The sequence below is a fragment of the Phoenix dactylifera genome, chromosome 18 (assembly GCF_009389715.1).
Source record: "Phoenix dactylifera cultivar Barhee BC4 chromosome 18, palm_55x_up_171113_PBpolish2nd_filt_p, whole genome shotgun sequence".
Classification (NCBI taxonomy): domain Eukaryota; kingdom Viridiplantae; phylum Streptophyta; class Magnoliopsida; order Arecales; family Arecaceae; genus Phoenix; species Phoenix dactylifera.
In genome coordinates this window covers 5,234,213-5,376,313 of record NC_052409.1, presented here as the reverse complement: position 1 = coordinate 5,376,313, position 142,101 = coordinate 5,234,213, and the positions used below count along the sequence as shown (strand labels likewise).

The following is a 142,101-nucleotide window of genomic DNA, read 5'->3' as shown; positions in this document are numbered from 1 at the left end:
GCATAGGGCTTGATTCAATTCAACCCAATCATCCATCTTCCACCTTCACCACTGCCACAGCTGTGACCAAACCATAACCACCATCATATATCCTCCTACTGCATCTCCACTGGCTATGGCTCTCCCATTCATCCCCTTATGATCAGGATGGTGTCATGGTAGCCAATGTGGCGGTATGGTAACATGGATGTATGGTATCGAAGTGGTAGTGATGATGGTAATAGTTGTAATAGTGGTGATTATGATGATGTGATACGATGATGATAGTGGTAGTGGTAATAGTGGTGGCGAGGATAGAAGATGGTGATGGTGGTGGCGGCAATCATAGCGATGGCAGCTGTATAATGATAGTGGTGATTGCCGGTAGTAGTAGTTATGATAATGATGGGTGATGCTTGCGGTTGCGGCAATTATAGTGATTTTGAATCATTATTGATGAAGGTGGCCAAGGTGATATGGTGCTGGTGGTGGTTATCGTGCCAAATTTTTGAAAATAAATAAAAATTTTTCATGAATTTTATTTTGATCATATCCAAATAATTGGAGATACGGAATAATTGTTGTAAATTTTTTGGGGAGTATTGGTGTGATGTGCTACTAGGCAAATTCTATTCTTTGAGACTTTTTCAAAAAAATATTCAATAGTATTTTCTTGTATACATCACATGAGCTGAGTAGTGTTCAATGAATTAATTAAAGTCCATAATACATATTTTGTTTGGGTCAGCCCTTTCGAATCATTGCAATATAATCACTAAGTATAGAAGTGGTAGTTTACTTTACTCTATCGGATATCCGACCCGACCTACAATGGATTCTAGGCAGTTGTAGAAATTGATAAAATCCGCTCCGAATTCCGATTTGGATATATAAAACTCTTCACAAATTTTCAATCTCATCTTTTGTTCCGATCGTTCTACTTGTAAAAATATATTAAATATGTAAAAATATTACAGGCTATGTTCAATTTTTTTTAGTTGATTGTTTTTCTTAAACTTCTTTAAAAATATTATTTTTTATTTATTATATGTTCTATTATTATTAAAAAATTTGATTGATTATATTTTATATTCTTTGATTTTTATTTTTATTTAATATAATATGAAGTAATTGATAAATTATTTTTATAATTTTATTATTTAATATATATGTCTAAAAAAAATAGTTTTATAGTTTAATTCCATCCTATTTATACTTTACCTGTCCCACCCTATCCCAAGGTAAGACTGTACCCAACCCATTGCCATTGGAAAAGACTACATGCGACTACCTATGGTGGGTCCACGTAAAGATTATGTGGTCCCTCGCCCTATCCTTGTATATGCGCAAGCCTACGCTACGCTGTGACCATTTTTTATGTTGACCATTTTTTTAATGTTGACCAGTACTTTGTCCTGGAGTTGCCGGACAGCTAATCTTAGCTATCACGCACGTGGCCACACCAAATAAAAAAATCAACAAATGACCGAAGTCAAAAGTGTAACAGTTGAGATAGGCATGCACAGGGCTACTAGGGAAGAAAAAGATTGGGTGGAAAAAAGAAAAGAAAGAAAAAAAAAAGAATCCATGCAGATGCTTCAAAATGAACAGAATAATTATTCTTTTCACAATAAGCCATAGTTTTAATTAAGTTTGATGTATTATTAAAGCATTCTCCGTAAGTTTAAGTCTTTGGGCTCATTTAGTTAATTAGTATGATATGAGAGCATACATTTGTTAAAAATTAAAGAAATTTTTTCTTGCCACAAAAATTGATCACTTAATGATACCCAGTATTTTTAGATATGTAATGTATATCCCAAAGCATTAATGTTAAAAGGCTTGGATGCTTTAGTTTTGTCATGATGACAAAAAGTGAATTGTTAACTACTTAAACTAAAAACTGCATGCCCGCATTAATGCTAAAGTAGTTAATTTGAATCTACTTCAACTAACTAATATATAGGAAATTCTAGTAATTGAGGTTGCCATAATTTTGTTTTAAAATCCTAAGCTATGATCAGTGCAATTTTGGTGGATGGTAGGTTTGGTGCGCATTTAATTATTTGAGGTCCAATGCAACACCAACTACTAATTACATTTAATATTCAAGAATATAGAATGCTGAGGCACCCATGCCAGAGTGAGGTGAACGTGGATGCCCAAACTTTGATACATGATATGTGGATAATATGATAAGACAAAAAGCACTTAACCTAACCAAACCTTCATCAGTACGCAATCTATTTGTTTTCAATTAAAAGAGTTAATCTTCAACCACATCTTTCTAGCCATATCAATTACTCTTTTGTATCCAAAGTCCACCTAACTTTACATTCCTCTAGATTTGTCTCATGGAGGGATCAATGGAGGATTTATGCCTCTAATGCTTTTAATAAACTGAAAGCCTAGCATTAATATTGATCGCTCATCATTTTAAAAAAAAACATAACACATAAAAACAAGAATAATCCTAACCCCAAAACCCTAAACCCTAATCCTAATCCCCTCCTCTTCCCATCACACCCCCCTCATCCCCAATAGAAGTTAATATATAATTGAAAAAAAATATATATAATAAAGCAATAAATAAAGAATATATATAATATATATTATATATATATATATTATATATATATAATATAATGGAGTCATTCTTTTTTCAAAAAAAAATTTCATGAATTTCTTTTATTTTTTCTTGAATTTTAGAGAGGGCTTTTAACTTTCACTGTCCTTCCCATTTAATAATTGGTATACTGCAGATACTCTCATTCTATCATGAGGACCTGCTTGAGAAAATGGAAACTGATAAGTGGTCCCCATAGGTGCACCATTTTTACTAGCCCTTTGGACATCAAGAGCTTCTTCTTCGAAGAACTATATACATAACATACAAGGCTACAATCCAAAGGTCATGCAGATCATTTCTCTAATGATATAATGGACATCGAGGTCCAATGTGGTCTTTTGATTTTGTATGACGACTAATTGCTCTTATGGATCTCATTGGTTTGATGTTATCATTAAATTACGTTCATCAAGTATAAAGTAGTTGCCTAACGGTCCCCTAGCCTCACCTCTCTGAATATATATGCACTCTTACGGGCAGGAGGAGAGACGCATTTTTTTAATGGATGCCAAAATTCATAGTTCTAAGAGAGATGCTTCGATGACGCTGCCGACGGCTTCTTGGAGGCCACCGCTGCCACCGGCGATGATGTTGTTCTTGGAGAGGTCGTCGTTGATGAGGTTGATGAAGTGATGGGAGGGAGGAGAAGGAAGAGAGAGAGGAGAGGAGGAGGAGGAGGAGGAAAGGACGACTGGTGGGGGTGCTGGCTGTGTATGGGGAGGCCCGCTGCCGACGACGGCGCTAATTCGGAGAGGTTGTTGTTGACGAGGCTGATGAAGGATCGGAGGAGGAAGGGAAGCGGATAAAGAGAGAGAGAGAGAGAGAGTGGATACAACAAATTGATCATACGTATGCCGCCATGCAAGTTTCTTGGTAGTGCATGGAAGTGGCGGCAATGGAAGAAGAGAAGGCTCCAAGAGAGGGAGGAAAGGAAGACATGGCCGTAGAACAGCTGGAGGACCCTCTACTTGGGAGAAGCAAAAGAGAGAGAGAAGACCTGGGGGAGATGAAGAGCTTGGGTCGGTTTGTGAAGGAGATGGCCTAGGAGAACAAGAGGCTGTGGTGCCCAGCAGGGCCGGCCTTGCCTTCGGCATCATGCTATTTTTTTTTCTTCAAAAAACTACATCATGGTATTAAAGGCATCATGTATTTTAAATTAATAACATGGTACCTGAACATGATATATCGAGAATTCTGTTCATTGTTTTTTTATAAAAATTTTCTTTGTTAGATTGCTATTATAATTTAAATTATGCTACTTGATGAGGGTAGCTTGGCATTTTTTCAAAAAAATCTGGTACCATATATTGCTAGTCCAACTTGTCTTCCCAAGAGAACATGCCGAGCATCTACGAAATACATCTCTGTGGGAAGGAGAAATTATATCCTACACCATGTATAGCATGTAGCTTTGTATCATGCTAATCAGGAAGCAGATGAGCTGATTGATATGATGCATGGCCATGTTGGTGCACCTGATGCAAGTATAATTTGCCTTAAGGAAGACAGATAATTGTGATTCCCTAAGGCCACTTCAAATCCCAGAGAAGAAAAGGAGTATCAAATCCAGTATGTTACTATATAAGTATCATATTTCTACAACCTAAACAGAGGATCCTCTGCAATCCGAGTTGCACAATGTTTCTACAACTTGGGAACAAGGTAGATTTTGATAGGCCGAAGCAAAAATATATTCTTCCTATTTCATACCATGATCTCGAGAAGATCTCGGAGCTTGCTGGGACTCTTTCACTGTATATGATTCCTCAGCTCTTCCCAATATATGATCCCTCAAGTTCTTCTTGCAGGCCCAGAGCAAGGCCATGGCCATGGCCGCAGTCTCAGCAAGTGGCCTTGGTATCTCCCATATTCCTCAGCTGGCTTCTGACAGTTCACTTCAAGTTGGGCCCTTGTAGGTGCAGCTGCCTCCCTCAACATAGCTAGTGCTTGGACTGGCTTCAGCTGGGGTTTTCAGGGACCTGGAAGCCTTTGCCCGGCTCTCCATAGGTTCTGCTATCATGATGGCTTCATAGCCTCTGCTCTCATGGTTCCACTTCACCCATTTGTTTCATTAACTTCTCTCCTTCGTATTGCTGACTTATAATTCCATTCGTCAGACTAACCCAGCCTAGAATTCTGGTTCTATATGTTTCTCTCTTAGCAGTAGCTGCTGTATCCATCTGGTAAGTTTTCAAGGACCCAACCCTGTTTTCCATATTAAAGAACAGAGATTCCCTTAACATTCTTCAATTTGCCTGTGGCAGTAACAATTTATGGGCGGGGGAGCTCATGGTGTTCTTAGGCTTTAATGCTGCAATCAGGTGATGATGCTTGCTTAGATCTCTTAGCATTCAGCATAGATGGAATCTATGAATATTTGTTAAAGTGCATTGCAGTGATATGTTTGAGATGCTAAATATAATATGTTCTCTCTCAGTGTGAGGATATTAACTGAGCTCGGAGGTGGAAGGCCAAGGGTAGCCAAGGTCTAAATACTGGTGTGGTCAGTCCTTTGTCTTGCTGGCTCTCTTCTTTTTTTCTTAAAACTTATCCTATACCTAATTTTTCTCGATTTATTTTTTAATATAATTTTTAGTTGGGGAGGGATAAATATTTATGTAGTTTGAGAAAATCATTGATGTCGAACTATCGATTCCTTCCATCTTTGCTTGTCTGTATATAAATTCTCTTTTACCTATAAATTTTTATTAATCTATTTATTAAACTTGATACGTAGAAATTGCATTGCGAAGGATCCAAACATCACCCGCTAGTTGTTCCCTTCACCATCTATTCAGGGCCAACACTCTCTCCTAGGGCTATAAATAGACTAAACTTGTGCTCGATCCATGCGACGTTCGCAACGCATATAATGAGACATATCGTTAAAAAAGTTAAGCTCTAAACTTGAATCAAAACCCCGACTAATAGTTTAATTCAAGTTCAGGTTCAAATTTTCTATTTCAATTTGGCACATGATTTTATCTTATCTTTCTTCATGCTATTATTATTTTTTTTTTAATTTTTTGTTCTTCTTCTATCTCATTAGAAAATAATATTTAATAACATTATAACTTGAAAAATTATTACCGACAACAAACATAGTGATTGATATACTCTCATTCTTACAAAATAGCAAAGGCCAAGTGAACATTCCATTAGTAATATTACAATAAATCGCAAAACCGGCCCACCAAAATAGCAAAAGCTCACTAATTTTCAAAAAAAAAAAAATCAAATAACTCTTTAAAATATCACTGTGACTTGATCATTTTAATGGAATAAGGCTTTCTTCTTCCAAACTTAGAAGCAGCTTCAAGAAAAAGGTCATTGTTTTAATAAACTAGGTGGGAATGGTTTAGTGGGCCAATTAATTAAGAGTCAACATTTTTCTAAAGTACTTATAGTACATAGCACAAAATTAGAAAAAAAAAGAGATTTCCAAAAAAAATCTAATCACTTTTAGACAGATTTAAGTTTCCAATTATATTTCATTTGATTAGTAAAATTAAAATAAGTCAGCTAGGATTTGGGAGTTGAAAAAGAATCGCCAGGATCCTGTGGCAAGGGAAGAAAGAATTACTCGGTATACTTCGAAACTTGTTATCTTTGACTTTTTTGAGGTGTATTCGTATTCGACATGTATGATATATCTATTTTAGTAAAAAAAAAAATTATTCACCCCCGGGCGGCACCAGCGCACTACGGCTGGGTGGGGTTATGTGGCCATGAAAAGAGATTAAGTGGAACAAATAGGATGGCCGGGTGGTAAAGTCGTGGAAACACTTGTTCTAGTCGCGACCAAAGAGAGCGTACCATCTTTGATAGTTGTCGTGTTGTAGTCGGTCCTCAACGGTCGACAAAATCTCTGGTATAATATTATTTCCGCTAGACTTGAACCTAACAAAAATAACAAATCCATTTTTTGATTTATTTCATCTATTGCATGACTGGAACAAAGAGGGATACATGTTACACCACGATTTTGAATCAGAAGAGAGATTCCAAGAAACCAATCACAAGTTTTATGTTCGATGCAGTACTCAAACTGAAAATTACGATCAAGAATTGCAGTCTCAGATTTCAGATTTATAAGCAGATTGAAAACGAAAATGAATATGACTAGCCCGTGCGAGAGTTCCCCTCCCAACACTGGAATGGTTGACTTCATCTCAAAAAAAAAAATCTCCTAAAGTTGAGACCGGTATACTATATATATATATATGTATATATTATATTATATATATATATAATATATATATATATATATTATGTTATATAATATAATGTAATGTATATATAATATAATATATTTATATATATTATATATTAGTTGATCGTGTAATTTCTATATTTAGTTAGGGAAAACCGGAAAGCCTAAGTTAGATAAGAACGTTATCGTAAGCCTGAGTTGAGCTTTCTCCGAACTCTTGCCCCAAAACCCTTCCACACCTCCCGGGACTCTTGTTTCACCGTACCCAATCAAGAAGAACGAAGAGCCATGGCGATGGAAGCCGCCGTTGCTCTCCCTTTGTTGCTGTTCCTCCTCTTCTCTTGCTGTGTTCCAATAGCTCTCTTGCTCAGACCCCGATCCCACGCAGGCCCGACGGATTCGTCTACGAGGGCGACCCGCTTGTCACCGATTCCATCGAGGTGGACGCCTTCCTGGATCCCCTGTGCCCCGACAGCAGAGACTCGTGGATGCCGCTCAAACAGGCGGTGGAGTTCTACTTCCCTCGCCTCTCCCTCGTCGTCCACCCTTTCCCCCTTCCCGTACGTGCTCTCCTGTCTCTTTCTGGCTTCCATTTCCTTCTGTCTGCCGATTTCTTCTCCGTTCTTCAGCTATCGAGTAATTGGGAATTGTTTTCATGACTATTCTGAGATGGATGACCGATTACGTTTTAGACTGTGTTTGTGTGGAGTTTTGATTGTAAGTGCTTCTGCTGATTATGAAACTAGGCGTTCCCAAATGGTTTTACATAAAAATATCGAATTTTGTGAAGTTTTTAATTATTCGTGCATGCTAATTGGGTTACTGGCAAGGCTTATTCATGTGAAGGTTGCGATTATAACCGCTCTTAGTTGTTGTTTACTGTTGTCTACTTTGGTGCATGACTGTTTGGACCCGTATGCCATTTTGGATAGATGGGCTTGAATTCCTATTGCAAGATTTGGCAGTAAAGCTCTTTGAAAACTGGGGCTGTATGCAATGAAATATAATGTCTCTAACTACCTAGATACAATTGTGCAGTGTGATCTCTATGTTGTTTTTTTCAGACAAATTATCTCATTATGAAAGAACATTGAACCATAATGCCTCTAACTACATGTACAGGAATGCAGAGTTTGATCTTTATGTAGTTTCTTTTGAAACCAATTTATCTCATTGTGGAAGAACATTGAACCTGTTGCTGGAAATTGGACCCGGGGGCCGCCGCGAAGCCGGGGAAGGAGGAGCTCCGCTGCTATAGGGGGCGGACGGCGGTGCGCCGGCCGGCTGCGTCCTCCGCTGCGGGGGGGTGTGCAAGTCCTGCAAGGAAAATCGGTGGCCGGGCTCCCCGACGCCGGCCCTCCGATGCCTAAGTCAGAGGGGGCAAGTATGTGGAGAGAGCAGGGAAGAGAGTATATGGAGAAGACAGCAAGAACATTTGGATAAGATAAAGAAGACGAAGAGGATGATGTCCTCAATTGTGTCTATGCTTCCCAGCGGGTTCAGTCCCGGGGATCTGTTTCCGTTTTTTGTTTGTTCCCCCCCCCCTTGGTTCTCCCAGCTTCCCTTTTATAGGAGGGGATTACGTTACCTGGGAGGTAACCGGGGGATTTGTCCCTGTCTGTGATAATTGGGCACGATTTGGCCCATTTATGGCATAGTGGAGAACAGGGCCGAATCAGACCGGAATCAGGGAGTTGTCACGGTCGATCGGACCTGTGGAGTGGTTGAACCGCCGGCCGTAGCGGGCCTGGGGTCTGTGGATGGTAAGTGCATTTATTACCGAATGAACCGGCGGTCAGGGTAGAGCCATGCGCTCTGATGGTCAGTGATCCGGAGATCGTCTTGGGCCGTGTTCATTAAATGACTGAGTGCATCGGAGACTTGAGAGAGTCTCGTGCATTAATGGCAGGTCGTGCCGAATACCTGCGAAGATCTTATGCCTTGATGGCTTGGAGATAGTGGCAGGTCGCAAGCCGTAGGAGTTGTCAGTCCCTTGGACTTTAGGCGGAGGTGAACATTTGGTTAAGGCATCGGCTCGGCAAGAGTGCCGAGCCGGGCTGGTCGCCCAATGGGGCACCCTGTGGCGGGGTTGCTTCAAGTACTCCTGGTCGGCGCCCTTTAGGCGAGCACCTTCTAGCAGAGCGCCTTGGCGCTGTCTTTGGTCGGCACTTTCTAACCGAGCAGCTTTGGGTGGGGCACCTCTTGGCGCGCGCTCTGGTCGACGCCCTCTAGTCGAGCGCCTTCCTGGTCGGCATCCTTTGGCCGGCAGCTTTCCGGTCGGCGCTCTTCGGCGAGCGGCTTTCCGGTCTGGCGCTCTTTGGCCGAGCGCCTCTGTGGATATATGACTTAGGGTTTTTCCCCAAACAGAACCTTTCTGAACCATACACTCCTATAGCTTAAAGTAAGCCAGGGTTTAAAGCCTTCTTCATTGATGTCATCAAAGTTATTCGCAGTAGTCTTGGGGAATGGGTGTAGCAACGCAACTTTCTTCAATTTCTATCCTTCACACCTCTTACGGAGGCAAAGGATGTTTTAGATAGTGCACAGGGGAAGACTAAATGATAAGGTGGTTGCAAGTTACGTGCATTGCTGTCCAAGAGCCAATGATGTGGTGGAACTCAGATACTGCAGGGCTTAAATAATGTCAGTTTTTAAACAGAAGCAGATAATTTCAAGTAAACTAAATATTGGCTTGATTGGTTCCAAACTCGGGTACTTTTGTTTGTTTCTAAAAAATTGGGTATCTTTTACATAGGAGGACTTTGACAACTTTTGATTACTGCAGTGATGCTGGCTCATGTTCTTCATCCCAATGTGACATTTTGATTGTCTTGGATATTTTATATAGAAGAATGAAGAATAGATCAAAACATATTAAATAAAATTTATAGTCTAGTGAAAGGATTGAAAAGGTGCTTGTGGGGTGTAGGCATGTTACATCTTTCATTTGAAATTAGTGGAATAACTTTATAGACTATAATGGGGCTGGCTAGTTTGAATGGTTTAGAATGTTAGGCAATTAAGAGGGTGTAAAGTGTAAGCCCACAAAAAGCACGGAAAGCCGAGAACAGTTATGAGCATATGATGAAGAGTGCCATGCATTGTAAGGACTGTAAAAGGTTGCTTCAGAAAAAGACAAAACGATGGAGGATGATAAGATGTGTGCACAGCTGCAACGAAGACACGAAGTAGTCCTACATGGAAAATGTCTTCAGAAAGGGTGATTGTGACAATGTCTTAAACCCTAATAAGAATGAACTGCAAAGAATAACAAAGCTGACTTCTAATTGTTGGTATGAAAACTTATCAGTTACAATCTTGTTGTTTGGGGACTTTATATATCAAGAACTGGAATGTAATTTCCCTAAGGCTGTTGACATGGGTTTTGTCAGATTCGTCTGTTCTCATGACTGAGCATTTTGTTACTTATTGCAAAAGTAATAAGCACAAGTGGTGGAAAATTACATTTTCCTGAATTGAAGTTCTTATTGGTGCATCTTAGCTTTCTAGTTTTGACTTTCTGCACGACAACAGGTTTGGAGTCTGTGGGCTTAAAAGTCATTGTGACGGAACTGTGACAAAACATGAGACAATGTCCATTAGTTCTGAAAAAATACTTAACAACTGCTTCACAGATTGTCTCTTTTATGATATGTTTTATCTGGGTCACCCCTGTTCTCCATTGTTGTTTGAACATGCAAATGCCTTTTCTCAACTAATTGCAATCAAGGAGGATTACATCAATAATTTTTATATGTGCAATGAAACATTGAATGAATTAAAGGATTTGCTGACCAACTTTTTTTATTTACCTATTCCCTTTATGGAAATTGCAGTTACCACAATAATGCTTTTCTTGCCTGTCGTGCACTTCATATTGCAAACAACTTGAATGAATCCTCGACATTTCCCTTATTGGAGCTATTCTTTAAATATCAGGTCTGAATCTTTTTAATACTAAAAGCTATTTCAGTTAAGATGGTTTTTATTTTTTCTATTTGGTACATAGCAAAGTCTCTGTAGTTTCACCATAGCTATGAATGGCATTCATGTAGTCAAACAACTTAAAACTTTTCATTGAGATTCACCAATCTATTTGTGAATGAAGGTGTTCCAAAGAATGTCTTGGGGCTGAAATTTTTCTATCATTATAGTTTTTCCCAAGTCGTTGAGGTGACATGCAACCAATTCATAATTCCTTGCAGTGCCACTAGAAAGAAGCATGCATGAGGCAATAGTAATCCTAAATAGGATTATTATGGTACTTTTTCCCAATACTTGATTTTTTTTTGAACAAATATATTTTAGCATGCAAGCCTTGCTCATTTTTAGTTTTTATTTATTTCTTCTGCAAGAACTTGGGGCTAATCCTTCCTGAGAGCCATCTTTCCATGTTTTCTTAGGTCTTTTTGGTTGTGTTTTATTCCCATGCCCACCCTTGCACACAGTTCATGGGGTGCAGGTGTGCACTGGCACCAGGGTGCCGGCAGCCTCCTGTTTTCATTGTTGAACAAGCACATAATGACTAGTTTGGTTCTTCATTACATCAGGCAAATCTTGGTGTTTCTTACCTGTGGCCACATATCCACCTTAACATTCTTATATTTTGTTTCTGACCCTCAGTATACCCAACACTTCGTCCAATGCAGTGTCAGTCTTACTGCTGTGCCCTGCCAGGTACTGTAGCCACAGTTTCAAAATAACCAACTCTCTATTTCATCTTTTGCATTCAAGATTGGTGGTATAGGATTTTCTAGGTGGAAATCTTGAAGCTCTTGTTATGTTTAAATTCTTCGTTCTTGTCATCATAGTGGTCAAACCACCCAGGGCGATGGGCTTATCCTAGAGCCTAACGTGCCCAAGCAATTGCCAAGTCCACTGACTTAATCACCCTTGTTATATCTACTTCAATTAATTAACAAACACTTTAACATGTCTCTCGAAGTAAGCAATGAAGATTTTTTGTACAAATACTCATCAACAATGAACAACGCTTGTTAAGATATGTAATAAATTGAAAATCTATGCTAAAATCATAAGCAACATATGATATATGAATAGCATTTGCCATCATTATTTAGCTCAAGTATTAGAGACAGCTTAGCTACTTTGGTTATTGAACTTGCTTGAGGTTGGGCTCAGCTCTACAATTTTAAAGGAAAGAACTTTTCCAATGCTTCTGTGAGATGAAACAATTAAAACAAACACACATTGTATTCTACACACAAATAGACATAAATACAAGTGTCATATAAGTCAGCAGTACATGTACATGCATACATATGCACATTCACATGCACTTTACATGTGCATGCGCCTATACCAGTACACATGCAGGCACATGTATCCATATTCATATACCTGCAGACATCTTCATAAACACATGGACATGTATATGCATGAAAATATGGACACACGCACGCACACACAGGTAAAAAATTGCTACTATGGCAGCTCAAAGGCTGCTAGTGGGCTGAAAAGCCTTCACAGCTTGAAGGCTCTTATCAAAGAAAGAAATAATCCTGCTTTAGTTTTAGGCTATTGGGCTTGACCTGGGCTTAAAAGGTTTTGGTAAAAGTAGAACTGAGCTTGATTTGAGCCCAATCCTGGCTGAGAAGAAAAACTCAGGCCAGAGTTTAGGCTTGGTACCCCAGGACAGCTTATGGCCTGTTTCAATCCTGAGGTTTCAACACAAGCTGAAATTGCAGTGGGGCCAGGCCTGGCCCGACTCATTGACACCCCAGGTGACTCCCATATCATCATGATCTATGCGACAATAGCTAGGCTTCCAAGACCCATCAACTGCTGAGGCACCAAGTCAACATGCCTGACATTTGTTAATAATAGTGTTTGTTTGGACCATGTCACACTTTATTCTTTCAAAACTTCTGGTAAAATGTTTTAAGGACTACATTTTTTTTTTTGTATCAATCTTAATTAATAACATTCCCTTTGAAAAGTTTAACGAACTAGAACAATGTAAAATTAATCCCACAAGTCAATGACATAGAGTTGTGCAAAGATAACTTTATCTTTTAGTTGGATTCCTTTGTATCTATCATATTATTAAAATTTGAAAATATTCTATAAGATTGGTAGATATCGAGAAGAATATTACTGCTATTGTTGTTTTGCATCAATTATATTACTAACTCAGCATATTTTAAAGGCTTATGAGAATCTAAAATGATTGAATGTACTGAAGACGACTTCAAGCAAGTTTGAGTCTTTCTGTTCCTTTAGGTTTTATGATCAGGTGTTAGAAGGAGGAAGAGTAGTTTAGATGAATGATTAGTCAATTATCTTATTCACCTTTTTGCAGCTTTTTAATGCTATTCTCTTGGCCAGCTATGCATACTGAATTTCACGCTTGTCTACTTTGTGATTCTAAAGTTATTTGTGTTGTCTAATGAGTATTAGCTCTCTTTGACATTAGAAGAAACCAGCTTTTCCTTTTTCCAATGCGGCTGATTACAGTGTGCTATGCCAATTTTTTCCTCCCCTTTTATTAACGGATTTTCCATGTGTAATATCAAAGAAATTTAAATGATCTTCTCTGGACTTGAATACCTCATTCAAGATTTTTTTTTGATCCAACCCATAGAAATCAATAGAAGAGCCAAATCCCCTATGATACACCAAATCCAGTTTAGTTGTTGATTGGGAGAATAGATCTACAACTCATGTTACTCTTCTAATTTCTGCATCTAAATTGCAATTCTGAGCTTGTTTTTTTTATAGAAAAAATGGGGAAGATATGATGAGAAGCACAGTTGTATAGATTAATTTAGTAAGGATGAGTCCCTTTATGCATAGATCAGACAGAAATATATTATGTTGGCAAGTCATAAACCCATATACCTTCCTGCATTTGTCATCCTTAATATCTAACATTATGAATGCATTCAGTAGTTCATTTTTGAAGCTCCATACTGGAAGCTGGTTTATTAAATAGGAAAAGTATTACAATGCACCAACACAAAACATGTCAAGGGCCTCCATAATCGATGATATGGCAAAGCTTGCTGGGACTGTTGTTGGGAGCTCCTTGTCTGAATTTCTATCAGGCTTTCAAGATTCGGAGACTGATACCGCGGCAAGAATTTCCTTCAAGGTGAGAAAACAAGCTGGTTCCTATGGCCTGAATTTGGTGTGATTTTATTTGATTTATCTAATAAGTTTTTGGTTTATGGCCTTCTAGTATGGGTGTTCGAGAGGGGTGAGTGGTGCACCCTTCTTCTTCGTTAATGGATTCCTCCTACCTAATTCTGGCTCGGCCTCTCGATTATTTGGAATGGAGAAGAATCATCGACCCGATTTTGGGAATTGAAGTTTCAGACCACGTGTTCTCTTACTAATGATATATATCAGCAAAAAAAATGTAAAAGTATCTAGTTTTCGTACCATGGCCATTGTTTATTAGTGTAAAGCTCAATATAACTCATAGAACGCTTGTTTATGTAGAGTTGACATCTTGGAACCCCTCCTTTGAGGTAATGCTGCTGTCAGGGAGCATTTTTCATTTGACTGGATGCCCTTCAAATACTGTTCTCTCAAGAAGCTCTTTATTAAATAAGTTTGATATATGCTCTTTTTTCTTAATTTACTAACTAATAAAATGTCTATGATATCTTTTGGGGGTTGTGATGGATAACTAATAAAATTGCTTGTTAACCTGCAAGTTGGTTTCTCTCACTCTATGGGCATTTCTGATATTTACACTGTATGACAAATTACACAGTTATAAAGCCCCAGATAATCTCATCTTCAGGAGAGGTAATTCCTCATTTAAAAGGCCAAACAGGAAGGGAAACAAACTAATAAGTAATCTTGTCACTTCAATGACCTGTTCGAATGCAGCAGAACAAAAATAAATAACATCTGAAGCTGTTTTTCTGTAGCAGATATAACAATGTTTATGGATGAGTCACAATCATGGTAGCTATTAGATTTGAAGAACCAATCCAAACCAGACTAATCTTATCAGGTTTCATAGCTAGATTTGGATCCATAGTGATAGCCTCATAGGTAATATCATCCGAATGTATGAATGGGCCAAACCTATGGGTTCTACAACAAATATTTGTTGACTAAGTTTGTTCATGAGCAGTCACAGCTTTAAAAATAAGAGACATGAACATGGCTGTATGGAGGTATAGATGCCCAAGCTGTATCTAGCAGTAGCAGGAATCGTCCCATAGAGTCAACACCTTTATTAATTAAGTTGGTTGTACTTTGTAATAACCTTTATTAATTAAATGGGTGGCTGTTTGTGCTGGACCATTCCAGAGCCACCAAATAGAGTGGTTGATGGCTCTGGTGGAGAAAGGACAACGCATCGCGTCCCACAGACCCAACTCTACCTGGAAACGGAGAGAGCCCCGCGGCTTCATTTGTGGTGGTGGTTGGGCTATTTGTCCTTGTCCACTTTCCTGGCCCTACTCCTTAGCCAAGCTCTCGCTTTCATCTCTTAACTTCTACATTGGGTTTTGGGGGGGTCCTAGTCTCGGACACCCACACAAGTCCTCTCTTGCTTGTGCTGGAAAGGCTCGAAATGTCTACATCTTTGAGGTGGTTGTAATCTTCATTTTTGGATGGTCCTGATAAGCAAAAATATATTTGATTTGGTAAAGGCAAATAAATATCCTGTTTTAGAGTTATTTAGATGCTTCGGTTAAAATTATCTAGGAACCAAACAAGGCCTAAGTTAACTAAGGGCTCGTTTGGTTCGCGGAAAAGAAAGAAGGAAAGTGTGGTCAACAGAAAGTAATGAGATAGCTCTTGTTTGGTAGGAGTTTTCAAAGAAGAGATGAAAAGTTGTATTCTCATGAGAATAATGATTCCCACGTTTCATAGGAACCATTTTTATTTTTTCTCAAAAATCCCTTAAGTATTAAAGAGGTATTAAAGACCTAATTTTTATTAAGGATATAATAGAAATTATACATAATTTTTTCAGAAAAGTGGATGGTCAACCAAACATAAGCACTCTAAAATCTGTCACTTTCTCATTGTCTACCAAATATGGCAAAAGTACTTTTCCAGATATGCTTTTCTTAAGAATTTACTTTCCAGAAATCATATTCTAGGAAAGAAAATGTTTCCCCGTGAACCAAACGAGCCCCTAATTGTCATTTCTTCTTAAATCTTGCATGGGTTGTTGATAATATATATACAACTTTTCTAATTTATGGGAGATTTATGATATTTATGGTAAATTTGAAAGGCATCATGAATGAACCATTGAAGCTAATTTGGGCGTATTGTCAATTTTGGATCTCGAGATTAAGTAGTTAACCTGCATCTAATTTGGTATTTTAAAATTCTCATAATTGTCTATCTTCTATGCCAATATTAATTTAGATTTAGAGCATGCCAATGAGAAGATTGGCAATTGCTTTATTGCTAAAAGCAATAGCATAAAAAATGTAATGGCTTGTAATATGATGCTCCACAAAAAGGGACGAATCACACCTTTCTTCTAAAAACTGTTTTAATACTCGTGGTGGCAAGTATTATCTTAAATGTCCAACCTATAGTACTCGAACAACCAAGACTACATCAAGAAAACCTTTTAATCTCATCTATAAAATTGCTTTTAAGATGATATCAATGTAATGTTTTATCATGGTAATTGTGCGGGCCTTCCGACCTGACAACAGCACAGTCCCAACCAATTAATGATAGAGAACGGTCCGCGTCCCTCACGAGGTATTGTCCGCTCTGGGACTCTGGCCCGCGCTTCCAGCGCTACGGGAAGAATTTTTTTCGGCCCGCGCGTCCAGCGTTGACGGGGGATACCCGCACGGTTTTGCCATTCAAAAGGTGGCTCGTGAGGAAAAAGGTTTCCCCTCCTTATAAGCACAGACCTTTCCACTGCCTAGTCGGTATGGAACTAAATTCAGGCCCTTCCCACAACATAGCCCCCCCAGTAGGCGGTTTTACCCGTGACAGCCCCTCAGGCCCAGAGAGATTTTCTATGTGCGGGTGGCCCTCCTTCTAGTGCCATCTGTTGCAGGCCTTCCGACCCGACAACAGCACAGTCCCAACTAACTGACGACAAAGAACGGCCCGCATCCCCCACGAAGTATTGTCCGCTCTGGGACTCTGGCCCGCGCGTCCAGCGCTACGACGGGAATTTTTTCCGACCCGCGCGTCCAGCGCTGACGGGGGATACCCGCACGGTTTTGCCCTTCAAAAAGATGCTCGTGAGAAAAGAGGTTTCCCCTCCTTATAAGGCATAGACTTTTCGACTGCCTAGTCGATATGGGACTAAGGCCCTGTTTGGGGGAGCTTGTTGGCAGTAGAGCTGTTAGAAAGTAGAGCTGTTGGAAGTAGAGCTGTCTGAAGTAGAGCTGTTATAAAAAGCTATTTGCTGTTTGGTAACTACATTCGTAAAGGTGCTGTGGTACTTTGTTTTGTGTTTGGTAAACAAACTGAGAAAGTACTTTATATGACAAAATTACCAATAAAGGACATTGCATAGTATTATACAACAGAACATAATAAAACATAACATAAATTATACATAAATATACGATATAGTATAATATTATTGTAATATAAAATAATATTATGTTAATATAGCATACTAGTAATATAATTATTAGAGTAAATTAATATTTGGTAATATAACATAATATTAAATTATTTAACATAACATATTAAGGTATTATGAATATAATGTAATATATATTATATTTATAGTATATACAATAATAAAGTATAAATAGTATAATTATTAGTATAATTAATTTCTCATAATATAACATAATATTAAATTATTTAAAATAACATATTAATGTATTATAATGTAATGTAATATAATACAATATTTATAGTATAATACAATAATAAAAGTATAAAATATTATAATTATTGTTATAAATTAATTTTTCATAATATAACATAATATTTAATTATTTAAAATAACATATTAATGTATTATAATGTAATGTAATATAATATAATATTTATAGTATAATACAATAATAAAGGTATAAAATATTATAATTATTAGTATAAATTAATTTTCCATAATATAACATAATATTAAATTATTTAACATGACATATTAATGTATTATGATATAATATAATATGATATTATATTTATAGTATAATACAAAATAAAGGTATAAAATATTATAATTATTAGTATAAATTAATTTTTCATAATATAACATAATATTAAATTATTTAACATAACATATTAATGTATTATGATATAATATAATATGATATTATATTTATAGTATAATACAAAAATAAAGGTATAAAATATTATAATTATTAGTATAAAATAATTTTCATAAAAAATTTCCATAATTTCCCATAAAATAATTTCTCGCGGTCTAGGGCTCTTCTTCGTGGTCCACGCTCGAGGAGGACCTCAGCGTGGGCCGCGAGGTTGATGATAAAAAAAACAATAGATTGATTTTGGAAAGGTATGAAAAAGGATTAAATTTTTTTCTTCTAAAATGTGGTTCAAGAGATGCATACAAAAATTGAAAAGAAAAATACTTTTTCTTACGGAAGGGAGTCTGACGGCTAGGGTTCTTGGCTCCAGCAGATTTTTAGGTTTATAAAGGGACAAACTATGTAATTATGTTATTTTAATATGAGCATTTTTGTCAAAAATACAGCTTTCCGAAAAAAGCTGAAACAGCTTCCTCCCAAAAGCTCCAAATTGGAGCTTCCTCCCAAAAGCTGTTTTCAGCTTCCCGCAAAAGCTGAAACAGCTTTTTGAAAAATTTACCAACACAGTTTTTCAATCTAAAAGTACTTTTGGAGGGCCAGAAAGTGCTTTCTGACCCTCCAAAGCTCCCCCAAACAGGACCTAAATTCAGGCCCTTCCCACGACAGTAATAATCACTATATTATCTATACTCCACTTAAATTGCATGCATATCCATATTTTTTAAACCACAGAAGCCTCAAACCATGTTGAGCAGGGCCACCAATCCTTGTAATTCTGGCATGATGAGTAGGCCTTTAATGAATATGCAATCCATCTATACAAAATATTTTTTTGTAATCCTTCAGCATAAGCCTGGCTCATTGATTTGCTTAATATCTCTGACCACAATAGGGCCGTAATGGACTGCACATCTTCCTCACCTTTTACACTAAAATAACACACCCTTACCTAACCCAAGCCTGTCATTCTTTTTTCCCGAGAAGGCTCTACCCCAATGACCAAATTTTAGCCAAAATTCCAAGGCATACAGAATCTAATCAAAGTGGCAAGCTTCCCAAGAAAAATCCAACCTCACTCGATCCTGCCCCGATCCAAACGAGTCACATAAGCGACACTTGAGCAGTGGGGTCCATTCTAAAAGTACATCCATGTAAAAGGGGCTTTCCGTCCCAGGCCAGCCTCCCCGAAGATAACGTACGTGGCCTTGTTCCATTGGTTGAGCTTTTGGGCACCACCACCATTCCTACTCGAAGGAGCAAAACGCGCGCGCCGCGAGAGAGAGAGATGGGGGAGGCTTTGACGTCCTTGGGCCTCCCCTACGTCACCCGTCACCGTCGTGGCAACGCGTCGGCCGCCTCCGACTGTTGACTTCGCCCCGGCGTCGAGCAGACGCCATTAACCCTATTTGAACCTCTCTTCTCCTCTCCTCTTCTTCTCGCTCTCTTCTCCTAAGTTTCTTCCATGGCTTCCTCTCCTTCTCTTCTTCTTATTCTTCTTTTCGCCGCCGCCGGCGTCTTCCTGGAAATAGCCGGCCCCGCAGCCGGCGCCACCTCGGGCTCGACTTCCACCACCGCTTCTCAGACCGGCGTGCGGCGGTGGGTGGAGGCACATGGCGGGCACCGGGTGCCTGGTGGCCCGAGAAGGGCTCGGTTGAGTACTACGCCGCCCTCGTCCGCCATGACCGCGCCCTCCGCGGCCGCATCCTCGCCGGTGGCAGCGACCCGACGAGGAGCTCTTCTTCGCCGATGGCAACGCCACCGTCCTTGTCAACTCGCTGGGAAAGTACGCCCCCTTCCTCCCTCCCTCTCTTCCTATGATTTTGTAGGATTTAGGGTTTTGAACTTGGGGATTTTGAATTCTTTTTGGGCGATTAATCTGATGGGATTTTGCTGGGGACTAGCTTGCATTACGCGATTGTGGCGTTGGGGACGCCGAACGTGACGTTTCTGGTGGCGCTGGACACGGGGAGCGATATATTTTGGGTGCCCTGTGATTGTGTTGCCTGCGCTCCCACCTCTTCACCTGAATATGGAGTACGATTCTAGATCTTATCCTTTTCAAGTTCCAATTTTAGATCTGATTTGAAGTAGTTACGAATTCTCATTAATATTTGCATTTGTGGACTCAGGTGCAAATTTCTCGTTTTGATTGTTGAATTTATTCGTTGGTTGGGTGCATGAGTGATTGGGTTTTGGAGATCTGGATAAATAAGATCGTACGTTTGTTCATTGGTTCTCATGCTTCCGGCCGGGTTCAAATGTTGTGATTTACTGTTTTTGGATAACTTGTGCCAATGAATATATTTTAAGCTAGATGAAGTTTAGTACCATGGTTAGTCCATGTTTTGATTCATCAAATTGTAATGCGTTAATAATTGCACTGGAGATGATAACAAAGGAAGAACAAAAAAAGAGATAAATTTTAGTAGATAAATGATAATAGTGAACTTGCCAAAAAAAAGGAGGGAATAGTGAATATCTGGAAGGATTATAATGAGATTAGCATCAAGTTGATTGCTACTTTTTTTTTTTGTGAAACGAAATTGCACTTGAATTTGTTTCTGCTTCATGCTAATATGCAATATGTTGTCCGATTTAGATTAAGTAACTTGGTTTTCCTATGGAATAGGATCACTTTTTTTTTTCCTGCTGAAGATGTTCCTAGAAGCAAAGCCCATAAGTTGGTAATTTGTTAGTGGTTTGACCTTCTCAAACTATGACAATTAGCAAATTCATTGTCCTATCCCTATACTAAGTTTAGATGGTAATATTGTCCTCCTTACTGTGCTTAAATAAACAATTCTAAAGCGAATGTTTGTTCTGCAACTTAGTTGCTCTGTTGGGAACTTTTTTTTTTTTTTTTTGATATATATATAAACAAGAAGAATGGATTAGACCTGAAAACCCCAACAAATGAGACCCTGAAAGCAGGAACTGACCAACCTCCACCTTCTCCTTAGTATTAACTTCAATCCAATGTTGTCATAAAAACTTGGATGTACAGTTGCCATTAGGAGAATGTGTGATCTTCATATCTAGCAGTGAAGGCTTAAAGTTTATGATCTCTTGGAATGAGACTAAACTTGTAACTTCAATGTTTTGCTAATATTTGGAATTATACTTTGGGGCATCAATTTCTAAGTATCTCACTTAGATGTGTAACTAGCAGTCCAACATGTCTTCCTTGTGCCATTTCTGATGTAATGGTGGGGGGTGGTTTGGTATCTTTAAAGAATACCTATTGTTCTAATAATTATTGCTCATGTTTCTATTTTTAAGCAAAACCTTTCTTTTCTTCTCTTTCTTTTTTTTAAAAAAAATCGTTTTGTGCACCATGTCTTTTATGTTATCTGTCTGCATGCATGTTTTGCACTCCTTGCTACCCTTTCAGTGCGGAAATTTGTCTTTTGCCTCCTATTTGCTACTTGTGCATTTTATTCTATTGTGGGACAATTTTTATCTGTAAATCTGGGCATCTGCGATCTCATCTAATGACTTACATTGCAACAGAACATCAAGTTCGACATCTACAGTCCCTCTGAGTCATCAACAAGCCAAAAGGTTCCTTGCAATAGCAGTTTCTGTGAAGTGAAAAGGTCATGCTCTGCAGCAACTAGCAGTTGCCCTTATGCAGTTGAGTATGTTTCTGATAACACTTTCATCTGCTGGGGTCTTAGTTGAGGACATTTTACTACTTTAAAACAGAGGAGACTATTCCAAAAGTCGTTAAAGCACCGATTGTGTTTGGGTATGTTTTCTTCTTACAACCTACGTACTATTTCAACGGTTTAGTACAATTAATTGATTCGGTAATCTTATTCATCTCATGGGATCCTCTTGCCAATCAATTATGCAGCTGTGGACAGGTTCAGACTGGTGCATTTCTGGATGGTGCAGCTCCTAACGGTCTGTTTGGGCTTGGTATGGACAAGGTATCTGTTTCCTAGTGTTTTGGCAAGTAAAGGATACACTTCGAATTCCTTCTCCATGTGCTTCAGAAGTTGATGGTATGGGGGAGAATCTATTTTGGAGATAAAGGTAGCTCAGACCAGGAAGAACTCCATTCGATGTTAATCACAGCCAGTAAGTGTTTTTTGTTTTGTGTACTGCTGGTCATATTTGCACTGTAGTTGGAAAGGAATTGCTTTTCATATTTTTCTTTCACTTTCTTTAATAAACATGTTCATTTTCTTTTACTTTGTAACATTGTTATCCAGCCCGACATACAATATCAGCTTAACTGGAATGGTAGTAAGGGAATAGTTCGATTGACGTGAAGTCTAGTGCTATTGTTGACTCTGGCACCTCCTTCACAACTTTGGCCGATCCATTGTATACTGACCTCTCTGAAGCGTAAGTAATGTGCTAGATGATGAAGCCGAACAGCTTCAGATCCTTAAAAAAGTATATATGTATAAATTCTTAAAGTTGTTTTTCTTCTGTAGTTTCACACACAGGTACAAGAGAACAGGCACAAATCTGATCCTGATATCCCGTTTGAGTATTGCTATGATTTGAGGTCATTATCATTTACTACATGCACATTCTATTTTAATAATAATCTTTATACTTTGTCTCATGTGTTTATTGATGCTTGCTGCAGTCCCAATCAAACTTTACTCAGGCTACCTGAAATAAATCTAACAACGAAAGGTGGAAGCCAGTTTCCTATAAATGATCCAATAGTTGTCATATCCAATGAGGTAAAGGATAGCGATGTCATAGCTCTAGAAGCTTGGGAAACTATTACTAATTTTTGTTTTATTTTGTGATGTGCAGCGAAGCAGTATTTATTGTCTAGCTATTGCCAGGAGTAGCAAACTGAATATTATTGGGCGTAAGTTCTTACATGCTCCATTTTTACTAATACATCGCGACAGGATGTCACAGGCTCCATTCTACTTATAGAGATGCAGTTACTTTGCAATTCTTACATCAAACCTGTTACTTTTCCCCCTCTTTAGACTGTTTCCACAGTAGAGGAATTTTGGAGGCTTGTTTCTACTTCAATGAGCTTATTCTATGGCCAATAGGAATGCCTCCTAATAATTGGTCTTTTGAGTTTTGAGTTTCATGATGGGCCCAGCCAAGATTCGCAAAACGTAGTTAGAGGGATGACACTAAGTTGGTGGTTGATCATAAGGATTTGCTCTTTTTTGGAGCTTTCTCGACTCAGATTTTTGCTCAATAATTGACCACAATATGAGAAAAAACTTGACTTGTGGCGTGGTTTCTTTCTATTTCGTATTTTGCACCAATTGGCACTTGTAGACTGAATCTTACCTGAGGTCATATGCTTCATTTTATTATGCAGAAAATTTTATGACCGGCCTCCGCATCGTCTTTGATCGTGAGAGACTGGTCTTAGGTTGGAAGAAGTCTGATTGTAAGTATACACTCACCTATAAGTTATATAATGCATCCATATGTAGCAAACATGATAACACCTGCTTTTATATTATTCAGGTTATGCTGCTGAGGATTCCAGCACTCTCCCTGTTAACCGAAACGGATCCGCAATAGCTCCTGCACCTGCTTTTGGACCAGGCAGGTACAACCCGGAAGCCACAAAGCAGGGGGGACACTACTCAGGGCACAGTGTTGACGCCCTCGGCGCATTCCATCTTACATCCGAACTCCATGAAGAGTCTCTTCTTGATATTGATCGTGCTCTCTTTGGCCATTCAGTGATTTTTTTCATCCCAGGCTGCTTTCAGCCCTTGCCGAGTTTTCTCAGCTACATATTATAGCATTCATTTGCTGAGTTTCCATTTTGGCTCGGATCTACACCATACTATAGTTGCAGAGTTCGGCCATTTCATGTAATAGTTTTTCTTTTTTCATTTTCTTTGTTTCATATATATATTTTTTCCCCATGCAATTTATTTTGCACGCTTGATGTAGATATTGCAAATACTGGATGATTTGTTGTACTCAATAAGTTTGTAAACAGATAAACTATAATCATGACATAGTGGCATTGAAATTTCTATAATTCTAGTAATCCTTGCGCATTAGCCTCCTGTGCTCGTCTATTACAAGTATATCAGGGCCTCGTCTCACTCAAGGGCCTCTTTTGATTCTCTAGTAACCCATATAGTTTAATTGTGCATCAGACTGGTAGTTGACACGCAAGAATATATTTGGTCCACAGTCAGAATCAGAATGGATTTGGAATAAGAATCAGAATAGTCATATTCTTCAATATATTTGGTTCATGATTAGAATCGAAATTGGAATGAGATTTAAATACTAGAGATTAGATTTTGGGACATTAAGGCATTTTTATTTTCTTATAAGATCACATTGGACATTAGATTCTCTCCAACCAAATGGTTGAAATGAGAGTCATCCATTCTTGTTTTTTTAAAACTCTTCTTGACCATGCCGCTAAATACCGATAAAGGTTAACACATGTTATATTGTGACCTATTATACAGAACATTTCAATTAAGGTGAAGAGTATTTGGTCTGTGGTTTCAATCACATCAATCAATAATAACATTTTGAGATATGATAATTATTAAATAATTACACTCTTACTTTTGACAGCTGTAATTTTTTTTTTCCTCCAGGACATCAGATTTATTAGATAACTAGATGGAATCAAGAGACCTAGGTATATATTAGAAAAGGTGGAGCATATCGCAGAGGTTTCACAGCGTAGCTTTCTTTTCATCTTTGCCAGTCTGTTGTTTTTTATATAATAATTATAACCATGCATCAAAGTATTTCAATCTCTCTCTCTTTTGTTTTGTGGCGCTTATCTTAAGATTTTTTTTAAAAGATATTCACTGCACCTGATCTTAAGCAAAGGGTTTCTTTTCATTTCTTTCTTTTTTTTTAAAAAAAAAATGAAGAGTGTTTGGTATGTTAACGTATCTGGAGATGCTGATGCATTTCCTTATTCTCGGTACCTGAATATTTGAACTCTGAACATATCACATATTCCAGCTCATCTCCTAAAGACTCTCCGATGGATTAGTTCAAAGATCTCAATACTTGTATTAGTTTTTGTAATCTGTTTGTTATGCAAATTGTTTGTTATGCAAACTCAAAGTCCTATAAATTACATGAATAGAGCACCATCGGGGTACTGAACATCAAAACATTTTTCCAGAATCTGTGTATTCTTTCATGGTATCAGAGCATATATAAGCCTAACGCTTTTAGATCCTACTTGTGTTTCACCAATGGCCATCTCTACTGACAATGCTTCCGCTGATGTGTTCGTTCCTCCGAATGTTGGCGGTATGATTTCCGTCAATTGGATGGTGAGGCAACCTATTGCATGGTCTTCACAATTTATTCCTGTTCTCAACTACAATTCACTGATGGGCTCGTTGATGGTTCTGAACCGAGCCCTCCTCAATTTCTTCCTCCTTCTGCCGGGCAGACTACTAGTGATATTAACCCGGCCTATGTCTTGTGGCATCGCAAGGATCAGTTTGTTTTGGTCTCTGATTCGAGCCACCCTCTCTCCTAAACTTTGTCTACTGTCTACGGTTTCACCACTGCTCAACAGGTCTGGACCTCTCTGTCTCATCGCTTTGCTTCTCAATCTTGCACTCGCATTAACAACTTGCAGCGTCAACTGCGAAGCTTGCGACTAGACAACCGTACTTGCTCTGAATTCTTGGCCTATGCCAAGTGTCTTGCTGACCAGCTCTCCTCTGCTGGTAAGCCGTTTGATGAAGAAGAACTGGTGTCCATTCTTTTGGGTGGTTTAAGTGCAGCATATATTCCTTTTCATAATTCTATCAGCATTGCTACTAGGGACAAACCTATGTCCTTTGATGCTTTCAAGCAAGAATTGCTTGCGTTTGAAGCTCTATCTTGACTCTCATCAGAAATCTGCTTTCTCCTGAGCATTCATTTGCCTTTGCTGCTCGCCACCTTTCTCAACCTTCCACCCGTGGCAATGGCAGGTTTAAGCCCCCTTACAAATCTGGTGCCTCTTCATCCCACTCGGGTGCTCCTTTGCTGCCCACGCCCCAATCCTCACCACCATGCAGCGACACCATTAATCCAAGAGCTTGTCAAATTTGTGGGAAATTGAGTCATCGTGCCCTGGATTGTTTTCACAGGTTTGACTTCTCCTATCAAGGCAGGCATCGCCACAAACTCTAGCTGCTATGGTGCTCAACTGAATGATGCTTTTCTAGCAAAACTCAATGATACTTCTAGTGGTGGAATTTGGTATGCGGACAGCGGTGGCAAATCAGCATATTACTGCAAATTTGGAACACCTCTCCCTGAAGCAGCCGTACACAGGAGGTGACAATATTGCTGTCGGCAATGGCACTGGCTTACAAATTGCTCACACTGGTTCTGTCCTTATCAACACTCCTTCAAATCTTTCCATGCCTCGTGTCTTTCACTGTCCTCAGGCCTTTGCCAATCTCTTGTCAATTAACCAGTTTTGCATTGATAACAATTGTTACTTCATACTTACTGGTACTCATTATTTTGTTCATGATGTGCAGACGGGCAAGATGCTACTCCAGGGAAAGAGTGAAGGTGGCCTTTATCCAATTCAGCTGCGGAAGGATTTCTTCACTCACACATGTCCGTTTACTGCTTTTCTTGGTATCAAAGTCCCTGTTTCAATTTGGCATTCTAGATTAGGACATCCGTCCCCTCCTATTGTTTCCAGAATAATTAAGGATTTCACCTTACCTGTTAGTGGATCCTTAAAAGACATAGGTGTTTGTGTTCCCTGTCAGTTAGGTAAACACAAACAGCATCCTTTTCATGAATCTAGTCGTCTGTCAACTGTCCCTCTTGCTCTTATTCATTCGGACGTATGGTCTTGTTCCACCCGTTCCAATGGTGGTTGTATTGCTTATGTTTTATTTATTGATGATTTTTCGCGATTCACTTGGGTTTATCCATTGCAATCCAAAGCTGACGTATATTCATGCTTTATCCGATTTAAATTATTAGTTGAAAATCAATTTTCCATGAAAATTAAACAACTACAATCGGACAATGGTGGTGAATATATCTCAGCTCGTTTTAAACAGTTCTTGGCTGACAATGGTATCCTCCAACGTTTAAGTTGTCCTTACACAGCTCAACAAAACGGATTAGCAGAACGAAAACACAGACACATAATGGACATGGGTTTATCTCTCCTTGCCCAATCTGGTCTTCCCATGGAATTTTGGGTTGATGCATTTTTAACCTCCACGTTTTTAATCAATCGCTTACCCACTCCAGTTTTGGATCATTTATCTCCTTTTTTTAAACTTTTCGGAAAACAACCAGATTACTCTTTTCTACGTACCTTTGGGTGTGCATGTTACCCTCTTTTACGTCCTTATTGCCTCTCATAAACTCACGTTCCGTAGCAAGCAATGCATTCTCCTCGGTTATAGCTCCAGTCATTCAAGGGTATCGATGTTTTTGATCCTGTCACAAAACGTGTCTACATATCCCGTCATGTTGTGTTTGATGAAGGATTGTTTCCCGCTTTGGATAATTCCACTCACTCGGCCTCCACTACATCTCGCCCGTGCCTCATGACTCTGGTGAGCTTCCTGTTGGCCCTCCAACACTACCAGGTAATGATCCTTTGAATTCTTCTCCTCCTTTATTTCTCCTACTATTTCTCTTACTCATAACCTCTTACGTTGCCTATTAGCCCTACCACTGAACCTCCCCATATTTCTATTACCTCTCCTACTATATCCCCACCACCAAATCTAGGCCCTATCGAATCCTTGACCCCTCCTCCTACCAATAATGACTCAGCTGCTTCACATGAGTCATCTCCTACAGACAACCAACTTCACCCCTACCACTTCTCCAGCTAATATCAATTCACTTGTGCCCCGTGCTATTACACGTTCACAAACTGGCAGTCTTCGTCCTAAACTTTTTTCCGGATTACCATGTTTATTATTCTACTCGTCATCCCCTCAAAGCCCTGCATACTGTCACCTTACCCCCTGAGCCGACATGCTTTTCTAAGGCAGTGCAATCACCGGAGTGGCGTGCTGCGATGGGAGAGGAGTTTGATGCGTTGATTGCTAATGGTACCTGGTCTCTTTGTCCTAGGCCCTCTCATCATAATGTTGTTCGTAATAAATGGGTTTACAGGATTAAACAGAAGCAGGATGGCTCCATTGACCGCTTCAAAGCAAGACTTGTGGCGAAAAGGATTTGATCAGTGCAGTGGTGTTGATTTCACTGAGACTTTTAGTCCAGTAATCAAACCTTCCACAGTCCGGGTTCTTTTGACATTGGCTGTTCAGTTTGATTGGGGTATTCATCAACTGGACGTTTCTAATGCCTTTTTGAATGGTGTCTTAACAGAGGAAGTATATATGGAGCAGCCTAAGGGCTTTATGGATCCTCAATATCCAGATCATGTGTGTCGCTTACACAAGGCTTTGTATGGCCTTAAACAAGCACCTCGTGCTTGGTTTACCAGACTTCGGGATTCTCTTCTTGAGTTTGGGCTTCTTCTGCTCAGCGGTGGACTCTTCTCTCTTTTTGTATCATCTTCGTGATGTTCATATCTTTGTTCTAGTATATGTCGATGATATACTAGTTACTGGCTCTCACCCTTCGGTTATTTCATCTATTATTGCCAGCCTTCAGAAGGAGTTTCGGCTAAAGGATCTTGGTCAGTTAAATTTTTTTCTTGGCATTCAGGCTTTTCGTGACTCTGATGGTATTCACTTACGCCAATCAAAATATATTAGTGATCTTTTGAGTCGTGCTCGCATGGTGGGTGCTAAGCCCATTGCCTCTCCATGTATTATTGGCTCTAAAATGTCCACTTTGGATGGTGATTTGCTTGTTGATGATGATGTTACTGAGTATCGAAAAATTGTGGGGGCATTACAGTATTGCACACTCACACGACCTGACATTTCCTACTCAGTTAACCAGTTGTGTCAACACATGCATCGCCCTTCCAACGACTCATTGGTCTGCTGCTAAACGTGTTCTAACGGTACCTTAAGGAACCATAAATTATGGTATCTGGTTTTCGAAAGGGTTCTCTCCATCTTCAAGCATTTTGTGATTCTGATGTGGGCTGGTAATCCCGATGATCGCCGATCTACCTCTGGCTATGGTGTTTTCTTTGGTCCCTGCTTAGTTTCATGGTCTGCTAAGAAACAATCTGTGGTTTCCCGGTCAAGTACCGAGGCTGAATATAGATCTCTTGCTCTTGCCACAGCAGAGTTGTATTGGTTAAGGATGCTCCTGCGCGAACTTCAGCTCCCCTTGTCTTCCACTCCTGTTCTATGGTGTGACAATGTGAGTGCCATCTCCTTGGCTTCCAATCCTGTCTTTCACGCTCGTACAAAACATGTGGAGGTGGATTTCCATTTTATCAGAGAAAAAGTTGTCAATGGCGACATTACTGTGAATATGTTAGTACTCATGATCAATTGGCAGATCTGTTCACCAAGGGACTTACTACTCATCGGTTCTCTTATTTGCGAGGCAAGCTGATGGTGCTTCCACCCCCGCTCAGCTTGAGGGGGGCTGTTAACGTATCTGGAGATGCTGATGGCATTTCCTTATTCCTCGGTACCTGAATATTTGAACTCTGAACATATCACATATTCCAGCTCATCTCCTAAAGACTCTCCGATGGATTAGTTCAAAGATCTCAATACTTGTATCTAGTTTTTGTAATCTGTTTGTTATGCAAATCTGTTTGTTATGCAAACTCAAAGTCCCTATAAATATACATGAATAGAGCACCATCGGGGTAACTGAACATCAAAACATTTTTCCAGAATCTGTGTATTCTTTCATGGTATAGCAGAGGAGATTGAATAATCTGTTTGTCTCAGTTTGGGCTCCGCCCGAGCCAACTTGTACTTGCGTGGCTTTTTAATTCGGGTCCGGTTCTTGTGATGCTAACCAGTGCCAACTCTTGGACCATCAGTCTTGTGTTTAAACCATTGGATCATGTAGGGTCCGATTACACTGGAGCGATTCCTGACTTGATCGAAGGTTTGTATTAGAGATACCCGAATCACATGCCAATCATTGTGAGTTGGCACCAGTAACCAGGATTTGATCCTGCCTGCACCTAGGTCTGGATTGTAAACCCTTCTTATTTTTGAATTTGATTCCGTTGTGCAAGCTCTCCAATCTTCGTATTCAATACCGTACCGGTACTTTACTAGTTCGGTACTATACGCATCCATACCGAAACATCTCTCCAACCATTTTTTTGATTTTTTATTCGTTATATCTCGATACAATTTGGCACGCACTTTGGTATAGGGCAATGTGGGAATTGGGATGGTATGAGATTTGTATCGATCTAAGCTTGAGTTTTATACTAGTTTCTACCTATTATGGTATGGCATGCTCCGTGCCAGATGGTACAAGACGGTACAGCAATCCATATTTATATGCTCTCTTCGTTGTTTTAGAGCTCCACGCTGGTCCTTTCCAAAATTTCTTGCTTTGTATGCATGTATCGTATAGTTGGTTGCATTTCAATGGTAGTTAGTAGTCGTGTATTTGCAAATAGTTTTAGAATATCGTAATGCAGAATATTGTTTTAGAGAGTGAATGTTGCGAGCCTGCTTAATTACTTGTTACCGTTGCTTGAAGTTTTGAGATTATCGGCATTTTCGTTGCATTTTCAGAGGAGAAACTTTTGTTCATTGCAAAACAAGTGAAAAATGTGAAACCTTTTCCCTTTCTCCGTTTTGGCAGCTGGTATTCTGTACCGAGATGGCCATCATAGGTGTATCCAAAACAACGACTAGATCAGTGGGTTCTGGAGACATTGATGATATTTGGAGGGCTTTTGGTGCAAGTTGTTCAGGTGATCATCTCTAATGTGAGGGAAATCAGGTAGTTTACTGGTTAAGCAAGGGTCATCAATGTGCACCAAGTGAGACTAAAAGATTAATGTGCTGGTAATGGAACCTTAGAGAAGCTTTCAAATCCTCGCGAAAAAATCTGATATATCAAAACCTATTTCAATTAAATTAAGTTCACCAAATTAGTAATCTACTTGATAGGGTTATCCTTTAATCTCCGCAGCTTAGGACACAAGTTGGTTGAGTAGGGTTAGAATGAGTGAAAGAGGTCACTCAAACCCCAACGTTGGAAAGGATCGAAGCCAATAAGTTGTACCATGTTAACCTAATCTTAACAAGCTTTGCAATCTTCCTGGTCGGGGTAATTCTAATAGTCATATCCATTTGCATATCAAGTATCGAATTTAGTTTCGAATGATTGCCAAATATTCAGTTTTGGATGCCTCTCTTTCTTTCTCTTGAAAATAAAATAAAATTCTTTTGGTTGGGTTTGCCAAGTTAGGTTTTGGATGGAGAAATGGTTCTTGGAGGATTCAAGTACGACACAATCCTAGAACATTTGGGAACTTCAAGATAATGGTGTTTTTTTTTTGACAAATAAAGAACTAATTGTGAAATTTTAAACATATTGCAATGCAATATTTACAAAAAAAAATAGTTTGTAGCTCTTATTTTACATCCTATCAATTCATGTACAAATCATAATCATTTAAGAACATGCCTTGATTTATGCAAACTATATTGTATCAATTAGAGCTGAAAGTTGAGTCGATACCATGAGGGGAGATTATGGGCACATTTTGTGCCGATTAATCTTAATCTATGCCAATTATTTCTTCATACATTTAAGATCTTGTTGAAATGTTAATAACCTCGTGAAAAACAACACGCAACATGTTTACCATATTATCACAATATTATGGATTAAAAAAACAATCACATGATCCTAAGAATGCTCATATTTCTTTGCTTGTTTTACATAATCTTAATGGGCATTTAACAAATGTTCCATTTCCGGATTTTGTTATAACTCCATAACATTTAAGAATTAAGATGTTTAATGTCTCCTATATTTTTTTTCATTGACATAGCCCTAGAAAAAAATTTGGTACCATGAACCAAAGTCTAATACATGCGCCGGTCCAATCCAGAAAGCCCGGGTGGTTTGTTAGGGTTGATTTCGGGTTCGCCGGACCCACGCCATGGACCCTGATCGCATCACTCATCACTATCCATCCGTTCGGCTGATCCACATCATAGGTGGGTGATTACTGATTTGAAGTTGTGCCTTGATGGTAATTGCTCAAATATGCAGGGTGATTGGGTAAATCCGAACGAACCCTAGCCAGAAGAAGACCGGTTCGCTCCCTCGGGGACTCTCTATAAAGCTCGGACGGTTGCGAAAGAGGGTTTTCAGGGCGAAAAAGAAAGAAACAAGCCGTGGAAGAGGCGCAGGCGGAGCGAAGAGAGGTAAAAATAGAAATCTAAAATAAAATCGCAATAGAAGTCTTCTTTATTCTTCCTGGCGTTGCGAGAAACCCTGGTTTTTCTGTCAGTCATGAAGCAAATCTGGTCCCTTTCTGGCTCACTCCTCTTCATTCCCTCTCTCTGGGCTCCAAGTTTCTCGCTTGGGCACTCTTCCCTCGATTTTATCTGATTTTTATGTGATTTTCTTGAGTTTCACGGATTTGTTTCTCAGGATTTGATTCCTTTTTTTCTTGAAGTTTGTTTTTCTTGTTCGTCTGCCTTTTATCTGCACGTCATATGGATTTTTGAAAGAACTAGGTTTTTTTTTTTAATGATAAGGTTAGCTCCTTTTATGTATTTTCTTTGACTTATTTGTTGTTGTGATATTTGTATTTTTGGTTGGTCGCTTTTTTGACAAATTTTGGTGTGTGGAAAGATGGATCGGTACCAGAGGGTGGAGAAGCCACGGGACGAGACGCTGACCAAGGAGAATGAGATCCGTGTTACAAGTCAAGGGAGAATGCGCAGCTACATCACATATGCCACCAGCCTACTTCAGGTGAACGCCATTTATAGAACAAAATCTTTCCTTGTGGCTTTTATAAAGTCACCTTTATTTCGTTCTTGTCTCATTGCTTATGGTTGTAATTTCGGAAGTTTAAGAAGTGGTAGGGATTTTGCATTTGTTTGGGACAGATAAATGTGATCATGGTAAGTTGTTTTGATTTGCAAGGCAAGTCCAGAAAATTAAAACTTGTTTTTTTTTATTTCAGAAGAAAAAAATCTTGGGAATGTCTAGGATCATTAATTATGCATTGGCCCATTTAAGCGTATTTTTAGGAGCCATCGATTTATATGCTATTTCGCAACCCTGTTCAACCTCAAGTGGAATACTCTTCTTATTTAAAATATTAGCAACATCCTATTTAAACAGATGCTTGTAGGAACAGAAACATATGAGTATTGATTTATTGCTGCTGCTGATGCTGTCTAAGACACTGTTTCTCATAATGGTGAGATGAGACTTTATATAATGATATGTTAGCTCAGTGAGGCTATAATCAATTAATTATTAAATAACTCCACTGAAATATTAAATTGCGAGAAATTAAAATCAAAGCAAAAGGCATTTTCCTTATGAAGGGAGACAGTGCAAGTTATTGGGGACATGGACATCATGTGCATCTGAGTTGTCTCGGTATTCATCGGGAAGTCTGTTTTCCTAAAAGCGATACCTGATATAAGAATAGTGTATAGGAATACAAGAACTCTAAATTCAGCTGTTCTTTGGTATGATGATGCATTTTTTGCACTGTCATTTGGATGACAATGCTAAACTTCATTAAACATTTTGCACTGTCGTCCTATAGTTTGGTATCTGACCTGTGGGAATATTTTCAGTGAGGAAAGATAAAATTTTGATATATGAATTTTCCAATTCATATAGTTACAAACTTTTATAGTGAGATAAAAGAGAAGGAAATGTGAAACCAGAGGAGTTATTGAAACGAGATGGCCATATTCTGTTCATGTCATTTAAGTGTTTATTTTGAAAAGAAAAGATCTTTGTGTATACAAGAAAGATGCAAAGCAGAAGGGGAAAATGAGGTAGACATGCTCTGAAAAATGTGGTAAATTCAATCTGTATTGAGGGAAATGTGTGTCTACAGCTGCTACAGGAATGATGTAAACATGCTCAGTTTGCATCATTTATTGTTTATTTGGAAAAAATATGTTGGCATAGATAAGAAAGATTTTACACAGAAAGAGACGATGAATTTTGTATCATTGGTATGCAGGTTCTCTTGTCCCATCATATGAAAGTTGCATACGACAAACTAAATTTCTGGTAATCAGGTGTCTTTCCAGGTTTCTTTGTCATGCATCTAGACCATATCTGTTCTGATGAGTTGTCTTGGATCATACCAGTGAGTGCGGTATAGGTAGAAAGTGCTGTGTTATGGTAGTGAACTAACAAGGTACTTCGAGGGACCTGTATCCTCCAAACAAGTTAACACAATATTTGAATGAAAGTAGTCGTGCCTTTCTCATTGCATGGGAATCAATAAATAGACGACATTACATGGGAGTAAACTAACTAGCTAAAATGTAGCTTACTGGCCTAGCACTACAATAGGAAACTAACCTTAGCTAACGGAGAATATCTCTCTGTGGGACCTGGTCAACGATAACAATAACAAGAAAATAACAGCAAAGCAAATAATAAGGGCACGTAACACGAGGCATGCAACCACTTTTTTGGCACGTTGGTGAGTGGGGAGGAACACGTAGCACCCCATGCATCCACCATGCAACCACGTAGCAGTGGCACGTAACACAAGGCATGCAACCACTTCTTTGGCATGTTGGTGAGTGGGGAGGAACATGTAGCACCTTATGCATCCACCATGCAACCATGTAGCAGAGCACGTAACCCGAGGCATGCAACCACTTCTTTGGCAACGTTGGTGAGGAACATGTAGACCCCATGCATCCACCCAGTAACCACCTTGTAGCACGTAACATTTATCCTTCCCTCCAAAAAACCATGTCCTCATGGTTTGGGAACTTCCGCTGGAATTGTTTATAATCTTCCCACGTGGCATCGTCGACCGTGGTTCCCACCCATTTGACCAGCACCTCAGTGGCTGCCCGATTTCTCTTACGGACCATTCTGCGATCTAAAATTGTCTTCGGCTCCGGGTGTAATGCTCCTTCAGGAGTGATCGGGGGTAGAGTTGGCCGAACTGGGATGTTGGTACCGAGTTTGCGTTTGAGGCAGGAAATATGGAACACTGGGTGGATTTTGCAGTCCTTCGGAAGAGACAGCTTATAGGCCACCTGCCCGATACGTTGGAGCACATGAAAAGGCTCGCAAAATCGAGGGGAGAGCTTGAAATTATGGCAGAGGGCCAAAGAATGTTGGCGATAGGGCTGCAAGCGGAGGAAAACCCAATTGTCTACAGAGAAGGTTCGCTCGGTGCGGAGATGATCGGCTTGTCGCTTTATACGTGCTTGAGCTTCCTGGAGGTTGTTTTGCAGAAGAGATAAAATTTGGGCTCGTGTACGTAGGATCTCTTCCATTGCTGCCACACGAGTAGTGCCCGAGACATACGAAATAAGCTTCGGGGGAGGGACACCGTAGACCGCTTGATGAGTAGTGACTTTCGTTGCTTCATGGGTGTTGGTATTATACCAAAATTCTGCCAAGGATAACCAGGAAGACCAATCTTGTGGCCGAGAGCCTGCAAAGGTGCGAAGGTAGTGCTCCACGCTCTTGTTCACAATTTCTGTTTGGCCGTCAGTTTGTGGGTGATATGAGGAGCTATGAGCAAGCGTAATGCCCTGGAGCCGGAAACAACTCTTGCCAAAAATGGCCGGTAAAAACAGGGGTCTCGATTACTTATGAGTCTTTTTCGACAACCACAAAGATTACGCTGGACCCTTTGGATGGCGAAAGTCCTTCAATAAAATCCATGGACAGCTCCGACCATATACATTGTGGAATGGGGAGTGGCTGAAGAAGGCTCGCTGGTTTGAGGTTCTCGACTTTATTTCGTTGGCAGACATCACACTCGCGTACATGCTGCTTAACATCCCGTCACAAGCCTTTCCAAAAAGAATTCTCTCTTCAAGCATTGAAGCGTCTTGTGAAAACCAGACTGTCCTCCCTGCGGGCTATCATGCATTTGGCAGAGGAGTTGTTGCTTTAAGTGGGGCTGGTCACCAATTAAAACTTGGTCTTTTATAAAATATGAGCCCATTCTGCAATTGATATTTAGGAGAATCCATTGTACCTTGCTCCAAATGAGCTTTGATAGCTCTTAATGCTGGATCTGTGAGGTAGGCGACCTTTAAGTCGTCAGACCAAGTTGCAATAGGACCTGTAATAGCTGAGAGAGAGTGTCGTTCTTCCCTTCGTGATAGTGCATCTGCGACACAGTTCTCCTCCCCTGCTTTGTACTCCACATATAAGTCATAGCCAATTAACTTAGTTACCCACCTTTGCTGCATAGGCGTTTCGATTTGCTGCTCCAAGAGATACTTCAAAGATTGTTGATCAGTCCGTACGATAAAGGGCTTCCCAAGGAGGTAAGGTCGCCACTTTTTAACGGCCACCACTAAGGCAAGTAACTCCTTCTCGTAGGTGGAGAGGTGCTGATTTCTGCCTTTAAGAGCATGACTAAGAAAGGCTATTGGCCGTCTGGCTTGCATTAAGACCGCCCCAATGCCAACTCCCTATGCATCGCACTCCACGGTGAAAGGCTTCGAGAAATCTGGAAGAGCTAAGACCGGTGGAGATGTTATTGCCCTCTTAAGTTGGTTGAAGGTGGTAATCCTCGGGAGTCCAATGAAAAGTATTTTTCTTTAGTAAGGAAGTAAGAGGGGCTGCAATCTTACCATAATCGCGAATAAATTTTCGGTAATAACCGGTGAGTCCCAAAAATCCTCTAAGAGACTTCAAAGAAGTAGGAATTGGCCAAGCGAGCATAGAATCAATCTTGTCGGGATTGGCTTGAACTCCTTTGGAAATGAGGTGGCCAAGATAGTCGTTTAGGGTACACCCGAACTTGCACTTGGAAAGTTTGGCGAATAGGTGGTGCTTCTGCAGTAGGCCAAGAACAATATGCAAGCGATTGAGATGCTCTTCTCGGGTCTTGCTATACACCAAAATGTCGTCAAAAAATACTAAGACATAAAAAGGGACGAAAAATGTCATTCATTAAATCTTGAAAGGTAGAAGGAGCATTAGTTAAGCCAAAGGGCATTACGAGAAATTCGTAGTGTCCTTGGTAGTGCGAAAAGCAGTTTTGTGCACGTCTTCGGGTTTCACTCGGATTTGATGGTATCCTGAGCGTAGATCCAATTTGGAAAATATCACTGCCTTGGAGCTCGTTTAGAAGCTCATCCACAACTAGGATTGGGTATTTGTCTTTAATCGTCTTGCGGTTGAGTGCGCGATAATCAATACAAAACCTCCAACTACCGTCCGCCTTGCGAACAAGCAACACCGGATATGAATATGGGCTTTGGCTCGGGCGAATGTTGCTGGAATCAAGCATTTCCCAGACAATTCATTCTATTTCCTCCTTTTGGTAGTAAGGGTATCGGTAAGGTCTAACACAAACTGGTTTGGCTCCCTCTTGAAGGGGAATGTGATGATCATGGCTTCTAGGGGGAGGTAGGCCTTTGGGCTCACCAAATAAATCTCGAAATTGATCAAACAGTAATTGAAATTCTGGCTCAAGGGTTACCTTATCACTGTTTGGGCTGATGGTTGTCTCAGGTTGGGTCTCATCACTCGTAGGAGTCATGAGTAATTGAAAGAACAAGCCCTTCGCTGGAGTTTTAATAACTTTTTTCAATGCATCGTTTGAATGAACTCCAAATCAGTGGACGATTTGCCTTGCAATTGGATAGTCTGCCTGTGGAGCTGGAATTTTATAGTGAGATGCATGAACTTCCAGAGAATAGGTTCGAGTGTACACAACCATTGGATTCCGAGGACTAGATCACATCTTGTGTCTTTGCACTGCCAGTCGAATCTGCGCGCACCTTCTCGAACTGGTGAGCTCTTCCTTGTTTCCAACCATTACTTGAACTGGTTCACTGTGTTGCACTTTTAGCTGGGCACGGCGAACGATTGCCGGATCAATGAAGTTATACGTGCTCTCGGAGTCCAGTAAGATGACCACTGCCTGGCTGCAAATGGTGCCTGACAACCTCATGATTTTTGGCATCGGCGTACCGAAGAGAGTGTTAAGAGATATCTAAGGAGCTGGGCCATCCTCCAGTTCTGGTTGAAACTCTTCCATGCGCACTTCTGTGTTTGGCTGGTGAGAAGATGCAACAGAAGATTCGGTGTTGGAGTCATCAACTTCATCCAAATCTGAGGCTTCCATAAGAAAAACCCATGGGCCCTTGCATCGATGGCCCTGTGACCATTTTTCATCGCAGTTGTAGCAAAGACCTCGGTTGCCTCGTTCGCGCATCTGGGCTTGGGAGAGACGCGGAACTGGGATGGGCTGTTGGCATGGAAGGGTCGTGGTAATAGTTGTAGATGAAGTCGGCACAATGGCAGTGCTGGACGGGGCCAGCAAAGCCCGAATGTTTCTCCTCAAATTGTTGTTGTGCTTCTCCTGAATTTTAGCAAGGCCAAAGGCAGCAGTAAAGGAAGTAGGTGAAGGGTTTTAGCATGTTATAATGCGCAGCGGAAGCTAGGAATTTTAAAAATTTCTTGATAAAGTTTTTTAACATAAAACCCTTATAAGCCAAGATCACCTTAATGGAAGCAATCAAATAATATAATATAAATGCAGAAATAGAAGAATACCTCTAACGCTAATCCAATATGCAGAATTTCCGCTAGGTGCCCAAGTGTTCACCCTCCAACGTTGATCCACACGAAAACTTGATTTAAGTCTTAAGCTCCAAAGACTTTGATCCTTAATGCAGAATTCTTAAAGAACTCTAATGGCTTGCTTTCCTTTCTATTTTTCTTTAACCTTCTAAAATTACTTCTAATCCTTTTGTCCTAAAGAAGACCACCTTGTCTTGGCTTAGGACACACTAGAAGCAATGCTAGAAAGAAAGAAGAGAGGAGTGGGGTGGAGTTAGAATGATGAAATCCATGGAGTGCTAGCCTATTTATAATAGGTGTAGGGATGCATCTCCAAGGGATGCATCCCATCCACACATCCTTTTATGAAAGGACATCATCTAAGGGCCATATCAAATAAGAGGAGGTGCAGATCAAGTGAAGAGGTATATCAAATGATATGTCCTTTCATGTGGTGCCATATTTTGACCAAGTCAACATCACATGCTAATCACATGTCCATCACGCCTCACCTCTTGATCTTTCATGATGATGATCCAAGGGCTCCAATGCAAGGCGCCATTTACTTGACCCATTATGTCTTCATCCAATGGTGGGATTAAGATCCAATGGTCAATTATGATAGCCATCCTCTAACCCAATCCAATTGGGTTAAACCAACTCTCCATTATGTCTTCATCCAACGGTAGATCAAGATCTAATGGTCTTAGATTGAATGATTTATTAAATCTAATCCAATTAGACTCAAACCAAGCCAATTAGGTGCCAACTCTTGGCTAACCCATATTAGAATATGATCTAATCAAATTAGATCAATTAAGAATCAGATTCGAATCCAATTCGAATTAGGAGCTAAGGTTTGCAACACCTGCTAGGATGTTTATCTTGCAAACATGATCTAATCCAATTAGACTCTTGATAAGTTTTCTTGTGTGTGACCCATTGGGTTCCATACTTAGCCAGTAATAGGTGTGAGTGCGAGTTGACCCAACTTGATTAGAACTCTTCTAATCGATTTAAGTCCAAACTGCGCGAACCCGAATTTAACAATTAGAATCCTTTCTAATTGGTGATCGAATTAAACTCTTTAATTTGATCAAACCTATAAAACAAGATTGACGTCTAGCAACGTGTCATGTCTACCCGGAAAATATGGAATTTGGTGGAAATACCAAAATACCCTTCAGTGGCAAGTTACCATGCAATTCAATCTTTTAATCAAACTGCATCCCAAATATGTATATGAGTATGAATATATGTCAAACTCAATTTCATATTCATATTTTTTTCAATCTTTTAATGATAATTCAAATAATGAAACATTAGAAACTCTTTCTAATTTTCATTCTGCTTTGATCAAAGGCTTCCTGAATTATCATATGATTAGAATAAATAGGATGCTATCTTCTCTTACTAGAAGTGATTAATTCCTTGTTGACCTACTCATCTTCGTACACAATTCACCATATCCAGAAGACCTCGTACATAACTTATTGTCATGAATGAGTGTAAACCAAAATATGGGTTCATGTGCACAAGATACCATGGTGATCTCAGGTCATAGGATCAGTTGCACAACTCCCACTAAGAGAATCATCTTTTGACATGTAAGTAAGACTTCATAAGATTTCTCTTTGTAGGTCAATTCAGTGAACTCATTCCTCTAATGAGCACCCACATCTTTGTATTAGTGTCTCCACACAAATGATTGTGAGATCAATCATCCTCTGCATCGAGCATACATAAGACATGCCAGTCTTTCCGGTAATCATTGATCCCCGACTCAATGTACCAATGACTGAGAATATTTAAGATTAGGATTTTAGGATTTTAAGTCTCACTAGTATGATCTCATCATAGTCTTAAAACCATTGCCCTAATCTAAGGAGTTTATCATAAATATAATCAACAGCATATGATAAAACATAACGCCTTTATTCATATTTAAATGTCATGTACATGATTTGGACAAATCAAAAGAAAAACCTTTCGCAATACATATTGCGATTGGCTTGTAGGGCATCTACTCTTTCAATCTCCCACTTGCACTAAAGCCAATCGCTCTTATATTTATCCCCATACAATCGAGGTGGCGATCGAACTGCTGTTGTGGTAGAGCTTTAGTGAACGGGTCTGCTAAGTTGTTCTTGTGTTTACTCGTTCAATGACTATATCTTGTCTCTCGACGATCTCTCGAACGAGGTGGAAGCGTCTTAGAATGTGCTTGGATTTGTGATGAGATCTTGGTTCCTTTGCTTGAGGAACAGCTCCAGTGTTGTCACAATAAACTGAAACTGGTCCAGCAATCTCAGGAACTACTCCCAACTCAGCGATGAACTTCTTCATCCAGACAGCTTCCTTAGCGGCTTCACTTACAGCGATGTATTCTGCCTCAGTAGTTGAGTCAGCTACAGTTTGCTGCTTGGAACTCTTCCAGCTCACTGCACCACCATTTAGGGTAAAGACATACCCTGAAGTGGACTTGCTATCATCTGGATCTGATTGAAAACTAGAATCAGAAAATCCTTCTAGTTTCAACTCAGATCCTCCATAAACTAGAAAAATATCTTTAGTCCTTCTTAAGTACTTAAGAATATTTTTCACAGCTATCCAATGATTTTCTCCTGGATCAGCCTGGAATCTGCTTGTTATGCCTAAGGCATAAGCAACATCAGGCCTAGTACATAGCATAGCATACATAATTGATCCTACTGCCGAAGCATAGGGAATAGAATTCATTCTATTCCTCTCTTCAGATGTCTTAGGAGACATCTTCTTAGAGAGACGTATACCATGACTCATAGGTAAGTAACCTCTTTTACTTCCTTCCATGCTGAATCTTTTCAGCACACGATCTATGTACTTAGACTGGGACAAGCCTAGCATCCTTTTAGATCTATCCCTATAGATCTTTATACCAAGTATATAGGATGCTTCTCCCAAGTCTTTCATGGAAAAGCTTTTTGATAGCCAAGTCTTGACCGATTGTAACATTGGAATATCATTTCCAATGATTAGTATGTCATCTACATACAATATTAAGAAGACAACGGCACTCCCACTAGTCTTCTTGTACACACATGGTTCATCCACATTTTTGATAAAACCAAACTCTTTGACTGTTGTATCAAAACGGGTGTTCCAACTCCTCGATGCTTGCTTTAATCCATAAATGGATCTCTTAAGCTTGCATACTTGATTTGCTCTCCCACTTGAGACAAATCCTTCTGGCTGTGTCATGTAAACCTCTTCCTCAAGATAACCATTAAGGAAGGCGGTTTTGACATCCATCTGCCAAATTTCATAATCATAGTATGCAGCTATTGCAAGCAAAATCCGAATAGATTTAAGCATGGCAACTGGTGAAAAAGTTTCATCATAGTCAATTCCTTGCTTTTGCCTGAAACCTTTTGCCACCAATCTAGCCTTGTAGGTTTCTACTTGGCCATCTGCTCCAATCTTCTTCTTATAGACCCATTTGCAACCTATAGGGTTTACACCTTCTGGTGCATCAACCAAAGTCCATACTTGGTTGGTATACATAGAGTCTATTTCGGATTTCATAGCTTCTAACCATTTGTTAGAGTCATTACTCATGATAACTTCCGAATAGGTCAGAGGATCATCATTTTCGACGATGTGGGCTTCATCATTCTCAATGACAAACCCATATCTCTTAGGTGCATTTCGCACTCTATCTGACCTTTGGAGAGGAGATGTGTGTTGTGGTTGTACTTCATCAATGGGTACATCTGGTTGAAGAATTTCTTGTGTTTCTATTTGTAGGTCTTGAACTTCATTAAGTTCAATTCTTCTTTCACTGCCCTTTTCTAAGATAAACTCTTTTTCTAAGAAAGTGGCATGCCTACTAACAAGTACCTTTTGTTCAGTAGGGTGATAGAAGAGATATCCAATACTTTCTTTGGAATAACCTATAAATGTACATTTATCTGATCTAGCACTTAGCTTATGTCCAAAATTTCTTTTGACATATGCTTGGCAGCCCCATATTTTAAAATATTTAAGATTGGGCTTTCTACCTCTCCATATCTCATATGGAGTACTAGATACAGATTTTGAAGGTATCCTGTTTAGCACATATGTAGCAGTTTCTAAGGCATAACCCCAGAAGGAAATAGGAAGATCTGTAAAGCACATCATGGACCTTACCATATCTAATAGAGTACGATTCCTCCGTTCAGCTACACCATTTAGTTGTGGCGTATACGGAGGTGTCCATTCAGAGAGAATGCCCTTTTCTTTAAGATGATTTAAAAATTCACTAGAAAGGTATTCACCTCCTCGATCAGATCGAAGGATTTTAATACACTTTCCGGTTTGTTTTTCAACCATACTTTGATACTCTTTAAACTTATCAAAGGCTTCGTATTTATGTTTCATAAGATACACAAATCCGAACCTTGATAAATCATCAGTGAATGTGATGAAGTAAGAGTATCCACCTCTAGCTGGAGTTGTCATAGGACCACATACATCTGTTTGTATAAGTCCTAATAACTCACTTGCCCTTTCTCCATGTCCAGTGAATGGAGACTTGGTCATTTTTTCCATAAGACAAGATTCACAAGTTCCTAATGATTCATAATCATAAGGATCAAAGAACTCTTCTTTGTATAACTTGTTGATTCTTGATTCACTTATGTGACCAAGTCGGCAATGCCAAAGGAGGATATTATTCACTTCCTCTCTCTTTCTTTTATTGCTTTTATTAATATGAAAGACATTGTCATTAAGTAATAAAACTAGAAGACCATTTTCTATAATGCCATTGCAAAGATGCTTATTAGAAAAATAAATAGAGCAACCATTGCCCTTTCCATTAATTTCAAAACCTTTTTTTAACAACAAAGGAATGGAAATTACATTTCTAATAATTTTGGGCATATAATAACAATCTTCTAATTGTAGGAGCTTTTCCGAAGGCAATTCCAAGTTGTAGGTTCCAACAGCTTCAGCCTGGATGGACTCTCCTCCAGCGCCATACAGCTCGAAGTCACCTTTCTTCAAAATTTTAATTTTCTGTAGTCCATGCAAAGATTTGCAAATGTGAAAACCACAGCCGGTATCCAATACCCATGAATTTGAATTTGAAGAACTTAATGACAAGTTGGCATGTAACATAAACATACCTTTTGATGCAACTCTTGCATCGGTCTTCATACTTGCAAGAAAACTCTTGCAATTCCTTTTCCATTGGCCAGCTTTGCCGCAATGAAAACAGGTACTTGATTCGGAGTTTTTCTTTCCTTTTTTCTTTTTGATGCTACTCTTGGGGTTCAATCGTTTCTTAGAACCCTTATTTCCCGATTTCCTCATAGAGGTGCTATTTATAAGAAGGAGTGGACCTTTATCCTTCTTAATATGCCCTTCAGCTGTTTGAGCATATTTAACAGCTCAGGCAGGGAGGTGTTCAGCTTGTTCATGTGAAAGTTCACTTCAAACTGAGAGAATGAATCAGGCAGTGATTGCAGGATCAAATCCTGACTGAGCTCACTATCCATAGCAAAACCTAATTGACTTAATCTGGTGATCAAGTCTATAACCATAAGAACATGGTTTTGCACTAGAGTTCCTTCATTCATTCTAGCACGGAACAACTGCTTAGATATCTCATACCTAGCAGTCCTGCTTTGTTCTCCATACAACTCTTTTAAATTGAGAAGTATGGATTGAGTGTCCATGCCTTCATGTTGCCTCTGTAATTCATTGTTCATAGAGGCAAGTATGATACATTTGACAGTCACACTGTCATTTTTCCACATCTTATGTGTGGCAACCTCCTCTTCTGTAGCATCATCCCCTAGATCTCCAAGATCAGGGGTTTCAAGTATATAGAAAATTTTCTCCTGAGTGAGTACTATCTTTAAATTCCTCAACCAGTCCACATAGTTTGGTCCGGTCAACTTGTTGGCATCTAAGATGCCTCTTAGTGAAAGTGAAGAAGCCATTTAATAATTCTACATATGCAAGAACAAAACTAATATAAGCAGACCAATCATGATGACATGTTTGCAACTAGATAAGGACTTTAATCTAATTTGTCTCCTACTATTTTTATCGAATATCATAGCCCTCTCCTATGATAAACGTGAAAATATAATTTTTCTTAGTAGGGTTGAGATCCTAATTCATCATAAAAAGCCTTGTGTTTACACAACAAACTCTTATGAGTTCAAAGGTAGGAAACTCTTTCCAATTGCATCTCATGCAATTCTCAACTTTATCTTGTCCTCTTAAAATACTTATTGCCTTGTGTTAGCACAACAAACAATAATATTTTAGTTAAGTCAAACCCTTCATTTCCATATAGTCATATTCGAATAATATTGCCCTTGTGGTTGCACAACAAGGCAATATATTAAAATATGCCATAAGCATCTTAATGCACCAAGACAGTATAACATCAGTCCCCATTGCAAGTCTTGTGTTAGCACAACAAACTAGCATGGATCCTGACATAATAATATCGAGGCATGAAGGAAGGCTATCAATAGTGTTATATCAATATTAAGCTTATCCATAATAGGCAATCAAACAATTGGCTAGGTAAGCAGGTGGGAGGCTCCCCTTACTCAGAGAGTAAGGTCTTAATTAAGTAACCACCTTTAGTGCTTTCCTTAGACACCAATTAGATTAATTGTTCTAGAATGGATTAGCTCAAAGTTTTTCAACACTATGACTTAATATAATTTTTATTGAGGGCTTACTAGTCTCTAGCACATTCTTTAATTGTAACATACATTTAACATGTCTAAAATAAACTATTATGCATCATGGCTATCTCATAGCATGTATAAATCATAAGCAATTAATTAACATGCTTCAACATATTTTCATATGGAAAATTTCATATCATGATATTTTATTACATAACATATCATATATTAATCATACATTTCAGCATTTCTCTAAGCATATGACATTACTATCTCATAGTAAATTAATAATCATACATCATACATAATTATTTGATTGAACCAATTAAGGATGGCTCTGATACCACTGAAGGGTTTTAGCATGTTATAATGCGCAGCGGAAGTTAGGAATTTTAAAAATTTTTTGATAAAGTTCCTTAACATAAAACCCTTATAAGCCAAGATCACCTTAATGGAAGCAATCAAATAATATAATATAAATGCAGAAATAGAAGAATACCTCTAACGCTAATCCAATATGCAGAATTTCTACTAGGTGCCCAAGTGTTCACCCTCCAACGTTGATCCACACGAAAACTTGATTTAAGTCTTAAGCTCCAAAGACTTTGATCCTTAATGCAGAATTCTTAAAGAACTCTAATGGCTTGCTTTCCTTTCTATTTTTCTTTAACCTTCTAAAATCACTTCTAATCCTTTTGTCCTAAAGAAGACCACCTTGTCTTGGCTTAGGACACACTAGAAGCAATGCTAGAAAGAAAGAAGAGAGGAGTGGGGTGGAGTTAGAATGATGAAACCCATGGAGTGCTAGCCTATTTATAATAGGTGTAGGGATGCATCTTCAAGGGATGCATCCCATCCACACATCCTTTCATGAAAGGACATCATCTGAGGGCCATATCAAATAAGAGGAGGTGCAGATCAAGTGAAGAGGTATATCAAATGATATGTCCTTTCATGTGGTGCCATATTTTGACCAAGTCAACATCACATGCTAATCACATGTCCATCATGCCTCACCTCTTGATCTTTCATGATGATGATCCAAGGGCTCCAATGCAAGGCGCCATTTACTTGACCCATTATGTCTTCATCCAATGGTGGGATTAAGATCCAATGGTCAATTATGATAGCCATCCTCTAACCCAATCCAATTGGGTTAAACCAACTCTCCATTATGTCTTCATCCAACGGTAGATCAAGATCTAATGGTCTTAAATTGAATGATTTATTAAATCTAATCCAATTAGACTCAAACCAAGCCAATTAGGTGCCAACTCTTGGCTAACCCATATTAGAATATGATCTAATCAAATTAGATCAATTAAGAATCAGATTCGAATCCAATTCGAATTAGGAGCTAAGGTTTGCAACACCTGCTAGGATGTTTATCTTGCAAACATGATCTAATCCAATTAGACCCTTGATAAGTTTCCTTGTGTGTGACCCATTGGGTTCCATACTTAGCCAGCAATAGGTGTGAGTGCGAGTTGACCCAACTTGATTAGAACTCTTCTAATCGATTTAAGTCCAAACTGCGCGAACCCGAACTTAACAATTAGAATCCTTTCTAATTGGTGATCGAATTAAACTCTTTAATTTGATCAAACCTATAAAACAAGATTGACGTCTAGCAACGTGTCATGTCTACCCGGAAAATATGGAATTTGGTGGAAATACCAAAATACCCTTCAGTGGCAAGTTACCATGCAATTCAATCTTTTAATCAAACTGCATCCCAAATATGTATATGAGTATGAATATATGTCAAACTCAATTTCATATTCATATTTTTCTCAATCTTTTAATGATAATTCAAATAATGAAACATTAGAAACTCTTTCTAATTTTCATTCTGCTTTGATCAAAGGCTTCCTGAATTATCATATGATTAGAATAAATAGGATGCTATCTTCTCTTACTAGAAGTGATTAATTCCTTGTTGACCTACTTATAATCTTCGTACACAATTCACCATATCCAGAAGACCTCGTACATAACTTATTGTCATGAATGAGTGTAAACCAAAATATGGGTTCATGTGCACAAGATACCATGGTGATCTCAGGTCATAGGATCAGTTGCACAACTCCCACTAAGAGAATCATCTTTTGACATGTAAGTAAGACTTCATAAGATTTCTCTTTGTAGGTCAATTCAGTGAACTCATTTCCTCTAATGAGCACCCACATCTTTGTATTAGTGTCTCCACACAAATGATTGTGAGATCAATCATCCTCTGCATCGAGCATACATAAGACATGCCAGTCTTTCCGGTAATCATTGATCCCCGACTCAATGTACCAATGACTGAGAATATTTAAGATTAGGATTTTAGGATTTTAAGTCTCACTAGTATGATCTCATCATAGTCTTAAAACCATTGCCCTAATCTAAGGAGTTTATCATAAATATAATCAACAGCATATGATAAAACATAACGCCTTTATTCATATTTAAATGTCATGTACATGATTTGGACAAATCAAAAGAAAAAACCTTTCGCAATACATATTGCGATTGGCTTGTAGGGCATCTACTCTTTCAGTAGGCTGGAGCATTCTTACCGACAAGCAGATATCATCCCGGAGCCAGCCAAGGAACCAGCTCAACTTATATTGTTCATCTAGCTGGGGCAAGCGGTTGGTGAGAGCTCCAAAGCTGGTTTTGTAGACCTCCACAGTAGAGATTTGGTGTAACTTTGTTAATTCCTCCATCGGATCATCGTACACTGAAGGCTCAAACCGAGTTAACAATGCCTTTGTGAAGGCATCCCAGCTTGTCAGATTACCGGACTCCTTCATATCTTGAAACCAGGTGGGAGCTTGACCCTCCATGTGGAATGAAGAAATCAAGATGCGGTGCAATGGATTGGTCTGGTGATATGCAAAAAATTGATTCGCCCTATAGATCCAACCAGAAGGATTAGTGCTATCAAATTTAGGAAATTCTAACCGTATAGTTCGTGATTGGATGCCTGGGTGTCCGCCATAGAGAGGGTCTTCTTGTCGGTTGGACGACCTGCCTTGATCCTCAAGTGGTTGCTTGTCTCTCTGTCAGCTGACACTCTCAAAGCTTGTTGCCAACTGCTGAATCTGGTGCGAGAGCTCTTGTATGGCGCATTGGTGAGCTTCACTCTGCCGCTCCTGTTGTTGTTTAACGTTTGCTAATGATTATGCTAATTGAGAATAGCGAGTACCCGTTCCTTCGGCCATCGAAGTGCCTGCTCTGATACAGTGATACCAAATGTTATGGTAATGAACTAACCAGGTACTTCGACGGACCTGTATCCTTCAAACAAGTTAACACAATATTTGAATGAAAGTAGTCATGCCTTTCTCATTGCATGGGAATCAAATAAATAGACGGCATTACATGGGAGTAAACTAACTAGCTAAAATGTAGCTTACTGGCCTAGCGCTGCAATATGAAACTAACCATAGCTAACGGAGAATATCTCTCCTTGGGACCTGGTCAACAATAATAATAATAAGGAAATAACAGCTAAGCAAATAATAAGGCACGTAACACAAGGCATGCAACCACTTCTTTGGCACGTTGGTGAGTGGGGAGGAACACGTAGCATCCCATGCATCCACCATGAAACCACATAGCAGAGGCATGTAACACGAGGCATGCAACCACTTCTTTGGCACGTTGGTGAGTGGGGGGGAACACGTAGCACCCCATGCATCCACCATGAAACCATGTAGCAGAGGCACGTAACACGAGGCATGCAACCGCTTCTTTGGCAATGTTGGTGAGGAACATGTAGACCCCATGCATCCACCCTGCAACCACCACGTAGCACGTAACATGCTGGTATAGAAAAAGCTTCTGTATCAGGTTCGAAATGGTGAATTGAGGTAGAGTACACCGATGATCCTGTAGTCATTTGGCCAGGTATGGAAAGAAAAAACTTGCATCTGCTCCCCCTAATTTATATCTGGTCCCATCTCTCTCCAAACGTAATGGGGTAGTTTCCCATTATAGGGCTTTCTATATGTAAATTGAGCCATTACTAACGAGTATAGGTCAGCATAAGTTGAATAGAATAGATACTTTGCCACATTAATTGACTTTCTTTTATTGGCAACAGTTAAATGTGAGATGCATGCAACAAGCAGACATGCTCTCCGAATGACTCCATGGTGACATACTCTCATGGACGTACTTGCACCTTTTATCTGCTAAAGAAAACCTTTCATGAATTCTCATGGTGGGAGGAATGACTTTGCTTTTCTGTGCATGCGCAGACTGATAGATACAGATAATTAGCTATGCTAAAGAGTACCTATCATTTTCTTTTAATGTTGCAAGTTCATAGTTTCATTCTTTTCTGTTGATTATATTGCCTTCTGATTTGTTGCATATTTATTTTCAAGGAGAAAGATTCAATTGAAATTGTCTTCAAGGCAATGGGAAGAGCTATCAACAAAACCGTCATGATTGTGGAACTGATAAAGGTATTATTCTGATCTTTTTATTCATTTGAATGATTAAATCAGTCCCTGGTTCTCTCAAAGAATTATTTTGATCTGTCTGTGAATTGATCCTTGGTCATCTTTCTTCCTTAGAACCAAAGTACATGTTGTGATTGGTGATTGGTCCGACTTATAATTTTTGTAATATACTGGTGATGCAGAGAAGGATCGTTGGTCTCCATCAAAACACTGCTATTGGATCTATCGACATAACTGATACATGGGAACCATTAGAGGAAGGCCTACTTCCGTAAGAAGTTCTAATTCTTTATTTTAAAAATAGAAGGTTGCTTCCATATAGACTTTTTTGGCCATGTAGCATGGGGTTTAGGTTTTGCTAGTTAGTTGAATATTTGAATCTTCACCTAATCTGTTTCTGACAGTAATCTGTTTTCATAGGCTTGAGACCACTAGGCATGTGTCTATGGTCACGATAACTTTGTCCAAGAAGGAGCTTGATACATCCTCTGTTGGGTGAGTATGAAAAAGCTTCTGTTTTCCCACCTGCAGTTCTACATCATGCACTTCAAGTTTGATTAAAGTAGGTGCAAGCTCTCATTGTTTGCAAAAATTTAATCAAGAGAATGGTATATGATTTTTTCAAGAATTGTTTTTGCTGCACTAGAGACCTTTTGAATTTAATCGTGGGGTCTACTACAGTTTTCCTGTTGCTTCTTCAATTATTTTCCTCCCCTTTTGATGCGTGGATCTAAAATAGGTAAAAATTGTTCCTTGCAATTGGTTTGCTACCAACTGCCATCTTAGATCTCATGTATTAGACTTCTTCTCAAGAAGCCGCACTCATTTCAGAAAATTAATTCGTAGCATCTTATTCTAAGTTTATAAGCCTTGAGGCATAGTTTGTTGGTGGCTGATGTATATATTATCTTGTGTTGGCCAGGTTAACAAATTGGTGGCCCATTGTCATTGCTTGTTTTCCATTTTTTGGATATTAGAGTATTTTGTCCATCTTGTAGCTGATCTGCATACACGAATCTGAAAGCAAAGTAGTGAGCAGAAATTAAGGAAACATGTCTATTAGCACATGAAGAGTCCACATCCAGTCAGCTCATTTCTTATAATGGAACTACATAATTGATCATATGGTGGGCTGACTTTTTTTGACAACTTTGCTGATTTTCAATTGGGACACCATTTTTCCTTTTGTACTATGTGTTTTCTTACTTTATGAAGTGACTAGAAATAGCATAGGTTTCACATTTATTGAGAAGTTTCTCGACACCAGCCTTTGGAGATCATCGTTGTTTATCGCATAGCACACCAAATCGATCTAATTGAAGTGAATGATAACTTTTCTATGTTAAAAAATTCAGTTAATGGGCTTGCTAATCTGGATTTCTGTGCTATAATTGCATGGTCTGGATGAAGACATGCCACAAATGAATACCCCAAAATAATGATGCTTATTATAAAAACAACTTCAAATGCCTTCTATGTTAAGCATTGACACTAATGCTTACCATCATACTGATTTCATATGTGCAGAAGATCTGGATTTAAAATTAAATGTTTTCCTATTCTATCAAGTTAGATTGCATGTAGTTGGTAATAATGCTGGAAGCATGCAGTTAAAAAATGATTCTAGTCTTAGACATTTGGCAGAGTACAGTGAGCTTGTGAAAGTGGGTATGGTGACAGTCAACTATGGTGAAGCTTTTTTCTTTTTGTTTTTTCGCTAAAAAAGAGTGCTTAAGTTCAACTGCTGAGAATTGATTGTGGAACATTTTTTACTTGAAACCATTTCTTGAAAGTAAGAGGAGAATATATAATCTACATTACATGTTGGTTCCTTATTTTGGGTGCAGTTTTTGTCTACCTGTTGGATCCTTTTAATGTCTAAGAATTTCTTTTGTGGGGCTGTTTTTGAATGCTATGCTAATATCCAAATATGTGCCAAGTGATAGTACCTAGGGATAAATCAAGGGGTCTAGGTAACATAAGATGTAATTGAGATGCATTGATTACCAGGCGTACATTTAAATGCTTGGGGCTGTCCTCTGCCTGCTCTCGTGATATCAAAAGCTGTGTAAATATCTTTAATTGTTTGTGTAAGTTCAGTGTAACATATCCAACAACTCCTGGTTTGACATTTCAATCTGGCATTCATGAAAGGGGTGGAATAAAGGCACATGTAACATGAGCCAGCGTACATTCCAACAACACGTGAGTAACATGAGCCTCTCTATATGACGTATGTGCTTCGCTTGATGTTGGCTGACTTGTGATGTCATATGAGTTGCCTAAAGACGTGACACAAGAACAGTTTGAAATAATCTCTTTTTAATAACGTTTCTACTTTGCGACATTTCAATTTTCTTTATGATCTTCAGCACCATGTCCAAATCATGAACTTTATATCTCCCTGTCCTCTATGGTGAACCTACTACCAGAGATAACATCTCAATTTTACACTTTGAGAGGCTAACATAATCCTTTGTTCTCTTCGTTGCATCCTAATTAAATCAATAACATTTTACTCCATTTGTGACTCCAAGCGCGAAGCCTGCTAGCAAATAAACAGAAGTGATACTCTTCACCATATCTTTCTCGCAAATGGAGTATCTTCCTCAGGTTCTAAAAGAGCCGTGGATCCTTACCTTTCCTGGGGCCAATAAGACTTTCTGCTTCCCTGTGTTTGCACTCTACTGAAGTCAAATATAACCAGAGTGGATTCTTAAATGAATTACTTGGTAACCACAAGTGTTGGCTACCTGAATTTACTTAAACTAGAACTAATCTTGCAATTCTTGCGAAAGCACTGAATAATTAAAACAAAAAGAAGATATCTTCTAAGATCTTGCATGCATGTTTTCTTCATGTTTGTTAGTCATTCTTTGCATCATGTGATTACGTTAAATTTTATCATCCTGTTTTCCTGTTGAAATTCTGGAGAATGCTCTTTCTTACTTTTGTTATCAGATGCCATGAAAAAAATTAATTGCTTACCATCACTTTTACCAGGTATCAACCTCCTTTACCCGCAGATCAGGTGAAACCATTACCTGAATTTGACTATGAAGGAGGTAAATTTGCAATCCACTGGGTTTATCTAGGTTTTTTTTATGCTCATTTTCACTAGCATTTTATCTATGATGCAGAGGGCTTACCTCCTGGTCGAGGTAGAGGCCGCAGTGGTCGTGGCAGAGGGAGGGCTCGTGGTAAGTTTTATGATATGGAAATGGGTCTCTTAGTTCAGCTTTTCATTTTTTATATTTAGTATTTACAAGTTATGCTCAGGTAATGGCACTGTGGACTACGGTGATGGAGGCTGGGATAATAGAGGTCGTGGATATAGTAGAGGTGGATATCCCCGTGGCAGGGGCCGTGGTTTCCGGGGCCATGGTAGAGGAGGCGGGTATGGTGGCCGACCTGATTATCAGCAAGAAATGGGTGGTTATTACAGTGTGGAACCTGTTCCCATCCAGGGCCGAGGTATGTTATTGACTCAGCTCTTTTCTTGGGTAAAAACCTTGAACCATGCATTCAAACGTATACCTTGAGCTGCATGAATGGATTGGTCCTTTAGTCTCGAGGAAGGCCCTAAACCTAATAGTCAACCAAGTATTGTGAACACCACCTTGAATGGATCAAGAGCACCCAGATAATTTCGATTTGTTCTGGTCTTCATCCTATTTTTTCCCACTGTTTGGATATGGTAAATTCCAATCCCATCTATTCTTCTAATGGTTTAACTGCGAACATAGATGTGAATCTTAGGGCAACAAGATGACATATATATAATCTTGCTCTAGCATTAAGCTGGTATTAAGCCAGCAAGCTTTTCCTTGTTAGAGTAGCTTGTCATTTATATATCAAAGATCATTTGGTTGCAGGTCGCGGTCGTGGGAGGGGACAAACCCGAGGAAGGGGACGTGATTCTAGATCAAATGGACCGATCCATGCAGATATTAGTGGGGTGTAACTGAATCACAGTTCAAGCAAAATTTCTTGTCTGACTTGTTGGATGCCTGCTCCTTTATAAAGGCTTGTCATTTGTCCTTTCGTTATAGATTAACGATAGTTTGTGTAGGCTGTCGTGCCATGTTCTGGCAGTGGTGTCTCTATGATCATGTAGGCTTAGTAGCTGTTCCATTTTTCATTCTTATTAGATTGAACTAATTGTAGGATTCAATAATTAGAGCAGTACATTCTTTTATTTTTCCAAGCTGGCTTGATAAAATATACCAGTGTTATCAATCTCTTACTAATGATTTTCCCAGACGTTGGCTGTCTGTCTAAGTGTGTTTTTCTCTTCATAAAAAAATATTATCAAAATGACCATTTTGTTTTTTTGCATGTTATATGAGGCAAAATTTGTGTTTATGGTGCACAAACAATGAAATAAAACTTTCCTCTAAAGGCTGTTTCTTCTAGTGCCAGCATGTCTTTCTTGCTTTCCTTTATTTTTTGCCAACTTATCAATTCTGGTGCGACTGTCCACTATAACATTAGTGTTGGTGATGCTATTCGGTTGCAAATTGGAGTCGGTTGGAAGTAATGTATCATCTCCGTCACTTCAAAATGGGTCATTATTTGGATAGCCCATTTATGATGGGGATTGGATTGGTTTGGTTCGGTTCATTTTATATGTTCCTTTATATTTACAAATTTTGAGTTCTTAATGTTAGATCCTGCACCTTAAATATTTCGTTTCTATAGCAGTTCTTCTGTTTAAATATAATTATAGGTATATTGTTTTTAAGGGATTAGGTATGATAAAGATTGAAATAACATTTATGATGGTTCTAATAGGCATGCTTGGTGAATGAGGATATACTTAGTTGGCTTCAAAATAGCTGGATGATGTTGGATGGTAACACTTAAGGTTGCATATCGATGAATTTGCCTTATATTTCATGTGGCACCATGGCTTTGGCAGTTTGTCATATTTACCGAATCCACATCCACATTAATTTCAATAATCACCTGTATCTGATGGCTATAGAAGCCAAATGTTCTAATGGGCCTAATGCTTGTCATCGTGCTTACCTCTTTCCTTCCCAAGGGGCTGAGATGCTACTTCGCTGTTTTATGAGGAAATTTGGGGATACTTTATTCTTACACTTGGAATAGGGATCTTTAGTAGTGAGAACTGGGAACAGAGAAAAAAAAAAGTACCACCATTCATACATTCTGCATTGCTGCTGCAAAGTGATAATTGTATTCATCCATGGCTACATTCAATTACTCAAAATGTCTTCAACTGTTTGATTTATGGTTATGTTCAAAATGTTGCTTGCTCGGGGTTTGCACGCAGGTTGTTTGCCTCAGGCACCTTCGAAGAATTTATTCATGAGGAACACCATGATTGGTTTGCATTTGTAATTCTGATTGAAAACAGAAGGGCTAGATTTCTTATTTGTTCAGATGGATCTGACCACCTTTACTCGGTTGATTGACGGGCATGCAAGAGACTGAATACGAAGAGACTCTGCATGATCAACGGGCTCTGTGTTTTTCTGCATGATCAAATGACGCAACTCCCTCAAGTAATCCTTTCTTTCCTTTATATTATATAATTAAGTATGAAAAGAGAGATGCCAATTCACCAACAATTTTATCAATAATCAAATTAGCTACATAAAAATAGGAAAACAAAAGTCATAATGTGGGGTGAAGGGTGGCAGACTTTTCTGATCTTCTATGTATGAAGGAGTTGATATCCCTCCCCCACCTGCTTATGGATTTGCCTCCATCCTAAAGCTGTAGCACTAGTAATTTTCTATTTATTCTTAGCCTTTTGTTTCAAATTTTTATTCGCAAGTGACCCACCCTTACTCCACCGTAGTTCTGGAGTTCTGACTCTAACCATTTCCTTCTTCCCTCGATGTTCATATGATGTGGAGGATTAAGGCTTTTCAGCTTGTAATTGCACTTTACAGCGACCTACTAGTTTTGAAAACGTTGACAGTTGAAGTGCCCATCAGGATCTTCAGATTTTATGATCCGGTCAAACATTCGGCATCCATATAAGTGGAATCTATATTAATTAAAGAGAGAAGTATACCCCATATTGGATTTGGCCTCGTCAATTTTTCTGGTTAGAATCACCTTAACCGCATGAAGTTAGATATATAACATCATCATTATGAAGGGGTTTTAACGGCGCTTATCAGCTGCAGATGGCGTCAAAATCCTTGATACAACAATTTTGATGGTAGAACTCTGCGCTGCATGGGAGAGGCTAATTTATGCAAGACATATATTGAAGGCTTCGCATATTTATTTAGAAAGTGGCTCTTTGACAGTTATTAGATACCTTTCAAATTCACACCGTGCTGTGGTTAGAACTTATCCCCTTCTATAGGTAAACAATGTGCACGTTGCTCCCTTCTGAAACTTCACATATCTACAGTGAAGCTACTATTGTATCATAAGATTCTGCAGTTGATTTTCTGGCTCAATTTTGGAATATTTTTTTTGATTTTCATAGATATATTTATACTAGAATGGTTTAATTTTTCTGATTCACCAAAAAGAAATATTAGATTTTATAACCTACGTGCCCCTAGACATTCCAAACTAGTTGGACTCTATTAGAAAAATATATCTTCATTTGTATTGCTTGATCAGATCCTTCTGTTCTCTGTTCTGTTTATATCTCATGCATACGAATCTACTAACACCAACTATTTTTTCACTCTCACCCTCTATTCTCTCTATGGGGTGCTTCGTGTTCCGGGAAGCGATTGGTCTCAGTGATGATGAACGAGAATCCGGTCTATGCCTGGATACCACTAGAGTTCTATTACCACCTTGCCTGGATACCATTACGAGGTAGTGTAACTTTGCTACTCTTTGGAAGCAATTTGTGCCGCTGTAGACTCTATCTCTTATTATCATAATGATAATTATTTATTTATTTATTTCTAGAGTGAAATTTACGCATTTGTGATTGTGATATTTAAAGAAAACTACTCAGTAGAGTTGGTACTTAAGCAATAGAATAGCATTACACTTTATTAGTCTGTTGGTTGCTATGTCTCTAGGTCTTAGCACAAGGGGACAGCAAAGATGTTACCTGTTTCTCTTCCAAGTATGATGTATGCAGATTTCTCATTTTTAAGTTTGAAGTTCTGTAAAATTTTGAGATATATATAGGTGCTTTGATTGTATAAAGTTTTACTTAATTTAGGTGTCGCCTTTTCATTTACTTGATTTTTAAAAAATAGTCATTACTTCTTTCTAAAACTTTTTTTTTATTTATTAAACTTATATTTCAGATTTATATTTTTATTTTATATTTCAGATAATTTAATTTATTTACTGTTTTTATTTATCTATTACTTTTTAAAACTTGTGTTCCATGTGCTCTATTTTTTTCTTATTTATAATCTGTATAGTTTGAAATGCTTTGTATCTCAAATTTTTATATATTTATTTTGTATTTTGGTTTAATATTTTATATTTATTTTTATCCAATTCTCTCTTATTTTAATTTTTTTAACATATTTTAATTAAAATCCCAATAACTCATGATTGTTTTTTAATCCTATTTATTAATTTTTCTTTGGCACGCATTACGCATGTGAGATTGCTACTTTAGTAATTAGATTTTTAATAAGAGTTGCATAGAGGATTATTAGTGGTTGTGAACCTAAGTAATAAATATATAATAACTTTTAGGCCATATATTTTCTAACTCAGGCTAAATTTTTAGAATAATATTTTTTAAAAAATATATAGAATATCTCATGATTCACAATGATGCCATTTCACTCAAGACAAAGAGATTGCTGAGCATTGTCAACATTTTAATAGTAAAATATAATTGATCGAACATGGCTAGATATATAAAAACGAATCAAAAATGATTCAACTTTATGGTATTTTCGATCCTTTTGCTTCTTGTTGATTTTAGTAATCATGCATTGCCCTGCATTATTAAAAGTTTAAAACTACTCAGGCTTAGCCTATTTCAAGAACCAAACATAATCCAATTTCAGACTTTCATTACTGATTAGTTTCTCGATTTTTTTTTTTTTTAAAGATCGTTGTCTTCCTACAACCCTAATGTAAGATCAAAAAAATAAAAAAAAGGAAAACGAGAAGAAAATAAAGCTGGGAGGGTATTTTCGTCGTCATGATATTCTCACCCTCTCATTGTACACCTCCAGGCACCAGTGTTTGGTTATTCCGAGGGTGCCCAAATCCTTTCTTCCCACATTCCATCGATCATCTCCGATCTCTCACCGAGAGAGAGAAAGAAAAAGAGAGAAAACGATGACCCAAGATGTGGAGATGACGGAGCCCCAGGCGGCGCCGCTGGCCGCCGCTGCTTCCTCCAACTCCGCCTCCTCCGCCACCGCCTCCTCCGCCCTCCAGCGTAAGAACCCTGCAACCCTAAACCCTAGCTCCGTTCTCTTCTTCTTCTTCTTCTTGTCGATCGCGGTTGCGATGAGACGATGATGCCTTGAATCGGGGAATGGTGCCAGATTTGAAGGAGATCGCGGCGCTGATCGGGAACGGGGCGTACGCCAAGGAGGTCCGGCGGATTGTCCGGGCCGTGCGCCTCACCATGTTGCTCCGCCGCAAGCTCCGGGCTCCCGCGGTCGCCGCCTTCCTCACATTCGCCCTTCCCCCCGGCTCCGAGGCCCAATCCCGGCTCTCCTCCTATCTTCCCAAGGTTATTCCAATGCAATGCCCGTCCTTCTTGATTTGCTGTTACCAAGTGTCTTGATTGTTCAATTTCTGATCTTTAAGAAGAATAGTGGTTGATTGGGTCAGTGATTATCGGATAGCTGCTCCGTTGTCACGAGATGATCTATGAAAGCTACAAAATTTCTATCTTTTGATTGCTTATATGTCGGTTGAATGGCAGAAACAGTAGTTCATTCAGTGTTGTGGAGCCGATAAGGTGGGTGACATTGGTTGAAATACGTAAAATTTTGGAGGATTGGTTAGTCATTCATGCAGCGATGTGGTTCATGTGGGTTAGGGTTTTACAATTGGGTGAAGGATGGTTTCAGGTTGTTAAAAATAGAAAAAAAAAAGAGTTGTGCGTTGGGAAATCTAAAGAAGCGGTGATAGAAAATCGAGGTTTGATTATTTGCAAAGCTTGTCTGTAAATATAAAGCTGAAATCAGATCTGCCTTTGTGAGGATATAGTTTTTGGGGCGGATTTGTGCTACTTTAATGTTCGGCTCACTGGGGCTGGACAGGAGAACAAGCTTTGTGCTAACATAGCACCTTACCTTTTAGCCCCTCCAATTCCAAGTCTAATTGTCATTTGAACAACAATTGTTTCCATCAACAATATCTTTACAGATAATGGAACTGTACAAATTTTCTTTTGTGTCTATAACACTGTAATAACTTCCTTTATTCACCTCTTTTCCCCAAGCTTCTTATGGCCTATCCTCCTTTACTATTGTCCTATCAAAGCTCCATTCTTCTTACTTGGACCTTTGACATCTAGGTTTCCTCCATTGACCTACACAATTGCGACTTTCCACCCAGTGAATTTTATCCCAACCATTGATCTGCTCTCGCTCGGCAAGACACTAACTACAACTATTTAAGGCTATCAGCCATTATAAATGGAATATTTTTTGTTTGGAAGGTGATTTCCAGAAATGATACACTTACTAAGCATGATGTGGAACTAGTTATTCTCTTGCTGCATGGCAGCTTCTTGCAGTCATATTATCATTTGTGCTATGATGATCCTAAATGTGATAGTTATGCTTCTATTATTTCCTTTAGTCATCATGAGGAAGATTAACATTACGCGTAGGTGTGGATGGAGGCTTCTTATTTCTTGTGTGTGAGACAGAACCCATTTTCCATGTGTGAGATGCTTGTACTTGGTATGAGCCTTTCACCAAAATGTTGTGCATGTGTTGTATACATGGCATTTAAGTGCAAACAATCTACACACACATGTACATATAGAAAGCTATCATCATTGTCATCGTCAAAATTATGAGTTGAAAACTTCTGATAAGTTAATTAATGATAACCACTAAAAAGATAACATTATTTAGAAAGGTTAGAAGCTGCAACCGATTGACCATGCCGCGTCAACATTGTTCAATTAAATGGACTAGCAGTTTTAATCAGCTGAGAATATTTATAATGAACATATTTGTCTTAATTTGAGAAAATTAAATTTCTTGATGGAAAACTTCATAAGCTTGAAATCAATATTTATGATTATTTTGGATGCAATATATTCAGTGCAAGATCTTTACGTGGGAAACATTTTAAGATTTGGATAGGACATCATAAAAGTGAAGCTTTTTTTTTAATTTTTAATTTTTTTTATAAGTGGTGGGCCCTCCTATTATCTTATCTTATTTATTCTGTCATCCTGTCAATTACCTGTCTTGCGGCAAACACCAATAATTCTTCTTTTTGTTATGGTCATTCTATCTTACCTTGGTTCTCATTAATCAATGCTTTCCTTATCTTGATCAAATATGAAAAGACAAACTCCTGAGAAGGAAGAGAAATTGGCCATGCACCAAAGAATTGGGGTCAATATGTAGCTTGATGAAGACATGATTGACAACTTGGAATGGCGAGTTGAAACATCTACACCTAAGTCTAAAATGGTGAATATGTAACTGTTCCCATAATTAAATGATGCTTGATTATTTTTTTGGCAACTCCTATGGCTTGTCTAGCTCCTGTTGTAGCCATTTTTTCTTTTTCAGTCAGCCTTGGTTTGTTATTTTTATAGAGGCATAACATGGTGTGAAGGCTAATATTGATGCCTTTTATGTTCAAGGGTTTGTCTAGGGCAATGAAGGTAGTTGAAGCTTTGATTATGAAAGCCAAGTTACAGTCCTTAAGAGTTCCTTCTATTTGGTAATTTAAGACTGAAATTAAAGAAAAATGTGCTGCATTTTCCCAAATCATGTAGGTCATATTGTCTACTATTCATGTTTTGGCTAGTGTAAAATGAGTTCTCTTCTGGTTTTTGATACTTTGCTTGCCAGGGTTCTGTATATATGGAGGAGCTTTAATTATTATTTTGTTTTGTTTATTTATTCTTTTGGTTTTGATTAGTTTGTACTTGTATCTTTAATTTCTATCGATGAATTGGTAGAGCTTTACCAAATCCCCCATCCCCTCTTGCATGGTTTTCTGAAATTAAAAAAATTTGTAGGCACAATAAGGTCTACCACCAAGGAGCAAAAGCCAATTCCTCAAGTTAAAATGATGCTGCTGATCCTGGTGATGTGCTCTGTTTCAAAAGATTATAACCGCTAAACAGGCAGTGCCTAGCTAGGCCCTAGGTGGGTGCCTAAAGGTCAAGGTGGCTGGAAAGTAATAGATCATAAAAAAAATAATAAATGCAAGGAGAAAGTGAAGAAGATAGTTATAATCCTACAAATGAAGCCTAACATAGCAAATAAGATATGTCAGTGGTAAGTAATAATGAGGCAAAATTCTATACTAATTTATAAGTCAATCTTGTCCTCTATACTCAAACATGATACAAACATGTCAAGATTGACACCTAGGCAGACAAGGTGGCCATCATCTGAAACAGTGCTATGTGCCATTTCTTCATAGTGACTTGTGCAGGAACTACATGTTGATGTTTCTGTTGGATAATTCATTGAACCACATAATTAGGAATTCAATTACATCTACTTATTGCAGGTACAACCGGCAACAATGTAATATCCAGCTCTGAAATTTCTGTGGAGCATTTGCAATGATAGTGCTTATCATTATCATGCTGAACACTGTAAAAAAACTCTCTCTATGACCTTTAATTTAATCTTTGTTTGAAATTGTCACCATGGCCACCACTTGACCTTGAGATTAGTTACAACCAACCAATGAAAGACATGATTAATCAGAACTATTGCTCCTAACTATTATATCGGTTTGGTACATGCTAATCTGTTTTATGTGGTATCAAAAGATCTGCATAAAGAAAGCAGTTGATTTTATGATAGATAAGGGGATGATTTTCTATGTATTACGTATACATTGAACTAATGGCAAAGCATATATCATTTCAATATTTGTTTGAACAAGTTATGACTATGAGTAACAAATCTTTGAGTAAATTTTTTATTTAACAAATCTATATCATCATATTTACAACTTATTTGAAAAAAACAAATGTCTCTTGAGCCCAAACCTAAGATATTCAATAAAGAAAGCATAAAATTGAAAACATCAAAATGGATGCTGCTGTTGTCTCTTGAAACAGTAATATAGTAGCTTGACCTTAAATCCTATTGTTTTTTAGGCTCTATGTTGCATTCTTAAAATTTTAAAAATTTAGAGATAAGATAAAACAAATTAAAAAGACTGTGGAATATCTTGTACACTTTAAAATACATATCCACACATGCCCTGAAGCAATGATTTATCAAACAATAGGGATGGGAACAAGCCAAATGTATCCTGCCCCATCCCTTGGCCCCCATCCCTTGGCTTGGACATTTGACATGCCCCATCCTGAGTCCAATTGCTGATATTTAAGTAGTGATGAAAAAGGGTCGGATATTATCCAATTGGATTTGTTTCCATATCCAGTTAGGATCAGATTTGGATAGGAATATTTGAAACCGATGGGATTCCGATTCAGATACTCATTCATAGATTTCGCCAGATACGCATCCAGATTCAGATGTTGAAGATTTTCTAGATGCGGATATCCGCTAGAAATATCTATAATCCCACTCTTATCAAGGATCAAACCTGTGTCCTGTGACTTAGTCACCAACCACCTGCCATTCAGACAACATTCATTCCTAGTTTCCTACTTTATGTTGAAGTTTTATTATGTTCCTTTAAAACTTATTCACATCATAAAATAGCATTTTTCATATGCTATTTATTAATTCCATTTATAAAAAATCGATCCTTTTTACTATGATAATAAAATACTTTACTTTTCTCCTTATTATATTTTCAAAACCTTATTGTTTAAAATATTTAAAAATATCAATACATGTAACATCTTCTTACATCTATGCATAACTTTTTTGCAAGTTCTTTAAAAACAGATAATTCTTGTTATTTTGTATATTCTATATTTTATTTAAAAAATAATATCTACTATCTATTTAATACATATCTAACTGGACAAATGATCAAGACCCTTGGTTGGGTTGGTCTCCATGTGAATTTAATTACTATGATTTAGACCTTGACCTAGTTAGCTATGCATCATGTGCAACCTTGATATTGCATTCTCCACCCTTTTTTCATGACCATGTCATTTATGTTGGGTTTCATTATTGAAATCTGCTCAAAATCTGATTTATATCTGAATTATATCCATACTTGAATAGAGAAATAAGGTATAACTAATATCCGACTTGTATCTATGTATGTTAGAACAAATATAGATATAGTCGATATTTGATTTGTATTCGTATCCATTTAAAACAAATATGGATACTGATCTTGATGTCTATTTAATGTCTTTATCTGCATTCATACCCATTGAAAAAATGTGGATATGGAATTTGATTTCCTAATATTTGATCTGTATCCGATCTATTTTCGGCCCTAATTTTGGGCTGGGCCTAAGCTCAGTCTGAGCCCACCTAATCAAGAGGCGAGTAAGGTTGGGTTGGGTTGAGTGTATTAAAACCGTCCATTTTGGCACCCACTTGATGATTAGGTTAGAGACTACCAAAACACATGAATTTGGGGTTTGAGGCATTTTTTATAGTATAAATTATGTTCAATGGTTTGGATCTTGGATTTTGTCTGTCATTAATTTGAATCATTAACTCATCCTTGTTGAGCAAGAGTTGGTTATTTGGTCCTTAGGTCAACATTGTGCTGGAACAAAAGCTCATTTTGCCATCAAAAAGCCTGGCCTCATTAAGACTTCGCCAGACAGACCTAAGGGTGGGCCAGGCCCATTATCACCTTTAGTCTCATAACAGGTCATATATCACCCATAGCTTTGGACTTTACATTATGCAATGCTATATTTACTGTTAGATCTGATCTCATTATCCCATACAAGTCTTCCCTTCTCTGAGATAATCTCATTGTTTGCTTGATAAGCTACTTTCATTCTTGACCAGATGATTTGTTTGAGAACTTCATCCATGTTTCGATATATTTGGAAGATCTTTTTGCTTGATAGATCTTTTAGATATTCGTAGTCTTTATTGCATTAACTTGATCTAACCATCTGCAGTAAGATTAAACCATCTGCAGTAAGATTAATCCATCTGCCTGTCCCCTCAACTTATTATTATGTGGCACTTTTGGTTTCTGATGAAGTTGGAGATGCAGTAGTCTGTTCAGTTTTAAAGGATTTGATGAATTTTCCTTTAATTCTATCTCTTGTTCTCTTCTCTTCAAAGTCGTAATTCTGCTTCACCGAATGTCCCCTGTTGATTATTTCCTGACATATTGCTTTCTTGTTATGCTTCTTCTTGTGAAGAATGGAAGACCTTTGAATTTCGTTATTATATCCACATTATTTCAAGTACTGTGAGGCCCCTGATTGGGAAATAAAATTAATCAGTTGACATAAATAATATAAGTGATACATTTATACTTGAAACACTGGGCTAACTCATGCCATTTCCTCTAGCATATTTACTGCAGAATTCCTACATTATTACATACTCATGACACTATACTTAGAAGAATTCTCATTTTGTACACCCTTTGGTACTGCTACATTTTACATGATGCAATAACCTTTCGTGTTTTTAATGACTTTTGTGCAACAGTAGTCCTGGATTAGAATTGGTGCTGCTGCCTTGCTGCAAAATTTACTTGTGTTTATACAAGTGTTTTTTCCATCCTGTCAATATTATTTATCTTAGTTGGGTGGATTGTATTATGCATTGAGACTTGTAATGATGGAATGGTTCTCACTCAACTGTGGAAATCTTCCACTTAAATATAATTTGTGACTTGTAATTTTGATTTCAGGAAGACGAACATGAAATGGATGTGGATATGGCAACTTCGGCTGGTCAAGTTCCTTTTAAGAACTCTCTACCAGAGCTTGAGATCTACTGTTATTTGCTTGTGGTGATATTTTTGATTGACCAAAAGCGATACAATGAGGTAACTTTTGTCTAGACTGTAACTTGCCTATTATTTTACTTTGCTTATGCACAAAAGGTTCTTTGCCTTTTCTTCTCCCTCCCAGGCTAAAGCTTGTTCCTCTGCAAGTATTGCTCGCCTTAAGAATATGAATAGAAGAACTGTTGACGTTTTAGCTTCTCGGCTGTACTTTTATTATTCCTACAGTTATGAACTTACAAACAGTCTAGCTGAAATTCGTGGGTGAGTTAGTTTTCATATCCAAGATGCGGTTCTCATGACTGAGACAGCATCATACTGATGAAGTACCTCAAAGTTAAAATTCTGATATCTCAGTGATTTGGTGTAGTTGTTATAGCTTCTTCTCACACAGTGATCTTGTCTTGTCAGGCCCCTCCTTGCCTTGCATCGCATGGCCACCTTACGGCGTGATGAGCTGGGTCAGGTTTGTTGCTTTACAGAGATATTTTATGATACATTTATCTGCTGAAACTTACTAATTATACCGGTGAGATGCAGGAAACCCTTCTCAACCTGCTACTTCGCAATTACCTTCATTATAACTTGTATGACCAGGCCGAGAAACTGAGGTCAAAGGCCCCGCGTTTCGAAGCACATTCCAATCAGCAGGCAATACTTTTGCTTGTGACTCCATGAAATTACCTTTAGACTTCATTCTCGTTGTGAAACAAATATATATGCTAACCTTGAGGTTTTTTCTCCTATAGTTCTGCCGCTACCTGTTCTACTTAGGAAAGATCAGGACCATTCAGTTGGAATATACTGATGCCAAAGAAAGCCTTCTGCAAGCTGCTCGAAAAGCTCCTGCTGGAGCATGGGGTTTTCGAATCCAATGCAACAAGTGGGCTGTGATAGTCCGCTTACTTCTAGGGGAAATCCCTGAGAAAACTGTTTTTATGCAGAAAGGCATGAAGAAGGCTTTGACACCCTATTTTGAGCTTACAAATGTGAGATTGTCATTGTCACTCAAATAGCACAACATTTGTCCTAGTCTATATTATTATTGTTCTAATAATTTAATATTCTGATCTTAGGCTGTGCGAATTGGAGATCTGGAGCTGTTTAGGACCGTCGCAGAGAAGTTTGCTGGCACTTTCAGTTCAGATAGAACCAATAATTTGATTGTGAGGCTGCGCCATAATGTGATCCGAACTGGGCTCCGCAACATTAGCATTTCTTACTCGCGCGTATCCCTGTCTGATATAGCCAGAAAGTTGAGATTGGACTCTGATAATCCAGTGGCAGATGCTGAGAGCATTGTAGCCAAGGCCATTAGAGATGGGGCAATTGATGCCACAATCGATCATGCAAATGGATGGATGGTATCCAAGGAGACTGGTGATGTCTACTCCACAAATGAGCCACAGATTGCATTCAATTCGAGGATTGCCTTTTGCCTTAACATGCACAATGATGCAGTTAGAGCACTGAGGTTTCCGCCAAACTCTCACAAGGAGAAAGAAAGTGCGGAGAAGAGACGAGAGAGGCAACAGCAGGAGCAGGAGCTTGCCAAACATATTGAAGAGGATGATGATGATGAGTTTTGAATGGGACTTTTAATCGTCTTTTGTGTGGTTGATGCTGTTTGAGTAATTTATTTTTCGTTGAAGTAATGGCGAGGACCAAACTTTATTTCAAGAACCGGCGTTGCAACTTTTTGTAACTTCATTACAAGTTTTTATCTGATAATACTTATGGATTGACCACCTGTTCACATTTCTGTTGAGCAAATGGCTCATCCTTCCGGCATTGTTTTTCTTGATTCAATTTGTTTGAATGTTTGCTGTTGAATGATATGGTTAATGGGACATGCTCCAGAATTCTGAGGCGTAAGTCAAATTTGTTGTTGATGGCTAGAAAGACACCTGGAATTACATGGTTAGATGTATGGCTATCAATCTCTTATATTGGATGAATGATATACAGGGAAGGAACTGAATAATTTCGATAAATAAAACCAGATCAAGTTTAGCTGTCTTCTTTTAGGTAGCTCGAAATGATGGTGCACATGAATGTGGAATTGACACGGTTTGTGGAATTAAATTTGTGATGTGAAATTGAGGAATATGGAATTAAATTTGTGATGTGAAATTGAGGAATGTGTACTCTATAAAATGCAACATGGTCCTTCGTCATAATGAATCTGCTTTGACACTTGCATCGCCCTTGTTCTCGTTCTGACATGTCCAAATGACCAAGCATTTAAAGAGAGGTATTGAAGTGCAAATATTTGAATAAGAACTTTAGCCTTGACCTCGATAACGTATCCTGGTATGACAATAATTTTTTTTTAAAAAAATCTTTAAGCTTGTGTCGCATTGGATCTTGTAACGTTGGCAAAGAAAGTTTCCCAATGGGATTATTCAATGATTGAAACTAGAGTCCAAGCAGTACATGTCATGCCCAGATCGATTTTTAAAAGTTTCACTCTTGCTATTCTGATATTAGATGCATATTCAGAAAAAAAGGGTAATTCTTTCAGAACAAATGAAATAAAAAAATATGGCAGTGTTTTATTGAACCTTGTTTCTTCGTTGAAACCATGTTTCACTAATAAAAGAGAGAAGAAACCTTGTTTTATCTCTTTGATTTTATGCAAAGTCTTAAAACAAATGTCTCGTGAAAAGAAAAGGAAAAAAAAGCTTGAAATACGTCCTATATTTAATAAACGCCTTGTGGCTTTTCCATTTCATGCAGCTAAACTACAGAATTTTTTTTTTTTTTTTGGGTACAAACCCACAAAAAGATTTTTAACAGAGAGTGTGGCCTTAGAAATTGGGTGCCTTCTTTATTGGTGAAGGTAGGTGGAAGAAATACTGAAGGAAATGCAGAATGAAACATAAGGGTAAGCCAGAAAGAAATTTTAAGATATCACGGTGCCTCCAACTCAAGACAGGAAAAATGTAATAGATTCATTTAAGGAATGCATCAATCTGAAATCCAGATGCAAACATCATGCATCAATTGGAATTCATGCTAAACCAGTAAGATTCTATTTAATAAACATTATACAAAATGGGTCAATTTTGATTGATGTAGAAGTATCCATGTCAATTAGCAAGAATTTTTTTTCTTAAGTTTCATGCTTCTAGCCAAAGAAATAAAAAGCATGGAGGAGTAGGATTCACCATGGATGGAAGGGACTACTTTGAACCCATCCTCATGACCAACGTCGCGGCACTGGATCAATCCAATCCATGGCTGTCAAGGGTGCCAAGACTGTGTGACAACCCAGGACCTCACCCAAAATGGCTAGCCGGAAGGTATTATTTGAGTTCATTGATCCTGTATAAATACCCAAGATCTACCCAGCAAATAACCGATGTGGGACTAAACACACGCCCGCACGGATCCTCATATACTCCCCCCGTTCAAGTCCTGACGTCCTCGTCAGGCTAAGGGTTCAAATCTATTCAAATCTAATCACAAACACCACGATTGGCCCGTAGTCAGCCCCAATGGATCCGTGCTGCAGTGTCCCCTAGTCCACATAGGCTATGGGCCGGGTCGGCTCTGATACCATTTGTAACAACCCAGGATCTCACCCAAAATGGCTAGCCGGAAGGTATTATTTGGGTTCATTGATCCTGTATAAATACCCAAGATCTACCCAGCAAATAACCGATGTGAGACTAAACACACGCCCGCACGGGTCCTCACAGACTGGCTGCACTTCGATGTCGAGGAAATACTTGGGGGCAAACTGGCAATCCAATGCCTATCTTAATTGGCCAGCCCCTCTCCTTCAGAGTCACTACTACTACTACTGATGGCCAAACTTCGGTTGGACTTTCTCTAGCGGCTTGCATTTTCAGCTCTAAGGGTCAAAGTTGGAGACTATAGATGGCAGAGGCATGCCTAATATTTTGCTCGAGTTGTCCGCCATCCTAGTGCTGCTAATCCTCAGTCGAACCTATAATTCCAAGCGTCAAAACCTTCAGATTGACATCTGGTTTTGAGGCTTGTTAAGAGGTCATTGTTTAGTTTTCACTCAATAACTAAAGATCCAGTAGTGCATGGTAATGAAAATATCTGCTTTCCATAATCTAAATCTTCCTATGTATGAGAAATCATATATATATATATATATATATATGATAAGGAGTATTATCTGTATCGTCAAATCTGGACACTTCCTATTGAGATTAACAAGCTGGTCATCTAAAGAGGCACTCGAGAGGTTAGATTATATTGTAGCGTTCATGGCTAATTGAGATGTGTCATAGGTGTTAACTGGAGGTATACATTTGATTCCTTGATATTGGTAATGTTCTAATAGACTGACTTCATACTAATGTTTCTCAATAAAACCTTGTTACGAAGACTCGGATACAACTAGGTAAAGTTCTTAGTCCCTGAAGAGATTGAAAAGCTGATAAAAGATCTCAGTGAAGAGCTAGAGCTTTGGCTTCACTTCGAGTTCTCCAAAGAGGCTTGAGTTGTACAAGCCAAGACTACATATTTCCGTATCCGGATCACTTCAACTCACTGGCTATTGTTAGTTCACTAATGACAACCACGACAAGGAAGATGGTCAAAAACCAAGAGATTTTTTTTTTATTATTTTAGAAAAAACAGAGATAGAAGCCTTCAAGTTCAACGTCATGGCTACAAAAATGTCGCAATTATAATGTTTCTCTTTTTTTCTTTTCGCTTGAATCTACCCTCTATTGAATCTTACAAACTTACCCTGTCCTAGCATGTAAAAGGGATTCTGTGCGTCCGAGTGTGTTCATCATGGTATGTTATAGTTTCATAAATTTCAATTAGTATGTTCTCTGTAGATACTTTTCTGATAAATATATTAAAGGGAAAAAATATTACAGTTATTTTTCATTATCATCCATTATTTTTTCATCATAACACTATGATAATCTGCTATTTTGATGATTATTTTTAATACTAAAGATTTAAGAATCACTTTTTGAGATAAACTATGATTGTTATATGAGAGTGATGAGTTATTTTAAAACCTCTACCCATACAAACATATTCACATCAAATTCAAATGCTCGATCTCAATTCAAAAATCCTGCTCTCATTAAAGGATGTTGCTTTTCTCCAAAGCCATCTGAAGGGCTCCTCCCTTCCTGTATTTGTCCAATGGTTTTTTATGGCGTACATTGTGATGCCCGTCATAGCTTATACGCATGCTTTCTTGTGCTGCAGATCTAAAGTTTATAGTGAAGTATGATGAAGCAAATTGTGCTTTGTTTTGCTAAGTTCTCATGGATCTCTTCATCTTCTACGAACCTGAATGCATCAACCGTTGGTTGGGCCGCTATGACCGTAAATCCAAGTTGTCCCTTCTACCAATTTGTCTCATGAGGCAGTGGAACTTTAAAATTTTTTAAGTTCCAGTGTTGGAGTTTTAAATTTTGAAAAGATTTAAAATTTTAAAAATAAAAAACTAATCTTATCCTCTAATTAGTAGTTATTTCAGAAGCTTTATTTTTTTTTTCTTTTTAGTCCGAGATCGGATACGTGAAAGCAAGTTTTCTGACTTAAATGGAAATACTATCCCATCCCAGGAAGCCCAAGTTAGGCTTTGACGGACTGGTGACCACAACCACACGCACGCTCGGCTGTGTTACATACATCACATACCTCGATGTAGGCGAGAAAAATCTTTTCATTTTTTTTGATTTTCTTGTTTGTAGATTTTTCTACTTCAAAAAGTGCCATCTAATAACTATCATAAAGTCTCCCTCTAAATAAATTTATCAAGTTCTTAATGTGTATATAGCATAATTCAAACCACCCTCGTGTCTTAACCATTGGCTTAGATTGTGGATCAAGCCAAACAATGAAGAAATTTTTATTCCAATGGATTTCCAGGGAGCTCACTTTTCATTAACATATGGCTGCGTGGGATCGGATTGAGGCATTAAACATCTTTGTTCTTTCTTGAAAACAAGAAAACATTTTTTCCTTATCTCTGATTTATGCCTTTCTCTTTTCTCATTTCGGATTTAGTATGATGATGGTTCCTGGACTGTTAAACAGATGTGGTGAAGAATTAGGCAATGTATCATGAAGATAGGATTCCTGAAGGTCCGTTTTCATCTACTAGAGAGAAAAATCAATATCATGAGAACAACACTTTAATTTGCATGCATGCCGAAGTTAATTTCTATTTTTTTTTTCGACTGCTGAATCTCTTTCTATGCTAGCTCTATTCTCCATCTTCTTCCAGTAAATAATTACTTTAATCTAAACACCTGCAACATAGCCAATTCCCAGTTACTTGATATCTAACTTAAGCCAGTGTTCTGCACATTGTCAGGACTTAGGCATGTTTGTACATAGTTGTACCACTTTTTATACCCATACGAACAAATCAGAGGTTAAACATAAAACGATCATTGAAATCAAGGATTAGCTATAAAATTTTCAATCAACAGTGGATAAACATAAAATAGTAATGGATTTAGGACGAGGGCCTCGTTCGATAAGGATCATATGTGAAATCTAGTCCTATATGAAATCAACTCTCTCTCTCTCTCTATATAAAGATAGATAGATAGATAGATAGATAGATAGATGATTAGGCCCAAAATCTAATAGCTTAAACTTTTTAAGAGAAGTTTCAACTGAAGTCTTGCTGGGATTAGAACTCCTTGCCTCCCAACACTTGACTGATATGAGATATCTTCAAAGATTTTAAAAGTACTACCTTTGATGCTTAAATTATCCTCTTGATGGCTATACTTGAAATCCAGATTTGATTCATCAAAATTTAAAGCAGCCCAAGAGCAAAGGTATTTTCTTTCGACAGAAAATTCAAGTACGTCATTTCTATAAAATGGTAAGATTTTTGATAGTTGAGACAAAGGAAGGTTGGACTTATTCCTAAATTGAGACGAATGAGTGAGAAGAGAGACACTAAACCTGTTCATACAACGACACATCCATATGATATGCTCGGAAGCCTGTATCCAACTTTACCAGTAGGGTTTTGGGTTTAATTTCAAACCAAAATTCTAAGTATTGGGTTGGTTCTGATTCAAGTTAGTGGGGCCATTGACTATTGGCTCACATTACCACCCATACCCATCCTTCCAAGATCACAATGGCTAGGTTGTAGATTGCTACCAATTACCAGGGTTCGATCAGCAAGTGGGCCAAAGCACCATTTAGTGTGGCTAAATGTAGAGATAAGCAACCTAGGTCTAATCAAGAATCAAAGCAATAAATGACCTGCAAAATAGCAATTCCAAATATCAGTATCTACATATAGGAAGATATGGGAAAGCTATCACGAAAAAGAGGTTGAAATCTCATTGCTTTTGGCATGCCTCAATAACACATTTCAAGCATCATGGCCTCTCAGACTATATTTCAGCTACATGAGCAATGAGGATGCTTTATGCATTCTATCTGTATACCCGATTTGGGGAATGCATCTTGGATGGATTGGACCGGACTAAACTGGTAATTGAGATGAAGCGAGATTGATATGATGCGTTCAAGCTATGGCTGTTGAACAAGTTTCTTATCAAGCCGAGCCCGGGGGAGGGAGAGGTCCTCCTCATTTTTGCAAGTGAGAGATATTTGAGCTCGGCTCAGCAACTTGTTGAGTGTCACAGTCCTCACAAAAAAATTGCTAACCAAATTTTAGTACAGTTTTGTACAGAAGCACTGCCTGGTACAGTATCACCGCCCAATAATTCAGAGCTTTTAAGCTCTCACATTCCACATGGGCCACTAAAAAGCAGCTGATGCACTGGGATACAAAATGAATGATTTTAACCTAAAAGTTATTGTACAGAACCAGGGATCAATTCAGAAAATTGGATATAGTTTTGCATTGTGGAAACTTAAACATCTGGAGGGTCATGAGAAAGAAGAAAGGGGAAAAGAATAGGAAGAGCAAAGATAGGATAAACAGTTTTGGCAAGAATCTCAAGTGCAGCTCCACTACAAAACACTAAATTTACAACAATTTATATCCAATCAGATATATTAGAGAGGCAGAAGCAACACAGGACAGGGGATGAACTCTGCCAACAAATTTCCATCAACATGCTTTGAATGGATTGCTTCCATGCTTAAGACTACAAGATCTAAGTTCAAGTCATCAGCAACCTCACCTATAATAGCAGTTGGCTTCTTTCCTTCTCCAAGCCGCTCCATCAAACTGAATTCCTTAAAACCACCTGACAAAGAAAGAGCCTCAATCATATGTGACTGGTTCTAACTACTGGAGAGACAATTAAACAAAACCAACCTTCTGAAAGGTGCCATCTAATACTAGACAGTTGAGTGTCATGCTCTGGGATGGACTCTTTCAGCTTATCATCAATAACTGCAGGGAAGATCAAGTTCTATATCCCTTGAAATCCTTCATTCAAAGGACTATGCCACCAAAATAATTGTAAACAACTTGTGTATCTCTAGTAAAGTAGTTGCAACTGAAAATTCATACCCACGACTGTGATGTCCGCTCCATACTTTTTGGCCAGAGCAGTGGTGGTTGCTGCAGCCTGCCAAAGACAAAATTTTATCAAAGAAAACAAAATACAAAGAAAGAAAATTGTTACGAAAGGTGTAAGGGTTTAAATGTAATGTCCATGGAGCAAGAAAATTATCCTCACTAGATTCTTGAAAAAAAAAAGATTTTCTAAAGCTTAATATCTTTGGTAAGATGTCAGACTGGGTTTTAGGTCAAACAGGGATCTTGCAAAACCTAAAATTATATTTTGCGAGATACCTATACACCCTCTTTTGGCCCTCTAAACAAGTTTCCTTCAATCTAAAATTCCACATTAAAAACCAAATTTTCCATATCCAACCATATCCTTCCATCACAAGGAATGGTTCAATCACAAAAGCCATATACAACACAGGTATGCTTTCCTCCTTTCTTCTTCCTTTGCTTCGTCGACCTCCACTAGCTCCTGTGTACATCTCTCCCTCCCACTTCATGGGCCTGCTCATTCTCTGCTCCTCACTCCTCCAGTCATCCCGCAGGTTTTTTCTTCTTATCAGGTTTTTCCAGTCTCATCCACTATCCTCCCCACCCCTCCTCTCCCTCCTTCAAACTGTCCTTCCTATTTCTCTCTTTCCATAGAAAAGAAAAATTTTCACATTTTTCCTAAGCAGGCATAGATGCAGTGATCAATGGGTATATTGAGGACTGTGAGAAATAGAAAGAACCTGTCTTGTTCCCTCTGAAAGGTAAGGATTCCGATCAGTAACCGGAAGAAGCACATGCTTGACATTTGTGAAAGCATCTACAGCCAAAGCGCTTTCAGATTCATGCATCTCTGCCCTTGCTGAAAAGGTGACAGAAGAAGGATTTAGCTTTAAATCATATCACTTTAACTATAACAGCATCTATTCCACGTTTATCGGGTTCATGAATTCTAATATGCTTTCTAGGCACCTGCATCAACCCCCCCCCCCCCCAAAAAAAAAAAAAAAAAAAAAATCCTTTTCCCTTGAAACACATACATACAGGGGAAAGAAAATGCGCACACATACACACAACACAATCTCATAAACATCTGAATTTGATGTGTTCACCATTCACTTGGATATATGTACTTTTCTTCTTTATTTTTTCATAATAAATTAAAAGAATTGTTTACAAATAATATAAAGAATAAACTATCCATTCCAGAAGGAAAGAAGAATCCATACAGAGGCCATCACTAGTAATTTATCTCCAAGAGAGAGAGAATCTGTTAAAATAGAGGGCCACAAAAAGCTGGAATAACAAAAAACAACAACGAGATTTCCTACATTTTATGCACAGGTAATGCTAAAATAAAAGATTTAGTCCATACATCTTAAGCTACTAGTCAGCATTATAAGCTTGATTGACAAATGAACGCTTAACACACTTGGCACATTACCTCCTATACCAAAAAAAAAAATTAGAAAAACTATATTTTCATAAATATCTAAAAAAAAAAAAGGATAGACAAGGTACCACCGTACAATCAACTGTTGCCACATGGAATGAAATTCATGCAATTTCCATGTGCTCTAAAGATTGTTTAGAAGACTAGCAATTTTGATGTAGCAATGTCATAAATTACTTCTACCTGGAATGAAAGCCCTGAGCAAACCACTAATGCGACAGATAAGATTTTTGTTTAAGAGCCCATTTGGATGCACAGGAAGAAAATAAAATAGGATTAAAATCTGTAGTAAAGGACTGATGGTTTTGAGAGAATCCTTCAGGCAAAACCCATTCTGGTACTCATTACATGGATGATAAAAGGAAATTACACAGGGAAAGAAAATTGAAATCAGAACTAGATTAGCTATTAGAGAATTATATAGGGACAAGTTTTTGGATAGAATTGCGAGCACTGAACACTCTCCTAGTCTCCTTACTCCAAAATATTTTACTTCCAACATCAAATCCATATACAATATTATTAGATAGGTCCACATATCATCTCTTAGAACAAACTAGGGTCGACAAGAAACAAGAATTATCACCAAAAATCCTATTTGTTACGGATGGGCCACAGTTCATTTTTTATCATATCCGTGAAAGTTGAAACTTCATCCCTGCTGCATTCACCTTCTCTTTCACATTTTAAAGCCATAAGATGACCACCATCATGGATATCTAATAGCTCTAATATGAATCCTGCATAGATATTCAACTTCAAGGAAATAAATGTTTAAAGACGGAAAAGAAGAAAAGACAATAAAAAGAAACTAAACTAACTTATATACCACGTTCTAGACCCTTTGGATTAAGAGAGAAATGGTGGATGCAAGACCAAGCAATCAATTCCTTCCTTGCACAAATAAGCAGATGTTGAGAATCCAACCACTTGAGAAATGTAAATAGAAAGAAGAAACACAGAAAGAAACACCACCATATCCCATCAGCACAGTCATGTCCATCATATTATCTCCTTCCCCTTTGCATGACCTTGAATCAGGTAGGCTCAGCACCAAGGATACGTGGAAGGGAGTAGACGAGAACTGAGGGTTTAGGTGTGATGGGCAAGACTGTAGGACAATACCATGTTGCAGGCAGCAGACTCAAGGACGAAGGTGGAGATGGATTTTTTCAGGTAGAAAGCTGGGGATTCTGACAACTTGGCTGAGTGGTTTGGGAATGGAGAATAGAGATAGAGGCATTTGGAAAGTGGTGGAATTGCTAGAAATATTGCAGCGATGGATGGGTTGTCTTCGGGGTATGATGGGAATGGGGGAAGTGGTTTAAGCCCCTATGACATATCTTCATCTGCAAAGAATTTTCGATGTAAAAACAAAGAGACAAAGGGCTCATCTTTGAATAAGATAAAGAGTGGATACACAATGTCCCAAATGAATTGGCATGGAGAAAGGGACTTCATCTAACATGTAGAATTTATATTTGCAATGTACTGACCTGCATGCATGTAAAAGAAAAGAAAGCCAAGCATATTTTACCACATTATCACCTATTTATTAAGTCACTTTTCACCATAAAAGTAATCCAAACACTTTGCATGGTATGTATGTATGTACACCTTAAAAGTAATCCAAACACTTTGCATGGTATGTATGTATGTACACCTTAAAAGTAATCCAAACACTAGTCTTTTAGATTTACCATGAAAAAAGTACTGATGTTTGCAGATTTATGGTATTTAAAGGTATCCAAAAAGACCTCAAGTATATAATCTGTCCTTATTTAAGACGTTCAAGTTTCCAAATTGCACCATCTTAAACTTGACCCTACCACTAGGGAAAGGACCTCAAGTAATTCATCCACTGGCAGTTTATGGCACAGACATCCCTCAAAGCACCGTTCTAAAGAGTTTGACGTTTATGCCCTCCCCGAAGATGTCGCATTCCAAAAGATTAGATACATCATATGTTATTTTGTGGATTGAGTAATGATTCTTTTTATGGAAAAGAAATTCTTATTTTTTTATAGCACGGCTTTAAATAAAGTTGTCTCAAAGATAGGTTTTAAATAAAGTTGTCTAAAGCACTCTACTTATTTATTTAAGTTCCTCCCAATGACCTTGTCAAAGAGATCCTTCATTTTTCTCATGAAAATCTAAGACACGCTGAAAAGCTCAATGTGAACTATGCACTCAAGTATACCAAAAATGAAAAAGAAAAAGAGATGATCCAGTGTTTCTTCATTTTTATGTACATATCACACAGATAAGAAATCTTAAGAACATCTCCATGAAATGCTTTTTGGTATATGAATAGTATCAATCTTCTTTCCACCTGTAATCCCCTAAAACCCCACCATAGGTGAGACACTAATATTTCATACACAGGCTTTAGTTACTTAGCTCTAATAATCTAATTACATGGTCTAAAACTACATATAAGCAGTTAGTATCATATTCTTTTTCAGGTTGGTCATATGGACTCTACCATCTAACTGGTTTTATTCATGTCCAAATCCTCTCAAGTAGTATATTAAGATCACTTCCCACTACTTTCACCCCTCTTTTGTCTCCTTCCCTACATTCCTACTCATCTATATACAACGGCTTAATAGAGATTGTTCATGGTGCTGATCACATCTCAGGAAAAAAGTAATCAAATGATGCTTTATGTTAGCATTTGTGCTGTTCATATTGGCCTTTTGAGTGTATCAATACATAATGGACCTCGCTATTTTGAGTTTGTAACTACTTGCAGCCTGAAAAAGGGTAGTGTTGCCGCTCATTTTCCTCAAGTAGGATCTTAATTAGAAAAAAAAAAAAAGTTTAACCATATAAAGTCATAAACTAGAAATGACCGTTAAAAATGTATGCACATTCACTCTTTCTCTCTTTCATCTTAATCATTCTCTTTTCTCATATTCCTCTACAACTGTTGAAATCCTTTAGCGTCCCTATCAAGGTGTACAAGAAAACATGAGGTCTCTCGAACAAGACCATATCTTGCAACAACTTCCAAACCTTTTCTCTCCAATAGAGTCAAGAAAATGCCAACCCATGTTGATTATAAAAGCAAAAAAATGTTAAAGACTGTCTTGTTAATAAATTGTTGACCCTGTATCACTAACCATGTGGTAAAAACATATGGAACAAAAAAATTGGCAACAACATCATATAGCCATTCTTTATTCAACAATCAATGGTCATGAGACACTCTTTGTAGCCAATAAACCATAATCAACATCATTTGCCAAAGCTAAAGCATCCCCAATTCCATCACCATACCTTCCATCCAACTTGAAACAGTTTTTCATCACAAACTCCTTGATGCAGATTCAAGTCAATCTCTTCAAACTTTTGTTAGATAGGATCCCCATGCCATCAAGCATGATTCTTCATTTTTTTTTTAAAAAAAAAAAAACTCTATGATTCTTTTCAAGTTTTACCACATCCAAAAACACCTATCTTTGTATACCTAGTACATGCATGGACCCTATGTGCTTATACCGATTTGAGTCATAAAACACTATGACCCTGTTTTTGTCATTTTTTTTGCTTTTATAATCAAGTTAGGGTGGCATAGAACTAATGCAGGTCAGATCTACTTTTCCAGCCGAAAGGAAAAAAGTTTCAACCACGCGGCCAAGTGAGGGTACATGACCATCTCTGAGCTTTGCATCAAGAACATGATGCCACCAGGCTACTTTGTTGATGCGCTGGAAGGTGATAATGCTCTTAGATTGAATCTAGAAAGCTTATTGGGTACATAGCACAGATCTACAGTAGAAAAAAGTTTCTGACCAACAGCAGAGTCAACCTATGCTATCACAAAAATCACATAACACTTCTAAGCGCTCGCATTCTGTTCAACATAAATTCATCTCTCTCTCTCTCTCTCTCTCTCTCTCTCTCTCTCTCTCTCCATTTTTTTGGATAATGAAATAAATCGTTAGACAAGAATCAATTAAGAAAAAGTTCACCTTAAATCTCAAAATTGGACATAATCGACTACATTAAACAAGGGACAAAAGGAAGAAATAAAAGTCTCCAGAAATCCTTAAGCATAAGGGGGAAAAGGTATTATAAGAACTTAAAGATCTCGCCAAGCATCTAATTAACAAAATGACCATTCTCTAGCTATAGCCTAACGATCCATGGATCAAAAATGCCAGCAATAAAGAAACTATAATCGAATACATCCACTAAGAGGCGATGCAATGGGCTATAAAAATAGCTGGATTAGCTGATACCTCTGTGCTGGTCTCCGCGGGAAGTGGAGAAGGGGTTGGCCGCCTTGGCCCGGAAGGGAGGCGGAGGGGGATGAGAAGAAGAGAGAGGGAACGAGAGGCGATTCATAGGCATCGATAGTGACCAAGGATCGGAAGCGGAATTGGGGTTGGGGCGTGCCAGAGGCAAGCGCGGCAGAGAGCAAGCGAGAGCCATGGGAAAGATTTCGAAGCACCTTTTCTTCTAACCCCTCTTCCTTTTTTTTTTCTTTTTTTTTTTTTTTTTTTTTTTTTTTTTTTTTTTTTTTGATGAAACGGGCATTTCATACAACTCGGGTACGAATACACCCAATAGAGTCAGAAGACAAAATGCTCCGAAGAGCTCCGGGCAACTCATACTCGCCTGACCATAGGGTACCTCCTGAGTGGCTCGCAACAAATGCCGCCACCCAATCGGCCGCCCCATTGGCCTCGCGATATACATGCATAGCCTGGAAACTAACCCCTCTTCCTTCGACGAGAGAGCGACAGCGAGAGAGAGGATTGGGATGGTTGGCACTTTGGTTCTGGATGTTATTTTATATTAAGCGAAGGGCGTGAGCAGCTTCGAGAAGTACAGAGATGGAGAGAATAAAGTAATCCAAGCGAGGAGAAGCGACTCATCCTGGATTCAGCCGAGATGAACAAACGGGCCGGCCCAGCCCAAAATGTTTTGGTTGGGCTAGATTTGGATATCATTGGAATTAGCTCCTCCTCCTCCTCCTCTTCTCTCATGTTACAAGAGAACCTGTCCCTCCATTAGTGGAAACAATGAAGGCTCGTGGAGAACCTAGATCTAATCTTTTACGGTGGATCCGTAACAATCAAATCTAAGGAGCTAGTGATTTTTTTTTTTTTTGAAAACGAGCACGTCATACAATCCGAGTACAGATACAACTAATAAAAGCAAAAATAGGAAGTCTCATGATGCTCTCGGCAACTCTTTCTTTTCGATTCATAAAATATATGAAGTAATTGATCGTATAAAAAGCCATCGAGTCTGCAATCCTGTTAGCCTCTCTAAATATTTGTCTAGTGAAGGCCACTGCGTCACTTTTGTAGCGTAGCTTCTGAAATTTCCAAAACCTAGCAACCCCAATAAAACCCTAATAAAACAGAATTGGCAAGGGCTCTCGACCGTAATTCTCGGTGGAGGAACTCAAAACCCTAATAAAACCCTAGACGTTCTTTCGGGCTCTCTACGAAAACCCTGACGCTAACCCTAATCTCGCCGGGGATGGCGTACACGGGGAGGATGCGGGAGCTGATGAAGAAGTACGGGAAGGTGGCGCTGGGCGTCCACTTCTCCAGCTCGGCCGCCTCCATCACCGGCCTTTACATCGCCATCAAGAACAGCGTCGACGTCGAGTCCCTCTTGCAGAAGGTTGGCCTCCTCAGCAAGGAACCCTTCGCCTCCTCCTCCGGCGGCGGCGGAGACCCGTCCGGCGACCCCGCCGTCGCGTTGGACAGCAACGATGCCCCTGCTCCGCCGCCTCCCGTTGGGGAGGAGAAGAAGAGGAACAGGACGGCGGAGTTGGCGGCATCGAGCGGCGGAGCGCTCGCGCTGGCGATCCTCTGCAACAAGGCTCTTTTTCCGGTGAGGGTTCCGATCACCATTGCCCTCACGCCGCCCATTGCCAGATTTTTGGCGAGGAGGAAGCTCGTCAAAATTCAAGTATGAGCATCTTTTGAATTTTATTTGTGGAAACAAGATTGAGCATCATAAAATTGGGTTTCTTGGTTGGTGCTTGCCAAGCCATTTGGATTTCAAGTTTAATCTATCACCATTTTGTGTACATACATATATATATATATGCATATGTATATATATATATGTGTGTGTGTGTACAAATACATATATATATATATATATATATATATATATATATATATATATATATATATGTGCATACATATATATGTATATATATAAATATGTAGATGTATATATGTATATGCAAATACATATACATATATATGCATATATATATATGTATGTATATATATAAATATGTAGATGTATATATGTATATGCAAATACATATACATATATATGCATATATATATATGTATGTATATATATGTATGTATATATATGTATATATAAAAGATTCTAGTAGTGTTTGCACTTTCACTTCTAAGAGTCTGCATCTTTATTTCATAGCCCCTACATGATTATATGGAGAAAGCAATGCCTGGGAAAAACATGCTCCAATGATACTGTTCAACCAAGCATTTTCTCAAGGGACAACTCTATGCTTATATTTTAAATCAAAGCCCCAAACAACATTAACGACCATGAAAAAAGGCCCAAGTAACATTATAGGAATTTGCGGACATTATAAATGTCAAAGTGGTGAACATGAGAAAACAGTAAGCTAATCCTAAGCAGAGAATAGAATACAGAGAGAGGATAAGTTTAAATAATTTGCAAAAAATAATAGGAAGGTTTTAAAGTTCCCACTCACTAATATTTATGCTAGCACTTACTGATTTTTTGCCCTTATAGACAAGTAACAACATGCATCTCGTACCAGAGTTCATTTGAAAGATGAAGTCTTCTTTACTTCCAGCTCTCTTTATTCACCATCCACACACAAAGGCATAAACACAAGTCCAAAATGCTAAATTAAAACATTCACAGTAATCACGATCGATCTAATCACCTTTGCCCATTAACCACCCTGCAGTCCAACCGCACTTCTTGTCCACCTGTTATTTCACTCATTTTGATCATAGACCTGACAAATGCTTCATTGAATGCTTCTTGCGAGCTAGCAAATTTGGAAACCAACCCTTTGGTCTTGGGATGAGTTAGAAGGGCTTGGTCTGAAGAGAACAGACTCTTCCCTTGCAGGAGTAGCTTGTAATAGACATTGTCGAATGTTGTGGTTGTGGAGTCCATAGTTGATCCTGCATTTTTCACCTTGTTATGAGTAGGGCACACCTTCTGAAGGCTTGCTGCGAAGGAAGGATTCATCGAAGGGTCGAGATCATGGCTAGCATCAAAGTTATGTATTCTGTTCTGGAAGGAGGAGCAATGAGAGAACCCTAGGGTGTGTCCACCTACAATACATGCACGAAGAATGCTTTAGCCATGAGAAATTGTGGAATGACTTGCAAATCTGTTCTGAAGGAAAACAAAGACGGGAAAATGTGAGAGTTTGTAAGATGTCGATCTTAAAATAGCAAAAAAAGGTACCACATCAGCGGAGTAAGATTTTTGAGCTGTTCTGGCATTCTTATATATATATATATATATATATATATATATATATATATATCACATGGATTGGATTGTAGGAGAGCTGTCAATTGGTTACCCTTGGAGCTAGATCTCCTCCCATCAAAAGGGAGGAGATGCAACAACCAAGAGACAGAGTAAAAGCTTTCTTTTCTAGGCTTCAACAGTGGAAACCTCAAGACCAACTCATGGTTGTCCCACAAATGGGGATTGTTTTTATTAGATAAGGAACATGGAACATGTTCCACCTCTGGCGTTTATTGTGTCACTACCTGAGAGTGCCACCAGATCTTCTGTGCAAAGGCCTCTCTGAGAGAAGCTTTGCTTCAGTTGGGAGAAGTTGAAGGTGGGAGCTGGCAATTGTTTCGTCTCGCTGGCCTTGGACACCCTCCCATCTAGTCTTCCTTTAGGAACCTCCCATGTGGGACCCCCAGACTGCAGAGGAATAAAAAGTCATCATGGTTATGAACGGATTTACATGTTGATGAATAGTTTATCTCACTCATAAGCTTGCATCTTAAAATATGGTTAGCTAAGTTACACAGGAAGATTAATAAACTCTTAGGACTCGTTTGGATTGCGGGAAGAGGAGGAAGGAAAGTGTGGTCAAAGAAAAAATGGAGAAATGTTTCATGTTTGGTTATAGTTTTCAAAGGAGAGATGAAAAAATAGCTTTTCTATGGGAATAAGAATCTCATATTTCATATGAAAGAAAAACTTATGTGGGATATGGAAAAGTACAATTTCCATCGGCTGGGAATTAGGATAATTTTTTTTCCAAAAATACCTTTAAGCTTTTAGAAATAGAATGAAATAAGGTCTTTCCCTTTATTAAGGGTATAATAGGTATTTTACATAATTTTTTCAAAAAAATATATGCTCAACTAAATATAAGCCACTCTAGAATATGCTACTTTTTCATGGTCAACCAAACATATAAAAAGCACTTTCCAAGCATCCAAGCATCAGCTTTTCAGAAAAAACATTTGGGTGAAGGAAAATTGTTCTTGCAAACCAAATGAGTCGTTATTGCATTTCGACAAGAAGAGGGTTGCGCAGCTTTAGGGCTTGTGGAATGTGAGGATGGATTAGGTAGGATCAGAATACAAGATGAGGCTTTGACCCTAAAAAGAACATGTCCTGTTGGAAGTTGATTGCTAACTGTTTTTTGTTTTTTTTTCCCCCATCTTGTCCTGATATATAATGGGTATTAACTAGCTTGCTAGGGTCATATTTAAATATAATTTATTGGTGATTATACCATATATTTGAAGCAAATCATTATTTCATTAGAATTAGGAGATATAGAGATAAGATATAGAGATATTCAAAAGAGTGCTGTCCCTGTTGTATATCTCAAAATTGCCTGCTGGACATATATTAAAGAACAGGGGACAGTCTATTTGTCATGCACATAAACCTAATAGCCCTCAGATTAGGAATCTCAGTCAGCAAGTTGCAAGGGTGGGTTGTCAGCTCAGTTAATTAGTATCAAGGCCTACTAGTGTTATAAAAAGCTCATAGATGGACTTCCCTCATAGGTCATGTAAACTTAGATTTTATTAAAACTTAACATGTTGTTGAAAAACATATGTTTCCAAATAATAGAATTAATTTGTCACACAAGCTTTTATCAGTGAAAAAAGTCCAAGTGCAGAAGAGGCTTAGATTCTGGCCTCACTTTGGTGGCAAATGGTTTGGATGAGTCTGAGCCTCAGCAGACACAGGAAGGATGCGAGGCCACAACAGACCTTGGCAACGATTTACTTACCAGGACCACTGCGTCTCTTGCAGCCAGAGCCAATATATCCGCACATGAGACCACACCTGGGCACGCTGCTTCCACTGCTTTCTTGGCATTGTCGATCACATAGAAGGCATGCAATGAGATGTTGGGAGGCCCATCCTTCTCTGCTGTGTTATTCCCCTCTGAGTTCAGTAACACTGAACCATCACAACCCTTCAACAAATAACAGATGCATATTGTTAGAAAGGCAGTTCAATTTCAGCATAATTTAGAGACAGAGACAGAGAGAGAGAGAGACCCTAATGAAACAATCATGGAAATGCATGCGAAGCAAGGCTGCAGAAGCTGTTCGGTCATTAGCCATTGCTTTCTTCACTGCCTTCGTTACCGCCGTCTCGACATGGGGGCAGGTCTTGGCATAGTAATTTACACTCAGAGCATGACCAACATGAACAAGGGAGAGGATGAGAAGAGAAGAGATCAATGCAGCCATCTCCTCTGCTTTTCTTTCAAATTTTTCTTCGACGTGGAAGGGGTGAGGAGAGATGGTGTATATATATAGTAGTGACAAGGGAAGATGTGTTGATTCTGGTGTTGTTACAGTCTATTGAAGGTAACTTAATTAAAAGTGTTTGGTGAGCAAGAATATTTCGTGATAATGGAGTACTGTTCTTGTTTTCTTCCTCGCAGTGTGAGTTTGCTCTTTTTTTTAAAAAAATTCTTTATGAAGTGTATGTGAGCTTCTGGATGATAGGATGACTGGATATCGTTAACTATGAGAAGAAAGAAATAATTTGACTTTTAACTTAGATTTCATTTGGATAAAATCACAGCTGGATTGAATTAAGATATAGGATGGTGATTTATTTTTTTTTTAATGTAACGGCATATGGAAGTAATTTTTTTTACTGGACTAAGGGATTGCTACCGATCTACCACCAGACACTGATATAGAGTTATGAATCATGATAGAGAACTGGATGCTTAGAATCATGTCACTCTGCTGAGATCGAGAATCTTTCTGCCGACATTGTGTTCGACAATGCTACCCATGTCAATAACAAAACAAAACTGGAAATCAACCATGCTTCTAAATTTGAGATGCAAATTGTATGGTAGCAGCAGGCCATGATTCTAGCATGACACCCAAATTTGATTGATATAAAACAGTGAATATCCATTCGTTATTCTCGAAAACAAACAATGAGTCTCCATTTGTTGTCGTCTTTGTTGTCGTCGTTGTATGATTTGGTTGCTATTCTTTTAAGAAATATATGTTGTTGCGACTACAACATGCTTGATTCTGAAGGAGTCTTAAGATTAAATAAGATGAGACAAGTACTTGGATTCTAGAATAATTGCCAACACAAACGCAGCAACCATTTCCTTTGTCACTTCAGATTGGTACTTGCACCCTTAAACGGATTTTACCCTTTTTTTTCATAATAACAGTGCATTGTCACCTCCCTCTGTTCACGATAATGCCATGAAGGTCTTATTTTGCTAAATTCAACAAGCAAAGCACCTAACTTAGCTATGTCGCTTCACTTACAGCCATAACTTGCATCCCTTAAGGAGGAACATGGTGGGTAGAGTTGAGGTATCAAATGGCTTCGAGCTAGAAAGCTTTGTCCACAAGCCTCTTAACTTTATTATTATTCCCCACATCTACGTCGAGTCACTATTACGAGAAAGGTGATGGGATTTGGGTAAGTTTGGAGTAGGAGGAGACTGAAATACCAACAGCATGTCTTTACTCGTTCATGGGGTTCATGGATATCCGGAATTAAAATAGTAAGGCAGAGTTGGCCTATAAGATTTATGGAAGGAACTCGAGGGTCATATCATTCTTTGCTTCCACTTCATCTACTGATTCATGGACGATGCATTGTAAAGCGATTCTCGTGGTCATGGTTAGTTACGAGTTAAAAGGAATATCTTCCTTGGCTTGGAAGAGCATTTGACGCAGACACGGTACCGAGCCTGTGGATTTATCATTGCTTCCTTGACTTGTAATTTTGGATATCCAATGATTTGGCAAGTATTCACACCAAACTTGTACTTTCAATAATGAGTGTTTTTCAGGGTAATTCTACATTGCAGATCACTTTTTCTTCTTTACTCCTGGGGTGGAAGATGGGAAGATCAATTTAACTTTGTATTGATCAGGCTGTTTTTCCTTGTTATTTGGATCCTACTACAAGTATCTCCTTTTTGAGAAATCTGATGCATAATATAGTTTTTTTTTAATGAAAAACATGCACTTTTTTTTTTGTTGTTGCATAATATGATGGAGTTTTTTTAATTTGAAAAGATTTATATTTCAAATAAAAATAAAACCAACCTTATCCAACAATTTTTTGCCTGTTTAAATGCTTTAAAATACTTCTTTTTTTCATCCAATATCGAATATGTGAAGGTAAGTTTTATTGCTTAAATGAAAATCCGATCTTATGAAGTCTAAGTCGGACTTTTAGAGAAGTGAGCTGATGACCACACATACATACGTGCTTGGTGGGGTTGGCCGTGGGGCGCTTTAGAACAAATCTTTTATTTTTTTTTCCGAAGTGCTATGACCCTTCTGTTTCTACTATTATTTTTTTTTTCAATTATCTTCCTCTTTCCTCTTTCTTGGAGCGAGATCGGCGTAGACCTATACATAGGAGGCGAATCACATTCTTAGGGCAATGCTCTCACACGCATCAATTTAGGCAAACTTTCAACCAATTAATTTTCAAAGTTTTATAGATATAAAATTTTAATTCAATTTATTATTTCCAAGAAAAATAGCAATTTTTAGATGCCATTCTACCAACATAGGATATGCTGGTGCCTTCTACTCTCTCTCTCTTTTTCCCCTCATTTTTATAAGGGCAACACATTGCAATATTTCATTCATTTTGAAAGATGAAGCCAAATTTTTGAATGGTTTGCACATCCACTTTTTATATGCACATAGTTTTGTTCCTTTTTTAAAAAAAAATTGTCATTGCAAAACCATGCAACATTTGTTTTGTGCATGGCATGTGAATGTAGAAATGTGTTATCTAAATAGAGGAAGAGAATTGAGTGACAAACTAGTGCCATGAATGAGGTCTAACAATACCAGTTAGGGTATGTTATCAAGGTTCAACTCCAAAAATAAGAGAGCTCTAACGAGCCACGGTGGCCTACCGGCCTCAAAACATTTCATCCGGTTTGAATGGACACTAACAAAATACAATTTTCAAGCTTCCATAACCCTTTTAGCAACCAAGGATGTTACGTATTGAATTACTAGGATGCACACTTCACAATCACAAGAAGACAACGAACAGCGGCCACTCTTGCCATGTATTGAACTAACTGCCATATGGGATGATGGATTTGAAATAAAAATGGTGGATAAGATGCTAGAAAAAGTAATAACAGAGCAAGAGGACAACACTTTTGAATGATTAATGACTTTGGAGAGGTAGGTTCTTAGTGAAATCAGTTGATTATAGACATCGCCATGGCTGTTGGTGTATTTAACCCATCTTGCAAGAGCATAAACGTGTGCACTTGGAGCTTTTTGAAGTGGTGAAACTTGAGCAAAATGTTATAATATAAAAAAGATAGTGATTGCAGTTTAAAATATGCAAATAAGTACTTTTGATGCTTTAACATAAAAAGATTCCCCTGTGTTGATGATTGAAGCAAAAATGAAGTTGCTACATTTGTTTACCTTCGTTTTTTCCTTTGTTAAGGGATAATGTATCTTTGGTCCCTAGTTTTTTTTTTTTAATACTTTGTTTGATGATTCCAGAATGGAAGAGAAAAGTTGGGTTCTCTTTACAAATGTTCAATGGGCTGGGCCAAGATTTCAGACTCTACGACCCGTCTAGACCGGAAGCCCAGGGAGTCCGAAATAGTCAGATTCTCTTACGACACGTTTCAGATTCTTGTTTGCCAAATCTGCTACGCAGTGGGCTGGCCCATGCAGCAAAGATCTGTCAATAGCCCATCGCGGTGGAGATCGGACTCCCGCCCCCCTCTCCTCTCTGCGAGCCCCGAACTCCGAGATCGTCCGGCCGCCGCCGCCGCCTCGAAAAGATGATCGTCTGCGTCGCCGTCGTCGGCCACGAGGTCCGTACTCCCATCTCACGCTCTCTTGCCCCTTGCCCTCTTAGTTTTCATCTGACGGCCGTGATCCGTGGCACAGAACAATCCGCTGTACCTGCAGAGCTTCACGGAAGCCGACGATGCGCTGAAGCTCCACCACATCGTCCACTCCTCCTTGGACGTCATCGACGAGCGAGGTCCTCTCTTTCCTTCTCCCATTCACCTTCGATCGAGTCAAGAATCCTTTTCTATAGGGCCTTCTTTGTGAAGACGGCAAATGGATCACCGGATTGCTATTCTTTTTTTTTTTTTTGTACATGGTTCGCGGATTGTGCATCGATATGGTGAAGCACAATCTTGAGTCCCATTATCGTGATCTTTGTTTATGCGAGGTAAGATTGCTAAATCTCCATGTACATGGGAGATTTAGCAGTAGAATGATAACATTTTGTAGGAATTTGTAGTAATTCTTGTATGAATGGTTTTTGGTGTGCGTATTCCACCTACCCTATAAATCAACATATTGAAAAACTTCATAACTTACGGCATGTTTCTGTTTTTGTTCTCAAAAACACAAGAAGAAAAATGAAATAGACTGAACAACATGTATGATCAAATCCTTTTGCTTTTTTTTTTTGTTTGTTTATTGAATTTTTAGAGGTTTTGGCAATTGGCAGCAAGATTTATTGCTTTCAAAGAGAGTGAAAATAAAAGCAAGAAATAGCAAGAGTCTTGTGCAAATGCTATCTTCAACATCCATCTCTATGTGGTGTTTTACTAATATGATGAGACAAAAATATAAAAACAACAACAGCACCAAACAGGCCCTCAGCTCCCCCCACCGCCGCCCCACCAAAGAAAACCTCTAAGTTAAAGCCACATCAATGTTTTACTTTTTTCGGTGCATTTAGCATTACTGTCTTTTTATTTCATTTCAGGAAAAGAAGGGAAAAAAAAAGCTTTGCTCATCAGAATCTCTTTTAGATGTCATACACAGCTATCATATTCTCGAGTGAAGTTTCAACACTCTGTTTCTCCTATATTGCTTGATTACATACACCAATATTTGGTCATTTTTGCTTTTTCCAACATCAAATGCATATGCCTATGCTCAACCCAACTGAATGAGATTTATTGACTTTCAAAGTAATTGGCCATTGTTTTAGAAAGGCTGCATACTTGTTGTTACAATTATCTATGGATAGGTTGAGGTACTGTAAATTGGAGTATAAGATAAGCATTACATTGACTCCAGTCTTTACTGCATTGATATGTTCTATTTGTGCCTTGCTACCTACTATATTATGATGCTTGAATGTTGTTTTTCTAGTTTTTTGTTGCTCCTTGATTCCAAATATGTACGTTGTTGGACATGAATGTTGCCTTGGGGACATAGATATGGCGTCAGATTTGCTATCAAACATCACAACATGGACACATATGTTTTCCTTGTGATTGTCGGTTTCTGAACTTCACTGTTCCATTGGAAGAGTCTTTGTGAAGATTTTAGATGTTTCTGTGTCCAGTTAGTGTTCTTGCTCTAGTTTTGTTGGCTTAGTACTGCAGATCTCACCAGACTCCATAGAGGAGCATGCCTCTTTTTAATACATAAACCATTTAAGATGATCCACTTTTTGATATGTTTTCTGAAGTGAAATGGATTTATCTCAACGTTCGTATTCTATATGCAAGCAATACTGCTACCATACACTCATGGAATTTGAAAAACTTAAATTGATTGGCGAGCCTTGCAAGCTGTGATGCCATGTGCTACTCATAAAGCCTCCAACATAAATCCAACTCTATTATCATGCATGAGTTAAGTCACGAACAGAAAGCTTATTTTTTGATGAGTACAGATGTTATGGCATCATGGAGAGGGAAACTATCAACATATTTTCAGAGGAATAAATAATTAAAAAATAACTTAATAATGGATATATTTCATAACAAAACTATGTATATATGCATATTCTCATAGCTAGGTTCTGATGGATGAAACGAATGCTGCAAATTGTTCACCAGAAAGGACACGGAGACAATATCTTCATTTCTTTGTCCTTAATTAAGGTGCAAATCTTAAAACATTAATTGTTTGTATCTGAATATAACTTATTTTCTAGATCAGTTAAAAACATATTTTACAGTTATGTAAACAACTGACATTAATTCTTTATTGATACTCAATTTTTTTCCAAAAGAACTGACAAAAAAATGTGTAAAAATTGGATTATGAGAGAAAAAAAATAAGAGCTTTGTTCATTTGACGTCTTGGCTTTTAAAAGATCAAATGTTATTGAAATTTTTTGGAAGTAGCGGGCATGGCATTTTATTAGAAGTATCAAGTGGTCCACGCAGTTAAATGATGCCATCATTACATGTTAGAATAAAGGTCAAAGATTGTTATGTCACATCATGGAGTATACATTGATCCAGAAGTTCTGGCATTTGTAGCTATGCGGACATTTAAGTGCAAAACTGTTAATGCTTTTATTCACCAAGTCAATAAAATTATATTTTAGTGCATGCCCAGTTAAGGGCCCATTAATCACTAAACTTTGACTAACTTTATGCTTGGTTCACAATTACAGATTTTGTCAGTAATCTTGTTGGATTGGTTTTAGGAATCTAAAATTCAAGATTATGAAAGACTTGTTCTTCAAGTTTGTTGGGCTACCTCAGTAGAATGGAGGCCAAAACAATTTTCTCCACTTCAACCCCTTCGCCCCAGTGCATCTTTAGCAGCTGATGTCTTGCTTGTTTGGAGGATTGTTATGAGTAGGCTACACCAATTTACAGTAATAGTTTCAGGGTTGTGGAACACCAATGCACCTGATCTTGGTGGTTTTCTCCATTATTCTCCTGCAGCTCTCAAATTCTCTTTTTTATGTTCCTTCTCTTCCTTGCTCTTAGATGCCATTATTCTTAAAGGGGATGTTGCTGATATATACTATTGTAGATCCCACCATTGATGGAAGCCCAAGGGAATTTGTTGCAGCCTTGCGGCTAATTTGTTCAATAAAAATTGTTATCAATATCAGTCTCACCTTGTTCCTAAATTGTCTTTATGTGGTGTTAATAGCTGATTATGTAAATACTTTTGGTAGTTTTGTGGTTGTTAGCTGGAATACAACTTTACCCCTAATTATTATCCCAACCATTTGGTAGTGGTTTTATGGTTGTAAAAAGGAATAGCTCCTTAAATATATTACTCATGATAATATAAAATTATATGCAGCTTGTGTCTTATTTTGTTCCTTTTCTTTGACAGTAAATAATCCCAAGAAAAGTGGATCTACTTTAAATGAGACATTTCTTGGTCTTCTGTATCCAACAGAGAATTACAAAGTGTAAGTTTATTGGAGTCACTTCTTTGTTGGGTCTGATGTGCAAACACTGTGCACTTAGAGCATTGTATCCTTTGCAGGTATGGGTATCTGACTAACACAAAGGTCAAATTAATCATGGTTATGACTGATTTAGATGTCAAGGATGCAGATGTAAGAAGTGTAAGTTTCCTACACATGATGTTCAACTCTTACTAGATCTGCCTTCTTACTCCGTAATTTATTTGATTGAATTTGATGGAAAGGGTTCACATGAATGTAGACATACCACTGATAGTTTGGTCTTAGGATGTCACCACCATAGTTTTGTTGTTTATGTAGTCTCTTTTGCTTTCATGATTCATAGAAAATTAAATAGGTGCTGTCTAAATAGGTGCTGTCTTCATTCTTTCAACTTGCAAAATTATTACTGTTGCATCAACATGTATTGTATTGTTTAGGTGGTATAATTAATTCCAACTTCTTGATATAAGTAGCAAGATTATCTGAATGGTAGCCAAAGAAGGATTGGTGTCTGAACCTCTGCATTACATTCCGTATCTTGCTAGTGCTAGAACAGCATGTGTTATGGCAGCATGCCCAACTCCCTCCAGGCAGGGGAACTGATACCCGTGCATGCTAATGCATGCCAAGCACTGACATGGTATGTCATGGCACAACATGTATTCTGCAAATGCCCACCCATCATATGGCACTTACAAACCTTATAACTAAATGCTTCGTTGTATGATATCTTTAGATGAAGTATGGGGCATCACATGTTATCGAGTACATATTGCAGGATGACCAAAGAGGTCTCCCCTTCAATTGTTATCATTAAAAAATAAAGAACATTTTTTAAGTTATAATCTTGAGTTGATGTAAGTAAAACATAAAAGGAATAACTAAAAAAATTGTTCCTCTTATTAAACGATAATGGTCATTTCCCTGATCTAATGGTGAAGCCAAGATTCTGCTTAGTGATCCATATACTTAAATAAAAATATTTATGCATATGTTGTGTAGTTAAAACAGGTTGACCACTGTAAAAATATAATCACCACCTAAATGCTTAGACAAAGCAGACAGCCAGATTCTGTGGTAAATCTTGTTTGTCCTAGATTCACTTACAAATTTAGGCATTCAGTTAATATATTAGGAGTGCACATTTTCCCCCAAATCGCCATATTTTAGTTTTTTGCTTTCTTAAGCCAAAAGCATGTTTTAGAGTACTATATTGTCAGTTATTGAACTTATGCTACGAAAGGGCGGCCAGTGCATAAGGCTCCTACCATTGTAGGGTCTGGAGATGGTCAAAAGTTCACAACCTCATCCCTGCATGCTGAAAAGCTATTTCCATATTTCGAACTAGTAACCTCCAGGGCATAATGGAGCAATGGAACAACCTTACTGTTGCACCAAGGCTCACACTTACAAAGTGCTATGTAGCAACAATTTAGAATTGAAATTTAATTTTAGCTATTGGTACCAACTACATTGAAATAGATGAAAGGAAGCAAAAATGCATGCTTTGCTAGACTTTGGCAGCTGCTTTTGCCTCTTCCTCTTCAAAGACTACCGGCCTTCTGCTGTTATTATCATTCTTGACTGAACAACTGTAATATAGATCTGCTGCTATTGCTAATGAATCAAACCCACTCCTGTAAATTAATGGACTGTGAAGGAATTACGCACAATATTGCTTCTTCTTTTCATCATTTTAAAAAACTGAAATATATGTCCACAATTGTGTGAAATATAGCAAACTCAGAGACCCAGTTAGTCAATGTAAAGCAGATAAAGTGAAAAAACACATCGCAAGCAAAGAAAGTACAATACATGAGAAAGAAAATGGAAATCAATACATACCTGCTCTGTGGGGATGACTTCACTCAGCTGATCCAGTATTCTATTCCTGTTTACTGAATGCCTTACAGATCTGCAGCAGCTTTTAGCAAATCAAACCCAGGCCTATATATATATATATATATATATATATATATATATATATATATATAGATAGATAGATAGATAGATAGATAGATAGATAGGTATAGATATAGATATATACATATATGTGTACATATAAACATATGTATGCAGGAGTTTGAAATAAATCAACACCTGTTGGTCAGTGTGAAATAGGTGAACAGTGAAATCACCTGAAACAGCAAAAAAAGGGCATTAGCACAATTTTCTTTTTTTTTTTTGTAAGAAAAAAGACTAGCATGTGTCTGCTTTGGGAAACTTACTCAGCCGAAGAACCCAATACTTGTCACATAGACTATTTTCTCCTCATTATTCTATTGCTAAATGACATGAAATCCTAACATCTTTTATACTTGATAAGGATTTAGCACTTGATGACTGGACCTTTGATTCACAACTCAGGTGGACTTCAAGTTGCTTGTCAACAGGTAGCTTATAGCAGGCAGGTTTAATAAGAAGGTGTCTTAAACGTGGGCCCTTTCAAGAGTACAACCTCTCGTTCTTAACAAAATAGGAAAATGCATCAAAGCTGCATACGAGAAATCTTAATAGTGTAGAAGCCAAGCCCTTTAGAGAGAGGCTAGAAAATGGGTAAATGCCCAAAGCCTCATTACGTTCATTACTTTTCTTCATTTTGAACTCAAGCACTATATTTTTTTTCCTTTGATTACCAAAATACAAGCCCTATTAGAATTACCGTTAATGAATGTTAAGAGCACCAAATCCCTATTCTTGCCATGATTGGGAGTCTACAAGAAAAAAAAATGTGATGAAGATTGCCTTATTCCATATTTTTTTAAATGCCACCCCTGTTGGCTGCAATTGTCTTCAGTGCTATGTGAAGTAAATACTTCTGTTGCTGATAAATTAGACACTTTCGAAACTTATAAACCAGACTGTAAAGTTCTAATTTTAGGGTTCAGATGTTTCTTCTCTTTTTCCTTTCTTTAGTATGTTGGAAGCTAGAATGCAAGTAGGCTGGTGAGCAGAGCATTGTCATAGAGTTTCGGATGAGAAAAACATTTAGCTAGCGGAGAACTATATTTGAATCAAGCTTTCTCTATTCATAAACCTAAACATTTCATTTAGTTAATTTATATGTAGACTGCTGCAGCATCACCTTTAATTCATACTTCAATCTCAAAGAATATGGAATTTTTAGATTGATCAATTGAAGAATATTTAAGGCGCCCTTCAAAAGAGTGGGGGCCTGACTTTTGATGATTGGCATTAAAAGGTGGCCAGAGAATGAAATCAGTCCACATTTGTTTGTCCATTAATGGAAAAAGTCACCCCTAAACTTTAATGAGACGAGGCTTTGGTTGTAGTCAATAGATAATACTGCTTTTTCTTTTTGGTTACTTAAAACTAATAAAGCCTCTATAGTAAGGGCCTGCGTTACGGCTCTGGTAGTATGGCTTATGCCTTTGGACAGAAGCAATACGTCGAGTTATTGCAGCCATAGGGACCTAAATTCCCAACTAAAATGTACTGATAGTTTTGTTATGATATAGGTATTCTGCTTTGAATGGGATTTGAGATTGCCTCTTTAGAAAGTTGAACAGTTATAATCATTTTTACAGCAAATCTAGTGGTTAGAGACTCCATTTTTATCCTTCAAAGCAGTCTCTACATAGTTGAGAACAAAGCTGTGGAACTTGCCACAGTATATTGATGTTTCAACTCTGATCTTGTTGGTTGCTCGGTTTTTTAGGAGGTTCCATGCTGCATACGTAGATGCTGTCTCCAACCCCTTCCATGTTCCAGGGAAGACGACTACCTCCAAAAGCTTTGGACAAAGAGTTGGTAGCATGGTCAAGTCCTTTGGACCCGGTGCGACTGCATAAGAACATCACATTTTGTGAGCTTGGGTTCAAATTAAGTCAGTTGCGTCAGTGGAAAGGAATGGCCGTTGTTCTTTTTTTTTGGCTGTCAGAATCACTCTCACTTCCTTTTTAGCCCCTTTTTTCTTAAATAAAGTGCTTTTAGGAAAAATATATCTGAATGAGATATTTTGTCACGCCATGAAGCTGTACAAGGATTAGTATTACGAATGGTTTTAATTCTTGCATTGGATTTTTTAAGCAACAACCTCTTTTCTTAAAAATCCTCAAAACTCTTTTTCTTTTGGGCTTCACTGAGATTTCTAGTAATGAAGTGAATTAGATATGAGGGGCGTGTTTTGTTGCGATCTGGTCTTCAGTTGGATACTCTTAACGAATCATGGAATAACGGCTACTCAAAAGTTGGTAGAGGTGTTTGTGCAGGGATTCTGCGATATGGTTCTGGAAGTTTCCGGTAATCGCCAGATAGGGACACGCAATAGGTTAAAGCTATGAAAGAGACAAGGGTGGAAGGGATAAACCACGATCGGATGAGCGATGAAACACGAAAATTAAAGGACGACTTGCTTCAGAATTAAACCAACTTCTCTTATTGGCTTTTTAGACTAAACATATATTCAGGAAGAGCTGTTATTATTTTTTAAATTTTATTGAATGTATTTGTATTCGTAATGTATAAAATATCTATTTTAGCAAAAAAAAAAAAAAAAAAAGAGCCTGGATTTGTATGCATGAATACTGAAACTTGGTATCAGATCATCACATTATCAATAAAAAAGCTGTTAAGCTTGTACATAAACAGTACCAAATAAACAAAGATATTATCTATAAGTTTGAATGCTCGGAATGCCCAATCCAAATATTTTTCATTTTTGCCTAAGTGGAACTTCATTTATCCAGAAGATTTAATATTACGAAACCTTCTTTTTTATATTTTTTTTTTAATTGGAAATTTGCAAAAAAACTCCCTGCAATACTCCTTGTCTATGCATGCATGCCACGTCCATATATATAATTATATGCGTGCACGTTCAAAAGCAGAGTTTGGTAAGTAGTAACACGCACCGGTAATGTTTCTCCTAGAAGTTACTGGGGGATGAGAAGACGCCGTCAACTCACCCACACGACGAAATTAGAAAAATTTACATCAAGAACCCATTTCAGACTACCTTCTACATTCGTAACCCCGCACCGTTCCTCCTCTTCTCCCGACGCTGCTCTCCATTCCGCCTCTTCTTCTCACGGCCGCCGCTGCCGCCGTCGATCGGGGCCGTGGCCGCATAGAGATCGTCGATCAAACGATAACGCGGCCTCCTCCGCCGCGAGGCTCCACCAATCTCGCCCTCGTCGTCGTCGTCGTCGGCCTCCGCCACCATCGCCGCCAGCGCCGGCCGCGTCGTGTTAACGGATCGAGGAGAAGAAGAGGACGACGAGAAGGACGAGGAGGAGAGGGTCTTCCATGGGACGACGCTGCTGCTGCTCTCGCTGAGTTGGACGAGGTGCTCCGCCGCCGCCAGCTCGGTGGCCGTGAACAGATCTTGGGGATAAGGAAAATAAGAAGGGATTGGGATTTGGGTGGGAGGTGGGAATAAGAGAGAGGAGGAGGTCTCGTGGAGGGTTTCCATTTCTCTCGCTTCGCGTTCGATTTCCTCGTTGTGGGGGGCGTGTCTTTACTTGTTTGTTTGTTTGAAGGCTCTAAATAGAGGCATTTCGAATTCCGATTCCGAGTGGAACAAGGAAACCGACTTGGAGAAGGATTCGTGTTGTGGTGTCTCGCGGAAAAAATTAAAGGTGTAGGGTGGTCGCCTGTGAGGGGGACAGATGGGCCAATGAGACGTTAGCACGTATTGACTTATGCTTTTCTCCCCCCCCTTTTTTTTTTTCCGTTGTCTGGATTTGCGGTGTCAGAGGGGATAGAAGGTATCGGCTATGAACAAGGGGAGTGGTTGGATGGATAATTTAACGGGAGATATTTTTAAGATACGCACGGTGGTGCAGTGATACGGTTTTTCCAAAGGTAAGATGGCCACGCATCAAGCCAAGATGCCATGGGATAAGGATGGTGCAAACGTGTTATGTAACAAATGTAAGGCTAGCCTACTAATTTCCATCTTCTATGAGTCTTATCAGCGCCCAATCTGGTTTCTTGTCTGGCCATTTTGGAATCAGGTCCAACCCACTAGCAAATTTGGTCGGAACGCTAAAATTTTTAGATCGACTAGACCGGCCAGGTGAGACAAGATAGGGTTAAGCATGATGTGGTGCAGGTCGAATTTGTCTCAATTTCATTGGATATCATTTTGGTTCATTAATACAAGATAAAAGAAAAATATACTATTCATTTTATGTCTAATGGGAAAACTAATTAGCTAATAATGATCTTTGTCCACCATTTCTAAACACAATATTAATGTGCACAGTGCAAGTTGGAGGTTCAATCTTTTCTTTTTTTTCAAAAAAGAATGAAGTTTTTCAAATAGGCTAACTTTTTTAACCCAAGTTTATTCTATGTGACTAATCTTAATACCTACTGAAGGGCCTAATAGAGTCCAGTCATAGGCTGACCCAACCCATATATGGCCGGGTTTGGATTGTATTTTTCGCACTGAGCACTTCAAAATTTTTATTTATCGGTTAAAAAATATGGATCTTGAAAGACCATTGCACGATCTAATGGTGGATTCACACAAACTGAGGTGAACCCTTTATCACGAAAGATACAACCCCTATCCTCCATATTCTCTTTAGAGACATCCCATAAAAAAAGAAAAAAAGAAAAATGACCCAACCCACGTAAGGGCTAAAAGTAGCTTTCTTCGGAGCTGCTTGTATTTGCTTTGGTCAACCCACTTACGCAATTAGCTCTCAACTTTAGAACCGTAAAAAGAAACGCCTGTGTTTCTTGCTTATTGCTAAAGATACCTCCTTATGAACGTCTTTCCAAACTACTAAAAAAAACCAATCTAACACAGAGAAAGCCTCCCGCGCATTCACACAAAACACCTTAAGCTTCTCCCAAGTGGAGAGGACGTCCCTAACATTCAGTCTTTACCTTGTAGGATGTGATAATTGGAATTATATAGATAAGTTACCCTTAAAATGTAAAATATTTTCCACCTTTTATAATCTTATCATCTCTCCTTCGCCGCCTTCTATATATCCCACAGTCTCTTGCTCGATTCTAATATCTGAGCATTGCTAGAAAGCTCTCCTTTATTTGCATGCTATTAAGTATATATAACAGGCCTCTTTCTTTCTTTCTTTCTTTAAAAAAAGCACTGTTCTTTCATGTTACTTTTGTTATCTTTGTGAGCTTATTGGTTCTGCTTTATTCTTCAGCCTACACACAGTTGTTTACAAACCTAATTAGGATTTTGTTCACTCTTTTGAATTAATTAACTATTAAAATTATTTCACTATTTGTGTGTCAAATTAACATTAGTGTTTTTCTTTATCGATGCTCAGTCTGTCTCGAGGAATCTTCTTCTACATAATATGTTAGCAGTCTTTGCCTCTTAACATTTTTGGATTATTAGTTTTAATATATAGAGTAATAGAACTATATAATATATACATGGATTTCTTCTTACTTTTCTTAACAACTAAGAGAAGCTAACTACAAGTTAACAAGGAGGTACTGTAGGAAATTTCATAGCAAAATTTTAAACAGCGCATTCTAAACCAGTCATCTATGCCATTACTGTTTTAATAGCTAAATCTGTTTTTATTGCAAGAGTTCCAATGCATTACAACATTTTGTACTGAATATCTGATTTTTATCTTTTAGCAGTATGACCCATATCTAAAAAAGGAAGGCATAAAATTAATCTTGTTTAATATAATAAATATATTGAAATAACAACTGAGGAGGCTAATTTTTGGCTGGCATATGTATTGTTAATTACTGGTAAATCTCAACTTTTATGTGTGGTTTCGCTTTGCGTACTTGAATTACTTCTCTTCAAACAATCATGTTTGCACAAGTAAAACTTATTATTTTAGAATAATTTTAGAAAATTATCAGCTAGACTCAGTCTACCACGTCGGCTATAGACTACGTCAATCACCGCTTCCCACGTCGGGCTTTCAGGAAAAAAAAAATAAAAATAAACCAGGGTTCTTTTTCCCCCAAAACTAACGGCTACTATGATTTCCACCAGCCTAAATCCCAACCAAATCACCCATCAATTCACCCCCTTAAGGCTAGGCTTCTTTTTTTTTTCCCGCTCGTGCATGGCATCATTTCTCTCCATCGACTACTAGAAAAAACAAGGGAGATAGGAAAAGGAGACGCCTTTGTCCTCTTCCTCTCCTCTTCTGTGATCAATTGCCATTTCTGGGATTTTTTTTCCCTCGAAATGCTCTCTTTTTTGATCTCTCTCGTTGGTTCTACAGCAATCGGTGGAAGGATGGCAACGGTGAGAAGGAGGCCAAAGACTAAGACCATGTACACACTGGGTTCCGCATCCCTCCTCCGCAACCAGCTCGGCATCCACTTCTAGATATCCCCGACGACTGCGAAGTCTTCCTCAGCCTCCCCCACTTGTCTTCGGTATGCTCAACATCGCCAAAGTCCACCCCATAGAAGAGGAGTCCGACCACCTTGACCCTTAGCCTTCTCCTTTCCTGAGAGGCCACTTGCAGTCGGGAAGAAGCGAGAGTGCCTCCCCAGTCCCTTCCTTCTTTATACCACTACCTCCTTTTCTCCAACCCCTCTGAGCACTGTCCCAGACACCACAAACCCCTGCGATCTCCTCGAGGAGGAGGACGACCATCCTTCGCCTATGCATGCTGCCGTACAATATGTTAACTATATATAAGTTGTATACGAGTTGTATTGTTAGCTGTTTATAAGCTGTATACATGAGTTGTATATGAGCCGTTCATAGCCACCTTCAACTATAAAGATGGGCTACGGCACTGTTTGAAAGTGGAACAAAGATCATATCCTCCTTTCTCTAGGACTCTCGCTCCTCTTCCTCTATGTCTATCTCTCCTCTTCCTCTACGTTTTCACAACAAAAGATTGCAGCCAAGAGGCCCCTCCCTGAGTGCTTGAAGATGGTGCCTCGATGATCCTCTATGGAGGCAAAGTTCCCAATGACACCCATCCCTCCATCTCGGGTTGCTGAGTTAATGAACCCTGCTGAGTTTTGGCCCAGTCTAGCTAGGCCTGGTCTAACTCTCAAGTAAAATCCTAGCTCCACCACTACTGAGATGAATAATATTTATGACATAAAAGATGAACAAGATTTTCAAGGCATTAACCTCCTTCACAATTTAAGATTGTTGTTGCTGCTCGATTTGCAATTCGATTGGGAAAAAAGAATGCACCTTATATAGAATGTGCTGAACAATTTCATGGAGGCTTGCTAAGGTCGAGTTTTGATATATTCCTTGAAGCAAATGCTATTGCCCCTAGGCATGCTAAAAATGGTAGATTTTGCAAATGGCCTATGCATTGGAACTCCTATGCTAATTCGTTGAGAGTGTCGCATGATAATTTCCTTAGCCAAGCTACTGTACATTTTGAAAAATCAATCAAATCAATTAAAGGCCTCTTTATCCTTAAGGAAGAAAAATCACATAAAAGAAAGAAAAACGATTTAGCTATATCTCGCTTGAAATTATTGACCATTTGATTAATTCCTTTTTGGATGAAAACTGTCCAATTTACAGCAAGGATGGGGCATGCCATGAGCAATTCATTCCAGCAAAAAATTTTCCATGCATAATGTGACATCAAGGCTGTTGCTCCAATCCTTTGAGAGAACTAATTTGTATTTGATACCTTATGTGAGAGAAACCATTATTTCTTTTGCATCATTCTGCAAGAAAACTTTGGAAGGCCAATAGGACCATGGATCGAATTACACTTTTGGCTGTCTCAATATATCATGGTAGCCATTACCGACAACAAACACATTTTAGAAAACGATATTCCCAACTCATGAGATGAAGCTTGATCTTCATTCATTATTTTAGCAATAATATGTAGAACTGGATCATACATGGGACAAGAGATCTTTATTCTGAAATTCTCTTTTTTATATTCTATTTTTTTTATTAATCTGATAGTGCACTATGGGAATTCAATGAGTTTGCAAATGAAACTTCAATTCAACTATAGCCCGCAAGAAATAGTTGGCAGGCAAGAGAATGACGCAATGAAAATATAAGAATAGGGAGGTCCATTGGGGTAACCCATGGGTCAATTCTGAAAATTTTCTGCAAAAGCTTTTTTTTTTTTGGATGATAAAGGAGGCTAGTAAAGCACCCACCCAGCTTTTATTGAAGAGAAAAAGTAATTACAGCAAAAGTAAAAAAAGAGTTACGGCAGCTAGCAGAGATTAGGTTAGAACAAGACAATATAACAAAAATAAAGTAGTTACAAAAATAGAAAAGCAAAGAAAACCCCAAAAAAACAAAGCTCGACAAAGAACTAGTTTGTTGTCCCACATTGAGTGATTCATTTGTTCAAGTGCTAACAACGTCAAACTCCATGTATGAGGATAGATAATTTTTTTATTTTGTGCCAAATTTTTGCGTACTGATTAAATAACTTTTTGTTACAAAGGTTGGACTAAAAAGAGAATAGTCGTAAACTTTTTGCAGCAACCGACCTTATAAAACATCGCTTATTCATGAAAATTCTAATATTTTTTTTTTCAGCATGACTATAAAATGGCACCAATAAGCATCAGAACCACCGCCGTGTGATTGCCATATACCAGCTAAAAGATAAAATCCACTCCATATGGTAGCAAAAAATTGCACTCTGAGAACAAATGGCTTACAGATTCAACAGAGTGGCAACACAATAGACATCCTCCTACATTTTTTCCAAGCTTTCCTCCAGCAAAAGCTAATCCCACTGAGTAAAGAGAAGCCTCTAAGAAGACGTCAAAACCAAAATAAAAGAACGTCCTAGATTTACTCTTTATCGCTTTCCAAATTTGGAGCCCCCCATTTTTATCTCTCTGAAAATTCTTAGATTTGCTTTGGCTACTATATCACATATATGCAACATCCCACGTCTAGGCATGCATGAGAAGAAAAAAAACAAACACACTAACGATCGAGCCATATATTACAAATAAATTAACATCCCATCGACAAGAATGGATACATTGCTACTGGAGTTTTAGAAAACCCATACCCCCAGCACACCCCAAACCTCAGAATTTATTCAGAATAATGCTGGAGTCACCATCAACTCCCATGTAAACCGAAGTTAGCGAGGAAAAAAAAATACAAACTCCATTCCAGACTATCGCTGCTCCTCTCCATTCCGCTTCTTCTTGCCGGTGCTGTGACTGCATAGAGACCAATAACAAAAAAAAAAAAAAAAAAAAAAACTGAAAGAAATAGCTTTTAAGGGACCTCTCCCTTGAAATTACTGAACGTTTGATTCGTTTTTTCGATAGGAAATATCCAATTAAAAACCTGGGTGGTTTTTGCCTCCCTTTCAATCAGAGGAAAAAAGAAATGAAATATCCAATTGACAATAACAACGGCTAGCTTAATCAACAATTTTCTCTAACCCGTGGGCGTTTTCTTGTACACAATCTCGTGTTGTTTAGCCTTTTGCTTTAATGTTTTGCAACAAATAATGAGTTTTTTGATGCCTTGTGACCACTAATCAAGAATCAACTCTACAAAGTTAATGCAAAAATCTCATAGCACCATGCAATTATGGTTCCTTGCTCTCAATATCATGGTAGTCGTTGCTAACTTCAAGGGAACACACGGCGCATTCAGAAATTTCCAGTGACTTAATTAATTAAGCTAGGATCACTCAGCAAAAAGACCCCTCTTGGAAGGCATCAAAAAGCAAATTCAAAGAACTTCTTATTTCTTTGGAAACTGATCTCGGAACCAAATCAAATCTCGTCGAGATTCCTACGTACTCTATGATTTAATTTAAATCTGGAGCCAAATGCAGGAAAAAAAACGCAGTAAATTGATCCTAGTCTTACCACCTTCTGAATTTTGGCATTTGCATGGCTACGATATCACATGCAACATCTCACGTGCATGAGAAGAGACAGAAACAACGAAGTCCACATATGAAAGTTTAAGACAGATACAACAACTCACAAATTACGTACACAAGAGCAAATACATGTTAGGATATATACACCATCAACTCTCTTATACATAGCGAAATTAGGAGAAGATACAAACATAACCCATTCCAAAAGATGACCTACTTCTATTTCCCTCCTCTGCTCCTCTTCTGGCGACTGCGACGCTCCTCTCCGTTGATCCGCTTCTCAGCGCCGCCGGTTTCGTCGTCGATCAAGGCGGAGGCAGCGTAGAGATCGGCGATCAAACGGTACCGCGGCCGCCTCCGCAGCCGCGGGGCCCCACCAAACTCGTGCTGCTCCTCGTCGTCGTCTTCGTCGGCCTCCGCCACCATCGCCGTCGCCGGAGGCCGCGTGTTGACGGATCGAGGAGATGAAGAAGACGCGAACGAGGACGACGAGAGGGTTCGCCGGGGGAACGAGTCGCCGCTGCTCTCACTAAGCTGGACGAGCTGCTCCGCCGCCGCCACCTCGCTCGCCGTGAAGAAATCTTGAAGCGGAGGGATTCGAGTCGTGGGAAGGGCTTCTTCCATCGTCTCCTCCCTCCCTTGAGTCGGACGCGCTCGCTTTTTGTTTGGGGCTTTGTAGGGACCCCCTTTTATGGGTGATCCCATCATCCCAAGGTTCGGGAAACCGACTTAGAGCCGTTCGGTCAGGTGTCTCGCGGATGATTGTAAGGTATGCGTCGGTTACGGTTGTACATTGGGATCGTATGCGTCACCGCTACCAATCACAAATTGACACGCAGCGGATATAGGTGTTCATACAATATACCGAAGGGGATGAGCTGATACTGTGGGCTTCGGTGGTGTGATATAAAGATAAACTATAGGGGCATATTTTCTGGGTAGGAAAGGTGGTGGTTTTATGCAATCCAGCGGATTCTCCTTTTAGGTTTAAAGCAACCCATGGACAAGCTGCTGAAATGCCCACGGTTTTTTTTTTTTTTTTTTTCCGCTCTAAGTGGATTAGGGGATTGGAATAATGATGTTGGCATAATTATCATCCATATTGGGATACTACCAAGGTGGGTCTAATTTGGGCTTGCAAGATGAACAAATTGGGTTTGGTCACCCCATATGCTGCGTCAGATGACATTTTCTTTTTTCCGAATGCACTCCCCATTCCTAAGGATTTGAATATAGGGTGCATTCAATTTGAGATCAGAATCGAAATCGAAAAAGATTAAAATAGAAGTCGAAATGGCCATATTCTCTGAAACATTTGGTTCATGACTGAAATTAGAATCAGAATGGCCGATTAGGGTTTGTTCTTTGAAAATCAATTAAATAGAGAGGTATTTTGGATAATAAATTTTAAAATAAATATAACAGAATGAGATTTGAATATTGGGAGGGAGCTGGAAATAGATTTTGGAAGATTAAGGTATTCTCACTTCTCTCTAAATTAAATAGAAATGGAAATGTCTTCAACCAAATAGATTGAATGGAAGTCATCCATTTTCATTTTTATTCGAGAGTCTAACTTCCTTCAATCAAATATATCCCTAATTCTTGATGAATTGATGTGTACATATTATATATATATATATGCACATGTATATTCTCACACTAGAGAGAACTAAAGCTGTTCATCTCTCTGCGCTTCAACGATTAGAATGAAAATCATTATTAATTTTTGAGTAAATTACAAAAATGTTTATGAGATTAGAAAAAAATTTGTGCTTATCTTCTGAGATTTATTTTTATCCAATGCTTTAATCTATAACTTAATAGAGTGTTAGTTAAACTATTAACTTTTGATGGAACCCAAATGCTACATCAATAAAATGACCAACAAAACTTTATAAAAACTCTCCTAAGGTTTATGTTTATTACACTTACACCCCATATTTTGTAAAACTTATAGTTATACCCAGTTAAATTGATAGCATTAATGAAACCGTTTATCTATATTAAAAAAATTAAAAATATTTCTATAAGAAAATAAGGCTCCTCTGTCACTTCCATCTTTAACAGTCTTCTTATCTTCAAAGATTGAGTGGCTAGGATTTCTTTCTCGCTTCGCCACCCCACCATGAGTGTCCCTTTCTAACGAGTGACCGACGATAAGCTTCCTTTCCAACCGGCATCTGGCGATGAGCATTCTTAATTTCCAACCAACATCTAGCAACGAGCGTCCTTCCTAGTCAGGTTTTCTTCTCGCTTCTTTGCCTGCCACGTCATAGAGATTAGGGATACTAGTATATCATTTGCTGATTTTGAGTTCTACTTATACAATACCGTATACATGAGTCCTTAATATTGTTGTTGTGGATAAGGATTCCTATATCATATATAAAATTATGATAGCTCTGGTAGTCTATCATTAAAAGGATCCAAATTAGTACAGGCATGAAAACTCTTTTTTTTTAGGGGGTGCATCAGTTACGGTTTCATGGCCTAGCTTAGATTAAGAATATGCTGGCTCGAACGACAAAAGTCTTGATACTAGTTTTCTGCAGTAAAAAAATTTAGAGGCATACATTTGCCACAGAGATTTAGATTGCTTTTTTTTTAGCACATAGTTCTTTTCTAATGATTCATCACGATCAAGCTCTACACCCGTGGCGCCTCACGGCTGTTCTTCTCCTTGGGTGGATATTATATCACTTAAGACTAGTTTGGTTATTTTCTAAATTTTTTCTGATATGGCATTTAGGTCCCATTTAAGTTAACTATTTGGCTAACATTCTGTTAAGTTATGGGTTAAAGTGTTGAATAAAAATAAATCTCAGAAAGATATGCATAGGTTTTTTCAAACTGTTGGATGTCAAGTATAATTTACTCTTAATCTCAGAGGTGAATTTATTCGTCACTTTAGGATAATTTTAGACTTTTCATATAAGGTAAACAGATTCACTAAAGACATTAATTTAAATAAATATAAGTGTAGCTTTTACAAATTATTGGATATAAGTATAATAAATGTAAACCTCAAGAAAGGTTTTTATAACTTATTCTTAATTTTTTAACAAATGGGGATAGCCATGAATAAATTAAAATTTTAGACTTTTAATCAAAAAATGACATGTAGAATAATCTAAGTGCAGAGAATGATAGACGGTTGGACTTTATAACCAGTAAGAATTAAATTTTCCTTTCGTTTCTAGAAGCAGGGATGGTTTACTAAGTTGCATACGCAAGCAAGACTTAGTGTCATGAAATGGATAAGGAAAAATCAACGAGAGGAGAGAGAGACGCACCTTCACAAGTATATAGTTTAGACATGGTAGTTGTCTTCTATATGGATACCAAAGAATTTTATTTTTCTAATTTCTAAAGTTTAATTATAAATATGTGTGCAAAGTATTTTTAGTCTATGGTAAAGTTTAAGACAGGACGGCTAATTTGGTTAGCGGAACAGATATGGAATTGCCCCATCATCCCTATTTAAATTGCCAAACAACAACTTTTGCCGTTTAGAATAATGTTATACCCTATGAAGGTTTAAGTCGGAGAGAAGGTTTTAATTTTATTCCATTATTTTAATGGAATAGGTTTTTGTCATAGAATAGTAGAAAGTTATCTCCGTCAATTATATTCTTGTAGAAAGTTATCTTCGCCTATTATTTCAAGAAAAAATGTTGCAATTGGTTGGTTCTATTCATTTTTTTTCAACTTTTCCTCCGTTTGGCCTATGGGAGGGTTTAATTAGGCGGGGGTGGAGTTAGCTGCAGGATACCATCGACTAAGTAGCAATTGGTTGATTCTATTTCTTCCGTAAAATGTCATAATGGATTGCTTCTATTCATTTTGCTCAAAAAGAATGCTTCCATCCATTCTTTTTCTCTGGCCTGAGCTTTTTGTCCTTATATTAGTGAATTTAATTATCCTGTATCTCCAATTCTCCACCAATCAATCACCAGGTACATACACTTGCTGGAATATATCCGGAATACTACTACCAAGATTTAAATCATATCATGTGTAACAATCCAGGACCTCAGCCAAAATGGCTAGCTGGAAAGTATTTCTTGGTTCCTTAATCCTGCACGGGTCATCACATAACCCTCCATTTAAGCTCTAACGTACTTGTCAGGTTAAGAATTCAAATTTCTTCAGATCTAATCATAAATGCCACGATCGACCCATGGTCAGCCCCAATAAATCCGTGTTGAAGTATTACCTAGTCCATATAGGTTATGGGCTGGTCCGCTCTAATACCATTTGCAGCAACCTAGAACTTTACCCAAAATAGCTAGTTAGATAATATTATTTAGGTTCTTTAATCGTGTATAAGTACCCAAAATCTATCTAAGGAATAACCGATATGAGACTAAACACACGTCCGCCTGGATCATCATATCATGGATGTCATAAGAATGGAGAGGAATGCCAACTAGCCAAGGTACAAATGGTAAGCTAGAAGCACTCAAATTATAGCATTATGAATGGCACAATTGATAAATACGGGTAAACCTACATGCATATAATTAAGATGTTATACCAATTTTTGCCTTCGAACATACAATAAACATTACGAATCTTTGTATTAGCAAGTTTCATATGCCAAGATCAGTGCAGATAGACGTTGGAGAATCGCTACTTAGTAGACTTAGGCCTTGGATGCCGTTTTGCTGTTTCACCTAGCACCCCAGAAAACTATATTAAGACAAGGCAAGGAATTGGATTGGCATTTGGATAAGAGATCTCCATACCATCCACCACTAGCCATGGCATCCCATCCCATTTTAATCCTATATTCCACCTTCTTCATGACCATCTTATAGGATGGGAACAAAATACCCATCAAATTCGTAGTTTTGTACAAGTCCTAAAGATTATATCTCGTATGGAACAAAATCACGAGGGTACGGCACAAGAGGTAGCATCCATCTACGGAAAGCTGCTTCACGGACTGATTGGAGAAAATCCATAGTCCCAACGAATCTTCGTACTAAACAAACAACCATTTGAAAAGTGCACGAGACATGCGAACAATTTGCCAAAATAAAAAGAGTGAATTGCGTTGTAGGAAACTATAACTTTATTTCACCTTATTCTCAACGGGCAACGAACGGAAACATCCAAGCTAAGCCCAGCACACACTAGTTTATCATATTACCAACCATGCAGCAATGAAAGGAAAGGAGACTGAAGCAGATCCTTAGCCTTCACTTTACTTAGAGTCATGGCTGATGGTGATGGTAGTGAAGGTGGTGGTGGGAGTTGAGTTGGTGGTGCTGGTGGCAATGGTTGCCGTGGTGATAGTGGTGGTGGTGATAGTCGCCACCACCGTTGGCCTTCCCCTGTCCAGGCTCCGGCCACCCTGCATTTGGATCGCGCGTTACTTCGATCAATGAATTCCTCACCTGCTCTGCTTGCACCACTTCATTATCCCTTCTCTGAAACATAATACAATTTCAAGTTAGTTCTGATGAGGACTTAAGAAGCCTAAGACTCAGCTTGTTGTCATGAAATGGTCCATACCTCCACTCTGAAAACGTTCAAGACCAGGGTTCTGAATTGGGTAACATTGGCGTTGGTCACTTCCAGGCCTAAGGAGCTCATGGCCTCCATCAGCCTGGCAAATCCTCCCTGCTTGTACTCGCATAAGACCTTTAGAAAGAACTCATTGCCCTCCACCTGCCTCACCTCCACTTGTGGCTGCTCAAACGAACACGAGATCCATAAGCTAAAGACTATTACAATTAACAAGTGATCCTAGAGAGCTAAAGCAAGTGAAATAACTATAGGCACCTCCATCTGGTTCCCCTTGTCGTCGTGGCCCAGGTCCTGACTTTGTTCCATTGGGTTACTGTTATTCATGGCGATCATCCTCGAGCCGTTCGGGCAATCATCATGCTCCAGTCCTTGGTTCATCATCCCATGCTGATTTGGAACCTCCATTTGGCTGTTGCTGTTGTTGTTGCTTCCGTTCTGCTTACCATCATCATCCTCTGGATTGGTTTCCTCGAGCTCATCCTGAAGATCCTTCACTTGCTTTTGTAACTCCATGACATATTGTATCGCATCGCCGAGAATGGATGCCCTATCCATCTATCCATAATAGAAAAGAAACATATTTATAAGAGATCATAAAGGAGTATTTGTGTTAGGAATGAGAAGAAGAAGGGAGAGGAGAAGGATAACAACCTTGGTGATCTTTGGAACCAATGCTCGTAAAGTTAAAAGCCGGTCATTGAGCTTCTTCCTCCTCTTCCTCTCTGCGACCAGATTCTTCGAGTGGTGCCGCTTGCCGGACCTGCCTGCCACCCGGTGCTCTTCATCTTCATCCACCTGATCACTGCCCTCCGAGCCTGAATCGGCTCTCCGAGCAGCATCCATCTTAATGGACTCCTTCTCATGCCCCGCCACCTCCCGAGACACCGAGGACTCCGTAACCGAGTGCAAATTGTGGGCACTAGTCACATAAGATTGCCGGAATGCGGTCGCCATGTCCGCGGCCACGCTGCTTTCGATGGTGGAACCGAGCGGTGCAGGTGGGGGCTTGTTAGAGAGGTATGAGTCCGCTGTCGACCCATCGAAGAAGATGTCGGAGTTCTTAGGCCCGGAGAACAGGTTCAGAGGAGAGTCGTACAGCCGGGACTGGTCGGAGGGGTCCCATGGGAGGTTTGGAGGGTCGACGGCCATTGACTGCGGAGGGATCCATGGCTGGAGGCCATCGGCGGAGGTGGCGAGGTTGCTGTTCTGATCTTGTTGCGGGTCTATTGGGTCTCCACTGTTGTTAACCATGTTCATGGCTTCGGCTTGTTCATACGGGATGCCGGTGCACTGAGACATGACAAACTCTACGGTTTGTTGCTCCTCGGCCATCTGGTTTCACAAATTATTCCTTAATGATTTCATAAACTCAAGCATATATGTGTACTATTCCAGGTATTTAAAAACGAGACTAGAAGAGCACGCAAAGATCATTACGTAAGGTTTTGACAACAGTTAGGTATTTGTTTTTAGATCATTCAAATGGTGTGAGCTCTAAAAATAATAACCATAATATTGGAAACTTGATAAGAAGAGTAGTAGAGAAGAGGAGGAAGAGAAGTAGGAGAAACAAATGCTTTACGTGTTTTGAAGCAAACAGCTCAACAAGCCCACCCGGCACGGGCACCAAGGCCATTGTTTTTTCTCTAACCGTTTCCTGCTGATAAATTGCAATAAAAAAAAAAAAGAAAGCACAAGGGAACTTAACTACCATCTTATATTACTCTTAAGAAAGTTAAGAAATAGATACAAGAATATGACACTTTAAGAGGTTGGGATGAGTAATGAGAAATTACATGTGAGATCGTGGAATCCGGCAGTTTAGTTTGCCATATGGGATCGTTTGTTATCAAAGCCTGCGCTCGTAACCTATATATAGAAGATCAGAGAGAGATCTTGCCACTAAAAGATTCAGATAGGACTTGGAGACTTGAAAGATAGTGAGTCAAGAGATTGAGGGTACCCTGAAGAGGAATCCAAGGGAATGGAAGAAGGGAGCTCTTCTAAAGCATCACAAATCCTTGTCCTTGGGTGTCGAAACATCACATCCCTGCATGGCAACTTTGAAGCAGACACAGCAGAAGTGAATAGTGCTGCTCCATTCTGGGCTTCAGCTCCAGAGCAACAGCAGCCCATCCACTCTAAAAATCTATCGGACATGAGAGGAGGCATATATAATTGTAAGGAGGTGAATTCTTTTAAAATTGTTAGTGATCATGTCATATAAAAAAAGATCATAGAACAAAGATGCTACCTTTGATCCTGAGACAATTTCCACAGGATGCAGTAGTCCCAGCCATTTGTTCCCACAAGGGGCCTCAGCCCCTCTGCCATGGTGCTCTGCGGCCAGGCCTTCATGTCTCCTCTTCCAATGACCCTATGCCTCCAGTCTCCTTAAAGAACCAGAGACAATTTAGACTAATTATAACTTGTCATTACCGGATAGATATAATTAGAAGAACGTGTGCTGTTTGTTAGTAGGATATGGATGACAGGGGGAGAGAGGTAATAAATATCAAAAGCCTGCAGCTGCTAAACTATAATTAGTAGCAGAATCCTTTTGGAACAGGGGAGAAGAGATCTGTCAGGAGAATATCACACCCTCCTAGTAAAAAAAAAAAACTTCCCCTCTCTCTCTTCATGACCTGTTTGACTGTACTGCGAGTATAATAATAATGGAAGGAAGAGGGAAAGGAAGAGATGGTGAGGAGGACAGAATCAGCTGATAGCTATAGATAACTGCAGCATCGTTTGAGAGACAAGGGAGCAGCATCAAACCACACCATGTGTTCTCCTCTGAATTAGCCCACGTTTACTGTAAAAGGGACTGGCAGAGAAAGACTAGATGATGATGATGATGATGATGATGATATGGTGAAAAATGGAGTAAACCACATGAGTATATATTGCTTTGGAGGTTGTTATGGTTAGGTGAATTGCAATGAAGGTGTGATTGTGAATATATATGCTCTCTCTCTCTCTCTTTCTCTCTCTCTAAATGATTAGGTGGTTTGCTTCTCTTTTATGTTAGGGGAAGGTATCTTAGGGTTCCGATGTGGTCCTATGGAATAATTTTAAAATTATTGGTCGGATCAGGTTCACCATTAAACTTCTAAGCCAATTTAATCGGAAAACAACATGGCCAAATATGAAAAAAAAAATGTAAATTTAGTTGGATTAAATCTATCAATGACCTGATAGACCAATTTAACCACCAAGCAACACACAAACATGTATGTATCGCGCTCTTTTTTTTTTCATCAAGCCTTGTTGTGTGTGTTATTTCTGGTCTGAGAGATCCGGGTTTGTTTTTTCTTTCTTAAATTTTTTTCAGACCAATTAAGGGAGAGAATTGCAACTGAGCCGTCCACTATGGTTATCAAACGCGTATCATGTGAATAGAAAAGGAAATGTGAGGGGTTTTAGGCGGACGTACCGTGTCGGAAGGTGTCAGGGATATGACCATTTTCTGTCCTGGTGCCTAATTTGGGCAACCCAACTGACATCCTGAGAGCATCTCAAATGGTGGACCCAATGGATTCGTTGGGTAGTAATTAAGATGGGCTTGAGTTGATCTCGAAATGGCCTAAAATCTAATGCCTATACACCGTTCAGGAGTTTACCAGAGATTCATTCTAGTTCATGGAGCCCAGAGACAGGGATTGGTGGAGTAGAGAAATGGTTCTTTGACACCAAAACTTGTTGGAGAAGTCACATAGGTGGAGTTGCTTAGGGCTAGTGATAGCACGGCTCCTACGGCTAACAAACATTAGATACGTTAATAGAAATATAGGATGTTACTGTCAAGAGAAGTTAAAGGGAAATTTTGAGCTCACATGTACTAAGGTTTTTTGTCAGATGCCCTTTAATTCGATGATCTTGGTTTTTTCATCTTCTTTTTTTATCAAAAGCAGGTGATTGGTGTTCTTGGACAAAGAATCTTTTGGCTGAGAATATGTTTAATTATATAGACTTTAAAATGCATGCATTAATTTCTATACAAGAAGATGATAGGATGTTTTGAGGTAAACATGTTTTATTCTTTTCACATTAATACAAAAGGTGCGGCGTTGGTTTTGTTATTAGGAATCAGCATGCCAGACTTGTGGCAGCCGGAGGACGGCAGATCTTCGATCAGTTTGTCGTGGGTGCTGAGATCAGAGCTGCCTGAGAGGATATCTTCTATGCGAGACGGATACTGAGGGCAGATCGTATCATCCTCGAGGAAGACTTCGCGACAGTGATCGAGGAGATCCAGGGTCTCGGAAGTGCTGTTAGCGGGATGGAATTGCTCCATGATATTCGTCGTCTCTTAAGCGAATGCGACGCTTCTCGGACAACCCATGTGTTTAGAGAGGCCAATGGTGCGGCGGATTGGGTGGCGTCCTATGCGACTCACCCCTCCAAGGGTTTTATCTGGGAGACCCATGATTCTGTTTTAGCTCCACTGCATTATCTTTTATTGTCTGATTTTTTGGGTCGTACTCATACCTGTTGTGTGAGAGCTGTCGATGTACAAAAAAAAAAGACAGAGAGGATATGTGACGAAGACGTTTTTAGATATTTGAATGAACTAGTTAATTAATACATTCATGTCATGGTTACTTCATGATATTGAATTCATACAATCTTGCACAAGGATGATGTAGCTTAGATCATTGGGAGGAATGATGTTAGTGTAACAATGGTGTAGTTTTAATAGACGGCAAGGAGCAATTACTCTCGAAATTAAAGAAACTCTTATATGCATGGTTTGAATAGTTGCATACCTATGGCAATGGGAAGAAAAAGTATGGTGTAAAGGCTCATCAAAATTAAAAAGAATTCCATTAACCAATTATAACTTTTAGTCCATGTTGATTGAGATTTTAATATCCAATCCAAGTTCTAAAGTTTTTTTTTTTACTTCCACAGGAGATGGATGAAAGGACTGATTTGGCAAGGGATAAAAATAGAATCAAGGATTGAGTGTGAAGGGTCATCTTTAGGAAATTGTATTTGGCACATCGCATATGGGTAAAATAAAAGCATGGTTACAGGCAATATGTAAGCAAAAAAAATTCTACTATGCTACATCTATACTTTAATTTTTTTACACTTTTTTTCTTTTGGTTTCTGTACCACCGATTTGGGGTGCAATCAAGCCAAGCCGAGTTGAGTAGTTAGAGGCTTCAGCTCGACTCGACTCAAAATATTTGGGCTCGAAAATTGACTCGAGATCGATGTAGCATGAATATTCACGCTCGAACTTGACTCAAAAAAAAAAGGCAATACTCGAGATCGACTTAATTCAATTCGAATATCAACCAAACCATACTTGAACTTGAGTTCAAACTTGAATTCGAGCCATAGTAATAATTAAAAAATATGGTTAAAATAAAATATAACATAATATTATATTTTAGACTATTAAATTAATAATATATATTATAAATAAAAATATAATATTATTAAAAAAAATATTCGACTAGGCTCGAGCCATCGAGCTGAGTATTTTGCTACTCGAGCTAGATTCGAAAAATTGTTCGAGCTACTTAAGCTCGACTCAAGCTCGATAATAGTCGAGTCGAGTAGAGCTTGGAGCTGAGTAAAGCCCAAGCAGCTCACGAGTTTCTCAGCTTATTTGCACCCTTACCACTGATACATTTTTAATAATAATGCATACTATGGTATATATACAATACCGACTAGGAATGTGATATCCTACTTTAAGATTTAAAGCCTTCTCACATAGTAGACAAGCGTAGAACAATATTGTGCACCCTTAGTTTGATGCTATTACTAGGATAGAAATGTTTTTGATCCGATTTTGAATAAAAATTATATGTTCTGTTATTATCGAGTATGTGGTTTCTTTTGAGAAGTTTCTTTGCACAAGTTACTTCTACATTTAATAAAAAAATATATATATTCATTCTTCTCTTTGGCATATTGATAAACATGTTTCGAAACTGATGTCTACTACAACCTTTGGTGAAGACTTCTTGGTCCTTCATTCGTATTTAAAATTCAATTATTTTATCCTACCCTTGTACACCTGTCAATATATTTATTGAGATTATCTTCCTTCTTTTTCTTTTTTTGAATTCCTTTAGATGAAAATCATCAAGCTTTTAAGACCTACCAAAGTCATCATTGTCGAGTCTATGGATAGAATGATCCTTAAATTCTACAATATGTTTCGCATCAAGTTTGTCACTGGTTAGCGTTTCACTTTGTTTATTTAGATTTTCTTTTCGTTTAAGCTATATATGCCATTATTTCTAGTTTCAAGACTTAATTTAAATTTTTAGGTACTATATTATAATTACCGTAGTCAGGAGGGGCTTTTTCAAAAGTTCTTCTTCTGTGCAACGGTTAAAATCTTTTCCCTCATTTAGCTGCCATTTTTTTTAAGAGACAAATTAACAGCCTATTTACAGGTTAGATTAAGGTCTCGTTTGACATTTCTTGCAGGGCCAAAACAGTACCAAAATCTTTTTTAAAAAATAATTTTTTTTTAAAAAGGGGAAAAGCTCTAATTTGATTTTTTTTTGGGGCAAAAAGATCTAACAGCCAGCTTTTATTCGATTCTGGCTAACCCTGTTTCTGAATCCCCAAGCAGCCCATAACAGGCCCTTGGTTCAACCATCAACACAGTAAACTGTGTTTAAGACCGCAAATTGCTATTCCTCTCTTCCTCCCAAACTCCTAGTTTTCCTACAAGTTGAGGGAAGTCATGATGACACTGATTGCTGAAATCTCTGAGTGTGGTTGTTGGGCAAACCAAAGGAGCATTAGTGGAATCATATGCTGCCAACTTGGCAACCATTCCTAAAATCCAGTGAACCCGTTGAATGTTGTATGGTTGTTAATTTGTTTGTTTTCATTTAATTTCTCATTTGATGTCAACCGAATGCGATGCTTTGACTGCATACATATTTTACATCATTTCTTAGTTTAGATCATTATCTTCATCCTACTGCATTATTATTTCTGTTTTTCTTAGTTAGATCGTGCATTCTTTCTTTTAGAATCATTTAGTCTCCTGTATCTAAGCTTTATCCTCGGTTTAGCTTTGATATTTTTTCATATTGCTTGCTGTTTTGCTTTGGAATCATATTCTTAGTTAGATCTTGCTTCTTTCATTTAGTCTCCTATATCTAAGCTTTATCCTAGGTTTCGCTTCCATATTTTTATTGCTTGCTGTTTTGCTTTGGAATCATATTAGGACAGCATTTAGTGGATCACCTTTACTTGGATCCTTTCAGAAATCCACCAGGATCCTTGACCCATGAAACCAGTAGCTTTTTTTTTCTCTCCTTTTTTTTATAGAAAGCCAATAGCTAATATAATTTGCTAAAAAGCTCAAGTCTTTCTGAATTGTAGAAAAACTTTACGGGCTCGTTTGGTTTGCAGAGAACATTTTTCCTCCTAGAAATATGCGCATATTTCTGGGAAGAGAATGTCTAAAAAAATACTTTTGGTATATTTGGTTGACCATGGAAAAATGACAGATTTACAGAGTGCTTATGTTTGGTTGACCATGCACTTTTCTGAAAGAGTTATGTATAATTTATATTATACTCTTAATAAAAATTAGGTCTTTAATGCCTCTTTAATGCTGTAGGGTCTTGGTGGAAAAAAATAAAAATGAAGTGATTTTTGGCTCACGGAAAAGTAACTTTCGCATGTTTCTCGTGGATTTTTCCCATGAAACATGAGAATCATATTTCGAATACAACTTTTCCGTTTCTCTCCTTTGAAAACTCCAACCAAACAAGAGGCATCTTATTACTTTTCCGTTGACCATACTTTTTTCCCTCCTTTTTCTGCGAACCAAACGAGCCCTACAAGAACTAGACCTATTCCTTATTTATGCATTTTAACATCTGCATCATTAACCCTGAATTTCTAATTCTTATGTCCCAATTCCTTCTCCCACCTCATGTCCATCCAATCACAAAAAATTGAAACAGATACTCGATTTTGAATCTCTCCATCTTCCGGCATTATGCAGCCCCTCCCTGTCCCGGATTTTGACTTTTGATGGAAAAGCCAAATAATTTGAGTAGAAGATTGCAAAAGACATAATGTGTCTATGACATGTTCAAGGATAAGAATGGCACAATTATACCTCATTTGTTTTATGATGAGTGAATACTATGCTCCTAGATGCATAGCATGTCATCACCTAACTTACCAAATATTTTTTATTCGAGCAAAAATCAGATGAGTTATGATATAGAATAACCTAAGCAACAACATTAAGCCTTGTCCCAATTATATAGGACATATACAACAACCAACTGATTTGTCATTTGTATAATGGAAACATTACTAAAAAACTATGATGCGGAGTACGTCATACAAATTTGGTCCTGTGATTCTAACAAATCTGAGTGAATGCTGCAATCTCCCTTAAGATTGGCCGGTGGTTGGATCTCCAGCATGATCGAGGAGGTTGGAGTCTTCTTCTCCACCTTTCACGATCGATCGATCGCGGGAGTCTTCTTCAGGCCGGCCCATTAGCCCAAAAAATAGCGGGCTATCACATTATCTGCAGTACAGCAAGTGATATGGTAAAGTTTTTATTAATGCAAATTGTTCGCTTTGTCTGCTCTTTTTTGGAGGAGATATATCTGAATCAGCCAAATGGTACATATTCTAAGCAGAAATGAATATGTCAAGTGTATATCTCAATTAGTCTACTTTTCAGTGGCTGTATGTGATTTTTTGCAAGACAGATAAAGCTTAAATAACCATTTTGTGTAAAGATTTTATGACTTAGTTTTATCAAAACAAGTCCAATGGAAAGTAGCCAAACTTAAGTTGTAACAAATTTATTCTAATGTTTTGCCTGTGCCTATTCTAATGCAACTTGAGAGCCACTCTTTATCAAGAACAAAGATAAGGGGAGATGTATATGTTGATAACGAACCTAGAAGGATTGTTTAGTTTCCTGTGAATCTTTGATTGTTCTCAAGATCTCAAAATTTTAATTCTTTTTTTTTCTTTTGGTAAACTCAGATGTTTACTATACCTTGTAAAGAAGTTACATTGGCAGATGGAGTAGATTTTCTAAAATGTTTATGACACTTATGAAGGAAAGTATATTATACACATGAAGTTTCTAGCTAGCTAGCAAACTCATCACATCATAAATTAGAATTTATTAAATTAACTATCACCGAAGGAACTTTAGGAACTCCTTATGACTTTATTTGATGACAAATAGATTTTACCGTAATAAACTTGAAATGGAAAATTCTGCAATCCGCATTAGTGAAACAAGATAGACAATATCATGTCAAAACTACCTTAAGATTTTAGGAGAGAAGAAAACTTCAAGGTAAGATCAAGAAACTCCATGGTATCCTACAATTTCATCTTAAAATATTGAACAAAAACAAATTTGTCAAATTCTTAAATTGTTGCTGTGTGGTCCAAAAAGGACCAATCATGACACTTGGAAAAAATATTTCAAAATATTCGACGCCTCTAAAGAATTTCACATAACATACATTAGGAATATGAAGCTTTTAGCCAACTTGAAAATTTTCTAGCTCAAAATATAGTTTTTGGGTTTAACTATAATTTGAATAAACTATAATTAACTTCCAATACATTAGTTACTAGCTAGTGGTCTTTGCTCTTGCCAACTCAATTAGTATGAAAACAAGATAGACAATATCATGGAAAGTAGCTTAAGACTCCTTTTTACCAAAGAACTACATAGAGCTCAAGTCAAAGAACTTTCCAATATCCTATAAGTTTATAAATAGCAACATAGAAAATGATGTGAGAACGAATTTTTCAAACTTGCATATACTTTGTCCGAAGAGAAATTCTACAACACGTGGAACAAATTTTCACTTGTAAATGAACTTCTAATAAGGGACACTATGCCTCTAAAACTTTTAGCCAACCATCAAAATTGTTATCATGAAGTTTAACTTGAATAATTTGTCAATCTATTGAATGGCTCATATATTAACATGTGGAAGATAATAGATATGGGATCAAAGCAAAGCACAGTGATCCTTCCAAAACCTCCTCTAACACAAAATAAATAGAAAAACATAATTCACATCAATTTCATGATTAAATGAATCATGCCCACACTCTTGAATCAAGCTCAATAAATTCATTTTCCTCCTTGGTAACACTTTTCTTGTTTTTCCAAAATGGTCATCTTTTAACCATATAAGCCACATCAATGGAAGATAGCATTGCTTAGGTAGGAATGCACTTATCCTTGGTATTAGACCAAAGCAAGTAACACGGCAAACCTATGCACGACTTATTGAACGGAGAGAGAGAGAGAGAGAGAGAGAGAGAGAGAGAGAGTCCAAAGAGGAAAAGGAGAGAGAGAGAGAGTCAGAGTCCAAAGAGGAAAAGGTAATACCAGGGAAAGGGCAAGGGTATTTCCTCGCATCATTAATTGAAAAAACCACTCTCCGCCGCAGCTCCTCTTCCGGCCCTCAAAAGCAAAGCAGGAACCGAGAGAGAGAGAGAGAGCGAGAGAGAGAGAGAGACCTAAACCCCCTCCCCGTCGTGCTCCCATCGGATCATACATTGCTGAAATAATTTCGCTAAGCGCCTCGGAATTTTCCCTAATTCCCCATCATACTCCCACCGCCGTCTCCTCTCTCCTAATTCGCTTTTTTTTCTCTCCCTCATCTTTGCTTCCGGGAGCTCGCCGATCCCCGATCGGAACCCTAACCCTAGCATCCCCCGCAATGTCGCCCGCCTCCGACCAGTCCTCCTGCAACCACCTCTCCCCCTGCTCCGCCCACCCCGCCCCCCGCGGCGGCGGTGACGGGGGTCTCTCCGCCCCCTGGGCCCAAGTCGTCCGCGGCGAGCCCGAGGCCGTCCCGGCCGCCTCCCCCTCGCCGCCGCGTCCCGCCTCGATCTCCCCCCCGGCGCCCGCCGATCGCTCCCCGCCTTACGCGGAGGACGCGGCCTCGTCGTCCATGCCGCCGCCGCCGTCGTCCGTGCCGCCGCCGTCCGAGAGCCCGGACCAGGGGAGCAACGGCAATGTCGCCGCCCGAGGGAAGAAGCCGGCTTGGAACATGCCGTCCAATGGCTTCAATGAAGCAGGCCACGTCATGGGGGCCGACTCCTGGCCCCCTCTCTCCGAGTCTGCCAGGGCTTCTTCTAAATTATCGTCGTCGGATTCTCTGAAGGCGCTCTCAGATGGATCAGTCTCTGCTCCTCCGGTGCGATCCTTAATTGTTTCATTGATTTTTTTACAGGAATTTAGCAAACGTTTTGAGTTTTTATTCCTTTTCCATGCTTGCATGTTGTTTGAAACCCATCTATTGACTTTGATCTTCTTGGAATCGGGGTCCTGGGATCACGTCTCCTTTGCAGAAGCCAAATTCCAATCACCCAAACCCTAATTCTTCTCTGAACCATGCGGCCCCTGTCCGCCAGAAATCCATTCCGAATTCTAAGTCCATGAGGCGTGGTGGTGGAGGCGGCGGCAGTAGCAGTGGTGCATCAACCAATGGTGGATCGCCACCACCTTTATCACCACCGGCTTCAGCCGAGACAGCTCAGATCATCCCTGACAAACAGTCTGGCCCAGAGCCTTCCGCCACCGTCCATCCCAACGGGAGCAATAGCAATTGGCATCATGGTTTGAGGAGCAACGGGTTCACACCAAAGCAGCATGGTTCAGGGGATCACCATGGCGGCTACGGTGGCAATCGCAGGGGCAACAGTGGTGGTGGTCGGTCCCATCATGGAGCCTATCGGAGCTGGAGGGATCACGAGCGGGGTGGCTATGATTGGAATCCTCTTAGAGGTTTTAGTGGGAGAGATGCTCACATGCTGCTTCCGCCACAACAGCATCGGGGTCATCCCCGGCCATTCCCCAGGCAACCTCCACCTTCTCCAGCACCGTTTGTAAGCCCTCCTCCACATGTCCGGCCTTTCTTAAGCCCCATGGGCTTTGCTGGTAAGCTACACGGTCTTTGGTTCTCGCAATCTCTCTTATCTCATGATAGGTTTCTCCATTTTGATGGTCTGTAATTGTTTATCAGAAATTCCTGCTCCTGTATATTACATCCCAGCCCACCCACCACTTGAATCGCTCAGAAACATGCCTTTTGTTGCTCATCAAGTACCACATGCAATACCACCTACAATGTTTGTTAATGGAGCTGATCATCAGCGTGCTTTGCTTTTGAAGCAGATAGAATACTATTTCAGGTAACTTCGAAGGTCTACAATTAATTAACATTTAACCTTGTTATGGTACTTTGTGTCATTTATTTTTGTCATCTTGCTTGCAGTTCTGATAACTTGTGTAAAGACATATACTTGAGGCAGAGGATGGATGGCCAGGGCTGGGTGCATATCTCATTGATTGCTGGCTTTAATCGAGTGAGTTAATTTGGAATGCTTTGATGTTTTCTTTTCATCAATTTTTGATTTTGCATTGTTACTCTTATGATATATGTAGTACAACTGCTGTTAGTTTTGTTTATATATTGTGTACTAAGAGCTGTTGGTTTCTTTTACACCATATTTTCAGAAGAAGCAGCTATAGATGATTTTACCCTTTACTGCCAAGTTGGACCTATAATCAGTTGTCTATACTTATTTGTATTTTAAATAGTATGATAGCTTTATCTCTGGTTTTGCGGTGCAAGGTTTTACAGTTTTTGAGTTGGTAAAACTTTGCCTTTTGCGTGGTTAGAAGGCAATTGTTGGTGACATGAAGTTCAATCTGCTCATGCATGCATAGACTTGCCTTTGTTTGTTTTATGATATATCAATTTTCAGTTCTTTGCTTTCAAAGATACTAAAACACTGTGAGCCCATGTCATAGTTTGCTACTGCTGACAGTATTGGGGTGTCTAGAGAGTTATTGTGATTCAACTGGTATATCTTCTAATAGATGCTCCTCCAAAATAAATCCAACAATAAATTAGATGACCAATAATCATGTGCATAAATGAAGTTTGATAGCTCCAATGATCAGCATGTGATCTCCTAATGATAACAAGACAATTAGGAAAACTAAGTAAGAGAAAGGTCAAAGATGATGTTACATAACTAATATTAATGTCAAGTTAATTCTAGATGTAAGAATCAAAAACATTACAAGATATTGGCATGATTGCCAATGATTTAAGCTAAATAACTTTTGATAAAGTAGTAAAATCTAATTGATGTTCTTTGTCCAGATAGAGATATTGTTTTCTAAATTTGCAAGATCTTTTTTTAATAAAAAATATAAATTGAGTTTTGCATGTGGATGTGAAAATTTGCTTTGGTTAAGATTAATTTTTCTAAAATAATTATCTAAGAGAGAGGTAGAGAGAGAGAGAGAGCCTTTGCATTCAAATTTGGAATTGATTGAGACAAATTTGTGTCTTCATCACACGTCCGTAGTATCTAGGATATTTTGATGGCTGTAGCTTCGCAGGGCAGGAAAGTAATGAATTGGTTTATTCATGTTTTTTCTTTGGTCACACAAAAAAAATTGATCGATAGAATTAGCTGACTGATATTGGTCCAAATTATTCATATTTAACTTTTAAGCATTAGCTTAGTTTTGCTTGGCTGTAATTAAGATAATTCGAATCAAAATGAATGCATACTAATTATCTCTACTTCAAAAAGAGACTTGAAATTTGTCCCTTTCCTATTTCACATTTTTTTTATTGCCTGTCTTTTCTTGACATTGCTCTGTTCCATTCCTTATCTCTCTCTACTGCAATTATGCTATAGCTACAAGATGCTTGATTCATGTTTCCCTTGGTCCATTCCTTTCTATATAACACTTTTTAATTAATGTTTGGTGAGTAACGGTAGCATCTTGAAGCTATTCAACATGGTCAAACCTGAATCGATGTGTGATAGCCTGTACTGCTGCTCTATCCTGCAACATGCAGAACCTGTTGAAACAATGTATATTGTGAATCCAATATAGGCAGGTCCTTTATTTCTATTTTTGAGGATAACATGCCCTTTATTTCTTGTTGCTTGTAATCAAGGACTATTTATTGTGCCCATGCCTGTTAGAGGCTGATATGGTTGACAGACCATATCGACACTAGGCATTTAAAATATAGACCAATTCTTGTTTGTCTGTATTAGTATGTAGTTTCATTTAGGCATTTAAATAAACTCATAGATTTTCTTATATTTGTGATGATTATTGTATAATAAGTTTATTGTATAGTATCTAGTAAATTGTTAGACAAATTAACATTGCACAACTATACCTACAACACAAACCATGTTTAAGCATTGATTTTTTTTTTTTTTGTCAACATACTTCAAATATTGTGGGAACTTTGAGAAGCTTATGTTCCATGAGTCGCCTTGATTTCTTATCTTTTGTTCCATGTGGAACAAACATTTTTAATCAGTGGTGTGCCTAATCTGCAGATTCAGTACTAAATCCTCAAAAGAATGCAAAAAGAAAAAAAAACAAGGAACGGTTCCAGAATGTCTAAATAGCAATGAAGCTATTTAGGATGGTTAGATATGAAAGTAGGGCATAGGATTGTATTGCTTCATATTAGGCTAACCTATATCAGTTTCATATGCACCAGTGCAGGCTGCTCCAATAAAAATACGAACTTGCAGGAAAATACAGTGACGCATACCATTGTACCATATTGATAAATTCTGGTACAGTATGTATCAAGATACCATTTAGCATGGATGAGCTTCCTGATCCTTGCTACAGACTTCCACATTCGAATGACATGTGATATGTGTTACCACCTCTCGGGATGAATCGATGAAGATTAAGAATTGAAATAGTTCGCACTGCCATGATTATCATTTGAATTTTTTGGGTTACTGTATAATGTTTTGTTGGGTTGACGATATTGATTTTCTCCTTCTATTTCTTTTTCTTCTTTTCCTTTCTCTTCATCTATCTACTAAGTGTTAGACCATTACTTTTTTTGGCCTAACTCATTAGGAACTATATTAATCTTAGGTACACTGAAGTGCAGAACCTTCTCTTTTATGTGTATATTGACTTTTAGAGAGAAAGGTTGTGTATAATGCTATTTTATTATGGACATATGCTGTGGAGTGTTTGTAACAATTTTAGTGAACGATATTCTTGATTGGATGATCTTTTATTTCTTCATTGAGAGGAACTATTTTGTGTGTTTATTCCCTTTTGTGGCATATTACAATAATAAAAGAACATGCTTGTTCGCCTTGTCATGATCACCATCCAATCAAATTAGCTGATTGGTAATTATATTAATCTTGGGAATCCTGTTGTGCGGGCCCTTGTTCAGGTTTATAGTCATGTTTAATTCCTATCTTCATGGTAATTTATTACTGTTTGCTTATATCTAACTTATAGTGGATAGGGAAATGAGAGGAGGCCCATAAAATTCATTGGAGTGTGTGGATAGCACAGGAGAAACACTCCGTACAGGGTGAAAAATATGTGTTCATGATTGCCAAAAAGGGAAAAATAGATTTGTTCTTAACATCAAGCTTAAGTGCTACCTCAAAACATAAAGCTTTCATCATTCTAATCCATCAAATATGGACATGTGATTTTTCTGTTGGATCACACAATGGTTTCAAATTAAATCAATAATCTGAATGACATTCTTTACCTAACAAAATTTCATTGCATCAGTTTCTCAAGTTTGATTTGCATTGATAGTCATAGTGGATCTGGGTTAAGATTAATCTTGTATAGACTTGTGGGTCATTGGCCCAATCTTGATAGTCCAAGGGTGAAGATAGAGCAAATATTTTGTTCGCTGATAGATTCTTCCTTTTTCCCCTTCTCTGTGTGATGATTTGTTTTCAGTTATATTTTCTCTTGGCCATATCAACTTCTGACCCTGGGCTGTATTAAGAAGTCAAGGATCATCTTTGTGAGTTAAGTCAAGTTTCAAGCCATGCTTAACATAGTTCTTTAATTGAAAAGGACAGATGTAGTTAAATGGTATTTTATTTCTAATGCAATAACCAAGGATAAAAGGAACCTACTATACTGCTGGATTTTATGTATCAACATGCAGTATTAAGAGATATTAGGATGTCGGAGACATTTGTTTCAAGTATGGTTTTACCTTCAAAAATCTAAGACGGTCGAAAATTTGGCCATTTCAGGATCATAATATTTTAGCTTAGGACAAACCTGCATTGAAAATTTAGGAAATATCTGAGCTAGCATTTAGCTCTATGTGAGGTGATGATGAAGATACTGATATTTATGGATTGATCACATTTGGACTAGGTTAAGTAACGCAATTAGTAGTGACCACATGTATTTTGATATGTATAGATGTTCAATGGTTCTGTACATATCTCCAGACATATTCTCTTATGTAGGAACTCTGGTTCATCATGAGCAGGTGTTATATGAATGTGCTTTTAGATTCATGTGGTTTCATGCAAAGAATGGTGGGATCTTTCATGATAATGATCAGTCTGATTAGGAGTTTTCCTTATCTAACCATTTGATCTCTGTCTTTTTATTGTTATTTTTATTTGGTTAATTAGAACTAGCAAAAAAATTAGGTCATATAATATTTATTGTGAATTAACTTATTACCAGAAATTTTATTATGCTTGTTTCAAAGTGTCTAATTGTATATCTAGATAAGGTTTAGCTTTTGAAGTGGGAGATAATAAAAATCTATTCCTTCAAGGGAGTTTGGTTATATTTTTAGATTTTTTATAGGCAATCCTGTGGAATATTACTTGTGGGTGGTAGTGATTCTAGATTACATGTGATTTAGGAAGATTCTAGATATCTTTATGGTAATAGTTATCTATTTGAGAGGTTGTTCTTTATCGGTTGAATTGAGTTAGTTATATGTGAAGCCCTGCATGAATATCAGTTACTATCATTATTGCATAGACTTGTCATTATTTTTGAAAAAAAAACTTTAATAGCCCTTGTCATATTCGTGTTCTGGGGAGAGGATTATGGTGTCTCTATACCACAATCCAAGCCAAACCTTTTTTTAAACTGGTAATCTGAACTGACTAGCCCATTTAATAAATAGGTTAGGTTGGGTAGCCTTAGGTGCTAGTTCATGCTAACTTGACTTGACATTCTTAAATCCATGTTGGCACAATTATCGCGATGCTAACCTGGCTAATTTATTAGTCAATGTTTTTTCTGAGATTAGGAGGGAATAATCCCCACCTTGTACCCTCTGCTCACCCCACCTGAGGACTGATCACAACAGGAATTGAACTCCTAACCCCTTGCCAAGGGGCAAGGGGTGATATTGTCAGAGCAAGCGCTTGGTGATAATTTATTAATCGACGCTAACCTGTTAATTTCACATGTAATAATTTATAAACATAATATCAGTAGTTATTTTTAAAAAGGTTAAATCGGTATATAATGGGTCATTTTGAGGTTTGGTTTGTAATCCTGTTGACCCAACTTTATTATTAGACAGGTCAATCTGGGTCAAAGTATATCAAGCATTTAAACCTGAAACAGCCCATTCAAAGACGGGTGAGTTGTGTCAACCCGTTTTTGATGCAAACCCTTACTGTAGCCAACCATCATGCTAACTTTGTGTTGGCTTTGTATCGGGTTGGCAGGTTAAGGTCAAGGATTACCAACATTAAGTATGATCTGTACTATCTTTTGCATACTAAACTCATGAAAGTTTTGCACAAGTTCTTATCTTTCAAGCATTCATAGAAAAGATGCTTGATATAAGCTTCTTGTGATTGTTGTTGGACAATATACTTGTCAGTAAGTATCTTGAAACGTGCATCCAATCAACTTCTTTGAATATGCTATTTGGATAAGACCAAGTTATGCTAAGGGTACGAATCATCAGGAGTGCCGCATTCACGCAGCTTCTCGGTTGGCTTTTTGCTGTTAATGTGTATCATAATGTATTAACTTGTGTCTCTTTATTCGTGTGCACTGCATGAAATGGAAAATTATTGAAATTGATCACTTTTTTCTCTGAGCAACCTCTTTTTACAGGGGGGTTATTATCTGTCTGTTGACATCAAAAGATGAGATAATATATTTTTATTGGAATTACTCCCAAGAATAGTGTTAAGCTGGTTCAGATGATTGTCTTTATGTTTTTCTATTGTCAATACTTAGTTAGACTTTTGTTAACATTGGTTCTAGTCCCTTCCCCACCGCACCCCGCACCCCCCCCCCCCCCCCCCCCCCCCCCCAAGCCCCTTTCAAAATTATGTCTCTAGATAGCTATGTTGATATTTCTATGATGATGTATAGCCCAACTAATATGTTTTTGTGTTCCTGCTTGCAGTCTCACATGCTAATCAGTTTGAATAAGGATCACAATTATATCTGTCAGCTGATGATCTTTGATAGGAAACCAGTCATCATTGTTTGTAAACAAATTATGACTTTCTCACACAATAATCATCTCCTTTTCAGCAAATTGTCTTGTATGTAATTACTTTTCAGTTGCTCTTGTCTGGATGCATTTGCAGCCAACAACTGCAGTAGTGCAAGTGTGGTCAGACTTACATTTGAATCCTTGCATTACTTTTATTGAATTAGGAATCTTGGCATTTGCATTAGATGTTGTGTTTCATTTCTTTTCCATGCATTTTTATTCAGCACAAAAAATGTTTCTGTTGTCATGTTTGCAGGTCAAGCAATTGACAAACAACATACCATATATATTAGATACGATACGAGGTTCAGATATAGTGGAAGTACAGGTACAAAAACAACTCTGTTATCGTTTCAGATATGTTTATAAAAAGTGTTGGTTTACTGCAAACTATTCCTTTTACTTGCCTGCTGATAGACAACAGCAATGAAGTTGCCTCTGCTTAGGTGTGAAGAATGCGTTGAATCATTAGCTTCCTTTTTGCATGTGAAAGGATTTTTTTATCACATTCATTAAATTGTTCCTTCTTCTTGTGTTGTGATGCAGGGCGAGAACATAAGGCGGCGTAATGATTGGGTGAATTGGATACTGCCATCACGACCGAATCAATATAGTACTTCTTCCAGGCCTTCCTCTCCAGCTACATCAAACTATGATTCTTTGGCAGCTGGTATGCATAATGTTGGACTAGGGGAGAGGGCTGCTAACCCCGATAATACGAGGGGCCAAACTTGGGCGGAGGAAGTTCTTAGTAGATCAGCATCTGGGCATCAGAATGATCTGTCGCATGTTGGAGAACCAAATGGAAAGGGGAATGGGCAAGGAACTGGCCACACAGAATCAGATTGATCTTAGTCTGTGTGAAGCTAAGAGGCCACATTCAAGGCCATTTTCATGATGCGCTGGATTTTGCAGGAAACAGTTGCTAGTGGGGAATTAATGAGTGACACTCTGGGTCCTTTATAAAGTGAGGTCCTTGCCTTTCTTGGCTTGGAATGTTGGTCTCCCTAACAGGATAGCAAATAAAAAGCAAAAAAAAAAGGGGAAAAGAAAATTAAAAAAATAAATTAAAGGACAAATGAAACGGCGTAGCTGGATAGAGCTTCCACTGAGTTGTATAGTTTGGTTTGGCTTTGGTGAATAGTGATTTTTAGTGGTGATATATCCGGTATGCTTGGTCCCTTGGGGATGTTCCTGAACAATCCCAGCCTTTTTTGGTCGCATACCACCATTTTTTTGGGGATTACAGAATTGAGCTCTCATGTTCCCAGAGTTGGATTATGAGGGATGGAAGTGATATAAATTCTTATATGCCTTCTCTTGAGCGACTTATATCACATCTATATACCTTTTCTTCAATTTTAATTGAAGATTGTTAGTTCATAAAATTCCTTGATTGTTTGGATAAATACTTTTGCATATATTAGGTCCAGACTCAATTTTTTGAACTTTAATGGTCTGAATTGTGTGATTTATTTAGTTTGCTGGTGGGACTTGAATAATCCACCAAGCACTGTGGATTCCCAAAGTAAGTTGTTTGATTCCAGGAACCTTGATATTTTATTGAAACTGAATGCACAGTACTTTTTTGCTAGTGAAATCTGGTTCACTTTGGAAGTGACTCTTGGTTTGCTATGGATCTCTCACCAGTTGCTATCTGGGTTACTTGTTAACGAAGGTTCATTTCATTGCACTTTCAGGTTTGCTTGCTCCGTGTGTGCATGCATCTATAGGCATTTGAAATTACGAATTCGTGACCTGGAGTGAGGTACTATTAGATGACATGATGTGTTGACTATTGCTGTGTCTCCTGGAAGCTCTGTATTTCTCCATTGAAGAAAATACATTATAACTACAGCAAAGCCAATTTTATCTTCCTGAGATTCTAGTAGGTTATATCTGGATGTTGGCAAAATTCTGCAGTCAATTCAATCTACATTCTTCAGCTGTAGTTTGATTCTTCACAACGGTCACCGCTTGCAGGCTTGTGCTATGTTCCATGTTTTAGTTGCAGGATGGAGTAATCTCTAAGCAAGCAAGCTGCATGCTGTGAAATTTCATAATCTTGGAATTGGAATGGGTTTGCAATTTTTGTTTCATTTTATTGCAGTGATATGGGTCCATTTCACTATATTGCGATAGAAATCAGGAGGGTGGATTAGTGCTGGTAACTGGTGCGGTATCCGTCGTGGTGCATTAATAAAGTGCAGCTAAGACTTGGGAGCACGGTGCTGTTAAAGCTTCATCTGAGCACACTTGATAGGACTCGATTCGCAGTCAGAGGATCGACAATCCACAGGTGCACTAGGGCTCTTTGTTTTGAATCCGTGGAGTATGAGCACGACGGCAGGAGGACAGGGTGCTGGTACCAAAAAGATTATAGAGGATGGAGAAAGGAAGCAAAAAAATTGAACGTCTTCAGCTACACAAGAAAAATATCAATAGAAGCAAAAGGGTGAAAAGAAAATTGAAGGAAATCAAATAAACAAGAAATTATCAATAGAACATGAACATATACATAAGAATAATTGCTTACATTCACTCTTCGCACTCGAGCTAGTGATTTCGCCAAACATGGGTAAATATAATCCTTTGTACTGCAGCAGGTGATAGGTCTCAATGCATTTTATAAAATGTATCTTCTCAAAATGGGAATGAAGCTATTATGTTGGGCCGTGACTTAGTACAACAGAGCAGTAGTGGCCAAGGCGCCAAATTATATTCCGAGTGAAGCCCACCACCAAGCACCGTGGCCTTTTACGTCACATTATTCTGTCTTTCTTTTCCATATTAATTTTTCTGAACAGGAGGAGCGAAGTTGGGTCTATTCTTATGATTTTGGCACTGACCGAACAACCATCTCTTTTGGCATGATGCTAATATATGTCGATTTATCTCATTTTGATGCTAAACGTGCAAGGAAACACGTGTTGGTTTTTCTCGATACGAGTACGACCGAACCCCATCTTGATAGAATATCTCTTCAGGTATTCTAGCTTCCCTACCTTTTCCAAGTTCATCCCGAAAAAAGATGCCTTTATCCTTTCTTTTCTTGCGATTTGCCGGCCCACACGTAGTGTAGCATCTCTGAAAGGTGAGAGGCAGGACTAGAGGGAGTATGCACTACGTAGTGTATGCTGCCGCTTAGCAAGCATAGTATTGCTGCTGATCTTCGGGCTGTGGACAGCTTCCGTCAATCTGCAAGGCAATAAACAAGCTTGGGTAACTCATCGGAGCTATGCTTTGGTCGGACCCTCGAACGCTTAAATCAGAGAGGAGTCTCCTTCAGCTAAAGATTGATCAGTTACCTTTTATAGAGGGTATTAATAGTTGAGGGATACGAAATTTCTGGAGATTGTGTTCCACCAAGGATGCTACGATCGTTGGAGGTTCCACTATAATCGTATGAGATCCGACTGTAACCCTCTCGGATATGCTAGGACGACTTAGGATCATACAATACTGATAACAGAACATGTCGTAACCATTTGAGTGAGTAGGTGCTAGTCGTAATTCCTGCCTTTGGTTGTCGCCCAAGATGAGAGAACCAAGGTTGTGCTTGTTGCCAAGGCAAGTAGTAGTTTGGCCGAGCCGGAAAACTCGACCTCAAAGGTTGGTTGCTTCTGCTATGCTCGGCTTTGATCGCCTGGTTGTCGCCGAAGCTTGATTCAGTTTGATCATGTTGAGCAGATGTCAGAGTTGATACGTTGACTATGAGCTAATTGAATCTGATCATGCCACATCCCTATACCCATCTGATGCCATATCACATTATAATCCCTTTCAACTTTACAATGCCCAAACCACCCTACTCACGAGTCCCGAAAACTTGGTACCATGCAACCAAAAACATAGCGTTGCCATGAAATTGCTCCGTCCCTACAAGACGGCTCGCCTGACTTTGTCTATTCTAATAAAGAACTGTTCTGGCATCAAAAAGGCAGTTAAAATACATCAGTAAGAAGAAAAGAAGATCATTGATGGCGTTAATACCCGGCCAATCCAAAACAGGGTCCCCGTCGTGCAGTCACAGCTGCCAATCATGGAGGGAAAGGACCAACTACTTTATGGCCGGAACTTTCATCCTGCAATTAAGAATTTCTGCCGATACACCCCGCATTCACCCCCTCCCCCAATCAATATTAAAGAGCCTTTAACGAAATTAAACATGCGACCTTTGTTTATCAAGAAAAAAAAAAAAAAAGACATTTTAGGTCGTAACAGAGCAATCTTACTATTATGCAAAGCTCACTATTTTCGGAAGCCTCGTGCACTGGATCGATTCTTAATTCTTTTTTAGCAAGACTGACTTTCAAATCAGAGAAGCCTTCAAAGCATAGCAATAAGAGTTTCAAAATAGCACATATCCCCTGTGGCATGCGATTTGCATGGTAGAGAGTAGTATAGTCCTCAATGATTGTCATGTCGTCCGGTCATGAAGACAGATGGCTATCAAATAGGGATGACATTGCTTGCAAAACATAGCAAGTTTTATGTGCCATACATCATGCTCTGTTGGTTAGCCATTTGTCTCGATGTAGTAGCCATGCATCCAGAGTTGTACCATTCTTTGCGGTGCAAAATGCACACTGTAAAGGACCTAGGTCATTTCAAAAATACTATATATTTCTCCTATTCTACACAAAATAGCAAGTTGCCATGCGATATGGAACTTTATTTCCAAAGTGGGCTTATAACAACCAGACCTCATATGAAAAAACTAATCGAAAGATATTATTTGTATTCCTTGATCTTATATAAGTATTCAAGATCTTCCCAACGAATAACCGATATAGGACTAAACGTACGCCTACACGGATTCTCACATACTTCTCCTATTTAAGCTCCTACATTTTTGCCAAACTAAGCATCCAAATACCATAATCAGCTCATAGTCAGCTCAAATATACTCGTGTTGCAGTATCCCCTAGTCTACATAGGTTATAGATCGGTTCGCTATGATATTCAAGATCTATCCAGTAAATAACCGATGTAGAACTAAACACACGCCCGTATAGATCCAAGTAGGGCTGCACTGTATCGCTGGACAAACTTGGTGGCTTGTATTTGATCCGTGATATAATTGAAAGTATCCAGTGGGGCACAGGGTATCTAGAGCAAGAGATGCATCTGGATTCAAAGTTCTCTCTCTAGAGAACTACATTCCCTGTTGGCTGGTGGAAACTTTAGAGGAAAAAGAATATCGAATGCAGATATTTATGCCATTTGTTTCTTTGGGGTTTTGTTTGCTGGTGGGGAAGGCTGGAAGCATGCGATACGATCGGTACCAGGTTCTTCGGTTTTTTGTCCTGCTAGTCATGAGTGATTCTTCCCAAGATGGGGAGTCACAGGAATTGGCTTGGTCGAATGGGGTGAGGATTAGGAGATATTATTAGTGAAACAAATTCACCATGAATTCATCATCCGCAAAGGAGATGATATATCAAAAATAACGCTGTCTTTGTTTGGAATTTTCGACACCAAGTTAAATGACATGCCGGATTCTGGTCCATGGCATCATCCCTATAAATTAACTAAGTTTTATCACACATCAAGGATTCAGATCCCAAGGGTAGAGACCATATTAAAATGAGAGCAGAAAGAGACCGTGTTAAATTAAAAACTCGCCAAAGTTAAAACGCTTCTTCATTTCTTCTTTCCATACAAGATATCCCTTTTCTATTCCAATTAAACATAAACAGAAAGAGACCATATTAAAGTGAGAGCTTATATATATATATATATATATAAAGATTAGAATATATGAGTTGTACTTCATATTATTAACTCTTTGAAAAAAAATAGATGGACTAAGATCCAAAAAAATTGAACATAATTTATATTGTAAAAATATAAATAAATTAAAATTCATGTATTTTGATTGTTCCAACCTAATTATCAAGTAAATATTAAAATGAATGGTTTTAATAGGATGATGCTATATTTTACTGTAATCTAATAATCAAAATCGTGTAAATTTAGACCTATCTATATTTTAGGATACCTAGATTTTAATCCATAAAGTGACTTTTAAATCTATGTAACTTGTTATTTATTTTACTATAGTAGTACAATTGATATTGTTCACTTTTATAATTATATTGATGCATATGTTAGTGACTACAAAAATATATAAATTTTGTTTTTTTGTGTAGTATAAATTATTTCAATAGTTTAGATTGTCAATTTGAATGATTTGTTATTGATTTAAAGTAGTAAACTCCTTTTACAAGAAGCTACAGTGAAGTGTTTGGTCAAACCATATGATATACATACATGTTCGCTCGCCCTTATATACACACATACACCTACACATATGTGTGTGTCTATATATATATTTATTTGTGTATGCATCTATAGTATTGGACTTGGCTACATTCAGGTGATCTCCACTCAAATTCAGATGTAAATTGGATAATATGATTCCACATCGATGATCCGAGCTATTGAATATGATCTACTACCTTTAAACTGCTTATATATCAAAAATTATATAATTTAGAGATTTTTAGCATATGCATTAAATTATCAAAAAAATAAATATAATTTGATATTATTTAAACTGTTCAATTTTATTTTGACTACTTGCTTTCTTTTTTTTTCAAATCACGTGGACACCTCACAATGTCAACATCACATGAAAGTCCATGGATTCCAGCTTGAGAGCTACTTGCTGCTTAGCATTGTATACCTTAATCCAATTCGGTTAGACCAAAATGAAACAAGGGGACAGGGAGTAAGGGTGCGAATGAGTCGGGTTGACACGTAACCTAACCCAACCTGATCCGACCCACTTATACTTGATCCGACTCATTTTAAAGAACCATAAGATCAGGTCGAGTTCTAAAATTGGACCCGTTCCATTCTTGGGGCAAGGTTTGGATTTTTTGAATTCTAACCTGATCCAATTCATTTGAATTTTAGGCAATTTTAGATTTCCAACTTACAACCCGACTTGACCTGAACTCGGTAAACTATTTGAGCCCGCAGGCCGAGGGGTGGCCGCCCCAACCATCCTGCCTGGTGTAATGAGCAGTTCAATCATGTACTTTCTTTCCAATATCTCTAGAATCCTTAAGACATTTTTTTCAAAAGTCTAGGTTCTTCTCAATGGTGAAATAACTTGTCTAATTCCTTTTGCCTTTGGGCTTGTTTTGGACTTTTGACAGACCTATCTCAAGCCCATTTATACTGCCTATAGCTGGCTGCCTAGCTGCAATAATTGCTTTCGCTATGAAACAACTCAACCACGAGTCAAATGCCTTTGGAAATTACTTTTGCCTATACCAAGAGCTTCTTGCAGTAGTCTACATTTGTAAACCTTCTCAGCGTATTTCAACTATGGTAGGATTGGCCATATGGCCAATGCCTGTACTTCGCTCCTACAGGCAAGAAAATAGGGCAGAAGGGAACAATTTGTTGGGTCAAAAGGAAAAGTTTTCAAGGTTTGCTCTATGGCATACATGAATAGATTTTGGTGTTACAGGAGCTTTCTTAGCGCTTGAGGATTGGAGGTCTTATGTCTTACATGTTGAAGTGACTATAATGGAGTAAGATTTAAAGAATCAGCAGTAGTGGAACGCTACATTTTCTCCACTTATATTAGCTGATGGCCTAATGGTATTTAGTAAGGCTTTTTTGCATGGATACCCTTCTAAATATCGAATTTTATATGAATATCCTTCCAAAATTGATATTTGCATGTATACCCTTGTAAAACTCTGTTATTGTATAAATGCCCGTAATATAACGATTGTTCTAACGGTGTTTAAAAAAATCATATTTATATTAATTAAAAATAAAATAAAATTTTAAATTACGCTATTGTCTTTGTCTTCTTCTCCTGCTATCGGGATCGTGATCTATTTGCATGTCTACCCATTAAGGATATTTTAGTCATTTTAATTTGAAACCGTTAATTTTTTAACGTCGTTAGATAGCATGGGTACATATGCAAAAACAAAAATAAAAAAGTGGTAGAATGGCAAAACAAGTGTTTTACGAGGGTATACATGCAAATATCAATTTTGAAAGGATGTTCATGCAAAATCCGATATTTAGGAGGGTATTCATGCAAAAAACTCATTTTGTAATAGGGATCAAAAAAACTTACAATTTGGATGAAAGCAAGTACATGAATTTTTTTTTTTTTTAAGGATAATACACAAGTTGATTATGGGTAAATTGAGAAGTTGCTACTATCATTCCAAAAGAATTTCAGCATTGAAGTTGCTACTGGTAAGCTTGGCAAAGAGAAATTTCAGATAAAAAGTTCAACCTCGAATAAATGAGTTATATTTCTTTATTATGAATCATAACATGATCCAATCCGAACCTGACCTAAATCCAAATCAAGATCCGAATTTTTTGGATTGAAACTGAGTTATACATGAATCCAATCCGTTCCACATGACTCATTGGGTTAAAAATTGTAGCCATGAACCTGATCAAAACCGATCTTTTATTGGATTGGATCTTTGGGTCTAATATTAAAATCCAAATAAAAAATTGAGTTGGATCGGATCACTTATGACCCAGACGAGACCTGACCCATTTGCACCCGCGAGGGTGACAAATAACGCCCCACTCCTCCCCTCCTCTTCCAGCACTCTCCTCGTTCTGGAACCTTGAGAGGCTTTTCCTTCGGCCATCCTCTCTCTCTCTCTCTCTCTCTCTCTCTCTGTGTGTGTGTGTGTGTGTGTGTTCGTTCCTCGGAACAAGTGCCCACCAACAACAACAATAGCAGCAATAATAGAGGGATCTCCACCTCCTCCTCCTCTTCCACCAGGTCTTCTTCTTCTCCCCCTTCTACTCCACCCGAGACTCCAAGGAGAAGCATGGAAGAAATTTGGAAGGATATCAGCCTCAGCACTCTCCACCAGGGCCTGGAGGCCAAATCCACCTCGACCACCTCCTTCAACGGCATCGTCCTTCAAGACCTCCTGGCTGGGGCCTTTAAAAAGCCACCCCCTGTTTCGGCTCCTCTTAATAAGCTTCCCCTGCCTCCCTTCGCTGGCCTCAGCCTGAACTCTGGCCACCTCGTGGTCTATCCCAACTCCAGCAATTCTGATACTAATGGTGCTGCTTCCTCCGCAGGCCTCGTCGCCTGCGGCTCCAAGAAGAGAGCATTAGAGCAGCAACTGGAAGCGAGCTTGGGCCATGGCAGTGGCGCCGATGGACGGAAGAAGAGGATGATCAAAAACCGGGAGTCGGCGGCTCGTTCTCGAGCAAGAAAACAGGCATCACCTCTCTCTCTCCTTCTCCTGTGTATTCCTCCCTTGCTCTTCGTTGCTGTTTTCCTGGCTTGGCTAATCTTAGAGATCATTGATCTTAGGTAGATAAGAAACGAGTTTGTCTTGTCTTGATCAAAGTTTTGATCTTTGAATAACTTTTGGGGTGGGGAACAGGCTTATACACATGAGCTGCAGCGTGAGGTTGCTCGTTTGCTAGATGAGAACAGAAAGCTGAAGAGAATGTTTGAGGAGGTAATTTCTAAGCATCCCATCTCCTCTCTTCCTCTCCCTCTCTCTCTCTCTCTCTCTCTCTCTCTCTCTCTCTCAAAGCTTATTTCCATTTCTTGATTACTTATTAGTGTTTTGTGCTGATTGCTGTGTGGTGTACAGTTACGTTTGGCGATGGAAGCTCAGGTACCTGCAGCCAAGCGCACGCTGCAGAGGACCTCAACAGCTCCATTTTGAGGGGTTAAAAAAGATAAAACGAAGAGTGGGGTTGTGGAAGCCTCTTTCGAAAAGAACACGACAGTTGGAATATCTTTTAAGTCCCTGTATCTCTCTTTATTCCTCCCACCCCAATCCCTTCGCCACCCCACCATTTCCTCTCCCATGTACTTGCTTACAGACCTTATGCATTATATTTCTTCCCATATGGGTTGTGCTTCCTTTGTTTGCTCTAATTGATGAAAGCAGCAGCAGCAGCAGCAGCTGCAGCTGCTATGGAGGCAGGTTGCTGCTGCAGATTCATAAAGTGTAATTTAATTGATTTGCTCTGATTGATGAAACCAGGGACGTCCCACTTTATGTGCTAGCTTCTCTTCCGCAGATAATGAGGAGCCCTGGACAAAGTTTGGAAGTATTTATCAAGGACACGTGTGATCTGCATGAAGAATTTTCAATTATTGGAATATTTTTTTCTTAAAAGCTGGTGATTGATATACGATGCGCGAAAAAATAATTTTTACATATTAGGTTGGTTGATCATAAAAAAGTGATACATTTCGGAGTGGCATTTGTTGAGTTGAATATCTAGTTTCCTAGAAAAGTTATATAAAATATCTGTTATATTCTTAATAAAGGAAAAAAAATCTTATCCTATGGCCTATTCTATCTTGAAGCTTAATGATATTTTGCTTTACCGTATGCCCACCCCTTTTTTATAACAAGAGAAGGCATCATCTTCCTTAATGTGCAGCCTAAATCAAAAACGATGCGAGTCAGTTTCCACTTCTATCTTACTCACATTAATCCTATTCAGACTCATTTAAAGACATGGTATAGGAACAAAAACCATAAAATCAAAAAAGAAAGAAAACTCCTGCAAGCAGAGTCATCAAGTCTTGAGATTAAAAAAATAATAAAAAGAAAGAAAATCATCCTCTTTTATCCTCATTTCCAGGACGTCTTTTAATGATATACACTATATGAGCAGGTGATATATACTTAGCAAATTATCTAGCAACTCAATAGATATCTCTAAGTAAATTAATTGATAGTTTTCAAAATATTATGTTCACCAGTATACACTACATGGTCAGATGATACACACCTGTTGACTTTTTGATACATACTAAAAGCTTTTTTGATACACACCCAACAGTAATCAAATACATATTTTTAGATAAATCGATACGCAGCTTCCAAAATATGCTTTTTACTAGTACGTACTATATGGCAAGATGATACACACTAAGCAAATTAATTATCTAGCAAGCCTATACATGCCTTTAGTAAATCAACTTACAGTTCTCAAAATATAGTGTTTATTATCATCGATACACAATGCATATAGTTTTCTAATTTTGTTCAACATAAGAAATTATAAATGCACCATTCCTTAGATTTTATGAGCTTTAGGGTGCAAATATCCTGGGGCATCAAGAGAAATGTGGCAAAATAGTAAGTTCATCTCATATTTTCTTCTCCAGTGCCCACCTTATATGATTTTTTGTTCACGGCGTAGAAGCCACTATCCCAACAGTCAGAGTGGCCAGTGTTGCGGGGTTTCGCCCCGGCAATAGCCCCACCGCCTGGACAGAGAAAGCGGCTGCGTCCCTCCCGAGGTATTTTCCGCTCTGGGGGGTTCGTGGATCGTAACCTGCGGGGGTCCGTGTAGGTACTACCCTTTTTTTGACAGGAGCCACCGGCCCCCCCTCACGGTTTTGCCCCAAAAGGCGTCTCGAGAGGAAAGGTTTTGGCCTCCTCATTATAAGGCACAGACCTTTCCGCTATCCGGTGATGTGGGATTAAATTCGAGAACCCGGGGTTCGTGGATCGTAGCATGCGGAGGTCCGCATAGGTACTGCCCCTTTTTTGACATGAGCCACCAGCCCCCCCTCACGATTTTGCCCCAAAAGGCGCATCGAGAGGAAAGGTTTTGACCTCCTCATTATAAGGCACAAACCTTTCCGCTATCCGGCGATGTGGGACTAAATTCGAGAACCCATCCCACAAACCTCCTCATTACTGCTCACACTGATCTTGTATGAGCACAGCTAACTACATTACTAGCAAGAAGGCTGCACAAAAAAGAAGGAACAGAGGCCTGCTGGGTCCAAAAGGAATTCTTCAAAATGATGGGCAGTAAATGAGGCGACCCAATCAACAGCTTTATTTGTCTTTCGAAATATATGCCTGACCTAGAAAGCACGATACTTCCACAACATCCGTCATATGTCGCCTAGAAGCAGGTGCTCTGCCTCCCCCCGTCCCTCCTTCAGTAAGCGCTCAATCAACGAGGCTGAGTTCCCGATCGGAGTATTTCCTTTTCGGTTGGTTTCCAAAAATAGGGGAACCAAAGCATCCCCTTTTCGCCCAAAATCCGATGATCATCGGCCGGAATCGAGGCTCCAAGAAGTCCAGAAGAAAGAGGAGAAGGATAGGTCAAAGCTAGCTAGGTCCTTACCTGGTTTCCAGCGGCGAATAGCAACGACGTCTATAGCGGCTGACATTTGGAGAGAAAAACTAAAGAAATACTCTGGCGGTGAGCTTTGTTCAGGGTTGGATCTCCGATGGGATGGACATAATGATGGGAGGAGCTCTAAATAAAGCTCGGTTGCAACCAGAATCCTACTTCGAGTCAAATTTTGTCAGCCGAACTTAAAAAAAAAAGAAAAAAGAAGATGACTTCCATCGAATTTTTTTTCTCTGTGCATGCACAACATATGCATTATTATTATTTTTTATTTGGGCTAAAAGGATCAGGCTGGTCAAGCGGACTGAGTTCAAGAAAGGCTCAGTGATAAGATCTAGTAGAAAGAAATGACTGATTCATAGACCAACTATTTTTTATATTATAAAATATTAAGTGCTGCCGTTGTGGAACATTGGAGCATGATGAATGGATTGGACTCCTGTCCGAGCATCATCGGATTCCAAACTAGGGCTGTCCCCCATCCAACAAACTGCGCACGATTACGCTTTCCATGGAGGCAGGCTGGGTCTCATCAACTTAAAGATCCCTACGGTGAAGAAAGTTCCGATTCAAAGAACATTTCAGAATAAAAAATTCTGAGAAAAAAATCATTACCTATAACATACTGCATCTTTAATTTATTATTTAAGATATTCTCAGTTATACCTCTAAAAACTTGCGGTTCGTTACGAAGTTCTAAGAGGGGAAAAGAGAACAAACCCCGAATGGCCAATATTTTTTACAAATTATCTTAGTTTCCTTTGAATCAGAATCCATGAGAAAGCTGCATTCTTGCCACTGAGATGGTAGCCTAGTAGGAGCATGGCCTTACTTTCAACCAAGTGGTTACAAGTTCGAAATGCACAGACGCCGTTTAAATTATAGAGACCGGATGCTTCCTTCTCTGACACGGGGTCTGGAAGAACGTATTGCCCTGCTAGTAGCCTCGATGGTGCTAGGTGTGACATACTCACATGTGGTATTCGTATCGGAGCCCAGAGAGGTAACCGAATTGGGCCCACGAGTGGAGAGGGTACGAGTAAAACCGGCCGGGATGCTTAACACACGGTCATTTCTACCCGCATCGAACATTCTCCTGACGGGATGGGAGCCCAGTGGGAGCTGTTACGCGGCGGTGGGCTTGTCCCTCCCCCCTTCTTTTTCTTTTGGTCCAGCAAAAAAAAAAAAAAAAAAAAAGCATCTTTTTCAATTAAATAACAGTGGGGCCCATCTTCAGAAAATATCTCCGGAATCATCGCATGGGTCCTCTCACAGTCGCATGAGATCTACGGATCCGCCGGTGGTGGATATGTGCCATCCTTTTATTTGTGCTACAAACGGTTGTGCGTCATCTTTAGCACCACACCCCACCGGCCTCTTTTGCTAGCCCATTGAACGCTCGACACCCAACTGATACCAAAGTTCGTATTGTTCTATACTCGCATCCCTTTTGATCTTTACATAACGTTGGTTCCTGTTGATGCCCACATCCTACTCGGCGTTGAAAGCCCAGATCAATTCGCTTGGTCCACAATTATATAAAACAGGGCATCAGTCCATTGCAGAAAGTCGCGGATCTACATATAAAAAGAAGAAAAAGCCCAACGAGGTAGTTCTGGCCTCAGAAAGGGCTTTGGAATAACAACGAAAAGATATACTTGGTGGAGTTCACGTGCTTGATACCACTGTTATTGTCGCAGAGCTAAGAGTTGCTTGGAAGGGTATTAAACATGCGATCTAAAAAACTCTATATAGATGGAGGTTTAATGACCAATAAACTGGATTAATAGGATAATAGGACAGCTCTTTTATGCTCATCCTTTATTAATTAATATTTGGAGGATGTCGGATTTCTTGGTGTATTTTTATGTTAGCATGCTTATTGTAAAAATAATACTGCTGCGAATTAGATGGTTTTTTATGTGGCCGTTCACATCATCGACAAGTTTTATCCTTGCTTTCCTTCTACTCTCATCTGGTATGAGACATCATTTTACCAAGATCTTTTGCAGTTTTAGGCTCCTTCAAGGACTTCCATCACAACAAAGTAAAAAGGAACAAACTTTACTACTATTCTTTCATTTTTGCTTTTCTTTCGTCTATTCATGTATTTATTATTTATAATTGTTGGTTTTTTTTAAAGTCAGAAACAAATCACAATTAAGCTCGAACCGGTTCGGAGTGCTCATAGACCGGTTTGGTCTGTCAATCCGCCTCGACCCTGGTATTCCCCCGACCCCGCTCCATGGTCGGCGCTCGATATTAGCTCGCAAAAGAACCTGTTGCACCCGAAAACCCGAGCAAAAAGAAGAAGGAAAAAAAAACGAAGAAAGAGTGATGCAGAGCCACACTCCGCCGGTGATGCCGTCACCGGCTAGGCTCGGCCTGACCAACGCCCACTCCCCCTCCCTCCCTCCAAACCCCGGTCACAACCCTAATCCTAACCCTAACCCTAAACCCGCTCCCTCCTCCTCGGTCTCCTCCTCCGCCACCGCCCCCACCGCTGGCCACCACCACCCGGTCACCGCCGCTACCACCACCTCCTCCGCCCTTCTCTCCCTCCTCCCTCCTCTTCCCCGCGGCCAGGCCCTCCTCGCCCAGATGGCCTCCCTCGCCACCAAGCTATTCGACGTCTCCCCCCACCGCGCCCACTGGCTCGCCTCCTTCCGCGGCTCCCTCCCCTCCTTCCTCCCCTCTGCCTCGGCCTCCGCCACCCCCCTCTCCTCCTCCTGCTCCTCCTCCACCTCTGCGGCCCCCTCGTCCGCCAAGGAGGTCGTCGCCCTCTTCACCGCCCTTCAAACCCAGATCTTCGAATCTGTCGCCGAGCTCCAGGAGATCCTTGACCTCCAGGACTCCTGCCTCAAGATCGCTGGCGAGATCCGTG

At 38.6% G+C, this 142,101-nt stretch overlaps 12 protein-coding genes, 1 long non-coding RNA gene and 2 pseudogenes across 28 annotated transcripts in view; 9 read left to right on the top strand and 6 right to left on the bottom strand.

The window, feature by feature from the left end:
• The first annotated feature begins 7,018 nt into the window (after positions 1-7,018).
• On the top strand, positions 7,019-14,423 carry LOC103722799 (annotated as a pseudogene).
• A 5,012-nt stretch (positions 14,424-19,435) lies between these two features.
• On the top strand, positions 19,436-24,023 carry LOC103722792 (annotated as a pseudogene).
• An 8,169-nt stretch (positions 24,024-32,192) lies between these two features.
• LOC103722782 (ribonuclease P protein subunit p25-like protein) lies at positions 32,193-54,110 on the top strand. Its single transcript, XM_008813466.3, has 9 exons — positions 32,193-32,298; positions 32,732-32,854; positions 49,695-49,775; positions 49,955-50,043; positions 50,193-50,267; positions 52,776-52,837; positions 52,913-52,972; positions 53,052-53,246; positions 53,648-54,110. Exons 2-9 carry the CDS (start codon positions 32,732-32,734, stop codon positions 53,734-53,736), a joined length of 774 nt encoding a protein of 257 aa, XP_008811688.1. The 5' UTR covers positions 32,193-32,298; the 3' UTR covers positions 53,737-54,110.
• A 3,832-nt stretch (positions 54,111-57,942) lies between these two features.
• LOC103722774 (probable 26S proteasome non-ATPase regulatory subunit 3) lies at positions 57,943-66,581 on the top strand. Its single transcript, XM_008813454.4, has 8 exons — positions 57,943-58,140; positions 58,250-58,440; positions 64,695-64,832; positions 64,918-65,054; positions 65,202-65,256; positions 65,331-65,441; positions 65,540-65,779; positions 65,867-66,581. Exons 1-8 carry the CDS (start codon positions 58,038-58,040, stop codon positions 66,377-66,379), a joined length of 1,488 nt encoding a protein of 495 aa, XP_008811676.1. The 5' UTR covers positions 57,943-58,037; the 3' UTR covers positions 66,380-66,581.
• A 5,983-nt stretch (positions 66,582-72,564) lies between these two features.
• Positions 72,565-79,542, bottom strand: LOC103724124. Of its 2 annotated transcripts, XM_039115492.1 has the most exons (6): positions 79,428-79,542; positions 78,949-79,173; positions 73,992-74,110; positions 73,261-73,318; positions 73,063-73,140; positions 72,617-72,991 (listed from the first exon to the last, which is right to left on the bottom strand). In XM_039115492.1, the coding sequence occupies exons 2-6, from the start codon at positions 79,139-79,141 to the stop codon at positions 72,798-72,800; spliced, it is 642 nt and encodes a 213-aa protein (XP_038971420.1). In that variant the 5' UTR covers positions 79,142-79,173; positions 79,428-79,542; the 3' UTR covers positions 72,617-72,797. The 2 variants fall into 2 exon arrangements, with proteins under 2 accessions (XP_038971421.1, XP_038971420.1); XM_039115493.1 differs by lacking the exon at positions 73,063-73,140 and having other exon boundaries at positions 72,565-72,991; positions 79,428-79,540.
• Positions 79,543-79,704: 162 nt separating this feature from the next.
• LOC103722755 lies at positions 79,705-80,644 on the top strand. Its single transcript, XM_017846655.3, has one exon. The coding sequence runs from the start codon at positions 80,201-80,203 to the stop codon at positions 80,642-80,644; it is 444 nt and encodes a 147-aa protein (XP_017702144.1). The 5' UTR covers positions 79,705-80,200.
• A 613-nt stretch (positions 80,645-81,257) lies between these two features.
• Positions 81,258-84,638, bottom strand: LOC103722765 (peroxidase 64-like). The gene is made up of 4 exons (XM_008813443.4): positions 84,253-84,638; positions 83,979-84,167; positions 82,480-82,642; positions 81,258-82,029 (listed from the first exon to the last, which is right to left on the bottom strand). The coding sequence occupies exons 1-4, from the start codon at positions 84,445-84,447 to the stop codon at positions 81,626-81,628; spliced, it is 951 nt and encodes a 316-aa protein (XP_008811665.3). The 5' UTR covers positions 84,448-84,638; the 3' UTR covers positions 81,258-81,625.
• A 3,008-nt stretch (positions 84,639-87,646) lies between these two features.
• On the top strand, positions 87,647-95,436 carry LOC103722746 (trafficking protein particle complex subunit 2-like protein). Of its 2 annotated transcripts, none has more exons than XM_017846569.3 (5): positions 87,647-88,061; positions 88,138-88,234; positions 91,309-91,387; positions 91,465-91,546; positions 95,067-95,436. In XM_017846569.3, exons 1-5 carry the CDS (start codon positions 88,029-88,031, stop codon positions 95,160-95,162), a joined length of 387 nt encoding a protein of 128 aa, XP_017702058.1. In that variant the 5' UTR covers positions 87,647-88,028; the 3' UTR covers positions 95,163-95,436. The 2 variants fall into 2 exon arrangements, with proteins under 2 accessions (XP_017702058.1, XP_008811643.1); XM_008813421.4 differs by having other exon boundaries at positions 87,650-88,061; positions 95,059-95,436.
• LOC120104410 lies at positions 92,706-93,527 on the bottom strand. Its single transcript, XR_005506835.1, has 2 exons — positions 93,488-93,527; positions 92,706-93,302 (listed from the first exon to the last, which is right to left on the bottom strand). It is a non-coding gene; the product is annotated as an uncharacterized LOC120104410 (long non-coding RNA).
• A 488-nt stretch (positions 95,437-95,924) lies between the features above and the next one.
• LOC103722739 lies at positions 95,925-96,909 on the bottom strand. The gene has a single exon (XM_008813408.4). The coding sequence runs from the start codon at positions 96,819-96,821 to the stop codon at positions 96,369-96,371; it is 453 nt and encodes a 150-aa protein (XP_008811630.1). The 5' UTR covers positions 96,822-96,909; the 3' UTR covers positions 95,925-96,368.
• A 6,382-nt stretch (positions 96,910-103,291) lies between these two features.
• Positions 103,292-103,838, bottom strand: LOC120104443. The gene has a single exon (XM_039115638.1). The coding sequence runs from the start codon at positions 103,813-103,815 to the stop codon at positions 103,411-103,413; it is 405 nt and encodes a 134-aa protein (XP_038971566.1). The 5' UTR covers positions 103,816-103,838; the 3' UTR covers positions 103,292-103,410.
• A 4,410-nt stretch (positions 103,839-108,248) lies between these two features.
• On the bottom strand, positions 108,249-111,318 carry LOC103722730 (transcription factor ABORTED MICROSPORES). Of its 2 annotated transcripts, none has more exons than XM_008813397.2 (8): positions 110,984-111,318; positions 110,693-110,878; positions 110,526-110,598; positions 110,312-110,389; positions 109,381-110,061; positions 108,985-109,284; positions 108,715-108,891; positions 108,249-108,629 (listed from the first exon to the last, which is right to left on the bottom strand). In XM_008813397.2, exons 1-8 carry the CDS (start codon positions 111,085-111,087, stop codon positions 108,414-108,416), a joined length of 1,815 nt encoding a protein of 604 aa, XP_008811619.1. In that variant the 5' UTR covers positions 111,088-111,318; the 3' UTR covers positions 108,249-108,413. The 2 variants fall into 2 exon arrangements, with proteins under 2 accessions (XP_008811619.1, XP_038971419.1); XM_039115491.1 differs by having other exon boundaries at positions 110,312-110,386.
• A 7,857-nt stretch (positions 111,319-119,175) lies between these two features.
• LOC103722724 (la-related protein 1C-like) lies at positions 119,176-128,670 on the top strand. The gene is made up of 6 exons (XM_008813387.4): positions 119,176-119,930; positions 120,085-120,673; positions 120,759-120,927; positions 121,011-121,101; positions 127,327-127,398; positions 127,617-128,670. Exons 1-6 carry the CDS (start codon positions 119,451-119,453, stop codon positions 127,917-127,919), a joined length of 1,704 nt encoding a protein of 567 aa, XP_008811609.2. The 5' UTR covers positions 119,176-119,450; the 3' UTR covers positions 127,920-128,670.
• Positions 128,671-135,711: 7,041 nt separating this feature from the next.
• LOC103724108 (bZIP transcription factor 27) lies at positions 135,712-136,967 on the top strand. The gene is made up of 3 exons (XM_017846709.3): positions 135,712-136,309; positions 136,478-136,555; positions 136,694-136,967. Exons 1-3 carry the CDS (start codon positions 135,908-135,910, stop codon positions 136,766-136,768), a joined length of 555 nt encoding a protein of 184 aa, XP_017702198.1. The 5' UTR covers positions 135,712-135,907; the 3' UTR covers positions 136,769-136,967.
• A 4,502-nt stretch (positions 136,968-141,469) lies between these two features.
• LOC103722667 (mediator of RNA polymerase II transcription subunit 4) overlaps positions 141,470-142,101 on the top strand; it is an 8,474-nt gene continuing 7,842 nt past the window's right edge. For 7 of the 13 annotated variants that reach the window (XR_606524.3, XR_005506833.1, XR_005506831.1 and 4 more), the window contains exon 1: positions 141,472-142,101. This exon is cut by the window's right edge and continues 775 nt beyond it. Coding sequence is in view for 4 of the 13 variants with exons in the window: in XM_008813370.4 (XP_008811592.1) it covers positions 141,555-142,101 (547 nt within the window). In the remaining 9 variants the exon portion in view is untranslated. The other 6 variants (XR_005506834.1, XR_606522.3, XM_039115490.1 and 3 more) reach the window with 2 other exon arrangements.

What these genes read in the sequence shown, in the direction of transcription:
- LOC103724108 (XM_017846709.3), top strand. Translation starts at nt 135,908, where the DNA reads ATGGAAGAAATTTGGAAGGATATCAGCCTCAGCACTCTCCACCAGGGC. An exon ending in GTTCTCGAGCAAGAAAACAG is followed by an intron (nt 136,310 to 136,477) that starts GCATCACCTCTC and finishes GGTGGGGAACAG; the next exon opens with GCTTATACACATGAGCTGCA. An exon ending in TGAAGAGAATGTTTGAGGAG is followed by an intron (nt 136,556 to 136,693) that starts GTAATTTCTAAG and finishes TGTGGTGTACAG; the next exon opens with TTACGTTTGGCGATGGAAGC.
- LOC103724124 (XM_039115492.1), bottom strand. Translation starts at nt 79,141, where the DNA reads ATGGCTCTCGCTTGCTCTCTGCCGCGCTTGCCTCTGGCACGCCCCAAC. An exon ending in CCGCGGAGACCAGCACAGAG is followed by an intron (nt 74,111 to 78,948) that starts GTATCAGCTAAT and finishes TCACCTTTTCAG; the next exon opens with CAAGGGCAGAGATGCATGAA. An exon ending in TAGATGGCACCTTTCAGAAG is followed by an intron (nt 72,992 to 73,062) that starts GTTGGTTTTGTT and finishes TTTCTTTGTCAG; the next exon opens with GTGGTTTTAAGGAATTCAGT.
- LOC103722765 (XM_008813443.4), bottom strand. Translation starts at nt 84,447, where the DNA reads ATGGCTGCATTGATCTCTTCTCTTCTCATCCTCTCCCTTGTTCATGTT. An exon ending in CAAGAGACGCAGTGGTCCTG is followed by an intron (nt 82,643 to 83,978) that starts GTAAGTAAATCG and finishes ATTCCTCTGCAG; the next exon opens with TCTGGGGGTCCCACATGGGA. An exon ending in AGATCTGGTGGCACTCTCAG is followed by an intron (nt 82,030 to 82,479) that starts GTAGTGACACAA and finishes CATGTATTGTAG; the next exon opens with GTGGACACACCCTAGGGTTC.
- LOC103722724 (XM_008813387.4), top strand. Translation starts at nt 119,451, where the DNA reads ATGTCGCCCGCCTCCGACCAGTCCTCCTGCAACCACCTCTCCCCCTGC. An exon ending in GATCAGTCTCTGCTCCTCCG is followed by an intron (nt 119,931 to 120,084) that starts GTGCGATCCTTA and finishes TCTCCTTTGCAG; the next exon opens with AAGCCAAATTCCAATCACCC. An exon ending in CAGATATAGTGGAAGTACAG is followed by an intron (nt 127,399 to 127,616) that starts GTACAAAAACAA and finishes GTTGTGATGCAG; the next exon opens with GGCGAGAACATAAGGCGGCG.
- LOC103722746 (XM_008813421.4), top strand. Translation starts at nt 88,029, where the DNA reads ATGATCGTCTGCGTCGCCGTCGTCGGCCACGAG. An exon ending in CCAACAGAGAATTACAAAGT is followed by an intron (nt 91,388 to 91,464) that starts GTAAGTTTATTG and finishes TATCCTTTGCAG; the next exon opens with GTATGGGTATCTGACTAACA. An exon ending in AGGATGCAGATGTAAGAAGT is followed by an intron (nt 91,547 to 95,058) that starts GTAAGTTTCCTA and finishes TTGGTTGCTCGG; the next exon opens with TTTTTTAGGAGGTTCCATGC.
- LOC103722782 (XM_008813466.3), top strand. Translation starts at nt 32,732, where the DNA reads ATGGATCGGTACCAGAGGGTGGAGAAGCCACGGGACGAGACGCTGACC. An exon ending in TTAGAGGAAGGCCTACTTCC is followed by an intron (nt 50,044 to 50,192) that starts GTAAGAAGTTCT and finishes CTGTTTTCATAG; the next exon opens with GCTTGAGACCACTAGGCATG. An exon ending in CTTGATACATCCTCTGTTGG is followed by an intron (nt 50,268 to 52,775) that starts GTGAGTATGAAA and finishes CACTTTTACCAG; the next exon opens with GTATCAACCTCCTTTACCCG.
- LOC103722730 (XM_008813397.2), bottom strand. Translation starts at nt 111,087, where the DNA reads ATGAAGGCCTGGCCGCAGAGCACCATGGCAGAGGGGCTGAGGCCCCTT. An exon ending in CGGATTCCACGATCTCACAT is followed by an intron (nt 110,390 to 110,525) that starts GTAATTTCTCAT and finishes GCAATTTATCAG; the next exon opens with CAGGAAACGGTTAGAGAAAA. An exon ending in AGCTGTTTGCTTCAAAACAC is followed by an intron (nt 110,062 to 110,311) that starts GTAAAGCATTTG and finishes TTGTGAAACCAG; the next exon opens with ATGGCCGAGGAGCAACAAAC.
- LOC103722774 (XM_008813454.4), top strand. Translation starts at nt 58,038, where the DNA reads ATGACCCAAGATGTGGAGATGACGGAGCCCCAGGCGGCGCCGCTGGCC. An exon ending in TCTCCTCCTATCTTCCCAAG is followed by an intron (nt 58,441 to 64,694) that starts GTTATTCCAATG and finishes TTTTGATTTCAG; the next exon opens with GAAGACGAACATGAAATGGA. An exon ending in CCTATTTTGAGCTTACAAAT is followed by an intron (nt 65,780 to 65,866) that starts GTGAGATTGTCA and finishes TTCTGATCTTAG; the next exon opens with GCTGTGCGAATTGGAGATCT.
- LOC120104443 (XM_039115638.1), bottom strand. Translation starts at nt 103,815, where the DNA reads ATGGAAGAAGCCCTTCCCACGACTCGAATCCCTCCGCTTCAAGATTTC.
- LOC103722739 (XM_008813408.4), bottom strand. Translation starts at nt 96,821, where the DNA reads ATGGAAACCCTCCACGAGACCTCCTCCTCTCTCTTATTCCCACCTCCC.
- LOC103722755 (XM_017846655.3), top strand. Translation starts at nt 80,201, where the DNA reads ATGGCGTACACGGGGAGGATGCGGGAGCTGATGAAGAAGTACGGGAAG.